This window comes from Mercenaria mercenaria, chromosome 9 (assembly GCF_021730395.1).
Source record: "Mercenaria mercenaria strain notata chromosome 9, MADL_Memer_1, whole genome shotgun sequence".
Classification (NCBI taxonomy): Eukaryota; Metazoa; Mollusca; class Bivalvia; order Venerida; family Veneridae; genus Mercenaria; species Mercenaria mercenaria.
Window position 1 is genome coordinate 64,704,114 of NC_069369.1, and position 144,179 is coordinate 64,848,292.

At 34.8% G+C, this 144,179-nt stretch overlaps 3 protein-coding genes across 8 annotated transcripts; 1 reads left to right on the forward strand and 2 right to left on the reverse strand.

Moving 5' to 3' along the window:
• Positions 1 to 3,643: 3,643 nt before the first annotated feature.
• On the reverse strand, positions 3,644 to 8,290 carry LOC123547308 (uncharacterized). The gene is made up of 3 exons (XM_045334296.2): positions 7,578 to 8,290; positions 6,629 to 7,042; positions 3,644 to 5,439 (listed from the first exon to the last, which is right to left on the reverse strand). Exons 1-3 carry the CDS (start codon positions 8,202 to 8,204, stop codon positions 5,227 to 5,229), a joined length of 1,254 nt encoding a protein of 417 aa, XP_045190231.2. The 5' UTR covers positions 8,205 to 8,290; the 3' UTR covers positions 3,644 to 5,226.
• A 1,792-nt stretch (positions 8,291 to 10,082) lies between these two features.
• On the forward strand, positions 10,083 to 44,978 carry LOC123547309 (protrudin-like). 5 transcript variants are annotated; one of them, XM_053551586.1, is made up of 13 exons: positions 10,083 to 10,191; positions 22,533 to 22,687; positions 23,253 to 23,323; positions 24,842 to 25,019; positions 28,522 to 28,617; positions 29,289 to 29,401; positions 29,914 to 30,020; positions 30,640 to 30,717; positions 32,027 to 32,147; positions 32,907 to 32,956; positions 34,106 to 34,187; positions 35,425 to 39,784; positions 40,243 to 44,978. In XM_053551586.1, the coding sequence occupies exons 2-12, from the start codon at positions 22,533 to 22,535 to the stop codon at positions 35,514 to 35,516; spliced, it is 1,143 nt and encodes a 380-aa protein (XP_053407561.1). In that variant the 5' UTR covers positions 10,083 to 10,191; the 3' UTR covers positions 35,517 to 39,784; positions 40,243 to 44,978. The 5 variants fall into 5 exon arrangements, with proteins under 5 accessions (XP_053407561.1, XP_053407558.1, XP_053407563.1 ...); XM_053551583.1 differs by having other exon boundaries at positions 10,104 to 10,191; positions 22,530 to 22,687; XM_053551588.1 differs by lacking the exon at positions 10,083 to 10,191 and adding an exon at positions 20,449 to 20,630 and having other exon boundaries at positions 22,530 to 22,687.
• A 1,284-nt stretch (positions 44,979 to 46,262) lies between these two features.
• LOC123547311 (probable phosphoglycerate mutase) lies at positions 46,263 to 87,967 on the reverse strand. 2 transcript variants are annotated; one of them, XM_053551591.1, is made up of 7 exons: positions 87,840 to 87,967; positions 87,404 to 87,559; positions 52,328 to 52,537; positions 51,124 to 51,207; positions 49,163 to 49,261; positions 48,265 to 48,373; positions 46,263 to 47,318 (listed from the first exon to the last, which is right to left on the reverse strand). In XM_053551591.1, the coding sequence occupies exons 1-7, from the start codon at positions 87,918 to 87,920 to the stop codon at positions 47,197 to 47,199; spliced, it is 861 nt and encodes a 286-aa protein (XP_053407566.1). In that variant the 5' UTR covers positions 87,921 to 87,967; the 3' UTR covers positions 46,263 to 47,196. The 2 variants fall into 2 exon arrangements, with proteins under 2 accessions (XP_053407566.1, XP_053407565.1); XM_053551590.1 differs by lacking the exon at positions 87,840 to 87,967 and having other exon boundaries at positions 87,404 to 87,771.
• Between the last annotated feature and the right edge of the window lie 56,212 nt (positions 87,968 to 144,179).

The following is a 144,179-nucleotide window of genomic DNA, read 5'->3' on the forward strand; positions in this document are numbered from 1 at the left end:
TACGTATCTTTCCCTGCGATTAAGAAAACATCGTCTCTGATGGGATGTTCTTAAATTCTGTGACGACGTTAAAAAGCAGAAAGAAAAGTCTTGCCGTCCCGACGGCCCTGGCAAATGAGCCATCTTGGGGCCTGGCTCTCTTGAATGCTTGCTCTTTGGTAAGATTTTTTTTGTATCTCTGTACAGGTCATAAAATGATATAGTTGCATTTTTGATGTTATTTATATATAACAACATATTTCATAAATGCACTGCTATTTATATATCTTGAGGTCAATGTCTGAACCTGCTATTTCCGTATTTTGAAATTTTACAGGAGAAACATGTTTCATCCTTAGCAATTCAGAATGTGGCGAATTTAACGACTGACATAATGTTTTTACTATTTCCTTCGTTTAGGTATATGATATATACATTTTAACTTAATCGGTATGGTGGCATATTTCTGCATACGATAACCAGATAAGTTTCGCGAAAATGTATCGAGTTTTCTCGAAAAACGGAAAAGTTTTCGCGAAAACATTAAAAGCTTTTCACGAAAAGAACTGCAAATATTAAGTGAAAATATTTGCGTAAGTGCCCACTTCTGCATATGAAAACCAGATAAGTTTCGCGAAAATGGGCCAAACTTTCATGAAAAACGGTAAAGGTTTCGTAAAAATAAAATGTTTTCGCGAAAATAACAGTTTTCAGATGGCTATAAACAGCATACTGCATTCGGTATCAGTCTGGTATTTGGATAGGTTGTATGTGCAACGGACTAAGAGATGTGTACTATCGTTGTTCAAAGCGTTCCGAATGTTTCTATTTTTAGATAAGTAACAAATCTTAACAACTTTTCATGAAAAGATTAATTTTCAAGATCTTTATCTTAACTGCAGAAGTGGGCACTATCGCGAAATTTTCCACTTAATAGCTGTATTTATTTTCTCGAAAAGTTTTTTTTTTTCGCAAAATCTTTCCTGGTTTTCGCGAAAACTCGATAAATTTTCGCGAAACTTTTCTGGTTATCGTATGCAGAAATATGCCACCATAAATCTGTTCTAAATAAAGTCAGATTTGATAAAAAAAATTTCCTTGACATTGCTAAAACTCCTTAACTCCTTTTCTGTATTTACAAGGCTGTATCAAAACATACTATATAAAGATAACTAGATTTGGCAATCAGTTCTTGGTAAAATAAATGAATGACAGAACATGACATGAACTGATAGCTTGTAAACTATTTGTGTATAGCAATTATTTTTCAAGTCAAAAACATTCCATAGAATATAGTACCTTCTAGCATAACAAATTATTTATCTACAGATATTATTTATCAACTAAAAATGGCCTTGAATTAAATGTAGAACACAGTTGCACTAATATTATTCATCTATATCTCCTTAATGAATGTTACATTTTAAATGAGTGCACTTTATGAACATAAAATTGTTTAAAGAAAGGTAATTTCATTTTTAACCGAAAATTGGAATAAAATATCTGAAAAATAAGTAAATGTGCAGTCTTTGAAACTTTGTATGATACATGTTCATACTGTTTGGCTTTCAGTTCATAGATAATCAAGCAAGTCAATGGTCAGCATTTAAATGTTAACCTGTCAAACAAATCGCCCAGTATAACAGTGTTCAATTACAATCCAAATCATCACTGGAATTTTCTATCATCATGCCTGATTCTATTAGACACGCTTTCCTGAATACTGCTGGAATTCAAAATCTTTTTTCATAGTCACCATCAATTTCATATTTAAAATGGCAAACCCATTTCATTTTTGTCCAGACTACCTATGACCCTGTTTCTGTTTTCCTTTGTGGTTTCATCTGTTACTCTGGTATTGTTTACCTTTATGTGTAACCGCTTTTTCTCTGACATTATGAATATAACATTCCCCTTGATGTAGCTCCGTCTACTGGTGTTACTTTTTTCTTTCTATATCTTGTGTTTCCTCTTGTAAGTGGTTTTCAACATCAGATAATGGGGTTGCAAAGTTTATTTCTTGTGGATGCATGCATCAAAATGCTCGTGATTCCCAGGTGTTGGTATATAGATCTATTTAATACTGTTATTCTGATTTGCAACTGCGTCATTGTTTTATCGTTTAATTTTATGTCTGGTTAGTCGTCATTATATGTACATATTATACTGCTGGGTTTGGAGTAATTTACTAGCCCTAAAGGAAAAAAATATCCATCACCTTTCAGTAGGTCATTTTCTGACAAATTACCTGTAATATCATTCTCCTCGTCATCTGGGTCATTACTGTGACAATTCAAAACAAGGGAGCCCTGATTGCCCTAGATCTCTCCTCTGGGTGTCAGAGCTTAAACAGGCTAGACAGTGTGCATCTTTGGAAGAGGAACATGTCATGCTCCAGGTATCGAAAGTTTCAGAGGCAGTAAAAGTAAATTACATAAATCAGTTCCACAGATGATAAACAGCTCAAACAATTTACGCTTTAAAACTGGGTGGAAAATTACACACGAGATAATTGGAGCAGACTGGGGGTGTTTTGCAATGTCTCTCTATAACGAACAACTGCATTCAACGGTTGTATATTTTATATTAAGATTTAGTGTCCCCCGAATATGGGGCTAGGTGCCCCAATTTGAATAAATTCGTGAAAGGGCATTTTACTGATGCTACAGACCAAGGTAAAAGAAGATACATCAAACAGCTCAAGAGAAGAAGTTATTTAAAGGTACTACTTTTTTAGCTCTTATGGCCCCTTAACCCTTGCCCTGCTAAATTTCTAAAATGGACTGATCCATCATTCAGTCTTGGCAGTTCCACTTTATTTAAAGGGATGTTCGTTGAAAATTTACTGACTGTACAGCTGAAGCACTTGCCGTCAGCAGGCTAAAGATTAAAGACACGAAGAGTCCCCATTTGAATAAAATTGATAGAAGATCTAATACTGATGTTACAGACCAAGTTCCATGAAGATCAATCAAGTGGTTTCTGAGAAGAAGTCGTTTAAAGGTATTTCTATTTTAGCTCTAAGGGCCCCTAAAAGATGTCAAGCATCCCTTTTTAGACCAAATTTGGGAGGGAACTTTACAGTGATGTAACAGACCAAGTTTGATGAAGATCGTTGGAGCGGTTCAAAAGAAGAACTTGTTCAAAATTTTCTCTATTTTGGCAGCTCTAGAGGCCCCAAAAATGGTTAAGCCCCCTTTAAAAATGCGTGAGAGGAATTTATAATGATGTTGCAGGCCAAGTTTGATGAAGATCCAACAAGCAGTTCATAAGCAGAAGTCGTTTAAGGGTTTTGTTTCTATTTGTAGTTCTGGCTGTCCCTTAAAGGGACCAAGCACCTCAATTTGAACAAATTTGGGAGAGGACCTTATTGATGCTACACACCAAGTTTGATGAAAATCCATTAAGCGGTTCATGAGGAGAAGTCATTTAAAGTGTTTTCTCTACTTTTAACTCTGGCGACCCTTAAATTTAACGTTTAAATATTTAAAATATCTTGAACATCGCCCTTTCCAACCCATGTCAACTTCGACCCGATAGCATTGATATCAAAACACATTAGCCTGTTATTCTCTATTCAACTGTACTTCCTAAATCACAATCCAATTCGTTATTTATCTAATAACATGTCAGCAAAATATACCCAACATAATCAGACACAATAGAAACTTTATAGTCCTTTATCAGCACTTAATAATAAAAACAATGACATAATCTGACACTGCAAGATTAGACTGAATTGAAATTTAACTGCCAATGAAATAACATTGAAAATATTTCCATGAATATCTGTCTGGAAAACGATAAATTATAAAATGTTATTCAGTAAACGCTCTGCTAAAAAGAGCTATCTTCAAATGGAAGGTTTTGGCATTCCTTTTATCTGGTATGTGATTAATGCAGACCATGATCAGCCTGCACGGATGTTTCGTCAACTCTTCATTCAAGGCTTGTTCTTTTTGACGTTTACTTTCGTTGTTATGATGCCTGTCAAAAATGTCTTCTTTACGTATAGAATGTTTTGGTTCAATTAAAAACAAGTATACTGTCAATTGTTACAGGCTATGTGAAAAAAAGCTGTTTCTGGTAGAGGATGTCAATCATATTTCAATTATATCTGGTTTGATCTTTATTGATGGCATAATTAAACTGATTATAGCAAAATGTGCAGCTGAAAAGCATGGTTAGAAAATGAAAAATAAATGAAAAACATAAATTTTGGTACATAGCATGTGCTGGCGCAAACCCTCGACCGAAAGATACTGTCAAATATCGAGTGCGTCGTTAGAAGTTTTGGTAAGGGCACTTATAAAAAGATACCCTTACGAACCAAATGACTGCAGAAGGCAGAGCAACAAGAATAATATTTACTTTTACAATTCATGATTTGTGATTAACAGAGCTAAAAACTGTGCAACTGACATCATTCAAGTATATGAATTTTGAATCTACTTAGTGGTTACAGAGATATCGAGTCCAAACTTCGTCCATCTAAAAGAAAGATATTGAATCTGTGCATTTCATGTCAGCTCATCAAAGTGAAGCGTGTGAAACTTCTGTCAATTACCACATGAAGTTACTGAAATGCCACATACAAAACTTAACCAATATTGACAAGCCGAAAATGGGTTTAACTGTAGAAGTTATGAAACTTGATAGCATGTCTGATCACCACAGTGGACTATTGTAAGAAATTTATTAAATCCATCCAAATTAGCGGTCTAACATGCAAAAACTTAAGTAATGGGTATATGGACGCCGATGAAAGTGTAAATGCATGAGCTCCGCATATTCTTCGAATATTTGAGCTAAAAAGGAGTCGCTTATAAATATTACATATAAACGCATGAAATGGCTACATATACATAGCATTAGCGTAAACAGCTCGTATGCATGTAAAACCAGTTGGGGACATATATTTAAATGCATTTTGCGGGGAGATTCTTTTTACGGTATTCATCACATAAACATTCATGAATCATATCTCAATGTAATATGACGACAAATAAAGGGTGGTAACAATTATGGACGGAACTGCATTGGATACAATAACTAGCACCTATGATTATAATGTGGGTTAGTTTTATGATTTGTTGTTTAGATTTGATATTTCCAAAAGTGTTCAAAGAATGCAAAAATGTACAAGTGTGTATTACTCTTAAACAATGCTTTTCTACAAATATCTAAAGATCTGAAATATTTCTGTCACGTCTGCACATCTCTATGTCTGCTTATTTACATGCATTTCTATTTCATGTCCATTTCAATGTCTAGAACTTTAACTTCTTCTGGGTTGTTAATTCGAACTCCAACCGAACCATCCCCAAACAGATGCATGACGGGATCTACCAGACAGATGTAACCGCCTGGCTTGACTTGTGAGTAACTGAAGAATGGACGTGGGTTGTCCCCAAGATGATCAAAATAAAACTCCACCTTACTCTCCTTGTCTTGGGCATCCTGAAAAGAAAGATTATTGAACTCTATTCGTTATAAAAAAAAAGTTAAGAATCATATTTATAAATTTATTGTGTGAACAAGTCTATGTAAATATATTCGAATGATAACTGCAAGAAATCTTGTTTGGTCTTACATGCAAATAGTACTTGCAAACAGTTTTATTTATTATCAAGTATATCTAAATAAAACCGAAAATATACTGAGTAAATTTATGTTACTGGTCTGTTATTTTTTGCCTTACCCTCGTAACGTTCAAATACACAACAACTTTCTAACTCCACGCCTGTTTTTTGTTTTTGTTTTTTATATCTTTTTGACAGATCTGAACGAAACTTGTACACAATGTTTAATGATTATTTTATTATAATAACACACAACAACGATAATAGTCTGGAGTAAACTCATTTAACCATGAGGGTAACCATAAGGTAACCCTTAAATCAAAAGTCACATAATTAGTTAATTCCAACTCACAGCTGTACACTTTGAACCTATGAATTTGATGAAAGTCACATTATTATATACTGAATGTTCAACTCTGTTTAGTTGAAATGGAACATCCGTCAATATTTTCAATATCAACACGTTAATTTCATATCAGGTTTGTGACGTTACTATAGTGACACCAGATTTATGGATCACGGAGTACATTTACCTCAATAGTTTTCAAATTTTCTAAGCCAGACAAGCAAAATATGTATGATGTTATAAGTAAAAAAATGACTTTGCAACAAAATGATGTTAAGCTTTGCGTTGAGAACGATTAATATTGCACCGCTAATGTAGCGCAAAATCTCAACTGCAGAACACGTGCATATTTCTCAATACAGTTCTGATAATCTATTAATGCGCACTTGCAGAATAGTATCCTATGTCAGGATAAGTTCATATTCTATCCATTGAAGATTGCAATATTGGCCGCTAAAATTGTTTGCAATACTTGCCGCATAGAGACCAGCACCAAATTGCATTCATTTTGTGACTTTTTATTTTTGGGTTACCTTATTGCAACTGTCATTGCTCAACGAATATACGTTTCTACTGATATTACTGTTATGTTTTATTTAACTGAATTGATCATTAAACAATGTGTCAAATTTTCACTCAAGTCTGTCAAATTTGGTAGAGATAAAAGCAAAAAGACAAGGTGTAGAGTTAGAAAAGTTGTTGAGTGTATTTTTATACCTACCTTCAGATAAACGCCATGCCTCATTACATGTTCATGGTACCTGTACATAAAAGCCACCAGCACATAACGGCCCCTTGGAGGTACCATAAAGGGGAAGAAAGGAAACACTGACTCTGAGGGGACGTCATCAAAGTCTGTCACGATGTTATAAAGAGGAAAGAATATTTTCGCCATCCTAACAGCTTTGGCCAACGAGCCACTTGGACGTTTCGCTAGATACAATGCCTGATCCAAGGTCAACATTTCCCAAATACGTTCATCTGGTCCTTGATAATTTTTTATGAAAGAAGTAAAGACATCTTTATTTTCTCTTTTAAGCCCTCCAGCAGTTTCTTGAAAGCGTCTGTGATTTTCGTTATCTATCGTCATTTTCTCATGTAACTTCTTGATCCTGTTTTCTTCTGCGGTCAGTTTCTATAAAAAAAGACATTTTGCATAGACCCACACAGGACTATAGCTACTAGACTGATAAAAAAGATTCAATTTTGTTATTTTTTTTTATTTCATGTGATAGTGAGAAAGGTCAGCCCATTTTAGATATTTTCTCTGAAAATTAATTTCAAATTTTTAAACATAGAATAAGGACTTCCTACATTCACAGCTTTTTAAAATAAAAAAAAAAGAATGTCATAGCCTGTATGAGCTAGACTAGGCGTAGTCTTGACTGTAGAGCTTTTTTGCCCAAAATTTACACAACACAGCCCTGAAAATCATAATTAATGTGCTTACAAAATTGGAAATTCCGTCAGTACATTGTAACATGATTATAGCTTGTCATTATCTAGATAGTAAAATTCTGCTATTATTTCCATCATAAATTAATGTTGAATTCGAGCCAAATATTACATCTACCAATATGTTGAAATACAAAAGTATATATAGTGTGCAGGTACAATTAAATATTATTATATTTTTATTTCACTAGTAATTAAAAGATAAACAACATTACCTTTACACATGTGCCTTTGTGACTTGACCAGTCATTTCTCTGGCACTTTGTTGAACAGTAAAACTTGTCCTTACATCGTGAACATTTCTGAAAACACCCTTGCCTCGAACAATACGCACACAAATTTGTTACCGATTTTTTCCCGCTATCCGCTCCACTCGAGGATTTATCCGCTTCCCTGGCAGTCCCAATGCACAGTTCCGGATCGTTATAGAATCCGTCGGCGCTTTCAGCCACAACAGATGATCCCATGCCCGTATCGTCTTTAGTTGTTGGCAAGCGCCTGAATAATTCGATGTTTGGTGTATTTTTATTTTTCTCCGTATCAATGTCACTTTTCATTACTTTATCCTTTTCCTCAAAACTATCATCATCATCTGCTACCGTCATATCTTTTTTCCTGCTTGTTAATTTCCCATCTGCACGGATATTCTTTTCAGCGTCAGAGTATTCCGATTTCATTTTAGTATGGATGTCGAAAGCAGTTTTACTGCAGCTGGTTTTGTGTTCTATCCAGTCCATAGCCTGGCATCCCTTCGAACAATAATATACACTGTAGCATCGACTACAACGTTTCAGGTTCGAGTCCATCCGATGACAGTAGCAGCACATTCGCAAATCTGTCATCCTCAAGTCTGTTAATATTTAGATTTTTACCACGGGTTGAAATATTTCGGAACGAAACGAAAGTAGGATTTTCCGAAAATACACGTAATGTTTTGGAACCATGCCCATAATCTTTACCTACAGGTTTTTACTGCTTGCAATAAATTGAACAGGTATTCGGTAAAATATTCATCTTGTTGAATGGTCATTACAAACATGTTTATATCAATTAGATCACAGTTTACCAAATGTATTTGACTTCGGGACTGACTGATGCGTCCAGCGTCATCCGTCGTCTGTGCCGTGCTAGGCCCACGTCAATCACCCCCTCTTGCCTCGCGCACCGTCCGTCGCAGACAGGGAGATAGCAGTATGAATAGAATTGGGTCGTGACTTCGAGCCCCCGCGCCACTAACAAAAATACTAGCATTGGGATAAGGGTTCAGTGTACGGGTGCTTTAACCTGGCGCGCCAAAGAACCGTAGAAGCTTCTGGAATTGAAGCGCTTTTTGTATCTATCCTCCCAATACCATTGTTAAGTCTTTTGAATGAAGCTGACATGCAAACAAACAAATGTCATTTGAAAATTACAGAATGATGAACTGCACATGAAAACTAAATTATTTCGCGAGTGGTTTCGCGGTTGGCTGTTTTATACATAGTTCAACCCGACAAGAAAAAGACAAATATCTTATACTGTGCGTATTTCTAAGTCTGAAAAACACTTTAAACATAAAGTATTAGATCACAATGCTTTTTCTAAACAGGATGTAGACATAAGCCATAATGTCACACAGAACGGGTATCTAAGTTAGGAAATTCTCACTAAGAAAATGATTCAAAATGATCAACTTGTTCCAGACAGTAAAATGTTCAACTTTACTGCCTTTTTTCCTTTTGTTTTGCTTAGCTTTGTTTTTTAAGCGGAATCGTTCTTTTTGTTTGGCCACCGTGTCCTTTAAATCCATTAGAATGAAACAACACTTATCGTAGTACAAAAATAAAAGGCATGTTAAGGCGACAAAGAGCATTTAGTTTTATTAGAGGTAATAACGAGCACACAAGTTTAATAACATGTGCTACCTAAAGACCATATTCTACTCTAACCAATATTTTGCTTTTTTGGCTGCCTTGGTCATATTACAGATAGTTGATTTTACAATTGCTTTGTGACAATGTAACGAAATATTTACACAATGTGAGCAAATAATATCTTCTTCTTTTATAGTAATGGCAAATGTTCAATTAATTATACATTATGGCCATGCGTGGGTTTTAGAGAAGGTAAAAGACTGTCAGGTTTCCCAGGCTATTCAATCCACTTAATGCTTTCTAACAGTTGTGATAAAAAGGTGCAAAAACCTAACCTTAAACCTTAATTCCCTTTAATATTTAACTGCGAATTATAAGGCCTACGCGTACATAAATTGTAGGAAAGAATGAAGGAAGACGCAAAGAGCTATAAAAAATAAAGTATTTTATACTTCTTTGGAAGACGTTAGTACTTTTAACCGTTAAAACAGGATAAAAGTGAAAAGATATGTACTGGAATAATGGTGTAAACATGATCAATGCTGCCAGTGCTGATATGAATCCGCAGACCGTTTCAACACTGACTACATGTAATGATAATGTGTTCCACTGAACAACCGTCGTTCAAGGGAAAAAATGATTTTTTTAATAATAATCAGCTGTAGTAGATGGTATCTGAAATGCCAGATGATTTAACTATGTTCATATAAGAGTTAAAAAACCTGTGTACTAAAGAAATGGTTGAAAGGCATCTAGTCGAGTTTCAAGTTTATTGATAAATTCAGTTATTGATAAATTCAGTTATAAGCATGTATCATATCTTTGATTCGATTAAATATGGAACAAGATTTGTTTTTATCCTGTTCATTTTTATCAATCAAGCAAACCTTGAAATGATGCTGGGTGCAGCAAGAAAGCTAATTATTTATGCGTTTATGTGTTTTTAAAACTTTTGGAGTTATATCTGGGAATAAATGTAAGGTTTTGATGATATTTTATATTTTCCAAGATACTGTCTGTTTAAGATATCGCTGAAAACGCTCCTTGAACTAATATTTATCCCTAATCAGCTGGTCAAATTTGATAAGGAGAATACTGTATGTTTTTCTTCTAAATTATATTACACTCCTCCTTAGGCATGTTTTTATGAATGTTACTCATGAGTCTACGAATCTCTAATTCTTCAAGAATAGTCTTTAGACATACAAATGACCATCATATGCAGCTTTCATTTTCAGTAAGTTTATATATTTTTGGATGATAGTTTTTCGTCTAAAATGGAAGTGGCAAGGGCAGCGATTTTTTTTGCCATTTTGGGAAAGCTGCCGCGTCCGGACAATTTGGGAAAAATACCGTGTTTTCATCCTAATTGGGAATTTTGTGTAACATACAAAATTACAAGACCCCTTTCCTGGATCTAATTGAGTTACACTAGAGCTAGTGTTCTGATCATCACAACATGATACAGTGGCCTGACTCTGAGATAACGATGGTTGTTCTAAAGGCACACACTCTGGCACAAATTCAACCGGAGTTACACAAGAGTTCTCCTGACTCTGACATGAAAACGACACCGATGTCGACGATTCAACGGACGTTTACTCTGTCAGAACAGGCTGTGAAGATGCCCGTGAGAATCTGAACTCCACAAGGCTTTTGCAGCCAGCAAGCTTAGATTTTATTAGCCTTTGAACATTATATTTGCTGTTATGGCTCATTGTTCGCACAGTTTGTCACTGGTTCTACAGAAAAAGATCGTGGAAATCTGTTACCGAAAACAATGCATGGTGCGATTGATTAAATTCGCGCTTGTGATGACAGAGAACGTGTTCTGAATTTTAATCGAGTATTTGTCCTTTGGTCAAAATTTGCAAACACTCGATTAAAATTCGGAACATATTTTCTATAATCGGCGAATTTCACGATGTCGGGACAGCAGCCGTTTCAAAAATGTTTGTAGGCCATTTTTGGGAATAATTTGGTCTGAAATTGGGAAAAATGGTTATTATTTTCAGTTGGGAAAGGGTCCATTTTACGGACCCTATTAAAGAAGGAAAAAAATCGCTGAAGGGGTTCTGCAACTGGACTTCCTATTCATAATTGAACTGTCAGGTCTGCAGAGTATTTTAATGCTTAAACAGGGTTCCCACCAGACTTTTGGTGTGATCAAACTGGGGGTGGAACTTCAAAAGTTGGGGATTTTGATATTTCGAACTTTATTTCTACTATAGACTATATTATAAAATTTAAGGGCTTGGTGCAAAACTAGTTTATTTCATACTTTATACATAACAGTTTTGCACAAAGCTCTAGCATTAATGTTGACTTGTGTTATTTAAATACAATAAAATTAACAGAAATATTTTATTAGAGCAACTTTTATTTTGTTTACATGCTATGCAATTACCGTTATTTGTTGCTGACGTATCAGTCTTTGATTTTAAGGATTCAGAAGCAACACCTTTTGGCTCGGCTGTTGACATCGCCTGCCCTCGCTATTTCTTAAATAAATCAGTTTGTTTAGTTTGGTTAATTTTTCTCGCATGTGCAGACAGCAATTGATTACGTCACTCAAAAATTACCACATGCTAGACTGTCTCTATAATATTCTATTGATAACTTGCGCGTTAAATATTTTACACGGAACCAGTCGAGTAACACCCGACACGACTAAAAATAGACACTGGAATTCCACAAACTGTTCATTTTTCAGCTACTTTCGGATTGATTGCACTGTAAGTTCACTGTTATTTTGATTTAGAACAATTTAGCATCTTCCTGGTCGGCAATTTGGTTGCGTGATTTTCTGTATTTTTCAGATCGAAATTTATATGTGAAAAACGTACATATTTATGTGAATGGGAACCCTGTTAAACTTTCTTCCACTCTTATTTTACACTTAACTTGTACCTTTAACAGGTCGGAGACTTCCCCTGGATTGGATTGAGAGACATTCTCTCGATCTCAACCCTGTCTCTCGTTCAAAAGACAAAATGTCTTTTGATCGACAGGCTCAAATTAGCTTTTGAAGCAATGAAAATCAATGAAAGGGTAATTAAAATTCTCATTTTAGAATGCACAAAATTATTTCAAATATAGAATTAGAAAATTATCTTTCTTCTATCAAATTTTTAAAATCCAAATTATTTGGGAACTTTGTCAAAGCATTATAATGCTTAATTAAGCAAACTTCTATGACAATGTGTTTCTTGTAAAGTTTACTTGAAGTAAGAAGTTGTTTAAATGAATTATAATGCGACTGTAATGAAATGGTTGTTTTAATAATTTCATCTTTTTTCAACACTTAAGCTAAATACATGTGCAGTCTTTCGATCAAAAGACATTTTGTCTTTTGAATGAGAGACAGTGTTTAGATCGAGAGAATGTCTCTCAATCCAGGGAAACTCTCCGACCTGTTTAACAGAGAGAAATAATATTTATTGGGATCCGATATAATTATATGCTTCAAACAAGATATAAATTTACGAACAATGTCTTATTTAATTTGTGAGATTTGCTGGTTAAAGCATGTATAGTGACATTTAGAAGTGTTGCTACTTCCGAGTGGCATATATGTGAAATTTCTGCCATTTAGCCTTCTTCTTCTTCAGCTTTTTAAGTTTTGAAGATCTGTACATATTCAAAGAAAATTTCATAAATATTCAGTGATTCATTTACCAGTGCATCCTAGATGCATAATTATTTCCATTGATGCATTTTCTCAAGTAATGTGCTTCCACAGCAGTGTTCCTATTCACGTAAATATGTACATGTTTCATATTACAGATTTCACATTCCAATTTCCATGTAATGAAAATGTCTCCCAAGGGTGAAATCATGCACAGAAAAATCAAAAAGACATCACTGTCCTTAATCAATTTTCCTTAATATCGCGTCATATACCTTTGTTGCGGTCACTAATTAAAATATTTATTCAATAATTTTGGTGCAAGTTGACAGTTTACTTTCTTTTTCGATTTATTTTGGAAACCCAGATGTGTGACGTAGTGGACTGGTACTAAAACTCGATAATGCGGTATCGGTAATGTACGGAAATTCACTTGTGCTGTACAGTCGACCAGGTGATTTTGACATCAGAAAAATATTGACATACTTGGAACTGCGGGTGGGAATGTGCAACAGACCTGACTTTGATGAAAAAGAGATCATTGCAAGAGCATGCCTGCTAGCAAAGTCTTTTAAGTGTGAAACACTTGAAATGACCTCTCTTTCATCAAAGTCTGGTCAGTGATGTCAAACGCTTCTTATTACACATTATTGCAATAATAAACAACAAATAATATACTTAGAAAATTGTTTATTTCTTTTATTTGTGTACTTTAATTTTGTCATCCCCGCTTTTCATGTTTCACCCCCAGCTTTGTTTGGCTGGAGGTGAAAACACCCCTGGCCAAAAAATGTAGTGGGAACACTGCACTGGACGCATTAAATTTAAAACAAAAAAGTCTGATGATGTTTGTTTTCTCAATTTTCTACCAAGAATTAGCATATTTGCCAAACACTTTTTAGCTCACCTGAGCACGAAGTGCTCAAAGGTGAGCTTTTGTGATCGCCCTGTGTCCGTCGTCCGTCGTCGTCCGTCCGTCCGTCAGTCCGTCCGTCCGTCGTCAACAATTTGACTGTTAACACTCTAGAGGTTACATTTTTGGCCCAATCTTGATGAAACTTGGTCAGAATGTTACCCTCAATAAAATCTTGGACGAGTTCGATATTGGGTCATCTGGGGTCAAAAACTAGGTCACCAGGTCAAATCAAAGGAAAAGCTTGTTAACACTCTAGAGGTCACATTTTTGGCCCAATCTTAATGAAACTTTGTCAAAATGTTACCCTTAATAAAATCTTGGATGAGTTCGATATTGGGTCATCTGGGGTCAAAAACTAGGTCACCAGATCAAATCAAAGGAAAAGCTTGTTAACACTCAAGAGGTCACAATTTTGGCCCAATCTTAATGAAACTAGGTCAGAATGTTACCCTCAATAATATCTTGGACGAGTTCGATATTGGGTCATCTGGGATCAAAAACTAGGTCACCAGGTCAGATCAAAGGAAAAGCTTGTTAACACTCTAGAGGTCACATTTTTGGCCCAATCTTAATGAAACTAGGTCAGAATGTTACCCTCAATAAAATCTTGGACGACTTCGATATTGGGTCATCTGGGATCAGAAACTAGGTCACCAGGTCAAATCAAAGGAAAAGCTTGTTAACACTCTAGAGGTCACATTTTTGGCCCAATCTTAATGAAACTTGGTCAGAATGTTACCCTCAATAAAATCTTGGATGAGTTCGATATTGGGTCATCTGGGATCAAAAACTAGATCACCAGGTCAAATCAAAGGAAAAGCTTGTAAACACTCTAGAGGTCACATTTTTGGCCAACTTAATGAAACTTGGTCAGAGTGTATCCTCAATAAAGTCTTGGACGAGTTTTATTTTGGGTCATCTGGAGTCAAAAACTAGGTCACCAGGTCAAATCAAATGAAAAGCTTGTTTACACTGTAGAGGCGCATTTTGACTGTATCTTCATGAAACTTGGTCAGAATGTTATATTGATGATCTTAAGGTCAAGTTTGAATCTTGGTCATGTCGGGTCATAAATCTAGGTCACCGCTCAAATCAAAGGAAAAGCTATTTTACTGTAGGGCCACATTTATGACCATATCTTAATGAAGCTTGGTCAAATGTTAATCTTGATGATCTATAGGTCAAGTTCAATCTGGGTCAGGTTGGGTCAAAAACTAGGTCACTAGGTCAAAATCAAAGAAAGCTTGTTAACACCCTAGAGGCCACATTTATGACTGTATCTTCATGAAACTTAATCAGAATGTTAAACTTGATGATCTTTAAGTCAAGTTTGAATCTGGGTCATGTCGGGTCAAAAACTAGGTCACCGGGTCAAATCAAAGGAAAAGCTAGTTAACACTTTTGACCCACATTTATGACCGTATCTAATGAAACTTTGTCGAATATAATCTTGATGATCTTTAGGTCAAGTTCAAATCTGGGTCAGGTGGGGTCAAAAACTAGGTCACTAGTCAAATCAAAGGAAAGCTTGTTAACACTCTAGAAGCCACATATGACTATACTTCATGAAATTAGTCAGAATGTTAAACTTGATGATCTTTAGGTCAAGTTCGAATCTAGGTCATGTGGGGTCAAAACTAGGTCACGGGTCAAATCAAAGTTAACTCTTAGAGGCACATTTAGACCATATCTAATAAATTGGTCAAAATGTTAATCTTGATATCTTTAGGTTAGTAGGTCAGGTGAGCGATACAGGGCCTTCAGGGCCCTCTTGTTTTATCATTGCACCAGATAGTAATTTTATAACATTGCTTCTGATTGGTTCTCGATATCCTTTCTAGCCAATTTTTGCAGATCTACTTTATTACTGCGGTAAATCAATATATTATAGAGTGCAGATAAACAAACACCACAGTAACAAAATGCCTCCGGAGAAAAAGCCAAAAATCGAGGCAAATTAACAAACACTGTCAGGTTTTTTCAATACCAATAAGGATGCATAACCTAGCACATCAGACTTGGTGACCAAGGTTACTGAAGTAACTTGTGTTACTTAGTCCAGGGGTGTGGAAATCCCAACATTTTTCTCTTGTCCGCTTAAAAATCCACATTGCCACAGTCAAAATTCACTTGTCCGGATTTCCAACATTAAACCTTCATGAAACTGCCAATAGTTCTTTATAAATTTAGTATAATGATCAACAGGTAGTAACAAAAGCAAACATAAAACTGTGTATTACAGTAACTGTTTCAAAAAATAAGCTGTCAAAATGTTTGCCTTTATAAAAGGCTGAAGTCGCGTCCGCGGGGCTTGGGAACTTTTGATGCAATACCCCTAAACAATGCCTGTACGTAGGTGTGAAGCCAGCTGAATTTAGAAAGACTCATAAATTATTCCGACTTGTTTTCAATCGTATCACAAGCTCTGTGCTTTTGATTTTCATTTTTGTCTGACTACTGGCTTCCGTATTTCCTTTGACCGATTGTCAGTGGCCGAAATTCTAACATTTTCCCAAAAATTGTTAACGTTTCCGGTTTCTATTCGCCGAGTTACTGTGTGCAAAATCAAGCAAGACTGAGACCAAGAGCCAATCAGAACGCGGAAAATGGTGCTAAATTTAGACGCAGGTATATGTTTTTTCCAAAACTGCAGCAGTCGAGAGGCCCTCAATGGGTAAAACACGGGTTTCATACGTTAAATTATTTATTTCACCGCCATAAAATTGAAGCAACACACTGTCTAAATGATTTTTCCATTTTCTCATTTTATACCTGAAATTGTCTGCTTAGTTTATACTAATTTAGTTTAGGTTGATTGTGAAACAAGTTCTATAACGTATATTAATCACTCTCGACACCTCATTCCTGATGGAATCCATTGCCACGAGGGTATGAGAGAAGAGGCCTGTTTCCCTTTTAATGCTGAGCGCCAAGCAAGGGAGCTACTGGTACCATTTTTCATGCCTGGTATGATGTGGCCGGGGATCAAACCCACAACTTCCAGCACTCGAAGCAGTTGCTCTACCACTAGGCCACAAGGCTATTGAGGCGTCTGCTTGACCGCTGACAGATAGCATGAAATAACATACTTGTCCGACAGCAAAAAGTCTCGAGTCGGACAAGTCAGACATAGGAATTCCACTCCCCTGAATAGTTCTGTTTCTTAATCAAATAATGGATTTTGAACTCGGTTTCAGTCATTTTTGTTTTATTTTGATATGTTTATTTAGAAGGGTATTAAAAAGGATTATACAGTGCATTAATATTGAAATCTGTCTTGGGCTAGTTCAACTGAGTGAAGCTCAGGATGAGCTATTGGGATCACTTGCTGTCTGTCGTCATCGGTGAGTCTGGACTCATTGATTTGTAGCCCAGAGAGTTCTGGGACTCATAAAATGTCATGTTAATTTGTAAAAAAAAATCACTGATATTTAAAGATCATTAGATGTCAGTCGTTTCATTGAAATTCATACCCTTGTCCTTCCCCTTTTTTAACTAGGTTTTCAAAAAAAATGGTTATTAATCCCCAACCGTGGCGGAGGGATTATAGGAATGGTCTGCTTCCGTCCGTCCGTCCGTCCGTCCTTCCGTCCGTAACAAAATCGTGTCCGGTCCATATCTCCTAAACCCCTTGAAGGATTTTCATGAAACTTGGGTCAAATGATCACCTCATCAAGACAATGTGCAGAACCCATGAGTCAGCCTTGTCGGTTCAAGGTCAAGGTCACAACTCAAGGTCAAAGGTTTGAGCCTGCCATTTTGTGTCCGCTCTATATCTCCTAAACCCCTTGAAGGAATTTTATAAAACTTTGGTCAAATGATCACCTCATCAAGACGATGTGCAGAACCCATGAGTCAGCCATGCTGGCTCAAGGTCAAGGTCACAACTCAAGGTCAAAGGTTTGAGCCTTCCATTTTGTGTCCGCTCTATATCTCTTAAACCCCTTGAAGGAATTTTATAAAACTTGGGTCAAATGATCACCTCATCAAGACAATATGCAGAACCCATGAGTCAGTCATGCCAGCTCAAGGTCAAGGTCACAGCTTAGGATCAAAGGTTTGAGCCTTCCATTTTGTGTCTGCTCTATATCTCCTAAACCCCTTGAAGGATTTTCATCAAACTTGGGTCAAATGATCACCTCATCAAGGCGATGTGCAGAACTTATGAGTCAGCCATGTCAGCTCAAGGTTAAGGTCACAACTGAAGGTCAAAGGTTTGAGCCTTCCATTTCGTGTCCGCTCTATATCTCCTAAACCCCTTGAAGAAATTTTATAAAACTTTGGTCAAATGATTACCTCATCAGAACGATGTGCAGAAATTATGAGTCAACCATGCCAGCTCAAGGTCAAGGTCACAACTAAGGGTCGAAGGTTTGAGCCTTCCATTTGGTGTCCACTCTGTATCTCCTTAACCCCTTGAAGGATTTTCATCAAACTTGTGTCAAATGATCACCTCATCAAGAACTCATGAGTCAGCCATGTCAACTCAAGGTCAAGGTCACAACTAAAGGTCAAAGGTTTCAGCTCTGTTTCTCCTAAACCCCTTGAAGGATTTTCATGAAACTTTGGCCAGATGATCACCTCTTCAAGATGTGCAGAATTCATGAGTCAGCCATGTCAGTTCAAGGTCAAGGTCACAGCTAAAATCAAAGGTTTATCCTTTCACTATCTATAGCAGTGGCGGGGGATTTAGCTGTCTTTCAGACTGCCTTGTTAGATTGGTGAATGTCATTGGGCAGGCAGGCAGGCAGGTGGGTGGCGTTAACTTTTGGTTTCCACTCAATATCTTTAGTTAGGACTGACTGATTCAGATGAAACTTTGTATATAGGTAGCTTGCATAGAAACGTAGTTTAGGAATTTATATGAGATCACTAGGGTCAAGGTCACTGTTGCTATAAATAGGAAAATGGTTTCCGGTCAATAACTTTAGTTTGCATTAATGTATTAAAATTAAACTTTGCCTATAGGTAACTTAGAGAAAACCAAATTTGGGATTGTATATGGGGTGAAGTTGGGTTCAAGTTCAAGGTCAGCATGACTTAATTAATCTGATTCAGAATCATATAAATTCCACTGTGGCACGGTGGCCTAGAGCATTGGGCTAAAGCTACTTTTTGTGCTGTGGAACGGATGGGTCGCAGTTCAAACCCCATTGAGTTCAAACCCAATTGAGATCCAAATTTTTTTTGTGATGAACAGGTCCTTTTAATGCCATTGGGTCATGGTCAAGGTCAAAGTTACTAAAACTTACTAGGCTTTTTTCTCTATGTTATTATCAAAAAATTGGTTTCCGGTGTATATTGTTAGTTTGGACTTACTTACTGTCACCAAACTTGGTGTAAGTTATTGTCACCAAACTTGGTATCCAAGCTTATCTGAAGACTAAGCTTTGGATGATATTTTGGGTCACTGTTCCAAAAAAATAGAAAATTGGCTTCCGCTCAATATCTTTAGTTTTGGTACACCTATTGCCAGTAAACTTGGTATGTAGACAGCTTTTATCAAACACAAAGGTTGAGAATATACTTGGGTGTCACTTTGGTCAGGGTCAAGGTCATTGTAACTGAAAATAGAAAAACGGTTTCCACTCAATAACCTGTAGTTTGGAATGAGATACTTAAATAGTCTGCTGAGTCAAGTTATTGCACTAACTGCAAGTAGGGCAGTCCTCAATATATAAAATGGTTATCCAATGCCTACAACGAAGGCTATTTAAAAGGTATCAACTTAACATCTACATTTTGCTTACTCAGAGAAAAATATGCTCCTTGTTACTATGATACATGAGGCTCCCTGAAACGGCCTTTTCCATTCTTAATGCTGAAGATTCCACTTCTATTCATAGCTTACATGTATTATGTGCTACATAAAAAAAGAGAGTTCATCTTCAGTAAATTAAATGAATCATTCCCATAAATAGATACAGGATGTTTATATTTTCTCAAGAAAATGTGTTGCCCAAATGACATGTCCTTGCAGTAACATAGTAATTTTTGTTGACAGATTATACCGATAATAAGTGTGTATTTGACTTAAATTAATAACCCCCAGGGTATAGACTTTCTCCACCTATGCATTTAATGTACAACTGGAAAATTGATTTTCAGTTTGATAAAAGATACCTCTTTTTTCTTATATTTTTAAAGTTAAGAGCAAGTTTGACAGCGAATAGTTTGTAGAGTACAAGCACACTGTATACTTTTCATTTATTACATTTTTTATTTTGGAGATGGATTTTTAATTATATTAAATTCATATTAAAAATTGACCACTGTGAATTTGGGATTTAACTGAAAGATTTCTTCATGGTAGGATTTTATAGATTTTATGAAATCATTGAAGTACATGTAGTTAGTGTGTCCCAGTTATACAAAATATAAGTAAGTCTTTAATTAAAAACTATTAATTTATGACTTTTTTTATCACATAGAATTGTAAGAAAAAACATACTTTCCCTGTCAAACAATTCAAACATGTTACTAACTTTCATTTCTCAAAAACGTGACTTCTTTAATAACTACCTATATTTACTTGAACCAGGAGAAGTTATGTGAGAAAAAATGTTCATAGATTTTTGTTGACACAAGAAATGTGCAACTTTGTCAATCATTTCTTATCTCAAGTTTAAACTTATCTTTGTGCACTCATTTTTACAGGTGCAGAGCACCAAAACGCTTGTAAAAATATTTAAATCTCCTAGAATACATTGATTATGACTGTATAATCTGTTTGATTTGTAATGCTTTCAACATTAATAGTTTCCAATTTGTTTTCATAGTAAACAAAATATTTTGACAAAAAAAAGTCTGTCATTGTGGAAATTTTGCTTTAATGATTTGTAAAATAAATGGATTTGGGACAAGATAACCAGTAAGTTGAAGTGAAGTATACCAATACATAAAACAGTACTACATAAATGTACCAGTTCTTGCAACTGTGTTATTACCTTTATAAAATAAAGTGGTTTTTTATTATTATTATTATTTTTACTGGTATAAGGTTCAAGTCTTAAGAGTATGGTAAGGGTTTATACTTTTTTGCTTGAAAAGTCATTTTTTTATTGACTACGAAAGATATATGCTGTAGATATATTTACTTTCTTAATGTTATTTGAATCTGGATTCAAGCTGACCATATCAATATTTTTGTGAAAGTAAAGGTAAGCTTTATTTAACACTGACTTTTATCAACAGTGTTAGCTAGTAGGCTCTTGTGCAACAAACAAGGTATCCAGTAACAGATACTTACCTTAACCCTTAGCCTGCTGGCGGCAAGTGATTCAGCCTTTGCGACCAGTGCAGACCAAGATCAGCCTGCACATCCGTGCAGTCTGATCATGGTCTGCACTGTTCGCTATTCAGTCAGTAAATTTTCAGTAAACACCCCTAGTAATTATAAATGGTACTGCCCAAATTGAATGATGGACCAGTCCATTATAGAAATTTAGCAGGCTAAAGGTTAATATACCTGATGGCTCAACCTTTTAATACTGAGTGCCAGACTTAGAGAACTACCAAGCGGTCTATACTCTTAAGTTATAAATAAATGTAGAATTTATGCTTCATAATCAATAATAATTTCAGTTGTGTCTGAAAGTGTGAATAGACTGTAATTTAACTTAAACACTGACTGAATAGAGCTACATGTGCTATTTTTCATGTCTTTGGCATGACAGAACAAGAGATCGAACCCAGACCTACCTATTACCTATTGAGACAGTTTATACCTAATTAACTCATCCAAATATACTTGCAAATATCAGAAATGAATGGTTTTTCCCCCAATAATATTTTCTTTACTCTGATAAGATACCTGTTAAGCTATCGTAATATAAGGAAGTAATTCATTGTTTTACCAACTTTAAGCCACGTCAGTGAATGTATGTTTCAAAATGATATTTATCTACACATGTGTAACTTCAAATTTACTGGATTTAAAAGCTAAGCAAGGAAAATGTATTGAATCATTTGAATTTACCCAGTATTTATCTTATTTGTACAAGTGTCATTAGTCAATGTAAAATGATTCAATGTTATTGTGGCACTCGATAATTATGTAGACTAAGTCCTTTGTTACAAAGTGATTAATTATTTACATTGGTAACCTACACCTTACTGAACATATAGGTGTTATATTATACCTGTAAAAGGAGTAAATATACATGATTTATGTACATGTGTTTTATGTCTACATCAGTGAATGTAGCTGAAACTGAAATAATAATTTGACTATCTGTTCAGGTAGGTTTACAGTTTGTCACATAGTCATTATAAGTATTACTTTGATAAATGTTTTACATTCTGGGGAAGTTTGAGATTTCACACTTTTGTTGATAAGTGAAGGATTTTTTATTACTGGTATATGTTTTTAAAAAGGTCTGAAGAGTGAAAATTCAGGTCATGGAAGTTTCTACTAAAAGATGCACATATTTGTGAAACTTCTATGCAAGATATTTTTTTAAAAATGGAAAACATGTATAGTTCTGCAATAACATGTCACTACATAGTTCCATAAAAATATTGGACATGTTCTAGCAGCAGACACTCGTGTTGTGTAGAAATTAAATCCCAACACAAAGAAAAAATGAGGAGCTTATAGATGGACACTTGAGAGGAAAGTACAATTTAGTCAGAAAAAATAATAAAATGTCCTGTTCTGGTGATTTATAAATGTTAAGTATTTCAATTTATATATTTTAGGGTAAAAAATGTCAGTGCATAGTGTAAAATTGTTAAAATCCATCGTGTAAAATTGTTGTTTCCTTTTCAGCAGATGGAGGAAGAAATCTCACCTGGTTACCATGACAACAACAGAGCGCCCCCTGCTGGCAAGGTGGATATTGCGCAATTTGTCCTCCAGGTGGAGAGGTTTAACTGTATGACTGAACCATTTGCATTTGTCTTGTATCTCTGGGATGATTTGAGAAGGTAAGTGTTTGTCTGTGACAGATTTTAAGTTCGAAGAGCTATATTAAGAAAGTCAGCGCAGTGGCATTAGATAAAATGATGGCTGTGTGGCTCAGTGGTAAGACAGTTATACACAATATGTCCAAATAACTGCTTTTAAATACTGGCTTTATGTTGAGAGGCCCAATGTGTGAATGTTAAAAATTACCTTCTAGGTCATGTAGGTCCTGTGGAAGTTTCTGAAGTTGGAGTATCTTTTGTAGTTTGTCATATCCTTGACTTACATTTCTGTGCAGAACTAGCCCTGGAAGTTACTGCACACTTATACACTGGTCAAAATTGCCGTACGATATGTTTTACAAGTGCAATCATTTTGAATCAATGAAGTATATTTTTCCCATTTTCAAGGGAAACAACCAACTATATCAGTTCATAATTCACATACAGTATCTTGATTTATTTTCTGTTTGCATCAGAATTTCATCACACTTTCAAACAAGCAGTTTGAGTTCTTATCTACCATACACATACTATACTAGTAACTGAGTTGAAATATTTAAAGTTTATATCTGGTAATATATTTCAGATGGAGGTACCCTGTGTTAACTGTGATACTATGGATAGTATGTAACCTTGCCAGTCTTATACTTACACAAGGTAAATACTAGAACATCTACATGTAAAATAGTCTTTTGTGATGGTGTGAGTTAAATACCAGAAACTTAAGTTTCTAATTGCCGAGACCTGGAAAACCTTGAAGTAGGTTATGCTAGTGGGGTATTGAATTTTTGTACCCCAGAATTAGCTGGATAAATCCATGTAGTCATAGCTATTTTGGGGTAGATCTGTTGTAAACTTAATATTGACCTGTAATCATTGTGGGATTTCTTCGACATTGGTTGAAATAACATACATGTCAGTGAACAAGTTGTTATTTAGAATAGATAAAAAATAGAGATGCATATTGTTTTATTATGGCTTTGAGTGTAATACACAACAATTCCAGATCAGTATTCTTTATGATATTAATTGATATATAACTGGATATTACTGCAAAAGTAATACACAATATACACATAAGTGGCAGGATGTTTATGTTGCATTTCTACATGTATATCCTAAACCACACAATGAAGCATTTGTAACCAGTAAAGTTAAACTTTCACACCAGGGTTGTAGTAATGCTAATGCTAATGCTAATGCATTAGTAATGCATTATTTTTTTCAAATAATGCCAAGTAATGATTAATGCCACAATTTTAGCATTGAAAATAATGCTAATTTAACGCCAAAGTAAGTAATGCTAATGCTAATTCTTAGCATTACTTTGGCATTATTTTTTGTATCACTGGAAAAAAAATACACATGTATGCTGTTATTTATACAGGTTATAGCAGTTCTCTAATAGATTTTTGTTTGATTTTAATAAACTGTCTGATGATATAATTGCCTTTTGTTCAATGTACACCTGAAAGATTTTGAAAAATACATTTAAAACCTTGGACAACTCCAAGGTGCATATTTATAATAGCCATAGAAGTGTGACATAATTAGATTTGTCACCCAAAATATCAAACAGAATCTATTATCTTTTGACACCTTTTTATCAATTAACACTATGCCACTGATAGTGATGTTTAAGACCTTAAGGCAGCTAGCTTTTACATGTCATGTTAAATTAGGCTGTTAGGGAGTCATTAAACGGGTACTTGACTTTCTCTAACAATTTAAATGCTCATGCATGCTGTACTTCCAACATTAGGTATTTTTATTTTTTTTTATTATTTTTTTTATAAAGTAATGGTAAAAGAAAAAAATCAGATATAATACAAGGAAGTCATACACGTATTTAACTATTCATGTAGACGACCTAGACCTAGGTAAACTAAAATGATTTAATGAAAAACAGTGTATGTGATAATAACATGCAATGATTCTCAAAAAGTAATGGTAATGCTAATGCACCCTATGTAATGCTAATTTAATGCATTATTTTGATAAAAATGAGTAATGCTAATGCTAATTTAATGCCATCTTTTTCCAAGTAATGCTAATTTAATGCATTACTATTGCAAGTAATTATTAACAATCCTGTTTCACACTGAATAACATTTGCCAAACTATCTATAAAAATAGACTGCCATGCTCTTAGATAATAATTTATATATATTTCAGCCGCTGTGTTTACCCTGGTGTCGCTACTGGTGATTGCTATAGCATTGATATGTCTGATACAGTTACATACACGTTTGTTAGACAAGTTCCTCCCCAGTACAAGCGTAGATAATGACAGTATTGACGAACCTGTCGATGAAAATTCGGCTTTACAGACTGTCAGAGATTTTAAATTTAGGTATAAAACATGACAATTCTATTCATGCTCTCTCGTTTTCCCTTATCTCTGTTGTCAATACATATGCATTATTGTATATCTGAAATGTTTTGGCACATGTGTTATTGATAGATTGTTAAATAATCTCTCTTTTTTTAGCTCACCTGTCACAAAGTGACAAGGTGAGCGTTTGTGATTGCGCAGTGTCCGTCGTCCGTCCGTGCGTGCGTACATAAACTTTTGCTTGTGACCACTCTAGAAGTCACATTTTACATAGATCTTTATGAAAGCTGGTCAGAATGTTCATCTTGATGATATCTAGGTCAAGTTTGAAACGTGCCTTCAAAAACTAGGTCAGTAGGTCTAAAAATAGAAAAACCTTGTGACCTCTCTAGAGGCCATATATTTCATGAGATCTTCATGAAAATTGGTCAGAATGTTCACCTTGATGATATCTAGGTCAGGTTCGAAACTGGGTCACGTGCCCTCAAAAACTAGGTCAGTAGGTCTAAAAATAGAAAAACCTTGTGACCTCTTTAGAGGCCATATATTTCACAAGATCTTCATGAAAATTGGTCAGAACGTTCATGTTGATGATATCTAGGTCAAGTTTGAAACCGGGCCACGTGCCATCAAAACCTAGGTCATAGGTCAAATAATAGAAAAACCTTGTGACCTCTCTAAAGGCCACATTTTTCATGGGACCTGCATGAAAGTTCATCTTGATGATATCTAGGTCAAGTTCGAAACTGGGTCACGTGCGGTCAAAAACTAGGTCAGTAGGTCAAATAATAGAAAAACCTTGTGACCTCTCTAGAGGCCATATTTTTCAAGGGATCTGTATGAAAGTTGGTCTGAATGTTCATCTTGATGATATCTAGGTCAGGTTCGAAACAGGGTCATATGCGGTCAAAAACTAGGTCAGTAGGTCTAAAAATAGAAAAACCTTGTGACCTCTCGAGAGACCATACTTGTGAATGGATCTCCATAAAAATTGGTCAGAATGTTAACTAGAATGTCTCTAGAGGCCATATTTTTCATGGGATCTGTATGAAAGTTGGTCTGAATGTTCATCTTGATGATATCTAGGTCAAGTTCGAAACAGGGTCATATGTGGTCAAAAACTAGGTCAGTAGGTCTAAAAATAGAAAAACCTTGTGACCTCTCTAGAGGCCATATATTTCATGAGATCTTCATGAAAATTAGTCAGAATGTTCACCTTGATGATATCTAGGTCAAGTTCGAAACTGGGTCATGTGCCTTCAAAAACTAGGTCAGTAGGTCAAATAATAGAAAAACCTTGTGACCTCTCTAGAGGCCATATTTTTCATGGGATCTGTATGAAAGTTGGTCAGAATGTTCATCTTGATGATATCTAGGTCAGTTTCGAAAGTGGGTCACGTGCCTTCAAAAACTAGGTCAGTAGATCAAATAAAAGAAAAACCTTGTGACCTCTCTAAAGGCCATATTTTTCATGGGATCTGTATGAAAGTTGGTCTGAATGTTCATCTTGATGATATCTAGGTCAAGTTCGAAACAGGGTCATATGCGGTCAAAAACTAGGTCAGTAGGTCTAAAAATAGAAAAACCTTGTGACCTCTCTAGAGGCCATACTTGTGAATGGATCTCCATAAAAATTGGTCAGAATGTTAACCTTGATGATATCTAGGTCAAGTTTGAAACTGGGTCATGTGCCTTAAAAAACTAGGTCAGTAGGTCAAATAATAAAAAAACCTTGTGACCTCTCCAGAGGCCATACTTTTCATGGGATCTGTATGAAAGTTGGTCTGAATGTTCATCTTGATGATATCTAGGTCAAGTTTGAAACTGGGTCAACTGAGGTCAAAAACTAGGTCAGTAGGTCTAAAATTATTAAAAATTTTTGACCTCTCTAGAGGCCATATTTTTCAATGGATCTTCATGAAAATTGATCTGAATGTTCACCTTGATGATATCTAGGTCGGTTTCGAAACTGGGTCACGTGCGGTCAAAAACTAGGCCAGTAGGTATAAAAATAGAAAAACCTTGTGACCTCTCTAGAGGCCATATTTTTCATGAGATCTTCATGAAAATTAGTGAGAATGTTCACCTTGATGATATCTAGGTAAAATTCAAAACAGGGTCACGTACCTTCGAAAACTAGGTCAATAGGTCAAATAATAGAAAAACCTTGTGACCTTTCTAGAGACCATATTTTTCAATGGATCTTCTTGAAAATTGGTCAGAATTTTTATCTTGATAATATCTAGGTCAAGTTCAAAACTGGGTCACATGAGCTCAAAAACTAGGTCACTATGTCAAATAATAGAAAAAACAACGTCATACTCAAAACTGGGTCATGTGGGAAGAGGTGAGCGATTCAGGACCATCATGGTCCTCTTGTTTTCAATAATATGAACACAACACAAATGCTTAAAAACACAAATAAATCTGTTGCTATCCTACTGCAGAAGAGCAGTTACCTGAAAGATACCCACCAGGGTTCGCACAGACTTGAAAACTCCTTGAATTTCAAGCTGCTAGATGAAAAGTGCTTGAATTTGCAAAAACATCCTTAAAACTCCTTGAATTCGTTTCTTGCCTTGAAAACTGCTTGAAAAGTGCTTGATTTTATGATAAAAGTCCTTGAATTTCCTTCTTCAGAAATTTAGGTCAGCTTAATAAAAATAGATCGTAAAAGACACTTTGTTTTATGTCTACATAACCTATGTGTATCGTACGATATGGGTTTTAAACAGACTGGGACTAGAAAAATTACGACGTGTAAAAATTACGGACACCATTTCCGTTACCGATATTGAAGAAAATGTCGTGTATTTTCAACAAAAAGTGGCTTGTATCCTATCCATGGCTGGTCGAGCACGAAAACAAATGGAAAGCCATGTGCAAATATTGTAACAAAGTTATTGACATTAGTTCAATGGGTGAATCGGCGCTGAAATCGCACGTCAAGTCTGAGAAGCACAAGAAAAATGTACCTGATCGAGAGTCTTATTGTGTTTACTATTCCACCTTTGCCCCCAGCAGCTAGAGGCACCTAAAACTTGATCTTATATGACATGATAAGTCACTGTTGATGTAAGAAGTGTTGATCAATTGTTTGCCAGTCATTTTGTGTGTGATAAAATGTTGATCAATTGCAAATTGGAACTTTTTAGAAAAACTTAAATCATGTGATAGTCATTTTGGATATAAGAAGTGTTCACCAGTTGTATGCCAGTCATTTCGTGTGTAATAAGTGCTTGTTCAATTTTTTGCTTATCCTTGAAAACGTAATAAAAGTCCTTGAAAACTCCTTGAAAACCCCTTGAATTTTTTGTCAGTCTGGCTGTATGAACCCTGACCCACACATACAATATTTCTTATTTAAACATTGTCATTAGCTTATATGACAAGACTTCATAAAAAGTTATTTACGGATCCGTAATCGAGTTTATAGAATTTTTTTCTTAGACAAGCAACTTCTGGCAGGTTTAACCTTACAGTCCTAAAATGTTTTAATACCTTTATGGTTGTATTTCAGTTTGATGCAGATGCATGAGTTTGTGGGCAAGTGCAATGAGTATCTCCGTCATTTCTACTCCCTCCTCAAGTGGGATCATACGTTGATCTCTGTGAAGTATGTATCTTGAATTGCCTTTAGTTAACCTACCAAGTTCTGCCAAATTGATTACCAGTACTTCATTGCTCTCTGTAAGCAACACTTGGCTGCATGATTCAGACCCCGCCTGCTTAGCTCAATAGGGAGAGCGCAGATCTATTGATCGCGGGGTCACGAGTTCGATCCCCAGATGGGGTGTATGTTCTCCATGGTGATTTGATAAAGACATTGTGTCTGACATCATAAGTCCTCCACCTCTGATTCATGTGGAGAAGTTGGCAGATACTTGCGGAGAACCAGTTTGTACTGGTACAGAATCCAGGAACACCAGTTAGGTTAACTGCCTGAAGTTACATAGCTGAAATACTGTTGAAAAACAAACAAACTGCGTGAATCAGATATGTAAGCTGAATGACATTAGGCATTGTGTTGTCAAATTATGATCATGTAGAACATTCACCATTAGAACTGGTGACTTTGGAGTTTGACGTCTTCAAAACAAGCGATTATGTATAATCTTCTTATTTCTTACAACTGTTGTATTTTTAGAAAAGTCTTACATATAGTTTCCATTAGAAAATTGATGTAAACATTTGCAACCCTGTGTAGCCATGACATATTTTATGAAATTTCATACTGTATACATAGAGCTGCTGAACTCTCATGATACTTGTTGATTTGATTTTCAGATTTCATTTTGAGTTGTGTTTTTTGTTACTTTGTTTGGTTGTGTTTCCTACACGGTGGACAGCAGTCCTGTTAACCAACTGGTTCTTTCTAGGAACAGAGGATGTTTGTCTAGGTTTGTTCTCAAGTGGTTTTTATTTTTGGTAATTCTTTGCATTATTTTATTGAGCAAAATGACTTTTTAACAAGTTGGCCTCTTTGTAAGAACACACATTTACAGTATAATTGTTGGTAACAGCATCTCTTAGGAACAAGTACTTCCCAACATGTCTCTTAGCGAAATCCCCTTGCTAAAGTGACCACCTCAGTCCGGCAAACAAACAATGTTCACTTTGGTGTTAGCTCAGCAGAGATTGAAGTATTCCATAATCACAAACCAAAACAAAAATGTGTACACCCTTTCCCCATAGTATTGTTTTGTTTGGGAGTCTTGCTGCCTGATTATGTTTATTGCATTTACAACAGAAAAAGCTGTTATTCCTGAGTTGAGCAGTCAGATAAACATGTTCATGTAAATGAAAATGATCTTTCACGTGTTCATGTTAATCATTGACAAAATGGTCTTTACCAAATGTAAGGAAGTAATCATGGTCATATTCCTACAGTGACATGTTGCTTATTTTACAGGTTTTAGGGATCGTTTTTACCTGTTTATAGAGTATATCCAAGGAAAACGAAGTTTATCTTCTGTATTTGAGGAACCAGTGGGAAGGCTAAGTAACAGAATATACAAGGTACGTTCTAAAATGGACCTTTCTAAAATACATGTTTTTCAGTGAATTACTGAAATATTAGATTGAATTATATCTGATATTTTCACAGTGAAAAATATCGGATACATTTTACTGGTAAGGATATACATATTTTGAAAATCATAAAATGATTGAGGATTCTGATAAAAACAATATGGGTGCCTCTGTGACTGAGTGGTTTAAATCATTAAACTTAGAATTGCTTGCCCCACTCTGCTGTTGGTTCGAAACCTCATTTCGGCTTTAGATCCTTTTCTGTGAGAAAACCATCCAGGTCACTTGTGGAAGATCCAGGGTTCTGCCCTGATGCCTACAAGAAAAGCCGGAAAGTTATCATTTTGCCTATAATTATGTGGGTTTGACATTAAAAACCCAACAAATTTATCAAAAATATACAATAACGGCAAAGATATAAAAATTATTACTGCAGAGTCAAAAAGCATTCCCTACACCATAGTCATCACTATGAAAGCTAGCTCAATAGCAAGGAAGTATAAGTGCACCCTTATACTCTACCCTACTACAAAAACACAATGTTTATAAAGGAGTACTTACCCAATACCCTTTTGAATTGATTAACAAATTCATCACTATTTAACAGGAATCAGTAAATGGTACAGCAGCTGTAGAGACAGACAGTGAGGAAACCTCTCCTCTTACAGACTCAGATAAATTAGATGTAAGTACCAAAGTCAGTTGAAATAATACTTATTGTGTCCATGAAAAACTGTTACTTGACCAAACCAGGAATGATTAGGTGAGTCATACAGTGGTTAAGACTTTTTTTCTTGCTTACCTGGCAGAAAAAGTGTAGAATTGTCTGATCAAATGTCAGGGATAAATATATTTTTGTATTTACTTATGGAAAGAAACGTCTAAAATAGCGCAAGTTTGTAAGGATCTTACTTGTCTGCCTGTGAATGAGAGCTGTTTTCCAACTTTGGACAGCTTGTTAAGAAACAATGCTCACACTTTGTTCTGATTCCATGCTGTCCCTTGTGTATTGAAAACCCTGCCTTACACAGACATGTAAGATCCTTATAAAGTTGTCAAAGCAACAGTGGTTTGATTACTTATTATGAAGGCTGCTGTCACTGTTAACTGTTTATGATAGCTCTCTGTCCTTTAAAATGCTGTTGATGAATATAGTGTCAAGTAAAGATAGACTTTTCTTGTTTTATGCATGTATTGTTGAGATATTTTCACTATAAAGTAAAAACATCTAGAATGTTGACTTTTTGAGGTCTGCTTCTCTGAGTTAGATGTCACATGCATAACTGAACACTTGTTAAATAGCAATATTGTGTCTGTGGTTCTCAACATGATTAAGCCTGTATCTGAGTTGTTTATCATATGATATGCCTTAATGTAACTTCCTCCCACCTCAGTGGCTTTGAAACCTCACTATTCAGCTGGTTCTACCCAGGTGCCTGCTAGTGGCTGAAATAATGCCTGGACATCCACTTGGGTCTTCACTGTCAGAAGCTGGAAATCTGCCATATGACACGTACTTCTGACATTAAACCCAACAAAAGACATAAAAAAACTTTCTGTATGCAGTGTAATGTGCCAGTAACTTGTTATTGTGAATGCTTTCGGTTACTGGCAAAGGTTACATTGTTTTATTACTAATATGTTACTATGGATAGTGAAGTATATAATAATTTTCTTTAACTCAGAAGTAAATCATTCAATTTTTGTCATTGGGCATATATTGTATGAGCCGCCCCATGAGAAAACCAACATAGTGGTTTTGCGACCAGCATGGATCCAGACCAGCCTGCGCAACCGCACAGTCTGGTCAGGATCCATGCTGTTCGCTTTCAAAGTCTATTGCAATTAGAGAAACTGTTAGCGGACAGCATGGATCCTGACCAGACTGCGCCGATGCACAGGCTGGTCTGGATCCATGCTGGTCTCAAAGCCACTATGTTGGTTTTCTCATGGCGCGGCTCATATAGTATAACCAGTATTACTATATTTTTCAGACAGGTCAGGATGAGACCGGGGATGAAGAAGGTGGGGGAGATCAGGTTGTGTCAGGTGATAAACCGGGGATGGTGGCGAGACTCATGGAACTTAAACGGCGTAGGAAAATTATCTCAAATGGTATGTACGTCTTACATTTGTGAAATTTTGTAAATTACACTTAATAGCAGTTGTCCTAGTAGATTTTTAATACAGTTATGTCTAAGAGCATATGGATTTGGAAATGATATATATTTACTACATTACAACATGGGTTGTCTGAAGTTGCAATGAACTGAATGCTCTAGCTGGAATTATCGGAACAGAAAATATGAGGACAACAGCTAGGGGCCATATGTATTGCTAGAGCTGGTGCTTGAACCATTATCACTCAAGCTAGCTGTATTTTAAGGAATGATATGAATATAAACACTATTGTAATAAAGCTGTCAAACATTTGCATTGACAAGTACATATTTTGCCAAAATTCATTAGAATTGCAAGTTTATAAAATTATTATTACCTCCCTTTGTCTATCTTGGTTGCGCAACCAAGATAGACTTGAAAATAAATTAATTCGGAAGCTACACTTGCCTTTTGTTTCAGGTTGTTGAAATACATGTATTTCAATATTTATCAAATGCAAATGTAAAACTAGAAAATCAAAAGGAACAATCATTTCGAATAGGAATCTAACTCTATGTAATGGGTCATTTTCTTCCTTAAATAAATCTCTATCAGAATATATGAAAACTGAAATACGTCAGAAAATGTTGCTCGAATGTGATTGACCACCTTCAAATGGCAAATTGAGAAAGAAAAAAAACTCGAAATGTTTAAAATCACATGAGAGATGATTCCTACAATAACAATTCTCATTTAGTACATTTTTACTTTCAGAATGTTGTTTTGAATGCAAGACATCATTTTCTTCTATTTTGAAAAGAAGGGTAAGTCATTATATAACTTTGATGTTTCTTTGACTAGTTCAAGGAGATATCAGTGCTGGAATATGATACATTTAACATCTTGATTTGTATTCAACACATCTTTGCCATAGAAAATGTGCTTTTAACATTTTTATGTTGTATACAGGCCAGAGCAGAATTTTATATTTGCTCCATGCAAACATATATTATACATTTTCAACAAGTTATCACAAATTTATAGCATATGAAAAGTTCCTTTTAACCTTTAACATGCTGGCGGCAATTGTATCTGCCTTTGTGACCAGTGCAGACCAAGATCAGCCTGCACATCTGTGCAGGCTGATCATGGTCTGCACTGTTCGCTATTCAGTCAGTAATTTTTTAGTGAACACCCCTTCGAATAACAAATGGTATTGGCCAAATTGAATGAAAGACCAGTCCATTTTAGAAATTTAGCAGGCTAAGGGTTAAAAGCATGATTCCATGTGCCAAAATTTTAATATATTAAACTCTCTTATTTCAACACAAATTTCACTTGAAAATAGCCTTGTCTGACCAAATCTTACTTATTGGTTCCCTCAGAAATATGGCATATATGTTGGAAACACCTTGGCAAGCCATTATCTTTCTTTAAAGTCCGCAGAATGCATCATTTCAGATTTTTCGTTTTATTTTTAGATGGTAATTTTCGCAGCCAGTACTGAGATTTTTGAAATGGCAAATTTGTTGACATTCTTTATAAGAAAAAATTGATAACCACATCCAGTGATACTGTTATTCAGTTTTGCGAGAGACTCCTTTTCATGGGTTTTGTGACATTGAATACCAAGGAACAAATGAAATTGCCATTTATTTAATCTTCAGAAGTTGAAATCTTTAAATTCATATCCCAACTTAATACTAAAGTAGCCATTTTGATAAAAAAACACAAAGTCTCATGTCCAAGAAATGGAATAATTTCTCAGTTGAAAGAAATTGATTTCAGCTTCATTTTGTGACTATGTTGAACTTATTGTGGAAAAGAACAACAATAACAAGATTTTTATCAAAATATTACATATTAAAGTGTTGTTGATTTTCTATGTGCAATGATTTTGTAACTGATAATTTTTGCAGCTTAAAAGACAGAAGTTTGTAACATTCAGTTACACTATTTTTTGTATATTTCAGCACACGTGTTGTCACTGTGGTAACAATTTCTGTTCAAAATGTTGTAATCAAAAGGTTCCAAAGTCTCTGTTTGGTGCAACAGGTATGTCATTGTTTCTAGCTACAGATTCTGTATTCATGAATGATAACTCTTGTTTTACTAGCACTACAGTTATAAGAACTGGTGAATTACAATATGGTTCTTTCATTTTCCCTTCGAGAATTATTGGAACTTACATGAATAATTATATCAAATATTTACAGCTGTTTTGCCTACAAAGAACTGAATCATTTATTTGAATTAATAGCTTTTGTTTGACAAATCATTGCAAAGCTTTGCAATTTTAAGTGTTCTTGCTTCTGTATTATACTAGAAATATGCTCTCATTTAAAGTGGCATTATATGCATCTTACTGCGCAATCATAGTGTTTTTTTTGGTAAATGTTTTATAAAAGCAATTTTCGGGTTGCTTTGCATTTAAATGTGTTAAATTAACGATAATGCCACATAAGTATTTAAGTTGATGCTTTAGAAATAAAGAAATCGGACTAATAAAATAATAGTTTTCTTCAATCTTCTACGCAGTGATCTGCCTTACCTATAGGTAGAGATTTCTAAAGTTGAAGGGAAGCAACTCCCGTGTGCAGTTAAGACTGCCCCAGGCAAAATAAGAAAAGTCATAGTTGGAAAGTTATTTCGTACTGGTAACAGGAAGAGTTTGGTATATTAGGTTAAAAGCTATAATTTCCTCCACCCTTCTTACACACACATCTATTTCAGCTGGATCTTTACTTGAAAAATGCATATAATTCCACTTCTAAATTAATAATACTGCAGTGTAGTACAGCTTTCAAATGTCCACTTAGCTCAATAGCAAATTGATAGATCGCAGGGTCGTGTGTTCAATTCTTGGGCAAGGAATATATTCTATGGACAGTTTGATAAAAATCAATGAATCTGAAATCAGTTGTCCTACACCTCTTGTTCATGTAGAGAAGTAGACATTTACTTGCAAAGAATAGGTAAGTTCTTGTGCAGAATCTAGGAACACTCATTAGGTTAACTGCCTGCCATTACATAACTGAAATGGTGTTGAAATAGGCGCTAAACCCAAAAACAAAACACATTCATGTCAAATGAGAAATATGTTTTGAAATTTAGCATACACAGATATATGATGAATTATTCACTATTATAGATCCATTATCAGGAAAAGTTGCAGCAATAGGTGTATACATGTAAAAAAGTGAAAAATTACTTTGAAAAATTTACTAGCATGATGCAGCTTGAAATGTATCCTATGCTTATACTATATTAGGCACTACTTTATTGATTGCAGCACCATCAGCACAGACTGAGACAGTGTTGGTATGTGTAGTGTGCCATAAACTTCTTCAGGATGAACAAGCTGGTAAAGAGAAATCCTCCTAGATGTAGCCAGTTTGGCAGATGCCTTCTAGTGGCAAAAATATTCCTCCTAGATGTCATGGTAGCCAGTTTGACTGATGCCTTCTAGTGGCAAAAATATTCTCTGAGTTACCATGGTCAGCAGTGTGGCAGGTATTTTCTAGTGGTAAAAATATTCTCCTACTTGCCATGGTGACCAAGCTGATGGTAAAAAATCTTCTTATGATAGAGATGTTCTCCTAGTTACCATGGTAACCAGTGTGAAAGATATCTTCTGGTGGCAGAAATATTCCCATCCAGTGACACAAAGCATACTAAGTGTCTTGATGTTGCAGATGTATAGAAATTTATCAACGGTTTGAAGTCAGCAGGGTATGGGTTATAGAAAAATTGATTACAGATGTACATAGTAGAATGTACTGAATGTTTTGTAAACAAATTATGAATTTCGGTCTGTTATGTCAATAGAGACCATCAACATGGCAAATGTATTTGTTGTAAGATATAATTGTAAAAGATTATATACCAATTTGAGTTGTCTTTTAGGTAGATTTTGTAAGATTTTTGGCAAATATGGAACATAAAATTAAAAAACTGCTTTACAATCAAAAAGTCATTGAAAAGATGCTGCTGTATGTAAGATAAGACAGTTGTCACGGAATTTCAGATATCAGTGTTATGTTTTCTATTATTCTAAAATTTTCAGCAAAATATAGGATGTGTAATGGCTGCTAACTGGTTTATGTATAGAAATTTATCAACGGTTTGAAGTCAGCAGGGTATGGGTTATAGAAAAATTGATTACAGATGTATATAGTAGAATGTACTGAATGTTTTGTAAACAAATTATGAATTTCGGTCTGTTATGTCAATAGAGACTATCAACATGGCAAATGTATTTGTTGTAAGATATAATTGTAAAAGATTATATACCAATTTGAGTTGTCTTTTAGGTAGATTTTGTAAGATTTTTGGCAAATATGGAACATAAAATTAAAAAACTGCTTTACAATCAAAAAGTCATTGAAAAGATGCTGCTGTATGTAAGATAAGACGTTGTCACGGAATTTCAGATATCAGTGTTAAGTTTTCTATTATTCTAAAAAATTCAGCAAAATATAGGGTGTATAATGGCTGCTAACTGGTTTCAATGATGAAGACAGGATTATATATTAACATGAAACAGAAAAATTGAATATGATTTTGGTTTATCTTTTTTTCTTTTTTTTTTCATTATTTCTTATGAATATGAGCCGAAGGAAGATTTTTTACCTGTACATGATACTAAATCATGTCATTGAAGAAATAGTAATACAGTATAAATATAAAAGAAATTAATGTACCTATTAAATCAGATCTTAAGGGCAGATTAAAGTGATTTTGTGCCCAAATTTCATATTTATACAGAGCATCTGTGTTGACGAAAAACATGTTTGTGCATATAAAAAATATTGTATGTAAGATAAAAAAAAAGTACACACTTAATAAATCTATTACTAGCCTTAGTATGGTACTACCAGTAAAAAACTGGCAGATTTTTAACATTTATTTGTTATTGCATGACATTATAAATGTCTACATACACAGATAGTTTTTATTTTTAGCCAAGTTACCTACTTTTGTTGAGAATTTTCTACATTTTAAAGATAATATCTAATGATATTTTTTGTGTGTGTGTGTAGGTGTTCATGGTATATCTTTAAGTTACATAGAAACCTCTATATTCTTACCACCCGTTTAGCTCAGTAGGTAGAGCGTTGGTCTATGGATCACGGGTCGTGAGTTCGATCCTCGGGCTGGGCGTATGTTCTCCGTGACTATTTGATAAACAACATTGTGTCTGAAATCATTAGTCCTCCACCTCTGATTCATGTGGGGAAGTTGCCAGTTACTTGCGGAGAACAGGTTTGTACTGGTACAGAATCCAGGAACACTGATTAGGTTAACTGCCCGCCGTTACATGACTGAAATACTGTTGAAAAACGGCGTTAAACCCAAAACAAACAAATCTATATTCTTTGCCCAACAGCCAGGATCTCCTCTTTACTAAGTATTGAAGCTGCAAAATAATGAAACATTGTCAATGCATGAGAATGATGGAAGGGGCATTACTCCAGATATGAACATTGTTGTTTCAGTAGATATTTTAATGTGTATGATATATGTATAAAATACAGGTAAACTACTTCAATTTTACATCAAATTTCAAAAGCATGATTTAAATAATGCATTTTATTTACAAAAAGAGTTGTTTGTATACTTAAAAGCTTCCTAAAACTTGCAGAATCACTTTAGAAATTGTGTTTCAGTTATAGTTATTAACTAATGAAAGTATTTTGTAAATTTCGAAAACTTTGACATAAATCTAAGGGCGTTCAGCAAAGCAAATATCCTTCTTGTTCACTTAATTAACTTAAGTGATGTTTGTCTACAATGCAGAATGCAGTTGGGAAATGCATTTCTTGACTGTATTAATAATGAGTGTATCATTTTTTGTTGTTTTTCAAAGTAACATAGTCTCTGATTTTGTTACATAGCTACTTCTGCAATTTTAGATTTAGTTAGTTGTGTTATTTGTGGTCCATTGACTCTCAAAGAGCTGTATATGCATATATATATGTTGTTTTTTTTACCATTAAAACATAAAAAGTCCACAAAAGTAATCTTTCTGTACAGTGTACAGAGGGCAAGCGCCAATTGTCATAAATGTGTTTCTTTTTTATATGTTTAAGTTGGAACCTGTATGATTGCATTTTAAATTAAATTTACTCTGAAACTGAAACTGTGTTGTATGTTACATTTTAAGCTACTCTGAGTTTGTGATAAAGATACATGCCTGAAACTTAGTCCCCTACTGGTTGAAAACCAGTTTCGGGGACTATAGGAATGCACTTTTCTGTCCGAAATTTCGTGTCCAGTCCATAACTCTGTCATTCATGAAGGGATTTTAATATTACTTGGCGTAAATGTTCCCCATGATGAGACGATGTGTCATGCGCAAAACCCGGACCCCTGGCTCAAAGGTCAAGGTCACAATTGGAGGTCAAAGGTCAACAGGGTTTTTTTCCTGTCCGGTCCATAACTCTGCCATCCATGAAGGGATTTTAATATTACTTGGCACAAATATACCTCATAATATAACGATGTGTCATGCAAAACTTTTAGACCCCTAGCTCAAAGGTCAAGGTCACACTTAGCAGTCAGATGTTTACATGGCATGAACAGTGTCTGTTTTGTGTCCGGTCCATAACTCTGTCATTCATTAAGGGATTTTAATATTACCTGGCACAAATATTCCCCATGATGAGACGACATGTCATGCGCAAAACTCGGACCCCTAGCTCAAAGGTCAAGGTCACAATAGGAGGTCAAAGGTCAACAGTGTTTTTTTCCTGTCCGGTCCATAACTCTGTCATCCATCAAGGGATTACAATATTACATGGCATAAATGTTCTCCATGATGAGATGACATGCCATGCGCAACACCCAGAACCCTAGCTTAAAGGTCAATGTCACACTTGGAGATCAAAGATCAATAGGATTTTTTTCCTGTCCGGTCTGTTACTTTGTCATGCAAAACAGGATTTAAATATCAGTTGACACAAATATGTCTCTGGATAAGACAATGTGTCATGTGCAAAACCTGGGCCTTAGCTAAAAGGTCAAGGTCACATTTGGAAGTCAAAGGCCAAAAGGGTTTTTTTCCTGTACAGTCTGTAACTCAACAATCTTTAAAGGGATTTTAATATTACTTGGCACAAATATTCACCATCACGAGACGGATTGTCATGCGCAAGAACCAGGTCCCTAGGTCTAAGGTCAAGGTCACACTTAGAGGTCAAATGTCAAATTCAAGAATGACTGTCCGGAGCATTTCTTTATGCATGGAGGGATTTTGATGTAACTTGGCACAAATGTTCACCACTATGAGGCACCCTTGTTTTTAGAATTACTTCCCTTTGTAATTACTATAAATATAATTTATATTGTAACTTTTTTTATTACTGGCTATAGGGAACAATCGAGACCACTTTTCTGTGGTACAACATGCATGTTACATCCAATTTTTAGGTGTATTTTGACATCTCTACCTAGTAAAGAGTTTTTAGGATTAACTTCCCTTTGTTGTTACTATAAATAATAATAGAGAAAATCAGGTTCCTTCCAGTAGGGGACTTTGTATTGCATGGCAATACTTCATTCAGTTGTTCAGTTAAAACTTAAAAAGACTGTAAAATTTCGTAGTAAGCTTATTATAGTTTGGTAATTATTTTTTGATTCTGTTGCACAAGGTTGTAGGGCTGTCATCGATAGAAACGATATCGATGTATCAACGATATTTTTTTGTCGATCGATTATCGATTCCCATTTTCAAAAATCGATATTTTACAGAGAGAAAAAACTATCCAGATAAACACTCAGACCCTCAAAAACAATCAAGCTTACAAAGTTGTAAATTTAGATAAATGCAAAAGAGAAGTGAAATAAAAATAAAAATGAAAGATTTTATCAATTTTTATTTGTTTCTTTTATTTTCATAAATACAAATACAACACAACCAAACAGTAATATGAAAAGTAGGCAATAAAACTAAAAACAGCATTTACAGGAAGGTATATAGTATGCATATGAACAAATAGGTTGTTAACCTAACTTAATAATCGATATATCGATGTATCATCGATAATTGTCTTCTGATATATCGGTATCGTCGATATGCCTAAGACCCAATCAATGACAGCCCTACAAGGTTGATTAAGGAGTTTGAGTTAATTGCTAGATTTCCTCTCAATGTCTTATTTATGTTGCTTGTCAATACATGTACTGCAAAATGTCGGTCATGTACACAATAAAGATACATAGGAAATGAATGTATTTTTGTGTACTATCATGCATATAATATACCACCGAAGAGTAACACTTCAACCTATGTCTGCATTTAAAAACTACAGTCTACACGTTAGGTATAGATTTATCAGTGTATAGTAATATAATGCATGTAGACATATATGTATATGTTTTTCAAGTTCATTTTTGCGTATTATTTTCTACCATATGGCTGACGTGTATTTTAATCCAAACTATTACTAGTCATGACCTTTTTCTATAATATAATAAATGTACAATACATTAATTTTCATAGTCCATGTTTTTATATGAAGTTAAGATTTTATTATTTGCATATTTTATCTTCTGCATGCCAGAATTTTAGAAATTTTATATCTAGTTTATTTGCAGACTTTATATTGCCTTTAATAAATTTATAGTTTTGTTTTTTAAACTTTTAAATCCTGTTTTCTTCTAATTTTAACTTGCTGTTTTATGAATTATTTCATAGTTTAGTTCAAGCTAACATTGAAAAAGATATTCTTTAAAAGTGAACAGTTTACATTGGTTTAACCCTTACCATGCTGGACTGGATTGATTCTGCCTTTGCGACCAGTGTAGATCATGATTAGCCTGCACATCTGTGCAGTCTGTTCAAGATCTGCACTGTTTGCCATTAAGTCAGTATCTTTTTGGTTAAGCACCCCTTTTAACAGTTAATGGTACTGTCCTAACTGAAAGATGGACAAGTTCATTATAGAAATTTAGCAGGGCAAGGGTTAAAAAAAAAAGAGAATTATTTATTTAATAAAATATGAGGAAGAAAACAGTTTTAGTTACCTTAATGACCAAGTAAAAGAAGTTTATTTGACTGTGTGGATATAGGGAAAGATTAAGCTTAACCATTAGCCAGCTGGCAGCAAGTGATTCTGCATTTGCAACCAGTGCAGACCAAGATTAGCCTGCACAGATGCACATCTGTGCAGTCTGATCATGGTCTGCACTGTTAGCCATTCAGTCAGTATCTTTTTGGTAAGCACCCCTTTTAACAGTTAATGGTACTGTCCAAATTGAAAGATGGACAAGTTCATTATAGAAATTTAGCAAGGTATGGGTTAAAATAGCATACCAAAATTTACAGCAACATTGTTAATTACATATTTGTAATTATTATTTGAAATGTATCATAGAACAGTTGCTGGCTGCAGCTACAAGGGAGAAAATTATAACTTTCAAAGCTTCCACCAGTTTTGTCAAACATGTTTCTCTGAGCCTGATAAGTAGCTATTTATTTTGATAGCACTGCAGTAAAATGTTCTAGAGGTCAACTGTTCTACATACAGTTTTGTTATAGTCATAAGAAATCCTGGAGTACCTCAGGACCTGTATTCATCAAATTTACTCTTCAGTGCCGAGAATTTGAATTTCACAGTAGCTATTATTATAATCAGTGTAAGTAAGACTGTAAGGTAACTTTTTCAAAACTGCATCAGTCTTGCTAAGTATACGAAATTTCTGTTATAATTATTTCATTAATATCAGCAGTCCTGCTGGCAGCAAATGATTCTGCCTTTGTAAGCAGTACAGACCAAGATCAGCCTGCACGTCAGTTACAGGCATCACATGGTCTGCACTGTTTGCTGCTGTCAGTAAATTTTCAGTGAACACCCCTTTGAATAGATAGTGATACTGCCCAAATTGAATGATGGACCAGTCCATTTTAAAAATTCAGCAGGGTAAATGTTAAATTTGTGAAAATTAAGCAGCATGAAACAGTCTCAAGCTGTTGATTATGGCAAACAGTTTGGATTTCAGCTCAAGGATATCAGTTCAAAATTTTACATCTAGCATTTTGATGAATACAGGTTCAATTCTTACAGTATTCATTCTTTATCAATGTTTTTGTGTTTTGCTTTGCTTGTTTTTCACTTACTTCTGTACTGTTGCTTATTTTTGTAGCCCCGACAACAAAGTTGTAAGGGGAGGTATACTGGTTTCAGGTTGTCTGTCTGTCCGTCTGTCTGTCTGTCCGTCGACGCAATCTTGTGCGCTCCATCTCTCCTTATCCCCTTGACAGAATTTAATGAAACTTCACACAAGTGATCAGTACCAACAGTAGTTGTGCATGGGGCATGTTAGGTTCTTTTAGAAAAAAAATTTGCAGAGTTATGGGACTTTGTTTTTTTGTTACTATACTATATACATAGACACAATCTTGTGCGCACCATCTCTCCTCATCCCCTTGACACAATTTAATGAAACTTCACACAAGTGATCAGTACCAACAGTAGTTGTGCATGGGGCATGTTAGGTTCTTTTAGAAAAAAAATTTGCAGAGTTATGGGACTTTGTTTTTTTGTTACTATACTATATACATAGACACAATCTTGTGCGCACCATCTCTCCTGATCCCCTTGACACAATTTAATGAAACTTCACACAAGTGATCAGTAACAACAGTAGTTGTGCATGGGGCATGTTAGGTTCTTTCAGAAAAAAATTTGCAGAGTTATGGGACTTTGTTTTTTTGTTACTATACTATATACATAGACACAATTTTGTACGCACCATCTCTCCTCATCCCCTTGACACAATTTAATGAAACTTCACACAAGTGATCAGTATCAACAGTAGTTGTGCATGGGTCATGTTAGGTTCTTTCAGCGACAAAAAATGCAGAGTTATGGGACTTTGTTTCTTGTTAACATACTATGTACATACAGTCTGCATATGCAATCTTGTGCATGCCTAATCTACCAAACCCTTACACACAATTTAATGAAACTTCACACAAGTGATCAGTACCAACCCTAGTTGTGCATGGTGCATGTTACATTCTTTTAGATAAATATTTTGCATAGTTATGGGACTTTGTTTTTTGTTACTTTACTGTATACATACAGTCTATATACATACAGTCCACATAATTATGCAATCTTGTGTGCGTCAAATTGCAATGTACTGTGTCAGTGCATGCGGGGGGTACATTCATCACCTTTAGTGATAGCTCTTGTTATCACAGTTTTAATGTTGCTTCATAACTGTATGACTTTAAAGAAAAAAGGGTTGTTTTTTTTGTTACTAACTGTCAAATATATTGATTGTCAGTGTTGAGTATTCACAGACCTTTTCAGTGATTTTTATAAAAAAAATGTGAAAAGTTGCCTTTCTTAAAAGATTTTTATACTTTTATATTCAATTTGTTTAAAAAGTAAAAAGTAAACCATTAGGTTAAACCATAAAACCATTTTCATAAATTTACAGCAGTTGGCAGTCAATAGTTTTTTTCACTGATAAAAGCTTTAATACCTCAATTTTGACAGGTTTGTTTCATGCTATAATGAAATAATCTTAAAATTTTCAGTGGATAATGTTTTCATCATGCATTTGGGTCATTTTAGCCAATAGTAGCATTGTCCCAAAACCAATAAAACCATGATAATGTAATGTGATAACTGAAGTGTAACTTATACACAGTTAGTGATTGTGGTTGTATTTATACAGTCATATTTCTGTTCTTGCCATCTTATCGTTTATATATTCTTACATTGAACGAGCTGAACGACTTCTACTTATTTTCAAAGTTTTTTTTTGTTATAGCAGTCTACCAGCCTGCAGTGTCTGAGGTTATAAAACTGGGTTTTTGGACCAATCTCAAGTTTCAAGTACCTGCTTGATTTATGTATCAATATTGACCAATGGCAAAACTGCAATCTAGACTGGTCTCCAAGCTAAATTCTGTAATATTGGACCCTGGGCTTGTTTGACAATCAGGTGACATAAATTCTCTCCATTATGTGACAAGTGGACAGACTACATGAATCATTTGTCCTCTATATGTCCGAGTCAATTACTGAACTTTTCATTATATATTGAGAACGAGTTACAGTGAAGTGATTGTTATTTTAAGTGGACTAATTTTCACAGATCTCAAGGTTGAGAAAATCCAGGCAATTTCATGCTTATGGACACATAAATTTCACACTAAGTCTTAAAACTTTTTCAGTTTCAAAATCCACAAAATTTAATGCATGTTCCCATGAAAAAGCAATTGTACCAACAAAATCGAGTGATTTCACTGTAGTCTTGGAACAGAATACTGGAAACTTTGTTACGTTAACTAGTTGAGCTAACATCATTGAATGATAACAAATTGACCTGTAATTTCAACAAGCAATGTCTACGCAGTACTCTATTCTTGTATGCTGTTTATGCCGACAGTGAAATACTGCTTACTTGCATATTGATGGCTCAAGTACCCAGGCTCGCTTAAAGAATTACTGTGCTCCCCAGATATTTTCCTTATCTTTCCTAGTTTTAGATTGCTTGAAACTTTAGCAAACTTGAGCATTATGCTTATTCCCTTGTGACCTGTGAACAGTTCTACTGTATGTGATATACTAGTAGCTAATAACAGCTATAATAGCAGGGAAAACTGAATTTATAGAGAAAAATGTGAAAGGACATTACTGTTGAAAAGTAATATAGACAGTACTTCTACTTCACTAGGGCTGTTTAATGTTCTAGTCACTACCTTGGGAGACGAACTCCCATTTCTCATACTAGAAGAGATGTTTATGTCTTAACAAATGTTTAAGGGTGTAGTTATTTACTTTTTTGTAGAAGATAATGTGCAATAAAATATGTATAAATTGTAAATGTCTTTGTCTTCATTTAGATCTTCCTATGATTGGTATCAATTTATATGTTAAATGTTTTGTTTGGATTTCCAAGAATAATACTCTTTGTATGAATACCGATGGTTTTCAGGCTTCCAGCATTCTGTCAGGAGCGCATGTCCTCATCAGATTAACTGTTTCCACTCAATTGTGGTGAACTGTCTGCATGTTCTGTGTCATACTATAAGAATCTTTTACTCATTGAAGGTGCCGATAGAAACATCTGGCTCGAGGGTAACTGTTTAGGTGGTAACGAGGCTCTGCCGAGTTATTGCAAAGCCAGATATCATCTGCATATTCAATTACGGTAAAATCATTTTGGGCATGAAATTTCGTGGTTTTGGTCAAAACGGCAATTTCGTGGGGATATGAATTCGTGGATTTCAACTTTCAAACATCAAATGAATGGGAATTTTACTTGTTCATTGGTATTAAATTTCATGGATCGACTCAACCACGAAAATTAATCCTCTACGAATATTAATGATTTCACAGTAGTGACAGATTCTTGTTTTTGCTATATTCTTCAGTTAATAGAAGAAATAAAGTAAAAAGAATGTTTTTCTTTTTTGGCACTATTTTATCATAGTAGCATATGAATTTACGCATTCATTCTTAAATTACAGCATGTGAGTCGTCTTGCATCCAAGGGTGTAAGACGCATTTTTCTAGCACCAGCAAAAACATGGGAAAACCCTGTCCAGCATGCAAGAACTAGTATGTATTTGTTTCATGGTCATCTTATCATGCTGTAACTAGGGGACAAACACGAGTGTGGCCAGTTTTAAGGCAATTAATTGATTAGTGGTTAAAATGTTTCCAAGTTTGTTATAACCTAGACATTCGTACAGATGGCTGTGGACTGTGAGCATAGTTTCAGCAGATCACTGTTGACCAGAATCGAGCCATCCAGTATATTGTGATTTTACAGATTACGATGATGGAGGAAGACCCAAGGAACACCTCTCGACATTATTGCAAGCACAGACAGGGAACCCGAGTAAAGCCAAATATCTTATGTAAGCTTCCTCATGTGAAAGAATTCTACACCTCGAGTGAGCTTTTGAACCTAAAGCAGTCACAGGCAAGCCTTTCATAGATAGTGACCTTAACCACTAGGCCACTGAGGTCACCTAACCTACAAGTATATTTTTATTTCACCAAGAAAGAAAATAGACTGCTCAAAAATAAATAGTGTTTTCTAAGATTGGAAAATTACAGTAGCACATGGACAGCAATATAAAGATAAAACACAATAAAAATCTATAATGATATTATTTTAATACCTTTCTAACATTAAGAATAACAACAAACAAAAATGTTTGTGAATATAGCACTTACAAGCAAGAGAAAAAATACCTAAAATAAATAACAGTTACGCCTTGAAATGATCTTTGAAATAAAGTGAAACCTGTGCAAACAGCACCACAGTCTCTGTATGCAGGCCATTTACAACATTAAGTTGAAACTGAAACACTGCCTTCTTTATGTCAAACATTTATTTGATAAAACACATTTCGCAGTTTTCTGCTAGAAGGAAACATTACATGTGCAATCTTATCTAGAACCTGTTTGCATTCTTGAGATTTCTCAATACTATTATGCTGTATGTTAAAATTTTTAAAAATCATCACAATTCACAACTTGACCATTTCAATAATGTTATGGAAAATATTCTTATTATCATTCTAACCTATGCTATACTGAGAATGTGCAGAGACTTTTCATGTGGTCAAGTATGTACACATAAAACTGTGTAAACACTTTGTCAATAGAATTTAGAAAATATATGTGAACTACCATATTTTGGAACTGTTATGCACAATTAGGCTACAGATGCCATTTTATTCCTCTAGGCAGACAGACGACACAGGCATATGGCACAAGAAATCCAGATCAACCTTTTTAAGCAGAAATTCTAAAAAAAGTTTTGAATTTTTTAAAACTAAAATTACTTGAGAATAAAAGAAAATATTGCAATATTAAAGCCAAAATCAATTTGTGTAAGAGAAATAAAATCTAGAAAGAAAAGCTTGTCCAAATCTTCATCTATTTTTCTAAATGTGTAAATTACAACACAGGTAAAGTAAATTCTTTGCTGGCATTCACTGTGTACATATAACATCTGAACAGTTACTTTAAATGAATGCTCAAACGTCGAGGTTCATACTCCATAGATTGTTGAAATGGATTTTTGTTTACTTGGCTTTTCCCTGGTTGGCAACTTTGTCCATTGCTGCCTTCACTGCGGCCTCATCAGCTAAATAGTAGTGTTTTACTGGCTTAAGATTTTCATCTAATTCATATACAAGGGGTATACCTGTAAAATACAAATGCAAAGTATTGATTTCTCACGTAACGAGAACTTTCCGAGGGAAAGCCTGTTCTAATATATGAAAGTTATTTCACCTGAATCAATTCTATTGCATCAGCATATGATATGATCTGGATAATGTTTGTTTTTTTCAAAATACCGATACTACATTAACACCTGTACATTTCCGACAAAAAATAAATAAATCATGACATTAATCTAGAACATATTTTATGACAAGTTACTCAGAGAGGTCAAAATAACATACAAACGAAAAAGTGTTTTTGTCCTGTTAGACTTAACTTGTAAAAAACTTCAAAGGAATGAAATTTCAAAAAACAACTTGTGCTGGAGCTGACGGAAAAGTTTATGAAAAGCATTTATTCTGAAGAAATGCCTAAAAATATAGAAGTGATTGGTCAACTGAATATAAACACTAAAATCATAAACACAACATTCTACTGTGAAATTATTAATTTTGCAGAGGACTAATTTTCTTGGAATATACGGGTGTGTCAAACTTGAATTTTTTTTTAGCTCTTGCGAATGTTTATAAACTACATGTACTTAGTACTGGAAAATTTTGAGGATAATTTCGTGAATAGAAATCTTCCACAGTTGTAAATCAAGACGCTGTCTATAATATATGTATGGTCAAATAAAATGTATAGGTCTGTTTTGAGATGTGCCAATTATTTCAGAGTTCCGCCATCTTCTAGTGAATCTGGGCACAAACTTCTGAATAATTTATGGTGTCAACATTTTTGTCATCATTATTATCTTTAGAATGTTGCCATCTTCATATAAGTACACAAGGAATGACATTAGTATGCAGGATGATTTTCCTTTCAGGTTTCATTCTATGTTATCAGGATTATATCAAATCAAGCCAAGACTTACGGTTTATCAAGCTTGCAGAACTACTTTAAAACTGGGTTGTCAATGACTTTACCTGAAGGTACATTAAGTTCAGTGATTTCAGCATCAGATAAATTGTCTAGATATTTTATCAGGCCTCTCAAAGTGTTGCAATGGGCAGAAATCAGCACCTTCTGTCCGGACTGAAATATAATAGAATTAAAATTTTTTACATGAAGATCGATGCTAGACTACAAAACAAGAGGTTGAAGCCTCAGTGACTCCATGACTTTAAACCAAGGTCATGTAAGGTAATTTTACAGCTTAAACCTTGCATGTAAAAGAACCAGGGTCTAAGACTACTGAACTCCCATTATTTGATTTTTTTTTCTTAGCACATTTCGGAAATTGACCAATGCAATGGCAAATCAGCATTCTGCAACAGGTCCCTATTTATTTATTTATTTTGTTGGGTTTAACGTCGCACCGACACAATTATAGGTCATATGGCGACTTTCCAGCTTTGATGGTGGAGGAAGACCCCAGATGCCCCTCCGTGCATTATTTCATCATGAGCGGGCACCTGGGTAGAGCCACCGACCTTCTGTAAGCCAGCTAGATAGCTTCCTCACATGAAGAATTCAACGCCCCGAACGAGGCTTGAACCAACATCGATGAGGGGCAAGTGATTTGAAGTCAGCGACCTTAACCACTCGGCCACGGATGCCCCCGCAAAAGGTCCCTAAACTCACTTTATAAAACTTAAGGCCCAGAGGGAACCTCTTCAATGACGTAATCACAGTAGCTCACAATATCCACCAAAACACATACTTATGTTCACCTGAAGTTCTCACCAACAATGGATAAGTTGATTATACTATACAAAGCCACTATGTTGGTTTTCTCATGATGCGGCTCATATATCAAAACAATATTTCTCAATTAGTGACATCCCTACTTTGATACTCAGGGAGACTTTTGGCATAACTAACCTTGATAGTTGGAACAATGACATCATGCCAGTATGGAAGCACTCTAGCTACAGTATCTTTTAAACATTCACAAAGTGGTACTACAGCTGTATCATACATCTGAAATAATACAACAAATAAATCAGCCAGTTTTAACACTCCTCGCACCCACCCACCCATCTCCACACACTCGCCCCACTCTGTTTGACCAATTAATGAAATACTGGTAATAAACACACCTTTTATTGCACCATTTTAAAGGCAATCTACTTTAACGTAGCTAAATACTTAAGTGAAATCCTTAAAATCTGTGGTGGACTAATTTTTGTGGATTTTAAGGTTGTGTCCAACAACAAAATAAATTAAATCCCAATAATAAATAAAATTTCCGTTCATTTTAGATTTAAAAGTTAAAATCTGTGGATTAGTAACACTAAAACAAGAGTGCCAGAATGTCACAATATACGCCTGTCACAGCAAATTTCTTTACTCTAGCTGCTGTATTGCAAATGAATTTTAATTTTGTGGTTGTTTAGTAATCATTGTAAGTCATTTGTTTTCCTAAGTCCACAAAAAAATTCCTTACCAGGTAGAGAGACCTTAAAATACACCTAAAATTTGAAAGTAACATCTATGTTGTACCACAGAAAAGTGGTCTTGGTTTTTCCCTATGGTCAATTATAAAAAAGTTACAATATAAGTTATTTATAGTAACAACTAAGGGAAGTTAATCTTAAAAAAAAAAAAAAAAAAAAAAAATATCAAAAAAAATTGTAAGTCCACACAAAAATCTTTACCAGGTAGAGATTGGTCAAAATACACCTCAAAATTGTATGTAGCATGCATGTTGTATTACAGAAAAGTGGTCTCGATTTTTCCCTATGACTAGTTATGAAGAAGTTACAATATAAGCTATTTATAGTAACAACAAAGGGAAGTAATTCTAAAGAAAGGAACTGTGCATGACACTTCCTCTCATGATGGTGTATAATTGTGCAAAGTTACATCGAAATCCCTCCATGCATGAAGAAGAAATGCTTCGGACAAAGTCATTCTTGTATCTGACCTTTGGCCTCTAAGTGTGACCTTGACCTTAGACCTAGGGACTTGGTTCTTGCGCATGACACGTCGTCTCGTGGTGGTGAACATTTGTCCCAAGTTATATCGAAATCCCTCTATGCATGAAGAAGAAATGCTCCGGACAAGGTTTTCATTCTTGTATCCTTTGACCTCTAAGTGTGACCTTGACCTTAGACCTAGGGACCTGGTTCTTTCGCATGACACTCCGCCTCATGATGGTGAACATTTGTGACAAGTTATACCAAAATCCCTCTATGCATGAAGAAAGAATGCTCCGGACAAGGTTTTCATTCTTGTATCCTTTGACCTCCAAGTGTGACCTTGACCTTAGACCTAGGGACCTGGTTCTTGCGCATGACACTCCGCCTCATGGTGGTGAACATTTGTGACAAGTTATATCAAAATCCCTCTATGCATGAAGAAGAAATGCTCCGGACAAAGTTTTCATTCTTGTATCCTTTGACCTCTAAGTGTGACCTTGACCTTAGACCTAGGGACCTGGTTCTTGCGCATGACACTCCGTCTCATTCTGGTGAACAACTGTGCCAAGTTTCATCAAAATCCCTCCAGGCATGTAGAAGATATGCTCCGGACAAGGTCTGTGGACGCCACCCGCCCGCCCGCCTGCCCATCCGCCCGCCAGGGGCGTTCCCATAATACGTCCCGTTTTTCAAACGGGCGTATAAAAATAGGCATTTTTGCCCAAACCAGGAAATTAAATGATTTCTTAGCTTTTGGTAGATTACTAACTGGTACTTTCCATTAAGATAATGCAAACACATAACTCTCATATACATATAAAAGCATGAATTATAATTTGTTAACATTTATCAGCAGTGAATAAACTTTATTTCAGTTGTGAGCAAAGTACTGTGTGTAAACGGTGGTAATAAAAAACTTACGCCATATTTTGCCTCATTTGTAGCAGATCGTTTATCGCTAGCCTCCAGTGCTGGTGGACGGGTGTCATAAGACCGTCTCCAAACCTGTTGAGAAAATAGACAAAACAGATACCATAATACCAACAAGCCGATTACATTAAATGAAGCACAACTCAAACTTAACATGATGGTTTAAACAAAGTAATTGTACACATTGTTCAGAATAAATAGGAGGCTATTGCGCACTGTCCTCCTGAAAAATGTTTTGAAAGTTCCACTGGACTAGGGTAGATATTTAGTTTAGGCACATAAATTTTCCAAAGCTAATTGAATGTACAAATGTCTTTGTGTTTGGTATAATACTATTTGTTACATTATGAATACACAAACTATCCCAGACATACCTCTTGAATAACAAACTTCTTTTTCAAAAACTTAAAATATTTTTTACTATTAAGGTCTATGTTTAGGGAAAGTCTCTCAACCTGCTCAAATGTGTTCCCAATCTATACTCATGATCCAGTTAACATTCAAAGAGAATGTGTAGCTTCTCTGGTTCCAATGAGTTAGAAATACTAAATTAAATGTCACTGCTGATTTGTGAGACATGAGTACAGAGATTTGTTACAATACCAGTTGTAGTACAGGCAGTCATAAAGAGTTTGTGGACTTGTTGTGAAATATACACACAAGTTTGTACTGCTAAGCACTTTGTCATAATTAGTCTGGTGTATTGTTGTAGTGATTTGTTCTGATAAATTATCTCTAGGCATTTTGCCATAGTGGTGGTGATTTATTCGTATACATTCTCTCTAAGAACACAGAAGTTCTAACATTCATGGACAAGGTTTAAAACCTATACATAACAAAATTTCAACTTGAACAGATGTAACAAACCTGTTTACATAAACTTTAATCATGTTAATGCACATATTCAGGCTGCATCATGCTATTACTTAAACATTTATAACATTAAATAGACACATAACCTACTCGTTACCAATTGTAAATGTATACGTGTAATAAATAGGTGTTTCTGTCAAAATTTTAAATAATGCGGAAATATAAGATCTGCCTTGGAATGAGTGTCTTTTAATGTTTACATTATGCTGTAAACTATACAAACAACCTCAGAATAGATTATATCAAATAATGAAACATATACAAAGCCCCTCACTAAACACATTTAACAGGAGTAGCAATGTATATTCATACTGACTGATACCTCGACTTGGGCTTCACCGTGTTTTGCAGCGGTCTCGGATTTATTCAGACCCTGGAGTCCACCATAGTGATGTTCATTCAACCTCCAATGTCTTATAACTGGAATCCAGTGCATATCTAGTTCATCTTGCATAAAATATAAGGTTTTGACTGCACGTTTCAATACACTTGTGTATGCTATATCAAAGGTGTAATTCTTCTCCTTCAGCATCTGAAAAGTAAAAAAATAAATAAATTTTAATAGACCTCGAGTTCTGCTGAAAATGTGATGCCTGTAAACCTACTTTCTAAAGCCTGAAATTTCCTTTTTCAACAGACATAATTATATAGAAATCCTGGCAGTCAAATGACTGAAACAGGACCAGTCCTAAGTTAACACCTTTCATATATCATTTATCATATTTCAAAATGTCAAATAGTTGACCTAAAAGGGGGCATAAATCCTAACATATTGTTAACAGTTGACAGTTATGGCCCTGGTGTCATCTGTTGTGGGTGATGATGATGATCATGAACATCTATTTCAAAATTGAAGCAAATCCATCAAGAAGTAAGTTTAAACAGAGACAAAGACTTTGAATCAAATTTTAACACAAGAGCTGTCACAGGAGACAGCGTGCTCGACTATTTCAATGCTGGATAGTGAAACTGGGCACATCTGAGGAAACTAGAGCTGTCACTGGAGTGTTTAATGACTCCAATTGTGGATGAATATATTGCACAATAGCCTGAGTCAATGTCAAAAATATCAACTTAAGTAATAAGAGAGGTAAAGATAAAATGTATCAAAACACTATATAAGTATATCCTAAGCAAAAAGGGGCATAATTCATTAAATATTGGTGCCAGAGTTGTGCAGCTTGTGTCATATAGTGTGGGTGATGATGTTGAACAACTATTTTAAGTTTGAATCAAATCCATTCAGTAATAACAGAGACAGAGTGAAAGTGCATCAAAACTTTAACCTAAAATTCAAAGTAAAAAAGGGAAATAATTAATAAAAAATTGGTGCCAGAGTTATGCACCTTGCGTCATATGGTGTGGGTGATGATGTTGAACAACTATTTTAAGTTTGAATCAAATCCATTCAGTATAAACAGAGACAGAGTGAAAGTGCATCAAAACTTTAACCTAAAATACTAAGTAAAAAGGGGAAATAATTCATGAAAAATTGGTCCCAGAGTTATGCACCTTGCATCATATGATAAGGGTAATGATGTTGAACAATTGTTTAAGTTTGAATCAGATCCATTCAGTAATAAAAGAGACAGAGTGAAAGTGCATAAAACTTTAACCTGAAATTCTAAGTAAAAAGGGGAATAATTCATGAAAAATTGTGCCAGAGTTACGCATCTTGTGTCATATGATGTGGGTGATGATGCTGAACAACTATTTAAAGTTTGAATCAAATCCATGCAGTAATAATAGAGGTAGAGTGAAAGTGCACCAAAACTTTAACCTGAAATTCTAAGTAAAAAGGGGGAATAATTCATGAAAAAATGGTGCCAGAGTTATGCATCTTGTGTCATATGATGTGGGTGATGATGCTGAACAACTATTTTAAGTCTGAATCAAATCCATTCAGTAATAACAGAGGTAGAGTGAAAGTGCACCAAAACTTTAACCTGAAATTCTAAGTAAAAAGGGGGAATAATTCATGAAAAAATGGTGCCAGAGTTATGCACCTTATGTCATATGATGTGGGTGATGATGTTGAACAACTATTTTAAGTTTGAATCAAATCCATGCAGTAATAATAGAGGTAGAGTGAAAGTGCACCAAAACTTTAACCTGAAATTCTAAGTAAAAAGGGAATAATTCATGAAAAATTGGGGCCAGAGTTACGCATCTTGTGTCATATGATGTGGGTGATGATGCTGAACAACTATTTTAAGTTTGAATCAAATCCATGCAGTAATAATAGAGGTAGAGTGAAAGTGCACCAAAACTTTAACCTGAAATTCTAAGTAAAAAGGGGGAATAATTCAAGAAAAAATGGTGCCAGAGTTATGCATCTTGTGTCATATGATGTGGGTGATGATGCTGAACAACTATTTTAAGTCTGAATCAAATCCATTCAGTAATAACAGAGGTAGAGTGAAAGTGCACCAAAACTTTAACCTAAAATTCTAAGTAAAAAGGAGGAATAATTCATGAAAAAATGGTGCCAGAGTTATGCACCTTATGTCATATGATGTGGGTGATGATGTTGAACAACTATTTTAAGTTTGAATCAAATCCATTCAGTAATAACAGAGATAGAGTGAAAGTGCATCAAAACTTTAACCCGAAAATCTAAGTGAAAAGGGGGGATAATTCATGAAATATTGGTGCCAGAGTTATGGCCCTTGTGTCAGATGATGTGGATGATGATGAGGAATAAGTATTTCAAGTTTGAATCAAATCCATCAGGTAATTACAGAGATATGTTGAAAAAAGAGAAAGTCCACCAAAACTTTAACCAAGGTGGGGACGCGGAAAGACGCTGACGCCGACGCCGGGGCGAGTAGGATAGCTCTCCTTATACTTCGTATAGTCGAGCTAAAAAATGTGGATGCTTGCCTGGGCAAGTAGAATAACTCTCCAAACAGTTGAGCTTAAAGCCGTCATTACATATTACTTTTAAACATATTTTCAATACTAGTAGACATCTGTGGGTACTTAAATAATCTGAATAATATGATCAACAAAGCTGCAACTACATTGTCACAAGGCTGTGCACCAAAGCTCTCCATACACATAGCAAGCTTTCTCACAAATTTGATGAAACAACTGTAAAACAAATTTCCCGTTGAATACATTATAAGACAATTAAGACGCCCCCAAATGAATTAATATAAATGCTGGCATAGTACGTAATGTTGAGTTGATGTCTTGCGAAAATTAACTAAGACCACAACCAACTAATTTTGCTCTCTCCAGTAAAATCTACCCTACAATAGTGAACCAGTGGAGGAAGCACATACCGTACATATCTATAGCCACCTGACTGGCAAGCCTTTCAACCAAGTTAACATTTCTAGAGCATTACTATTATTTATTTTGAAAACTTTATTATAGCTAGCTTGTTCTATATAGGATTGTCTAGCTGTACATGACTCGTGTATGACTTGAGTATTAGGATAATCATAAGGTACAGTAATTCTAAAGGCAACAAAGGGAGGTAATTAAATTAAAGTATAAATTTCAAGGGAGATAATTTTATCTGGAAAAAAGAAGTTCGGCACTGTGAGTGATATAGAGAAATATCTCACCAGTTATCATAAAATGAAAATTCAAAATACGTATTAACAATGCATCTTAAGGTCAAAAACTGTAAAAGTCATGATTTTTCCATCAAATTGGGAATGCTAGTAGCTACCAAAACAGATGGAATTGGGAAAATACTCTCAGTAATTGTCTTAACTGTGAAAAATCGAAAATTACCATAATCTATATAATTCACACGGTGAGGATGCATACACCTGATATTGCCATTTTGTGATAAGGTATTTTCCGAAAAAGTGATTGACTTTTGTCAACAAGGTAAAATATCAATTTACTACTCTATTTTACAATATTTCTATAGAAAAAAGGGATTTTATTTTTAGAAACCAGCTACTGTGTTTATGCTCCCACAAGCGTAAAATGAGTCAATCTTATGAAGAAACGCTAAAATGTGTGATAAAATGGCTGCTTTATCATTTGATAAATGCAGGCCGGGGACACATTTCTCCTGATAACGTCACTTATTGTCTTGTTATATAAATAAAAATTCTGAATCATACGATTTATTAAATTACATACAAAGAAAACATGTGCAAAATTTCAGCTAATTTAAAGAAATTGGTCATAAATGAGCGGCGATGGAGTACTGTGTATTGCAAATATATGTACTGTGTATTGACCTGTATCACATTTTACTGTACTGTGTAATGTTGACATTATCACTGAGTTTTATAGAATAAATCTTAAAAAATGTACATTATCATTTCCTTTTCAAAGTACAAAACAGTAATTTCTTTAGCCCTGAAGATACTTGAAGTTTTTACATTGATTATATAACGTTTACTCTGTTGTAATTTATGCAATAAGCTCTAAATCGTAACCTCACAGACGTGGGCAATAATTTTTGTTATGCTTACCAGTTGTAAATGAAATTCTATTCTTATGCTATGTGATGTTGAGCATTGTTTAAGTTGATATTACATGAATTATTTCAAAAACAGTTAAAGGTATCTTTTTAAATTTGGTATGTCACTAAAGTCTTACTCTCAATATATTGCAGAAAGTCCGGCCCTACTAATAAATACTATATTGTGATTTTTTTTTCCAGATTCAACTTGTTTATGTGTGTTTGAATAAATAATGTGACTAATGAAATGATTGTTTTAATAATGATTTCATGTTTTTTTAACACTTAAGTAATAGAGTCTTTTAATCGAAGACATTTAGTCTTCAACGAGAGACACTGTTTATATCGAGAGACTGTCTCTCAATCCAGGGAAGTCTCCGACTGATACATGCAATAGTCTAGAATGACGAAAAGGATTGTGTTGATCTTTTCTTTTTAAAATGTGATATAAATTGGAATTTTTTAATATTAGGATAATTGAGTAAATAAAACTGCTTAATTACCAACAAGTGTGCCTTTTAGATAATATTAATGCATCTGCTTAATAATTATTGCCTATGTATTTATGTTGTAGGATTAGAGTTCGTGAACTGATATAGATACGAATGGATCAGTTTTTATTTAAGGTCATTATGCCATTAAATTTATATTTCAAAGAATGTTTTTCTTTTAATAATACTTTGGTATGAAGATAGTTAAACATGAAATAGTAAACTAAAGTCATTAGAATTATCAATATTTGCGTTTTTCGGACTGTCCTAATGAGACCACTTTGATGTCCAAAGATTAAATCTTTAACGACCACACAATAGACAATATTAACAACGGTTAACACGTGCCATTGATTAATTAATGAGTTTAGTTAAGGATTAACTATGCTATGCTTCAAACACCTAATCAGCCAGGTGTAAACATTTCTGTGATTGTTAAATTGAATAAACAATATTTTAGATTAAATCCATAGTTACGGGTATTTAATTGTGCACAATACTAACAAACTACAAACACAAAAAATAAGTATTTTTTCATCATTTTATATACATACAGGTATTAATACTAAATGGTCTAACTCAGTATTTCCTAAAAAATCTCATAATCATTATACCTGACCAAAGAGCTATAAAAATATACTTCTTTGACCTGACCAAAAAGATTTCCTAAATTAAGTTGTGTTTTTAAAGTCAATTTGTCCTCAGTAACTAAGTCAAAGTAACATTTCCACTGCCGTCCGTGAAGAGGCTCCTCACAATTTGCCCAAGTCAAATTTGTCTTTACAACCTTTTTGAAGGGTTTCTTTCCGGTGGAAATTGGGTCCTTTTTGTAAGCGGGTTCCGTTTTGAAACATGTATTTTAATCTTTTCTGAATCAACAGTATTTTTTTTCTTGCTTTTTTTCTCTGCATATTTCTGGTGTTATCTTTTAATTTACTTTTTTTGCCATTTTGGTCATTAGAGTACTATATTATTTTCGTCATTTGGGGGGTGTTCAACAAAATGACATATAATTGCCTTAAACTCATTCGTCGAGCTATAAACTTGTTATTTCAAGTAAACTTTACAAGAAACACACTGTCATAGAAGTTTGCTTAAGCAATATAATGCTTACAAAATTCCCAAATAATTTTGATTTTGAAAATTTGATAAAAGAATTTCTGAAAGATAATTTTCTATATTTGAAATAAATTTGCTCATTCTAAAAAGTGAGTTTTAATTACTCTTTAAATGTTTTTCATTGCTTAAGCTAATTTGAGTCTTTTGATCGAGACATTTTGTCTTTCTAATAAGAGACAATGTTTAGATCGAGAGAATGTCTCTCAATCCAGGGGAAGTCTCCGACCTGTACATGGTATCTTTAATAGTTATCTCTAAAAATGATAAATATATACACCACTTTTCAAATAAATTAACATCTTTTAGCCTACTATGCATATCATAGAATGGGGACGAAATGTCCAAGGATTTGGGGTTGAAATGTCTTGGGGACTCAAATGGTCTCTTGGGTTGAAATGTCTTTGGGTTGAAATGTCTTGCTAGCGTACGGGTTGTCTAGAGGTCCGTTAACCGGACCCATAGCCACTTCCAAAGTTCCTATCCAAATTCATTTTATAAGCAGTTCTGTTCATGATGACGTTCCTATTTAAATGTCTGCAAATGGGAAAGAAAGGGTCGAAACATGGAATCTTGGACGTTTCGACGCCAAGACATTTCGACCCCAAGACATTTCAACCCTAAAATTTAATTTTCTTGGACAATTTGACCCCAAAGACATTTCGACCCCTCAGAAATTGTTGTATGTTTTCATTTTATATTCCTTCCATTTTGCATATTTTAGAAAGTATGAATATATAGATCTATGTAAATGTTCTATTTTTAAGTGAATCATACACAAAATACATGTCAGTGAATAAACCGCGCTGACCGGAAAAGACCGGCCGTATGTTTATTATTGGAACTAATTGAATTATTTCTTCATGTTTAATTTGATAATTTAAGAAGAAAATATATTATGAAAAATTAGTTTTTAAAAGAATTATATCATATTTATATAATTATGAATATAAAAACGTTTATTGCCACAGCACAATTAATGTCCTTTGAATATATGCGGCGTAACAAGCACGTGCCTCTGATTAGTCCTGATATAGTTGCTGTCACGGAATCAACATTATTGACATGTGACAAATAGTGTAGACAAGGTAGGTGCAGTTAAATATGGTAAGCTTTTATTTAATTCAAAAGCTAACAGAATTATGGCGATTGTGATTCATCCTCGAGTACGCAAATTTTCTGCAATAAACCCTACAAAATACCATTTTATTTTCCTTTCGTATATTATTCATTTATGACATATGTATGATTGAATTATTTCTAAAAAAAACTTCAAAAATCCTTTAACTTACAAAATACAGGTGTATTCCGGTTATGGAAAATATATTCCGGTGTATCCCGGTTTAATGTGCGACCGAAATCGCTTGAAGTTGTTAAAATCATACTTTTAAAATCATACTTTAAATCACGTGTATTTGCTAAAATATTTAATATAGAGAAAAGTAATACGGCTGCCACATTTTCCTTACAGATATGAAATATGATAATAATTTTTCCCCCGTTTTTAACAGAACAGTACTCACATATTCTTATATTTTGCAGTAACGGATGATAAATAACAAAAATCATATGCTGTATTCTGTAAGGCAAATACTTAAGATGTGTGCGTCAAAATCGCGTAGGCCTAAAAAAAAAAAGCTGTGTTTCTGGTGGCCGACCGACCATAAATTTTAACTGCCGACCGTAATTTTTTTTTTAGCTTAGATTGATTAATGCATGACCACGATAGCGCGTTGTTTTGATTTTAAGATCAAACGAAACCGCTGTGATACTATACCTTCCGTGTCACTACAATTTACTCGATAATTAAGTCACGCTTAAGTGCGTTTGCTCGTGACATGTGTCACTCCCTCAAGGATGACAAATACACAGCGGACTGACCGTATATGATTGCATTAATTTTATTTCAAGCTTACAAAATGCTTGCAAACATGAAAGCTGATGCACGCAACTTTTTAGGCAAGAAATTAACTCTACGGATGCAATTTACTTAAAACTTTGAATTAAATTTGTAAGCTTATATGCCACTTCCTATCGAGTATTCCGTTTGACAAGTGTCATTTTACTCCGTTTGACACATGTCAGTTCTGCGATTTTGGACTTTCAATACGCGATGTAATACTTTATCGGGCCCCTGTTATAGTTCTATACAGTTTTAATAAATGTTTTGAGTGTTTCCCAATGTTTTATAAAATAATTAATATTCAAATATATTAATTTACATAGGTAAATATTTCAATATTAAAATGACAAAAATTTTCCGAAAATTGGAGTTGCGAAAATATGTGACATACGAACAAAATTCTAAGCTAGCCTTTTGATTTTAATAAGGTAACAATTTCTGACCTATATTTATGATAAAAGTTATTTTCACCAATGATATATGCTTGTTCGTTGCAGTTTTTCATTGGCATTTCTTAAAATAAATCTACGACCATGTCAGATTTCAAAATTCTTGGTAATAACCGCAAATGTCCAGACCCATCGCGAAATTCGTCGGTCCGACGGACAAGACCAGAAGATTTTGACGCGGACCGCCGTTTTCCGAGTCAAGGCCAGACCAACTGTCCGGTATTTGTGTAAAATTCCACTTGCCCGCCATACTGGCGAGTTAAAGAGTGGACCTCTCCGTCCACTCGGCCGATCAGGCGTATGGTTTTTACATCGTAACTTTACCAAACTAAGAAATTACATCCCTAAAAATTACCTGGATTGACTGGAATTTACCCACGAACGTCATGCCAGTAATTTTCCATTCCACGAGCACATGCGACCTATCGTAATATCATCGCCGCTACTTTTTTATCGACACCTACTCAAAAAATGCATGTAGTGCATTCATCTTTAAATATAATCGCTTCAAATTTTCAACACCGCTTATGAAGTAATACAGTTCCAGTTCTATAACGATTTTAATAAGGTATCGACAGAAATGTAGGCAAAATTCTATAAAAACGATCGAATTTTCATACAATTAATTGTAAACTTTCAAACAGCGCGATCTTGATTATATATTTATTTTTAAAAGAAAATAAAAAAATACATACTATGGTCATAAAATTCAGACTTTTGACAAGAAAGTACAAAAAGACAGCATTAAAAAACCTTAAACAATAAAAAAACGACAGCAATTTAAATACATCGAGTAAAACGATTTATAGCAAACAGATTACTGTAAGTGCGGCAGAATAGGTTACGTGACCTCGTGAACGTAAATAGATTTGTGGTTTTAAAATAAAGCAGTATGATGTCGCTGTGGTTTTTTTATAAGTTTAACATTAAGTAAATGAATATTTGTACATGTATTTTTGATCCGACACTACGTAATATATTCATCTCAAACAATAATGTTGATTCCGTGACAGCAAATAGGTCAACAAGGTTAAAGAACCGAGGCGGTACAATCAGACAGTGATTTGTCACATGGCGCGAAAACATGACGTAATGCCATGACAATCTCGGGCAACTATACCGCTTTGATCTCTACTTCAGATATCAAGATACCGACACACTTCTTTCAGCTCTTAGACAGAGTGTTGAATACACGATCGAACTAACTGGCTTATATTTATCAGGTTTTATGACATGTCGTTTCGACAATTATAGGTAGGGATGGCGAATAAACAGCTCAAAGCCTGACTGTTGGCTACATTTACTTGGTAATAATGCTTCACAAAAAAAACCCCAAAAAAAAAACCAAACAAGAACGACCTACCGACCCTACTTTTTTTGGCCATGCCACCAGAAACTCAGCTATTTTTTTTTTAGGCCTTACTAAAATAACATTAAATGCGAAAATAAGCAATATGTTGTTTAATTTCCTATTGTTTTCTTTACATTTTCGCCCAAATTAAAGATAATGTTGACACATGTTTATAAATATCCGATGTCACCGCAATCACTTAATTGATTGTTAATTCCAATGTGCACTGCAGATACCGTGCTGTATATCAACAAACAATTAATGAAGGTGAGATAATCCAATCAAAAGATCACGTTTTTTTCTGATTATGGTTTTAAATACCAATATAATGAAGATGGTGACATCTTAAACTTCTTTGAGGTACATTATAATTATTTATAGTTGGTGGAATCCCATAGAAACGAGATGCATATAATTATCTTTCACAAAATAAATCAAATAAAAATGAAGAAAGCAGTATTAAAGATGTGACTTTATCAAAGTTATTTTCATAATTAAGATCAGCGAAATAGGCCCATGATTTAAAAATATATATATTTTTTAATATAGACGTGAACTAAAATAGTCTTTAAATTGATCTGAAAAATAAATAAACACCAAGTATGAAAATATGTTACATGAAGGTTATTTTAAGATAGATAATCAGAACGATTTGTTCATAAATTATTTCATAACAGAAACGACAATGACTGATAATTTAAATGATCTAATAGAGCACAGACACGTCTTAAACAATGGTCAAGGATAACGTAATATAAATTACTGACATAACACTCCACGATTACTATATGTAACTGACAGACTATATTCAAAAACTACTACACTGTGACTGTCAATACAACACAATTCAATTAGTAACCATAAGAATGTTATTCTAAAATCACAAATAGCTGTTATCCTATGACCTTATGTATGACAATGAGGAAAGCAATCATACTATTTATATTGCCAAATTAACGCTTTAAACTATTACATTGGAAAAAAAAAATTGAAAATTAATAAAACTATCATGTCAAATATAAAATTGTAACAATAATGTATGAAACAAAATAAGCACAAAATAATAAGCACAGGAAACAAGGGTAAGCAAAATTAAAGCAACAAATAAAAAGGATAAGCAAAATAAGACACACAAAAATTGGATGAAACAGAATAAGCGCAAACATTAATAAGGGTAAGCAAAGTAAGGCATACCATTATATAATATAAACAAACAAAATGGAACTTAATTTATAAGGGTGGGTGTTGACTGAGACGTGTCATTCAAAACTGTGAAGAGGTTCAAAACTTGACCAAAAGAAGTTCAATAGTGTATGAATACAATGTTCACTAAACCATGACAGGATAAAAATAGAAAGTGAAAGTAAATATATAGGTGTCGCTGTAAATTCAATAATTAATAGATTTTATAGAACAAAATCTCCTAAATTATTTCATAACAGAAACGACAATGACTGATAATTTAAATGATTTAATAGAGCACAGACACGTCTTAAACAATGGTCAAGGATAACGTAATATAAATCACTGACATAACACTCCACGATTACTATATGTAACTGGCAGACTATATTCAACAAGAGCTGTCACAGGAGACAGCGCGCTCGACTATTTCGATGCTGGATAGTGAAACTAGGCACATCTGAGGAAACTAGAGCTGTCACTGGAGTTTTTAATGACTCCAATTGTGGATGAAGATATTGTACAATAGCCTGTGTCTATGTCAAAAATATCAACTTAAAGTAATAAGAGAGGTAAAGATAAAATGTATCAAAACACTATATAAGTATATCCTAAGCAAAAAGGGGCATAATTCATTTAATATTGGTGCCAGAGTTATGCAGCTTGTGTCATATAGTGTGGGTGATGATGTTGAACAACTAGTTTAAGTTTGAATCAAATCCATTCAGTAATAACAGACAGAGTGAAAGTGCATCAAAACTTTAACCTAAAATTCTAAGTAAAAAGGGGGAATAATTAATGAAAAATTGGTGCCAGAGTTATGCACCTTGCGTCATATGGTGTGGGTGATGATGTTGAACAACTATTTTAAGTTTGAATCAAATCCATTCAGTAATAACAGAGACAGAGTGAAAGTGCATCAAAACTTTAACCTAAAATTCTAAGTAAAAAGGGTAAATAATTCATGAAAAATTGGTCCCAGAGTTATGCACCTTGTGTCATATGATAAGGGTAATGATGTTGAACAATTGTTTAAGTTTGAATCAGATCCATTCAGTAATAACAGAGATAGAGTGAAAGTGCATCAAAACTTTAACCTGAAATTCTAAGTAAAAAGGGGAATAATTCATGAAAAATTGTGCCAAAGTTAAGCATCTTGTGTCATATGATGTGGGTGATGATGCTGAACAACTATTTTAAGTTTGAATCAAATCCATTCAGTAATAACAGAGATAGACTGAAAGTGCACCAAAACTTTAACCTGAAATTCTAAGTAAAAAGGGGGAATAATTCATGAAAAAATGGTGCCAGAGTTATGCACCTTGTGTCATATGATGTGGGTGATGATGTTAAACAACTATTTTAAGTTTGAATCAAATCCATTCAGTAATAACAGAGATGGAGTGGAAGTGCATCAAAACTTTAACCTGAAAATCTAAGTGAAAAGGGGGATAATTCATGAAATATTGGTGCCAGAGTTATGGCCCTTATGTCAGATGATGTGGATGATGATGAGGAATAAGTATTTCAAGTTTGAATCAAATCCATCAAGTAATTACAGAGATAAGTTGAACAAGCAAATTCGATGAATTGGTATCCCCCGCTGAAAGGGTTTGTGGTGAGGAATGGCAAAAAAATATATCCGGCAAACAGTTAAGGATGTTAATAAGAAGCAAATAATTTCATTAGTCAAAATCAAGTTAACAGAAAACAAAATTAATGTTTTATTAAAGAGTACATAATAAATGTATGATACTTTGATCCTGACGAAAGAATTTATTTTGAATGGGATATGCTTACTGTAATAAGCTTAGCTTTTAAAATTAAATGCAGTTAATTGAAATATGAGCTTGAATTTAACGGAACGAAATATTGTTTTGAGGGGTTTTGGCACCAGGGGGTTGTTGTTTAACATGTACATTTGAACTTAAAAAAAAGATGTCCTTATGAGAACACTGGTAAGTATCTTGAACATGACTGAGGGCAAGGCTTGTACGTCAAAAACTTAACATGTTGAGGTTTGAACATTTAAAAAAAAAGGGCCATGAAGGCCCTGTATCGCTCACCTGACCTATTGACCTAAAGATCATCAAGATTAACATTCGACCAATTTTCATAAAGATATGTTCATAAAGTGGCCTTACAGTGTAACTAGCTTTTTTTTTGATTTGACCCCGTGACCTAGTTTTTGACCCAACATGACCCAGATTTGAACTTGACCTAAAGATCATAAAGTTTAACTTTCTAAGTTCATGAAGTTACAGTCATAAATGTGGCCTCTAGAGTGTTAAAAAGCTTTTCCTTTGTTTGCCCCATGACCTAATTCTTGACCAACATGACCGATTAAAAACCTGACCAAAAGATCATCAATTTTTAATATTCTGCCCTAAGTTTCATGAAGATTGTCAAAAATGTGGCCTTACAGTGTTAACAAGCTTTTCCTTTGATTTAACCTAGTGACCTAGTTTTTGACCGAAGCTGACCCAGGTTTAAATTTGACCAAAGAGCATCAAGAAAAAACTTTCTGACCAAGTTTTTTTAAGATATGGTCATAAATGGGGCCCTTACAGTTTTAAAACTAGCTTTCCTTTGTTTTGACCAGGTGACCTATTTTTTAATTTCCTACATGACCCAGATTCAAACTGGACCTTAAGATCATCAATATTAACATTCTGACCAGTTTCATGAAGATATAGTCATAAATGCGGCTCTACAGTTGTTAACAAGCTTTTCCTTTGATTTAAACCTGGTGACCTAGTTTTTGACCCCAGATGACCCAAAATCGAACTCATCCAAGATTTTATGGAGGGTAACATTCTGACCAAGTTTCATTAAGAATGGGCAAAATCTGTGACCTCTAGAGTGTTAACAAGCTTTTCCTTTTGATTTGACCTGGTGACCTAGTTTTTGACCCCAGATGAACCGAATATCGAACTCGTCCAAGACTTTTTGGAGTAAACTTTCTGGCCAAGTTTCTTAGATTGGGTCTCAAAATTGTGACCTCTAGAGTGTTAACAAGTTTTTCCCTTTTGATTTGACCTGGTGACCTAGTTTTAAAACCCAGATGACCCAATATCGAACTCGTCCAAGATTTTATGGAGGGGTAACATTCGACCAAGTTTCATTAAGATTGGGCCAAAAATGTGACCTCTAGAGTGTTACAGTAAAATTTGGTTGACGACGGACGGACGGACGGACGGACGGACGACGACGGACGCCGGACACAGGGTGATCACTAAAGCTCACCTTTGAGCACTTTGTGCTCAGTGAGCTAAAAAAAAAGGAATGGAAATATATATATGTATTATATTATTTTTTAGGGGTGGGGGTGGGGGGGAACAGGAGAGGAAACAAAATTTTCACATGCTGATTATAAATATTGATGGAAAATTAAAAATGAAAAACTAGAGGGTCCTGATGACCCTGGATCGCTCACCGGGAGTAATATGAGCTCCCATGTTTCTAATGTCAAACTGATGATTTTAAGAAATTTTTTGGAAGATTTTCCGATGTACAATCAAGTAACCCTGGGGCAGGCCAATTTACCCCGGGGGTCATGATTTGAACAAAGTTTGTAGAAGTCTACAGGAAATGTTACATATCAAATATCTAAGATCTAGGCCTTCTGGTTTATTTTTAGCAAATTTATGAAGATTTCCCTATGTACAATCAAGTAACCCCTGGGGCTGGGTCAATTTGACCATGGGGGAGTCAAGATTTGAACCAATTTTGTAGAGGTCCACTGGGCAATGCTACATGTCAAATATCTAAGCTCTAGGCCTTCTGGTTTATTTTTAGAAAATTTTGAAGTTTTTCTATGTACAATCAAGTAACCCAAATGGGGGGGGGGCAATTTGACCCCGGGGGTCATGATTAAACAATTTTTGTAGAAGTCTACTAGGCAATGCTACATGTCAAATATCTAAGATCTAGGCCTTTAGTTTTTTTTTTAGAAATTTTTTGAAGATTTCCTATGTAAAATCAAGTGACCCCTGGAGCGGGGTCAATTTTGAACCAGGGTCATGATCTGAACAAATTTTGTAGAGGCCCACTAGGCAATGCTACAAGTGAAATATCTAAGCTCTAGGCCTTCGGTTTATTTTAAGAAAATTTTAATGATTTTCCTAAGTAAAATCAATTTGACCCTGGGGCTGGGTTATTTTTGACCCCAGGGGGTCATGATTTGAACAAATTTTGTAGAGATCCACTAGGAAATTGTACATGTGAAATATCTAAGCTCTAGGCCGTCTGGTTTATTTTTAGAAAATTTTGAAGATTTTCCTATGTACAATCAAGTAACCCCATGGGGCGGGGTCATTTTGCCCCTGGGGTCATGATTTGAACAAATTTTGTAGAAGTCTATTAGGCAATGCTACATTTTCAAATATCTAAGATCTAGGCTTCTGGTTTATTTTTAGAAAAATTTTGAAGATTTTCCTATGTAAAATCAAGTGACCCCTGAAGCGGGGTCAATTTGACCCAGGGGTCATGATTTGAACAAATTTTGTAGAGGTCCACCAGGCAATGCTACATGTGAAATATCTAAGCTCTAGGCCTTTGGTTTATTTTTAGAAAATTTTTAAAGATTTTCCTATTTTAAAGTCAAGTGCCCCCTGGGGCAGGGTCAATTTTGACCTGGGGTCATGATTGAACAATTTTGTAGAGGTCTACTAGGCATGCTACTTTGTGAAATATCTAAGCTCTAGGCCTTCGGGGTTTATTTCTAGAAATTTTTGAAGTTTTCCTATGTAAAATCAAGTGACCATGGGGCAGGGTCAATTTTGACCCGGGGTCATGATTGAACAATTTTAGTAGAGGTCCACTAGGCAATGCTACAAGTCAAATATCTAAGCTCTAGGACTTCGGGTTTTTGAGAAGAAGATTTTTAAAGATTTTCTATGTAAAATCAAGGGACCCCTGGGGCGGGGTCAATTTTGACCCGGGGTCCCCCCGGGTGCCCAAAGGGCAAGTGGGGGCCCAGGTGTGGGTGCGCAACTTAAACATGTTTATAATAAATGTTCAAGAAAAGAACGAAAGAAATTTAATGAAATTCTCCCAAAATGGCAAGTTTGTTATGTACAAATATGTGGACTTTTAGACAATTAAAGGGCAATAACTCTGCAGTTACAAAAGAAATCCATACGAAACTGTGTGTGCACAACCACATTATTGTGCTTTAAATTCTGTTAAAGTTATGATGCAGAAATTGCCATATTTATAGTACCCTATATAGTTAACACTAGAAACTTCTAAGGGCCATAACTCTGGTGTTACTTGGGCAATCTGACTGAAACTTGACGGGCCGCAAGAACTCATAGTGGTGAACAAGTATATGAAGTTTTAAATAAATATTCCCAACCATTTCCAAGATATGGCTCCGGACGGACAACGCCAAAACTATATCCCTCCGACTTTCGTCGGGGGATAAAAAAAGAGAAAGTGCACCAAAACTTTAACCAAGGTGGGGACGCGGAAAGATGCCGACGCCGGGGCAAGTAGGATAGCTCTCCTTATACTTTGTATAGTCGAGCTAAAAACTACTACACTGTCAATACAACACAATTCAATTAGTAACCATAAGAATGTTATTCTAAAATCACAAATAGCTGTTACCCTATGACCTTATGTATGACAAGAGAAAAGCAATCAATATTTATATTGCCAATTACACCAACTCCAGCCCAAAACATGATAAAATAGGCAAAAGAAACAAAATAAATAAAGTAATAAATGCATTACCAAACAAATTACTTACATTACATGTACCAGCTTCAAATTTTTCTAAATAATCTGTAGAAAATACAATAGTAAATATGAGACTTTGGGACTATTAAAATATAGAAACAAAGTGCTTGTAACCCTTGAAGACCTATTTAGCCCTTTCATCAGCCATAATACCAAACCAAGGATAACGTCAGCACGTAGCTCATTACCTCAGGTTTAAAAGTTTCCAAGAGTTAAATACAGTCTTATGAAACATACAAAAAGGATAATCTAGAAGTACGATTATCCCCTCAGGCTACCTCTTCAAAGGAATAAGTCATACAGACCTTCCTTCTGAAGAATCCCCGGCTGAAATGAAAGGAACTAAAGAAGTCAAACAAAGTTTGTTAAATATGAATTAAAGAACATACATGATCAAATACAAATGTTGCGCAATATATCAGATCAAAATTTAAGCCTGACTAAATCTGTAATACATATGTGTGTGCACCTGCTGACTAGAAATTTATGTTTTAACTAATGGTAAATGAGCCCTGTGTTGACAAACACAGAACGTAGTTTGCGGGTTCCTTCGTAGTTAAATGAAGGCCGCCATCCCTTACTGCATACAAATCATGATGGGTTTCGCAAACTTAAAAAGGGGACGGAATGAAGCTACAAATTGAAATCGTCTTTCAGTACATTTGCCCTTTTGTTTATTGACTTTCTTAACTTTTCGTCTGTCGATACGACACTCTGGTCTTGGAAGAATGCTTGAAATGTGATACGTGTACTTGAATATTTGCGAATCAATGAAAAAAAGCATTAAAGTTACTCAAGATCATGTCAACTGTCATATGATTTTGAGAAATATCATTAGTACCCACATGATTTAATGTATAGGGTTTTAAGATATAGAGATTTATCCTTCTCAATTTTGGCCATCAATCTGGAAATTTTGGGCCCCCGGATAAGCTTTAACTCAGTGTAATTGGGATGCCATCAACGTACTTGGCTATTGAGTCAGACAGAATATACACCTGGATATCTGTAAATATATTCATAATATTTTTAAATTAATATTCGGAAACATTTGGTGTAAGAGTTTAATTTGTCTGTCCATCCTAATTCCAGATAAGTTTTATATGCATCATTTTCCAGTCCCCCTATAACTGAATATATTCAGGAGGAATATTAGATTGGAAGGCAAGTGTCGTGAAACCTCGTCAGAACGTATGTGAAGAAAACAATTTAGCATTCAACCTATTTTGTGTAAACACCCCCTTAACTTCTTTTAAAAACAAATGATAGTAATGGGATTACCAGAAGGCAGTGTAAAAAATTTGCTCCATTACAAAATTTAATTTTTAATGATAATTGTTTTTCAAATGCTGTAACTGGGCAAAAACCTATTTCTTCACCCTCATAAGCGGACAAATAATCTTACGCTCCCCAAACTGAAAAAAATGGTTTTCAAATGAAATGTAATTATCAAAATAACTCTATATTTTTTAAGGCAGGAAATGACCACCCTAATATCATGTTTACAGTTGGGACCAAATTGGTTTTCCTTGCTAATAGAAAGAAGCAAAAAAAAAATAAAACCCCAATAAACTATGTTTGATTTGATAGAAAAATCCATATTTTCATAAATTGCTAATAAAATTTCAATTGTAATGGGCTCGGCTCTTTTGACTTGCCGGGGATTTAACCTTGCCATTCCTTTCAAGGACAAATTTAACAGATAATATTAATATGCTCTGTGCCATAACCCAAAACATGGCATCCCATTGTTTTTACCCGCTTATTTTAATTTCTGATACTGTTGACTGACTTGAAGGATCTGCAAAAAAAACTAAAGCATATAACTGAAGAGTGGAAGTGAAGCTGGCAAAAAACAAAGTTTAAAATACAAGCAAAATAAAAGAAAAGATTCCCAATGGACTACCCAAATTCTTATTTGTTCCAGAAGCAAATGCAGAGGCTGTGGATTCCTTTAGGTCTTCTCGAAGAATGTGTGTTAAACGTCTGAACAAAACAAAAACTACCAGTCATGTAAAAATGTGAAGTAATCCTCATTAACTAAACCTCTTCTGATTTTAGAATAAACAGATGCAAATCTCTGAAATTCATCTTGAAACCGAAACATCTAAATGCAACGTGACAAACAATCAGAAATTCTGTTAGATTCACTTTCCGATGAACAGCTTTAACCTGAAACTCATGGACTGATGCTAAAAAACAGATCTCCTTAAACATTTCTTTTAAGAAATAACACTCCCTTGCCAGAATTAATAACTATGCAAGTGGCAAGATTGTCACAATATATGATAATTTTCTTTCTTGATAATTTGGTGCACCATATCGTCAGACCACTACACTGTTAGCATTTCTAAACAACTGATACTTAATTTGAGACCAAGATACTTTCAGGAAATTTGCTGTGAAAGAATTTAGTACCACAAACCCCCCCACATCCTGACAAACAACTGTCAAAAACTAAAAACTGTGTCAACTGACAACCACTCGCCATAATCTATCAGGGACACTCCACTGTTAAGGGAAAAAAAGTGTGTCCCACCACTCAGATCCTTCCTTACCTCAGTAGATTAATAAAAATAGTTTTGTCCATTTGATAAAGTCTCTCAACAGTTGAGGATTCTGTTTAAAAAAATTTCCTACTTGATCTCACACAGGAGGCAACAAATTGAGTTTTCCGAGAAGCTGCTGAATTTCTTTCAGTGAGGCTTCTTCCTTCAATAACCATTTCTTAATTAATGATTTATTTCAATGAGTCTTTCCGGAGTTACCTCCATAGTCATTTTGCGACTATTAAATAAAACACCTAGAAAAACCATGATCTCTGAGGGAGGACACGCCTTATCAACAGCTTCTTCGATTCCACTGTGAATAAAAAGTTCTCTTAACAAATTGAATGCAAAGGGAGCTAACTGTTTGCTCTCTGCTCCTGCAAAATCATCTAAGTAATTAAGACAGGCCAAACCAAACTTAAACATAACAAGAGATCACAGAGTGATCTTGGCGCCCACCAATGTGCCATTTTTGAGTGTTCCAAATTTCAAGACTTATTGACTAGCTCAAGGTCAAATTTCATTTCCGTACACAACACTGTGCATGTGGTCTAAATTCGAAAGCTGTAGCTTGAGAAATGTGAAAGTAGGTCACTAGATCAATTTCAAGGACAAACTTCTTTGTACACAAAACTATGCATGTGCACCAAGTTTGAAGGCTGTAATTTGAGAAATTTGAAAGTAGGTCACTAGGTCAATCTTAAGGTCAAAGTTTTTTGGTACACAAAACTAGGGCAAGGGGTCCAAATTTGAAGGCTGTAGTTTGGAGAAATGTGAAAGTAGGTCACTAGGTCAAAATCAAGGCCAAATTCACTTCGAACACAAATCTATGCATGTGGCCAAATTTAAAGCTGTACCTTCAAAAATGTGGAAGTAGGTCACTAGGTCAATGTCAAGGTCAAAGTTTGTTTCGGTACACAATCCTATGCATGTGGTCTAAATTTGAAGCCTGTAGCTACAGAAATGTGAAAGTGGGTCACTAGGTCAATCTTAAGGTCAAAGTTCATTTCGGTACACAAAACTATGCAAGTGGTCTAAATTTGAAGGCTGGTTATCTCGAGAAATGTGAAAGTAGGTCACTAGGTCAAAATCAAGGTCAAATTTTATTTCGAAACACAGAACTATGCATGTGGTTCAAATTTGAAGCCTGTACCTTCAAAAATGTGAAAGTAGGTCACTAGGTCAATGTAAAGGTAAAAATTGTTTTTGGTACACAAAAACTATGCATGTGATCCAAATTTGAAGGCTGTAGCTTGAGAAATGTGAAAGTAGGTCATTTAGGTCAAAATCAAGGTCAAATTTCATTTCGGAACACGAAAGATGCATGGGTTTCCAAATTTGAAGCCTGTACCTTCAAAAATGTGGAAATTAGGTCATAGGTCAATGTCAAAAGTTTTTTTCGTGCACAAAACTATGCATGTGGTCCAAATTTGAAGGCTGTAGCTACAGAAATGTGAAAGTAGGTAACTAGGTCAAATCAAGGTCAAGTATGTCAATTTCATCTTGCCACTCAAAACCATACATGTGGTCCAAATTTGAATGTTGTAGGTTATTGACAAGAAGATTTTAAAGCTTTTCCCTATATAAGTCTATATGAACCATGTGACCCCAAGGGCGGTGCCATATTTGACCCTAGGGGGAAAATTTGAAAAAATTTGGGTAGAGAACCAATAGATGATGCTACATTACAATGCCAAAGCCTAGGCTTTGTGGTTTGGACAAGAAGATTTTCAAAGTTTTTCCCATATATAAGTCTATGTAAACCATGTGCCCCCCGGGGCGGGGCCATATTTAAACCCTAGGAGGATAATTTGGGAAAAATCTTAGTAGAAGACCACTAGATGATGTCACATACAAAATATAAAAGCCCTAGGCCCTGTGGTTTTGAACAAGAGGTTTCTCAAAGTTTTTCCCTATATAAGTCTATATAAACCATGTGACCCCCGGGGCGGGGACATATTTGACCCCAGGGAAATAATTTGAATCATCTTGGTAGAGGACCACTAGATGATGCTTCATACCAAATATCAAAGCCCTAGGCTCTGAGGTTTTGGACAAGAAGATCTTCAAAGTTTTCCCCTATATAAATCTATGTAAATTATAGGAATAAACAAAGGGCCATACTCATTTCAGAAATTTTTGAACCAGTCTGATTTCAGGGGGCACAACTAGGGTACCAATACATCATTCTGACAAAGTTTGGCCCAAAATCCCCCTGGTAGTTTCTGAGGAGATGCGATAACGAGAAATTGTTACCGGAAGGACGGACGGACGGACAACGGACCACGGACGCAGAGTGTTTTGAATAGCCCACCATCTGATGATGGTGGGCTAATGAATGCGAAGGCATTGGTGACTCTTTGGCATATTAGGGCTGCTGACAAGACCCAATTAAGTTGGTGTCAAAAAATATTGTTTTGCCAAACAAAACCCTTTACAAGGTTATAAACTTGAGGACAAATGCTGATTTGTCTGTAAGCCGCTTTGATCCCAACTTACATTAAAGAAAGCTTACCTTTAACCTTTATAAGATTGAAAAATAATCTATTTGGAAAAACACTAATTCAACTTTGTCCCTAAATACCAATCCTGTCTATATAATCGTTAAACCCTGTACATTTTTGGGAAAAATGAGGTCCAGATGACTCTGCGTTCGTTTGGTGTGGGACATAGGAACAGTATTGAGCGGAGAGACAGACATACCATTGTAAAAGGACAAGCCGAAAAGGTCCTATTATAGCATTGTAAAAGCTTCCTTCTGTAGATACAAAACAATATGATCTGGGAATGACTGAGCACCGAATGATTTTTAAAACTTGAAAGAACACCGGACTTTAAACTTGAAATGAAATGAAGAATCCAATTCAATTGGAAATCCATACTTGAGCAGGTCACAAACAGCCAAATCACTGTTCTCTTCCAACATCCTACTTATAAATTCAGTGTTAATTTTATGGTTAATAGGAATACGGCAACCCTGATTCTGAAAATTATATTTCCCAGATTCTACCACCTTTTTGTGAATTTTTACCATTTTTTCTGATGTCAGGTTAATACCCTTTCTAACCTTTTTGACAATATTACTTTAAGAGGAGTGTTTTTACAAAAGGAATGTTTAATTTCTGAATCTAGAGTCTGTCATCCTGAAATTTAGTTTAAGCAGAACTTGGGGTAGAAAAATATCAGCGAGATCAATTTTTGATTTACTATCAATGACCTGTTCAGATTTAATTTGTCAATCAGTTTGATGTGGACAAGCCGAGGAACTTTCCGGATGCAAGAGTTCCTTTTTATCGGGTAACCAACAGGTAGCACACACATGTTTGGCAAACGGGATTTGCCTTTAACAACCATAAAATGAGAAGATTTGTGTGTGCACTTATTCCTTTGGAATTTTGGGCAAAACCACACTTTTTCATCAGATACAGGAGAGTTGGAACTATCATTTGGGAGATTATATCCTGGTTTTGGCCGTAAGTCAAAAATGTTTTTTGTTTTAGATTTACTTTTAGTCGAAATGGCAGATTCTACATATTGAAAATCTTCTCCCCATTTTAAATGTCCCAATTCTATTTCCCTTAAAACAGCTGCGTACAAGGACTTAAAGACTGTAACATCATACGAGCTGCTTAGGTACAACAATTTAGAGATAGTACCTAAGTTTTTCAAATCACAGGTTTGAAGTTAAAAAGCTTTGAAATGAAGACAAAGGTCCATATATTTCTCAAAAACAGAAATATAGACAATATTTTAACAAGAAGTGTGGAGTTATGAGCATTTAATATTTTCATGTTAAGAAATTTTTGTGATAAAGGAAATGAAACTCTTCTTGAACTGGAGAGCATAAACATCAAAGGGACATAATATAGTCAATATTTTCTAATTGGGTGCATTTGATTTAACATTCAAATTTGATCTGGATTGCTAAATAATGATCCATGATACTGTGTGCTAAAAATTTAGAACATCTGGAACAGTCTATTAACAGCAAAACAATCTTTTAAATAGCGAATCTAAATAGTTAAGCTCAAAATGGGACCCGAACCCAGGGACCTCCACACCTAAGGCAGACACTCTAACCCTTCCCTGTAACAGCAGTAGCTAATAGCTATGCAGTTTAATGTGGTTTACATTGCGGAACTGGAACAATAATCGGTGAACTCCGATAATCGGCATATTCGCTTTTTTTACCTAACGGCAATTTTTGTGTAAAGAAAAAATATAACCTAATGCTGCCAACGTCATAATCGGTCAAATCTGCCCAAATTTCTTGATGTGTTGTTCAGAGTAGGGAACTTACTGGTATCCCAGTGAATATTACTTACACTGAATCTTTTATATTTGCCCTTTTTGCAGCGGTCGAACGGCAAAAGACGGTGAGTTTTGGCCAAATATAAGTAATTATTTACCGTTTTGAGAGGATTTCAATTGATGGGAAATTACAGTTACAAACTAAATACCTTTCTGCCAACCATGGAGTCATTTGCATTCACTGTCATCAGTATTATGACTAAGAGCGACTGTCATTCATTCATTTCAAAGTTTCATAGAAAGAGTCTGTTGTTTACTTTTTTTTATCGTAACCGGTGCACTTGTAAAAATCACTTTAGTTTGAAAAATCAAAGTATGCAAAGAGCTATGGTACGGTCTCTAAACAATTTCTTTAATAATTCTACTCTTCCTTTTGCCTCTGATGGTTTTGTTTTTGAAGCTGAAATAATTTCCAACTCCCCTGCGACGAACAAATTAAGATCTAACTTATTGAAAGATAAATTTTTTGAAGCAAAATCAAAACGCAGATGAGCATGAGGAAAACGTTGCCTATTTTTTCAGGGCTCTCCCTAAAGTTATAAGTAGTCAGTGATGACAGAAAAGTAGCCAGCGGGGGGTGCAATGGTGCAATCTGGTGTATTTTGGGGTGTTTTTTCTTTGCTTTGTCTACCTATATTTTTTATACAAAAAAAACATAAAAACATAATTCGTCTTAAAAATGTATTTGTGACCTCACATAAAAAATCAGAGTCATACCCTCACTCTAAACCAGTGTTATTATATATCTTCAAAAAATCTGTCAAAAACGGTTCAGCATCACAGTCTTTATTCACAGCCTTGGCACATAGGTGGATTATATATATCTAGGCCATGAGCCATATACACTTAAATTTATTACAGTGATAATGTATTCTGAGAAAAAAAATGCCCAAAAAGTAATTCTGATTTTTTCCCTGTGACAATGAGCCATTAAAAGGCGATCATGAGCATTTTGACATGTAGATCTATTGCTTCCGGGTTTCCGTATTTTTTGTTTCAAAAATATTTTCTTTATTAATGATTGACCGTCTTTTGGGCAAGTGAGTAATCTTCAGATAATCTTTCAGAAAAATCTTACATGGCATGCACAGCATGCGAGCAAACAGCGTACGAAACATTTTTCTCAGTGCATTGTGCCTGTTAAATAACGCTACAAGCAGTCAGAATATCTATCTATCTATCTATTTATACTGCAGCGCTCCTCTCTGCGAGTATTATGTACAGCTGCGCGCCTGTACAAGAAGTTAAAAGTAGATTGGAAGAAGGATAAAAGTAATACACGGTGTGTATTGCAGTATAAATCAGTTGATAGTGTTAAAAACAAGAAGGATTTACAGAATAAAACCCAGTTTAAAAACGGGTTTCTATCATTTTAAGCATTGTGTACAAGTTTGGTCACACCCTGTTTAAACTGATTCAGGGTGGGGGCTGCACAAGTTGTACTGGCTGAAGAACAGGCTGAATGGAAACAACAAGTCAAAAAAATTAATTAATCAAAATTTTATTAGTTACTTACAGTACAGGTTTGCTATTTAATTTTTTCAAATATTGCGTAGGATGCATTGGGTCGGATAAATAAAGAAAACGGGAAAAACCCACAGGGGCCCGCTCATATTGCTAAACTATTTGTCAGTGCTCGTCACGTGGTGAGGGCTGATTAAAAAAAGATGCGCTAAGATCCTGCGCAATTCACTGACTTGGGAAACCAACAACCATATGACGTCAGCATACATAACTGTTGGAATACACAGTCATGTATAAAGTAATGGTAGGCCCGTAATGGTGCGGTTTGTTTATGTTTCATTCAACAATTTTAAATTTTGGGTTATTATTTATATTTGAAAATCATTTTTTTGTTCAGTTGAGAAAAGTAGCCGGCGGTACATCCGTCAGTAGTCGGCGAAATCGCCGGCCACCGGGGCTTGTGGAGAGCTCTGTTTTTTATCGATTCAGATGCCTTAGATGTTAATCCAGATTTATGATTACTTTTAGATTTTTTGTTTTTTGTTTTTCTTTTTACTTTTGGTTTGGAAACAGAGTTGAGCTACCCGTGTCAACACAGCAGAATCTGACTCAGAGGAAGATGAAGACGCCGAGGGCGAGGAATCACAATCATATTGATGATTCGTAAGAATTATTAAGCCGTACTTTTTAGTTTCCTTTTTGGCTTTTTTTACGCAATGTAGCATGCTTCTTAAATCATTTATGTCAAACATACCTTTTTTTGTACCCTTTTTTTTCCAGAACTGGAAGTCTTCAGAGCTGATGAGGAGACAAAGCTAGCTGCTGAAACACGTGGTTTCTTCCTATCTGATTTTTCTTCTTCCTGCGACTGCGAGTGAGAAATAGACTTTTCAAGTTCCTGTACTACTTTTTCCCGTTCTTTAACTTGTTGTCGTAACAATTCCAATTCTTTCGCCTCTCTCAGTCAAGCTGTTCTCTCATCTAACTGCTCCAATTTTCTAATTCGGCAGCTGATTTTGTTTTCATTGCTTTATCCGGGGACTTTGCCGGTGTAGACGTGAGAACTGCACTAGTCTGATTTTCAACTTTGGCGGGAGGTGTAGAAACGGAGGCCCCCGAAGTGATAGGTTTTCCAGTTTTGGCAGGAGAACCCTTTCCTGTTTCGTTCAATTTCTTATAATCAACAGATGATTTATTTCTCTGATGCTTTTCAATTCAGCGTCCTTGGCAACAACGTAAAATTCTGAAATAATAACTCAATAAATCTTCTATGAATGAAAGAATATGGCCACAGTTGAGACCAAATTCCTAACAAAATTTTTAATGTTGACTGAGACGTGTCATTCGAAACTGTGAAGAGGTTCAAAACTTGACCAAAAAAAGTTCGATAGTGTATGAATACAATGTTCACTAAACCATGACAGGATAAAAATAGAAAGTGAAAGTAAATATATAGGTGTCGCTGTAAATTCAATAATTCATAGATTTTATAGAACAAAATCTCCTACTTAAACAAAATTCCCAAATAATTTTGATTTTGAAAATTTGATAAAAGAAAGATAATTTTCTACATTTGAAATAAATTTGCGCATTCTAAAAAGCGAGTTTTAATTACTCTTTCAATGATTTTCATTGCTTAAACTAATTTGAGTCTTTCGATCGAGACATTCTGCTAGCGTACGGGTTGTCTAGAGGTCCGGTAACCGGACCCCTAGCCACTTCCTATCCAAATTCATTTGACAAGCAGTTCATGATGACGTTCCTACTTAAATGTCTGCAAATTGGAAAGAAAGGGTCGAAACACTAGTAGAGCACACACAGTAATTAACAGATCATATATAAATCAATATATCATCTCTAAATTTACATATCAACATATCTTTTAATCAATATATTAGTAAGTAAAATTGTTTTAAAAAAAAATCACTGTCAAATCCGCACCGTAAAACGCACATCCGGGGTTTATTTTTGTTTACACCAGCACATTCGTGAAGATAATTTCAACTTTGAATGCTGGCAATTTTGATTTGGGACATATTTTTAAAGAACTATACAAGTGAGGATTCAGGATTATAATATAACCCCAGAAAATGCAAAAATAAGTCGACAATTCGTTTCTCTGTCTCTTTCAATTTCACCGGAAGCATTTTGATGTTGGGCTGGTACTTTTCCATCAATTATTTTAACAAACGCCATGATTGATGCTGACAAAGAGATGCTATTCATTACTAAGAAGCTGCTGATGAAACTGAATGACGATGTTGTAAACCAGTCAATCGTGACCTTCACCTCGGAAAAGAAAGAATAGTTTCGACATTATTAATTGAATAAGTTATGGCAGTGGCTAGTGAACCGTCACCGGTGCAGCAGACCCGAGGTCTAGTGCACCGTCACCGGTGCAGCAGACCTGAGGTCTAGTGCACTGTCATTTTGTTATATATAAAATATAGCCTTTATGTAAAGTTTAATCAAAAGATATTTTCACCAGTAAAATGCAAGAACATAACTAAAAGAATGAAGTAAGATAAACCTCGACTTACCTGTTAATTTACCGTTTTACCTTAAAGCGCTGATCTCCGTTCTTCGGCAACAGTGGTATCCATCATTTACTAAGCTATTTCCGAATGACATAATAAATATCATTGATTCTTTTTTTTTTTTAGTTATTGTCTGCATTTGGACATACACCCAACAAAATTCCTAATCGGTCAGTTTATATTTGTATTACTATTTTGTGTATAATGCAGGTAATTAGTAAATTACACGAAATTTCACATGCCGACATTTAAATAGGTACTGTTGCTAATCATTAATTTATTTTTGGTGACTCCTGGCCAAAGTAACCGTATTAGGCGTTTTGCCTAATATTGGATATTTTGCACGTGCAGTGCATGTGCACCAAAATGCACATGTTCGTTTACAATTTTGGCACTACTGACGAAAGTCCAACTAGAAAAACACATATTATGGTGAAATTGTCGGAATGTTGCTAGCTGGGACACATTTACGGCGAGTGTGTTATTGTTTTTACAATTTCAATAGAATTTGATGCTATTCTGTTTTTAACTGTTACTTTGATGGTTATTTTCATGTGTAACCTTAATTCCTTTTACAAGAACCTGCACTCGTTGCTTATCTACCATCCGCGCTCTTTTTTCAAAATTTAACCAAGTACGATTCATTGAAATGACCGATTTTGAATTCTGTTGTATAATTCCGACAGCCCGGGCGCGTTGCTCTTGCATCAATTTAGCGATGATATGCGGCTTTTAGTAGGACTTTCGTCAGTGATGCCAAAAGTGTTCATTAACACGTGCACATTGGTGCGCATGCTATGCACGTGCAAAATATGCTAAATTGGCCAACACGCCTGAAGCGGTTACTTTGGCGGTAAGTCGGTTAAAATAAATCAATAATTAGCTGCAGTACCTATTGAGATGTCGGTATTTAAATTTCGTGTAAATACTTGCATATTAACAAAATATTAAACAAAAAACTGACCGATTAGGGGAATTTTGTTGAGTGTATACATGTATATGTATGTATATTAAAACTGAAATTCGATCTTTAAATTTTAGATGTATTATGTCAGTGACAATTTACAATTAATCTTTGAAAGATGAAATTCGGAAATGTTGACATCTGGGGAAGCAAATATTTATAATGTACATTTACGGTTTAAAAAATGTTTATGGTTTCAATATTTGTTATATTTTTTAAAATTTAAAAAAACTACAATTACGAAATCTATGATAAAAACTGTGAAAAACAATAAAGATTGAATTAAAACAATAAATGGATGTCTACAAATGTAGGCTTTGTTGGTAGCTTGTTAAAGTTATTAAATTTTAATAATTAGCTTGGGCATGATTGTCTTTTGTATCGGCAGCTCTGATCATGAGGCCATCCTTAAAAAATTGTTTGTTTGCAGTAACGCGACCCAGAATTTTTAGTGTGAGTAGGTAGGTAGGGATTTTTTTTTTTTTGGTTTTTTTTTTTATGCTAAATGTACAACCCTGCATTTCTTTTGTAACCTTTGGTTTATACACCCTTTTGGGTACTAACACTTCTCTGTAGAATGCTAACTTGATTGTAACATATCTGCAAGGGTGAAGTTTTTACAAAGCATGAAAACTAATATTACTAGTAATATTACCTTTTTAATAACAGTAAAAACAACCGATAGCCTGACACCAGTTTGAAACAGGCTTATTATCTCCCTATGAACTTAAAAATTAAGTTATTAATATATTAAACAACAAGAGCACCGCCTTGCGGGGCTGCGCTCATCTGATTTTTTTTTTGTAATAGAAATATTGTCCTACCCATGATTTTCTAAGTCTAAAAAGGGCCATATTCTTGCAAAAGCAGGATAGAGTTATGTTTCTTGATGTACAGTGTCCACTTATGATGGTGAAAACGTTGCAAGTTTTAAAGCAATAGCTTTAATAGTTTATGAGAAAAGTTGACTTAAACATAATATTCAACCAAGAAAATGATTTTTCTAAGTCCAAAAGGGGCAATAATTATTGCAAAAAGCAGGATGGAGTTATGTTGCTTCGGGAAAAGGGTCCAGCTTATGATGGTGAACAAGTGTTGCAAGTTTCAAAGCAATAGCTTTTATAGTTTAAGAGAAAAAGTTGACCTAAAAAATAAACTTAACCAAGAATCTGATATTTTCTAAGTCAAAAAGGGGCCATAAATCTTGCAAAAAGCAGGACGGAGTTATGTTTCTTTCTATACAGGGTCAACTTTGATGGTAAAAAAAGTGTTGCAAGTTTTAAAGCAATAGCTTTGATAGTTTAGGATAAAAGCTGGGCCTAAACATAAAAACCCAACCAAGAAAACTGATTTTTCTAAGGGCCAAAAAAGGGGGAATAAATCTTGCAAAAAGCAAGATGGAGTTATGATTCTTGCGTACGGGTCTGCTTATGATGGTGGGAAAAAGTATTTCCCAAATTTCAAAGCAATGCTTTGATAGATTAGGAGAAAAGTTGACCTAAACATAAAACTTAACCAAGAAATCTGATATTTTCTAAGTACAAAAGGGGCCCTAAATCTTGCAAAAAAAACAAGATGGATGTTATGTTTCCCTTTCCTATACAGGGTCAGTTATGATGGTGAACAGTATTCCAAGTTTCAAAGCAATAGCTTGATAGTTTTAGGAGAAAAGCTGACCTAAACATAAAAATTAACCAGGCAAACGCTGACGCAGACGCCGACGCCGACGCCGACAACCGCTCAAGTGATGACAATAACTCATCATTTTTTTTCCAAAAATCAGATGAGCTAAAAATAATTGGCCAGACCTTTTGAATGTCTTTGCACTGGCTAGGGTAATAAAAAAAACATTACATTCCTTAGGATTCAGCATTGAAGTACATAGCAAAATCTTCGATATATTATTTTAATACCTGTAGACCGGGTCTGATTACTAGCACCGCACTCCTTCAAAGCCTATGTATCATGTAATTTTAAGACAATACTTAATTGCTTACATTGTTTACTCAGGGCTTAAGCTATGTTAAATTTTTAGGGAGAAGTCATTTCTTCCCCACTAAGATTTTGGAGAAGTGGAAAAGTTTTAGGGAGAGGTGGGGTGATTTTTGGGAAACGCTGAAAGATTTTTAATAGCGCCATGACTTTCAAGTTGAAAATGGAAAATAAATATAAATTATCAATGTAAAACCTAATTTCTTATCCTTGTGAATCTAATGGATTAAACTGCCAATTAAAGTTTTTTTCACTTTGCAATGATTGCCTTAACCAAGGGTAAGCCCAAATTTGAATATGAATACATTAAAAAAAGCTAGGTTAATTCCATATCAGCAAAAATAATCAAGCTTCCAGTGCTAATGCACTCAAAGTCAAAACACCAAAACCCATAAACGATTTCACAGTCACTTCTTGAATTAAATACATGTCAATAGCAGTGACATCACTATGACACACACATAATACACGTCCGCTAGTGTCTTCTTTTATCTGCTACTGTTGGCACACATTAAAAGAAAAGCTGTCAAACAGATTAAACCCCGTTTCTGATGGCAGGTGTCAAAAATTTGCACGAATTTCAGTTACATTATTTAAGCCACAGAAAGTTTCAGTAATAATAAACTATGTTTCTAAAGTCTGGGTTTTTAAAAATAGGAAAAAGTGGACCCATGGATATTTAATTTCACGCAAATGGAAAATCTAGAAACGTAACATTATGGATTTCTTCGTGGTTTTTAGTCATTGCATTTAAAGGATGTTTAACTTTATAAATAAATTTTCAGGTAAGAAAATTTTTTTTGTCTAAATTTTTTGACGTTTATTGTGCTTTTTTCCAAGTGAGTTGTGCGTGTCACTGCAGTTTTATCCTCTGGGCCCGATTAAAAAAGATTATGCAACGACAAAAGATCGAAGCTAAAATTATTATTTCTTTGCGAAATTGTTTGAGAAATATGACGAACGATTCCAAGAATTTATCTATCCCAGATGTTTTACGTACGAGAAAAATCATTATTTTACAAATCTAAAACTCGGTTAAATACGTCTGCAGTATTGCACAGATAAACTATGTACCCCCGATTTTGTCCATGTGGAATTTTCTAAAAAACTTTTTGCATGGGAAATTTTTTTGTATATCAGAAATCGGCAGGGCGTTCGGTAGACCCGAGGTTCTGGGTTTTTTTTCTCGCACTTATTGACAAAAACTCGTATTTGACCACACAAAAAAATTTCCCCTGCGTCGGCTTGAAACCCCAGGAAATTTTCTTTTATTGCGTCACGAGTTCGAAAGAAATGCCCCTTGTCAATCAAAATCCGGGAATTCGAATATTGTTCGCCGCCAAAGCGGAAGTATGGCAGTAGGCGGGCTTGGTATATTAATCAGCTTTGGCAGATGTCAATCATGCCATGCGCCGACTGACAAAGTGGGCTTTTTGCGGTTTGTATTGGTACAATAATGTCCGTCATTGCCAAAAGGGGATTTATTGATCAATGTGTAAAAGTTAATTGAAAAACAATGCATAGAAGAGCAGCTATTATCGTATTTGTGTCACTTGTTAATTAGCCGGTATACAGAAAGCTTAACATTCAACATTTTGTTTCTTATCGGTCATATCGTCATTCATGTAGTTGAACCTCAACGAACATTGTCTAGGAAAACTTATACAAATAAAAATAGTTTCCAAAAGAATTTAAAGAAACAGGGAAAAAATAAAAACATGGCACCGATAAAAAAAATTTTCCCAGTTTTGGTTAAAAAATTGTTTGAGTCGCGGCGATTTTCGTGAGTCGGTCGCGTTACCGCAAACAAACAATTTTTTAAGGATGGCCTGAGATAGTGAATCTAAAATTAAGTTCGGATTTCAATTTTGATGTATCCAGATACAGACAATAATTAATCTTAAATGGACATAAATATACTAGTATGCTATTTATGAAAATTAAAAACATTTCTTTCAATGAAACTCATTCTGTCAGAACTGAATGTTCTACTTAAGAAACATTCTGCCATAATAAACTTTCTATCAATAGACCATATCTGATAGCGGCACAATGTTTTAATCTGTATATCGGTAAATTAAAAGGTAATAAAATCTGTAAAAATATCCTATGGAAGCAAAGAATGCAACCAAGAAATATAATAACAGACTCGGTTTGATTGAGTCTTTTCATGAGAGGTAATGAAATGTGCAACACCTCTCACGCCCCCTAAGTCAAGGTTTATTTAAATTAGAATCATCTTACTTCCTTCTTCTTATAATGATCACACATATAACTGGTGACAATAAGTTATAATTATTTAAATTCAAAGAAAAGCTATATTTCATATATAACAAAAATGACGGTGCACTAGACCTCAGGTCTGCTGCACCGGTGACGGTGCACTAGACCTCGGGTCTGCTGCACCGGTGACGGTTCACTAGCCACTGTCATAAGTTATATTTTGACAAATTTATCCCTGACTCACCAGTTTCGACGCACATAACAAGCAACATGGTCGCACTTTTCCATTCAGTAACATGTGACTCTATTAGATGTTGCATGTGCACTAACCTTTTAAGCATTGAATCATACCAATAACATCTTATTCTAAACAACTGACTGCCAGAAATCAATAGGTAAACAACAACTAGTGTGGTCGGCCATACTTTTTTCTAACACACCTATTTCAACGCATCTAACATGATACTTGCAGGGGTTCCATTTGACCCGGGACCCCGGGTCCGGACCCGGGAGATTTTCAAAAGACGCTCAAAGGACCCGGCATGATACTTGCCTGTGCGTCCTTCGGGACCCGGAGGCATTTTCCTTTGATAATCCTTACTCTTATCATTCATTTCCTTCAGTAAAACTATTTCCACGATAGACACGTGTATTCCAAAATAAACACTCACGGTCATGCCCTCCTGCCTTTGATCTTCTGCTAAATCCGCCCTTTTTCCCCGTAGACATGCCCGCTGATTTTTTTATCAGCAAGTTACGTCACGGCGAGTACACAAGGTAACAAGAATCAATGAAGTGTTGAAATTAATTGATAAAGCGTATTTATCATGTGGACAGTCAAAAAAGGGGCCAATTTATTTAAAATTTTTAGTAAGCAGCTGATTACCGACATGTGAAAAGTGCCCTGCAAGATTTTTTCATGCAAACCTTAAATTAGACCATTGCTTTGTGATCATACCGTAATTTTAACTAGAAACTTCACAAATTTTGATGAATTTTGAAAGCAAAATAAGATAAGAATGTCGTGCACTAGTCTAATTTACACCCCATGTCATTTGCATATTTCCAAAATTCCTTGAAAAAAATGACTTTCAATGCAGTTTTTAATGATAAGTAGCATAATTATTTGAGGAACTATATCGATTCAGCTTAGTTTGCCAGTAAACTGAGCAAAAACTACTTTTCCCGTGACACTCCAAAAGTGTACCAGTATCCGGATAGTACATTTTGGATACATTTTTATATTGTTATAGCATTTTTCTGTTATCAAAAATTTAATGAACATAGAAGAAAAACCTAATCAAAATAACATGAATTTTGATAAATATTTGTTTACAATATATGACCTGAAACTGACATTTTTATTATGCTGTAACATGATCTTGGGTTTATTGTTTTCTTAGGTAAAGACTACGTTTACCTGGAACACTGATATGTATTAGACCTTCCTGGTATTATAAAAAAAAATATAGTCAAAATTTTATGGACGTGTTGGGGACAGGACTCCTGTATTTTTTGGGAAAAAGGGCCCTTCAAAATTTGGGCCCAAGGGTCCTGGGACTCTTGGGTTTTCAGGTCTAGTGGAACCCCTGACTTGTTACGAAGCTTTTGATTGGCTTAAATATTTGTGCAATCACTGTAAGTTATGTGCTACACCATAACTGTCTTGGATGCTGCAATAAAACTTGACACAAAAGCAGATGCAAGTAGATAATCAATATTAAAGCCAAATGATATAAATAACTAAATCTGAAAACATTTTAACAATTATAAACATAAGGGGCTAAGAACATAAATAATCACTCTGCTTTTTTAATACACACTGTCTGATGTTTTATCTTTCATTTTTCTGGACTAAAGTGTTTACAGAGGATTTTGGCACATTTTGTTTTACACAAAATTTTAGATGAAACCAGTGTTCGCAGCCTACTTGACAAGAGAAAAAAATGAAGTGTGTAGTAATGATCGCATTGATATATAATGCGTACACCTTCCAAAACAGTGCATAAAATAGTGCGACTACATATGTCACATGGCGTGATGTGACCTTGATTTGCACCCAAAGTCGGCTGCAGACGTAAAACAAAATTTCCATTTAAATTTTTTAATCTAAGCTTCCACAGGGACGTTTTTAAAATGGATGAAAATTTGCATTAGTAAAAACATTAAAAATCATGTATAGGGTAAATGTAAGTTGATAAATATCTTCAAATCCTAAACTTTCCAACTTTTTTATCGGTAAAAGTAACCATGATATTTTCTGTCATTACACTGAGTAACTACGTCATCGGAAACCCCAAGTTAATCGAGAACGAGGTTTAAACAAAAATGGCGTCGAAATAGGTGTGCATAAAATTACGTGGTGCGACGATATAGCATTTGAAACTGTTAAACATGCGTATGTGGTTTAATACAGATATGCTAATGCAGTTTATTTTATAAACGCATCATGACAAACATATTTTTTTTATCATAAAATGAAAATTTACAGTTTTTTTTCCATCTCTATCGTTGAAATCTTTGCGGAAATGATTTGCATTAGAAAATAATGGTTAAGAAGTGACCGATATATTGATTAAAAGATGTGTTGATATATGGATTTACAGGTGATATATTGATTTATATATGATCTGTTAATTACTGTGTGTGCTCTACCTGAAACATGCCAAGAACGAACTGACGTTACCTTTCCAGCGTTCTTTGCTTCCTCTATGCCAAGTTCCGAAAGATCTGCATCGAACCATCCACAAAACCTGTTCTCCTTGTTGTAGTTACTTTCACCATGTCTAACAAGGACCATTGTATACTTTGTAGCCATTTTTGCTAGATATTTCTCCGTCACCTTGGCCGACAGAAAAAAAAAATAATGACCTTCACCTTTAGTTTCGTGAGGAAACAAGGGAAGTAACACAGTAAATAAAAACCGAAAGGACTTCATTGGTATCATTTCCGAAAATGTGGACTTTTATTTCAGTGTCCTTCGGATCAATGTCCTCATTTGATTTATTACTTTAAGTAAATACATCATCGTAAGTATGAAATCTTATACATTACACTACATTTATCAGAACGACTTGCGAATGCTATTTCCGATTGGTTTGTTTGACAGGAAGTGTACATACTTGCCATGGTTGGGAAACACTCTTTTGGCTGAACACCACTAAATCCAGCTGTTCTTTATGGTATGAAGGTATTAAATGCATCCGCTGCTATTTTCTATATAAAATTAACAACTTATAACATATTTTTATCAAGATTTCTAGCCTTTCACTTCCTGCGAGACTACCCTTGTCTTGAAGGTCTGTCTTTAGGCAATCAAAATATACCCAAAAAATATGGGGTTGACCATAATGCAGTTTAATACCATGGTCACGTGACTGAGACACGTGATGAAAACGTTAATATTTCGTAGGTAGACACAGGAAATACCCACTTTCACTTTCATTTTACAAGGAGCTTCCAATCATCTTCTGAAGCATATAACGTAGCTTAAAATCATCTGCGGACATTCCTTTTTACAAACAAGCACAAATAAAGCTTATATCTGGCATGAAAATGGCCTTTACTAGGCGGGAAAATTGCACTATATATTAATATGGACTACATTCGAGTGGACCATGGAGGCATATCCGGCTAATTGCCCCCTTCATGCCTTATTCATATAAAATCCACTCACTTCATAACGGTTTTTCGACATTTTCTAGCATATCAGATTTTCAGAGACTTGTATTCCCATATAGAACTAGATCGCTTACTTTAGAAAAACAAAAAGGGAAAAGGAGGTGTAACTTTTATATAAGAAAACTACAGTTCGTTAAAAACAAACCGCTGAATTTACTACTTTTCGCTTCTTTCAATTTTCTTTTCGCGACATTAAAATTCTTACGCCGCCATTTTTATCTAGCATGCGATAGGAACATGCCGATTTCAATAGAATGCAAAGTGGGTACATCTGAAACGCGGGTAGGGTAAAAAGTAAGCACGTTGCTGCCGAGAAAATGCACCAGGAAGGAAAAAAAGATTAGTACTATTTTATTTGGTAGTGATCAGCCTTTTTCCTGCTCAAGATTCCATTACGGAAGTTATACACCACTAAAAGACCGGTATACGTCCGTCCGTCCCGTATTCTTCCTTGTCCGGAGTATTTCTACGTAACCCGTGATGATTGTAATCTATAGCGAACTTCACAGACTTGTGTTCCGGTCAGATGATTTTTCACGGAGTTATTGCCCTTTGACTAAATTTAACAGTGCATACAGTAAATACTGTTATCGTTCAGAGTTTTCTCAGCAAGCACAATTTGGAAATTTTGGAAGCTTTTTTTCAAAGGACATCTGCATAAACTTATTTTATTTGTGTTCCGGTCTGATAATGTTTCGAGTTATTGCCCTTTAATTATCAACAATAGTATACTGGGAGTTAAAAGGGTGTCCCAGAATATATGTCCACTTAACAAATGTTAATAACTTTGTCCAAAAAATGTTCAGTAAATAACAAATTGGGTTCAAATGAAAAGTAATGGATGTAAGTTTTTTCTCATTACAAGAACGGCATCGTGCAACGTCACCCCTAACGTCTTATGACGTCATCAAGGACGTCATTCATATTCAGGCTTCCAAGATGGCTGACAGTACTGAAATTGTTAGGCTGTACTATGAAATGACAATTTCTATCTATTGTGCGAAGAAAGTGATTAAAATGTATCCTTCAATAAAGCACCTTCCAATAAACAAATCATCCGAGTAGTTAAAAAAAATGAGAAGCATGGAACAGTTTTAGATCGCAGGAAAGATAATGCCGGGAGACCGAGAAGTGCCCGTTCCGAAGAACTGATTAAAGCAGTGTCTGAAGTTGTAGGAGAAACTCCCAGAACATCTGTAAGAAAGGTACTGAGTGACATTACAAATAAATCTACGAGTAAATCTACAGTGCATATAATTTTGAAATATGACTTAAAGCTAACTGCTTATAAAATTTCAATGATGAAGCACTTAAAAGACGATGACATTTCAGCAAGGATTGCATTTGCAGAGTGGATGCGGTCACATGAAGAATTAACCGACAGTATTTGGTTTAGTGACGAATCACATTTTCATCTTGATGTCTATGTCAATAAGCAAATCATCAGGTTCTGGGGATCTACCAAACCTGACTTTCATGACGAGAAGCCGCTGCATAGTCAGAAAGTTACCGTCTGGGCTGCCACGAGTACATCGATCCGGGATAATCGGGCCATTCTTTTACGAGGAGAATGGCGAGTGTTGTACCGTGACTGCTAAAGGATACTTGAAAATTCTGCAGAATAAGTTCATTCCAGAACTGATAAGAAAGGGAACAGTGATTGAAAGATGTTGGTTTCAACAAGACGGGGCGACCCCCCACACTGCAAATGATGTTTTAAAGTGGCTAGAGCAAACATTTGGCACCTGCTTGATTTCTTTGAAAACCGAGAATGTTTGGCATCCATATTCACCAGATCTCAGCCCCCTGGACTTTCATCTATGGGGATACTTGAAGGAAATGTTTATTACCCCAAACCAACATCCATTAGAGAGTTAAAAGCTGTTATTCGTAGAGAGATAAGAAAAGAGACACATGTGCCAACGTCATACGTAACTTTGGAGAGCGGATGAGCTAGTCAGGCAAAATAATGGCGGTCACTTAGAACATATACTATAGAAACTGTAAGTAAATAATCAAGGTAATAATTATTGTTTGATGTGCAAAAACCTACGTATGTGCTCTTTCAAATGAGATATAATTTGCTTATGTGTGACTCTTCTGTGAAAAGTTATTAGCATTTGTTAAGTGGACATATATTCTGGGACACCCTGTACAATTCTTGTTTTGAGTATTTCTCAGCAACCACTGGGTGAAATTTAGTGAAAATTGATAGGAAGCTTCACTATAAAGAGGAGATGCCCACTATTATTATCTTCATGTTCCGGTTTGATGATTTTTTCGAATTAACGCCCTTCAATTATTCCACAATAGTTTACTATAGTACAGTTCTTGTTAGGAGTTATATCTCTGCAACCGCTGGTTGGAATTTAACAGATATTTATAGAACGTTTCAGTATCAAGAGGTTGTTATGTTTAGGTTCAGGTTGGATGAATTTTAGAGTTATTGCCCTTTCATTATTTAACAGTAATATACTATAGTAGGCTTATTTCTCAGCAAACACCTGTTGGAATTTGGTGAATATTTAATGGAAGTTTCAACTTAAGAGGAGATGTGGATATGATCTCAAAATAGATGTCATATAGCACCAATACCTGTCTCACTTGTTCTATATGGCCACAGTAAATGAAGGTCAATATAACACAAAGTTCCCATATGACTAGCTTTATATGACCACAGTAAATGAAGGTCAATATAACACCAAGTTCCGATATGATTAGTACAGTATGGCCACAGTAAATAGAGGTCAATATAGCCCCACGTTCCGATATGACTAGTTGAATATAGCCACAGTAAATGAAGGTGAATATAACACCAAGTTCCGATATGACTAGTTGAATATGGCCACAGTAAATGAAGGTCAATATAACACCAAGTTCCGATATCACTAGTTGAATATGACACCAGTAAATGAAGGTGAATATAGCACCAAGTTCCGATATGACTAGTTGAATATGGCCACAGTAAATGAAAGTGAATATAACACCAAGTTCCGATATGATTAGTGCAGTATGGCCACAGTAAATGAAGGTGAATATAACACCAAGTTCCGATATGACTAGTTGAATATGGCTACAGTAAATGAAGGTAAAAATAGCAGCAAGTTCCGATATGACTAGTTCAATATGGCCACAGTAAATGAAGGTGAATATAACACCAAGTTCCGATATGACTAGTTCAATATGGCCACAGTAAATGAAGGTCAATATAACACCAAATTCCGATATGATTAGTACAGTATGGCCACAGTAAATAGAGGTCAATATAGCAAAAAAGTTCCGTTATGAATAGTTCAATATGGCCACAGTAAATAAAGGTGAATATAACACCAAGTTCCGATATGATTAGTACAGTATGGCCACAGTAAATAGAGGTCAATATAGCACCAAGTTCCGATATGACTAGTTGAATATGGCCACAGTAAATGAAGGTGAATATAACACCAACTTCTCATATGACTAGTTGAATATGGCCACAGTAAATGAAGGTCAATATAACACCAAGTTCCGATATGACTAGTTCAATATGGCCACAGTAAATGAAGGTCAATATAACACCAAGTTCCGATATGATTAGTACAGTATGGCCACAGTAAATGAAGGTCAATATAACACCAAGTTCCGATATGATTAGTACAGTATGGCCACAGTAAATAGAGGTCAATATAGCACCAAGTTCCGATATGACTAGTTGAATCAGGCCACAGTAAATGAAGGTGAATATAACACCAAGTTCCGATATGACTAGTTCAATATGGCCACAGTAAATGAAGGTGAATATAACACCAAGTTCCAATATGACTAGTGGAATATAGCCACAGTAAATGAAGGTGAATATAACACCAAGTTCCGATATGATTAGTACAGTATGGCCACAGTAAATAGAGGTCAATATAGCACCAAGTTCCAATATGACTAGTTGAATATGGCCACAGTAAATGAAGGTGAATATAACACCAAATTCCGATATCACTAGTTGAATATGGCCACAGTAAATGAAGATGAATATAACACCAAGTTCCGATATGATTAGTACAGTATGGCCACAGTAAATAGAGGTCAATATAGCACCAAGTTCAGATATGTCTACTTGAATATGGCCACAGTAAATAGAGGTCAATATAGCACCAAGTTCCGATATCACTAGTTGAATATGGCCAAAGTAAATGAAGGTCAAAATTACACCAAGTTCTGATATGATTAGTACAGTATGGCCACAGGAAATAGAGGTCAATATAGCACCAAGTTCCGATATGACTAGTTGAATATGGCCACAGTAAATAGTGGTCAATATAGCACCAAGTTCCGATATCACTAGTTGAATATGGCCACAGTAAATGAAGGTGAATACAACACCAAGTTCCAATATGACTAGTGGAATATAGCCACAGTAAATGAAGGTCAATATAACACCAAGTTCCGATATGACTAGTTGAATATGGCCACAGTAAATGAAGGTCAATATAACACCAAATTCCGATATGACTAGTTGAATATGGCCACAGTAAATGAAGGTCAATATAACACCAAGTTCCGATATGACTAGTTGAATATGGCCACAGTAAATGAAGGTCAATATAACACCAAGTTCCGATATGACTAGTTGAATATGGCCACAGTAAATGAAGGTGAATATAACACCAAGTTCCGATATGATTAGTACAGTATGGCCACAGTAAATGAAGGTGAATATAACACCAAGTTCCGATATGATTAGTACAGTATGGCCACAGTAAATAGAGGTCAATATAGCACCAAGTTCCGATATGACTAGTTGAATATGGCCACAGTAAATGAAGGTGAATATAACACCAAGTTCCGATATGACTAGTTGAATATGGCCACAGTAAATGAAGATGAATATAACACCAAGTTCCGATATGATTAGTACAGTATGGCCACAGTAAATAGAGGTCAATATAGCACCAAGTTCCGATATGTCTACTTGAATATGGCCACAGTAAATAGAGGTCAATATAGCACCAAGTTCCGATATCACTAGTTGCATATGGCCACAGTAAATGAAGGTCAAAATTACACCAAGTTCTGATATGATTAGTACAGTATGGCCACAGTAAATAGTGGTCAATATAGCACCACTTTCCGATATGACTAGTTCAATATGGCCAGTATAGCCACAGTAAATAGAGGTCAATATAGCACCACGTTCCGATATGACTAGTTGAATATGGCCACAGTAAATGAAGGTCAATATAACACCAAGTTCCGATATGACTAGTTGAATATGGCCACAGGAAATGAAGGTCAATATAACAGCAAGTTCCGATATGACTAGTTCAATATGGCCACTGTAAATGAAGGTCAATATAACACCAAGTTCCGATATGACTAGTTGAATATGGCCACAGTAAATGAAGGTCAATATAACACCAAGTTCCGATATGACTAGTTCAATATGGCCACAGGAAATGAAGGTGAATATAACACCAAGTTCGATATGACTAGTTGATTATGGCCACATTAAAGAAGGTCAATATAACACCAAGTTCCAATATGACTAATTGAATATGGCCACAGTAAATAAAGATGAATATAACACCAAGTTCCGATATGAATAGTTCAATATGGCCACAGTACATGAAGGTGAATATAACACCAATTTCCGATATGACTAGTTCAATATGGCCAGAGTAAATGAAGGTCAATATAACACCAAGTTCCGATATGACTAGTTGATTATGGCCACAGTAAATGAAGGTCAATATAACACCAAGTTCCGATACGACTAGTTGAATATAGCGATAGACTACCAGAATCATTTGTCCTCTTTATGTCTGAGTCAATTACTGAACTTGTCATTATATAATGTAAATGTAAATGAGATGTGGAACCAAAATTTGTAGTCCTGTTTGGCGCCATATAACCTATACTGTGTTGGTGCGCCGTAAAACCCAAATAAATAAATAAAATAAATTCAGGGTTGAGAAGATCCAGGCAATTTCATGCTTATGGACACATAAATTTCACACTTAAAAACTTTTTCAATTTTCAAAATCCACAAATGCATGTTCCCATGAAAAAGCAATTATACCAACAAAATCGAGTGATTTCTCTGTAGTCTTGGAACTGAATACTCGAAACTTTGTTATGTTAACTAGTTGAGCTAACATCATTGAATGATAACAAATTGACCTGTAATGGCAACAAGCAATGTCTATGCAGTACTCTATTCTTGTATGCTGTTTATGCCGACAGTGAAATACTGCTTACTTGCGTATTGATGGCTCAAGTATCCAGACTCGCTGAAAGATTGTGCTCCCCAGATATTTTCCTTATCTTTCCTATTTTTAGATTGCTTGAAACTTTAGCAAACTTGAACAAACTTGAGCATTATGCTTATTCCCTTGTGACCTTGAATGAACAGTTTTACTGTATATGATGTACTAGTAGCTAATAACAGATGTCTAGTTATAATAGCAGGGAAAACTGAATTTACAGAGAAAAATGTGAATGGACATTACTGTTGAAAAGTAATATAGACAGTACTTCTACTTCACTAGGGCTGTTTAATGTTCTAGTCACTACCTTGGGAGACTTGAACTCCCATTTCTTCATACTAGAAGAGATGTTTATGTCTTAACAAATGTTTAAGGGTGTAGTTATGTACTTTTTTGTAGAAGATAATGTGCAATAACTTATGTATAAATTGTAAATGGCTTTGTCTTCATTTAAGATCTTCCCATGATTGGTGTCAATTTATATGTTAAATGTTTTGTTTGGATTTCCAGGAACAGTATTCTTTGTACGAATACCGATGGTTTTCAGGCTTCCAGCATTCTGTCCCGAGCGCATGTCCTCATCAAATTAACTGTTTCCACTCAATTGTGGGGAACTGTCTGCATGTTCTGTGTCATACTATAAGAATCTTTCACTCGTTGAAGGTGCAGATGGAAACATCTGGCTGGAGGGTAACTGTTTAGGTGGTAACGAGGCTCTGCCAAGTTATTGCAAAGCCAGATATTATCATCTGCATATACAATTACGGTAAAATCATTTAATTTCGTTGGCATGAAATTTCATGGAGATACGAATTCGTGGATTTCAACTTCTGAACATCAAATGAATGGAAATTTTACTTGTTCGTTGGTATTAAATTTCGTGGATCGACTCAACCACGAAATCTACGAAAATTAATCCCCATGAATATTAATGATTCACAGTAGTGACAGATTCTTGTTCTTGCTATATTCTTCAGTTAAGGTAGTTCTGCACTTTTGGATCGAAATTGTTTCTACAATGTAGGATTTGATTAAACTCTGATTTCTCAAAACTTCGGAATATATTAAGAAAATTCAGCAAATAAAAAAGATAGGGTCGTGTACTTGATTTTTTGCTAGACCGATTTGAAATATTTGGACCTCATGCAATTTTTCACAATAGGAGTCTATGGGAAAATCGCAACTTTTGTAACATTTTCGCAAATAGAAATTTTTCTAAAATGTAGATTTTAATGCAACTTCTCAGAGTGATAAATAAACATATGGGCTATGATATGGTGAAATAAAATGTATAGGTCTGTGTGCTTACTTTTGAGATATTTGGCCATGATTAAAGTGAACTGCCCATTTCAAGCTATATTTAAGACATAATTTTGAATTATTTAACGTGCCACATGTTTTCATATGATATTTTAACTTTTGAAAGATAGTAACAGTGCCATTATAATAAATTAACTCACATATTACAATTAATTCATAAACTGATTTTAATTTCCGTACGCCGAATCCAGGTTTTATTCTATGTTTTCCGGATAAATGACGTTACGCCATCACTTCCAGTTTACCAAACGTGCAGAACTACCTTAATAGAAGAAATAAAGTAAAAAGAATGTGTTTCTTTTTTGGCACTATTTTATCATTATAGCATATGAATTTACGCATTCATTCTTAAATTACAGCATGCTAGTCGTCTTGCATCCTGGGATGTAAGACGCATTTTTCTAGCACCAGCAAAAACGTGGGAAAATCCTGTCCAGCATGCAAGAACTAGTATGTATTTGTTTCATAGTCATCTTATCATGCTGTAACTAGGAGACAAACAGAAGTGTGGCCAGTTTTAAGGCAATTAATTGATTAGTGATTAAAAGGTTTCCAAGTTTGTAATAACCTAGACATTCGTACAGATGGCTGTGGACTGTGAGCATAGTATTCAGCAGATCACTGTTGTCCAGAATAGAGCCATCAAGTATATCGTTACAGATTACATTGATGAAGGAAGACCCAAGGAACACCTCTCGACATTATTGCAAGCACAGACAGGGAACCCAGTAAAGCCAAATATCTTACGTAGGCTTCCTCGTGTGAAAGAATTCTACACCTCAAGTGAGCTTTTGAACCCAAAAGCAGTCACAGGCAAGCCATTCAAAGATGGTGACCTTAACCGCTAGGTTACTGAGGTCATCTAGCCTACAAGTATATTTTTATTTAGCCAAGAAAGAAAAAAGACTGCTCAAAAATAAATATTGTTTTCTAAGACTGGAAAAATACATTAGCATATGGACAGCAATATAAAGATAAAACACAATAAAAATCTGTAATGATATTATTTTAATACCTTTCTAACATTAAGGATAACAACAAACAAGAATGTTTGTGAATATAGCACTTACAAGCAAGAGAAAAAACACCCAAAATAAATAACAGTTACATCTTGAAATGATCTCTGAAATAAAGTAAAACCTTAGTGCACATAGCACCCTAGTCTCTAGGTCACTTTCAACATGAAGTTGAATCTGAAACACTGCCTTACATATCTCAAATAATTAACTGATAAAACACATTTCGCTATTTTCTGCTACATGGAAACATTACTTGGCAATCTTATCTAGAACCTGTTTGCATTCTTGAGATTTCTCAATACTATTATGCTTTAAAATATGTTAACATTTTTAAAAATCATCACAATTCACAACTTGACCATTTCAATAATGTAAAACATTCTTATTATTATTCTAACCTATGTTATACAGAGAACGTAAGAAGACTTTTCATGCAGTCAAGTATGTACACATAAAACTGTAAACATTTTTGTCAATAGAAACTTAGAAAATATATGTGGACTACCATATTTTCGACTTGTTCTTCACAATTAGGCTACAGATGCCATGTTATTCCTCTAGGCAGACAGACTACACAGGCATATGGCACAAGAAATCCAGATCAATCTTTTTCAGTAGAAATTCTAAAAAAAAGTTGAATTTTTTAAAACTAAACTTACTCGAGAATAAAAGAAAATATTGCAATATCAAAGCCAAAATCAATTAAATTTCCCAATTTGTGTAAGAGAAATAAAATCTAGAAAGAAACCCTTGTTCAAATATTCATCTATTTTCCTAAGTGTGTAAATTACAACACAGGTAAAGTACATTCTGTTGCTGGTACACACATTCACTGTGTACATATAACATCTGAACTGTCACATTTAATGAATGCTCAAATGTCGAGGTTCATACTCCATACACTGTTGACATGGAATTTTGTTTACTTGGCTTTTCCCCTGGTTGGCAACTTTGTCCATTGCTGCTTTCACTGCGGCCTCGTCGGCTAATAGTAGTGTTTTTACTGGCTTAAGATTTTCATCTAATTCATATACAAGTGGTATACCTGTAAAATACAAATGCAAAGTAATGATTTCTTCACGTAACAAGATCTTTCAGAGGGAAAGCCTGTTCTAAAATATATGAATTCAAAGTATATCACCTGAATCAATTCTATTGCATCAGCGTCTGTGACATGATCTGGATAATGTTTTTTTCTTCGAAATACTACATTAATCCCTGTACATTTCCAACAAAAAAAAAATAATGAATCATGACATTAATCTAGAACATATTTTGTGACAAGTTTACTCAAGAGGTCAAAATAACATACAAGAGGCCATGATGATCCATATCGCTCACCTGTTATCATTGCACTTGAGGACAAGAAGGTCCTCAGTAAAAATATTAAGTCCAAAGGACAGAACAACAAAGGAAGAAATTTAACCTAAAAGAAAAAAAACAATTCTTACAAGGAACAGATATGTCAAAATGCACCTAAAAATTGGAGTACCATCCATGTTGTACCACAGAAAATGGTCTCGTTTTTCCCTACGGCCAATAATAAGAAGTTACTAAAAATAGCTATTTATAGTAACGTAAAAGGGAAGTAATTAAAAAAAAATATTGCAAGTGAACAAAAGAAGGCTCTGCCAAATAAATCTGTTGACATAAATGAAATTTCAGATCAGTATCTTCATAAGTTACAGAGATATACGCATTTTAATTTGAAATAAAGGGAGGTAATTTGACATAAAATCAGTCCATAGTTATCTACTCTGATTGGCTCAGTCCAACTAATGACAATAATGAAATTTCAAATAAGTCCTGTAAGTACTTACTGATATAAATCCATTTTGACTACAATCAGGGGAGGTAATCAGGTATAAAATAACCTGCGATTGGATCTGATTTGTCATGGAATTCAAGATTTATTGTTGTTGAAGATATTTTGGAAGTTTGTATCAAATAAAACCATAAATGAAGTCTCTATATGGCTGCAAAAGCCAAAATAGCCAATTTTGGACCTTTAAGGGGCCATAACTCTGGAACCCATGATGGAACTTGGCCAGTTCAAGAAAGGAACCAAGACCTTATGGTGATACAAGTTGGTTAAAATCAAATCTTAAATGAAGCTGCTATTGTGCAGACAAGGTCAAAATAGCTAATTTTGGCCCTTTCAGGGGCCATAACTCTGGAACCCATTATGGGATCTAGCCGGTTCAAGAAAGGAACTGAGATCTTATGGTGCCACAAGTTTTGTGCAAGTTTGATTATATTTAAATCATAATGAAGCTGCTATTGTGCAGACAAGGTCAAAATAGCTAATTTTGGCCCTTTCAGGCCATAACTCTAGAACCCATAAAGGAATCTGGCCAGTTCAAGAAAGGAACCAAGATCTTATGGTGATACAAGTTGTGTGTAAGTTTGGTTAAAATAAAATCATAAATGAAGCTGCTATTGCGCAGACAAGGTCAAAATAGCTAGTTCTGGCCATTTCAGGGGCCATAACTCTGGTCCCCCATAATGGAATCTGGCCAGTTCAAGAAAGGAACCAAGATCTTATGGTGATACAAGTTGTGTGCAAGTTTGGTTAAAATAAAATCATAAATGAAACCATTATCGTGCAGACAAGAAATTGTTGACGCACGCACGCACAGACGACGGACGAAGGGTGATCACAAAAGCTCACCTTGTCACTATGTGACAGGTGAGCTAATAAAACAAGAATGCCAGAATGTCACAATATACGCCTGTCACAGCAAATTTCTTTATTCTAGCACCTGTATTTGCAGATGGAATTTTAATTTTGTGGTTGTTTAGTAATCACTAAGTCTTTTGTTTTTCTAAGTCCACAAAAAAACTCCTTACCAGGTAGAGATACCTTAAAATACACCAAAAATTGGAAAGTAACATCTATGTTGTACCACAGAAAAGTGGTCTTGTTTTTTCCCTACGATCAATTATAAAAATGTCACAATATAAGTTAATATAAGTTATTTATAGTAACAATTAAGGGAAGTTAATCTTTTAAAAAAAAAAAAAAAAAAAAAATTGCAAGTCCACACAAAAATCTTTACCAGGTAGAGATTGGTCAAAATACACCTCAAAATTGGATGTAGCATGCATGTTGTACTACAGAAGAGTGGTCTCGATTTTTCCCTATGAATAGTAATGAAAAATTTACAATATAAGCTATTTATAGTAACAACAAAGGGAAGTAATTCTAAAGAAGGGAACTGCGCATGACGCTTCGTCTCATGATGGTGTATAATTGTGCCAAGTTACATCAAAATCCCTCCATGAAGAAGAAATGCTTCGGACAAAGTCATTCTTGTATCTGACCTTTGGCCTCTTAAGTATGACCTTGACCTTAGACCTAGGGACCTGGTTTTTGCGCATGACACTCCGTCTCGTAGTGGTGAACATTTGTGCCAAGTTAGATCAAAATCCCTCTATGCATGAAGAAGAAATGCTCCGGACAAGGTTTTCATTCTTGTAGCCTTTGACCTCTAAGTGTGACCTTGACCTTAAACCTAGGGACCTGGTTCTCGCGCACGACACTCCGCCTCGTGGTGTGAACATTTGTGCAAGTATTACAAAATCCCTTCATGCATGAAGAAGAAATGCTCCGGACAAGGTTTTCATTCTTGTATCCTTTGACCTCTAAGTGTGACCTTGACCTTAGACCTAGGGACCTGGTTCTGCGCATGACATTCCGTCTCATGATGGTGAACAATTGTGCTGACTTTCATTAAAATCCTCCATGCATGAAGAAGAAATGCTCCGGACAAAGTCATTCTTGAATTTGACCTTTGACCTCTAAGTGTAATCTTGACCTTAGACCTAGGGACCTGGTTCTTGCGCATGACACTCCATCTCATGATGGTGAACAACTGTGCCAAGTTTCATCAAAATCCCTCCATGCATGTAGAAGGTATGCTCCGGACAAAGTCTGTGGACGCCTCCCGCCCGCCTGCCCACCAGGGGCGTTTCCCATAATACGTCCCATTTTTCAAACGGGCGTATAAAAAGGTGTTTTTGTCCTGTTAGACTGAACTTGTAAAAACTTCAAAGGAATTAAATTTCAAAAACAACTCATGTTGGAGCTGACGGAAAAGTTGTTGAAAAGCATTTACTCTGAAGAAATGCCTAAAAATATAGAAGTGATAGGTCAACTGAATATAAACACTAAAATCATTAACACAACATTCTACTGTGAAATTATTAATTTTGCAGAGGACAAATTTTCTTGGATTTTTAGGGTGTGTCAAACTTACAATCGCTGAAATTCAGGATAGTAAAGAAGAATTTTTTTTTCACACTGCAGAATCCAGTTTAAACCCTGATTTTTTCAAAACTTTAGAATATACTAGAAAATTTAAGTAAAAAGATAGAGATGTGCTTAATTTTTAAACCCAGACAGATTTGAATTTTTTTTATCTCCTGCAAATTTTTATAAACTACTTAGTACTGGAAAATTTTGAGGACAATTTCGTGAATAGAAACTATCACAGTTGTAAATCAAGACACAGCAAACACATTAGGTCAAAATAAAAACCTTGGGGAGCGATCCGGGTCATCAGGACCCTTTTTTTCATTTTTAATTTTCCATCAATATTTATATCAACATGTGAAATTTTGTTTCCTCTCCTGTTCCCCCGACCCCACACCTTAAAAAATAATTATATATACATATATATATTTCCATTCCTTTTTTTTTTTTAGCTCACCTGTCACAAAGTGACAAGGTGAGCTTTTGTGATCGCGCGGTGTCCGTCGTCCGTGCGTCCGTCCGTGCGTCCGTCCGTAAACTTTTGCTTGTGACCACTCTAGAGGTCACATTTTTCATGGGATCTTTATGAAAATTGGTCAGAATGTTCATCTTGATGATATCTAGGTCAAGTTCGAAACTGGGTCACGTGCCATCAAAAACTAGGTCAGTAGGTCTAAAAATAGAAAAACCTTGTGACCTCTCTAGAGGCCATATATTTCACAAGATCTTCCTGAAAATTGGTCAGAATGTTCACCTTGATGATATCTAGGTCAAGTTCGAAACTGGGTCACGTGCCATCAAAAACTAGGTCAGTAGGTCTAAGAATAGAAAAACCTTGTGACCTCTCTAGAGGCCATATATTTTACAAGATCTTCATGAAAATTGGTCAGAATGTTTACCTTGATGATATCTAGGTCAAGTTCGAAACTGGGTCACGTGCCTTCAAAAACTAGGTCAGTAGGTCAAATAATAGAAAAACCTTGTGACCTCTCTAAAGGCCATATTTTTCATGGGATCTGTATGAAAGTTGGTCTGAATGTTCATCTTGATGATATCTAGGTCAAGTTTGAAACTGGGTCACGTGCGGTCAAAAACACTGTCAGTAGGTCTAAAAATAGGAAAACCTTGTGACCTCTCTAGAGGCCATATTTTTCATGGGATCTGTATGAAAGTTGGTCTGAATGTTCATCTTGATGATATCTAGGTTAAGTTCGAAAATGGGTCACGTGCCGTCAAAAACTAGGTCAGTAGGTCAAATAATAGAAAAACCTTGTGACCTCTCTAAATGCCATATTTTTCATGGGATCTGTATGAAAGTTGGTCTGAATGTTCATCTTGATAATATCTAGGTCAAGTTCGAAACAGGGTCATGTGCGGTCAAAAACTAGGTCAGTAGGTCTAAAAATAGAAAAACCTTGTGACCTCTCTAGAGGCCATACTTGTGAATGGATCTCCATGAAAATTGGTCAGAATGTTCACCTTGATAATATCTAGGTCAAGTTTGAAACTGGGTCACGTGCCATAAAAAACTAGGTCAGTAGGTCAAATAATAAAAAAAACCTTGTGACCTCTCTAGAGGCCATACTTTTCATGGGATCTGTATGAAAGTTGGTCTGAATGTTCATCTTGATGATATCTAGGTCAGGTTTGAAACTGGGTCAACTGCGGTCAAAAACTAGGTCAGTAGGTCTAAAATTATTAAAATCTTTTGACCTCTCTCGAGGCCATATTTTTCAATGGATCGTCATGAAAATTGATCTGAATGTTCACCTTGATGATATCTAGTTCAATTTCGAAACTGGGTCACGTGCAGTCAAAAACTAGGCCAGTAGGTATAAAAATAGAAAAACCTTGTGACCTCTCTAGGGAAAATTTTTATGAGACTTATGAAAGTTAGTGAGAATGTTCCCCTTGATGATATCTAGGTAAAGTTCAAAAACGGGTCATTCCCGAAACTAGGTCAATAGGTCAAAAAATAGAAAAAAACCTTGTGACCTCTTGAGACCATATTTTAAAGGGTTCTTCAAAAATTGGTCAAAAATTTTTATTTGAAAATTTCTAGGTCAAGTTCAAAATGGGTCCTAGTCAAAACTAGGTCACTATGTCAAATATAGAAAAAAACGCGTCAACTAAAAACTGGGTCATGGGGGGAAAGGGTGGGCGATTCGGGCCCATCTGGTCCTCTTTTTTTTTTAAATGTTAAAACCTTAAAACATGTTAAGTTGTGACTGCCACCCTTCCCCTCAGTCGGTTAAGATTCTTACCAGTGTTCTCATAAGGAACCTTTTTTTTTAAAGTCAATGTACTGTTAAAAAACACCTGGTGAAAAACCACTAAAAAGGACAATTTTCGTTCCAGTTAACTTCAAGCTCTTTTAAATTAACGCATTTTTTTTTTAAAAGCTAGCTTATTACAAAAGCTACCCCTTTAAAAAAAAATTCTTTCGTCAGGATCAAAGTTCAAAATTTTTTATTTACTCTTAAAAAAACTTTGTTTTCTTTAACTTGATTTTTTTGATAAAAAATTATTTGCTTCTTATTAACATCCTTAACTTTTTGCCGGATTTTTTTTTGCCTTCCTCACCACAAACCCTTTCGGGGGGGGGTCCCAAATTTTCGAATTTTGCTTGTTAAAACTTATCTCTGTAATTCTTGTGGATTTTTTTCAATTTGAAATATTTTTTCTTATCACTCCACATTTGACAAAAGGGCCCAAAACTCTGGGCCCCAAAAATTTTCATAAATTACCCCCCTTTTCACTTAGATTTTTCAGGTTAAAGTTTTGTGCATTTTTCCTCTATCTTGTTATTATGAAGGGTTTTGATTCAAAAAAAAAAAAGGTTTTTTAAAAATCATCACCCACTCATATGACACAAGGTGCTAACCTGGCACCATTTTTTCTGAAATTATTCCCCCTTTTTTATTAGAATTTTTCAGGTTAAAATTTTGGGTGCATTTCAGTCTATCTTGTTATTCTGAATGGTTTTGATTCAAACTTAAAAGTTTTTCAGCATCATCACCCACATCATATACACAGAGTTTAACTTTGGCACAATTTTTCTAATTATTTCCCTTTTTCTTAAAATTTTTGGTTAAAGTTTTATGACTTTCATCTATTCGTTTTACGGGGAAGGATTGTTTAAATTTTTTAAACAATTGTTCAAAATCATTCCCCTTTTTATGAGCAAGGTGCATAACTCTGGGCCCAAATTTTTCAGAATTTTTCCCCTTTTATTAGAATTTTGGGTTTTAAAGTTTTGATGCCTTTCATCTTCTCTGTAATTACTGAATGGTTTGATTAAATTAAAATAGTTGTTAAACATATCACCCCCCCAATATGACGCAAGGGCTTAACTCTGGCCCCAAATTTTTTCATTAAACTTTTTCCCTTTTTTACTTGTTTTTAGGTTAATTTTTTGATGCTTTTTCCTCTGTCTCTGAAATTTTATAAAATGGATTTGATTAAAAATTTAAAAATAGTTTTAGCTCATCCCCCACACATTTGCAAAGCGCGAAAACTTTTGGCACCTATTAAATAATTTCCCCCTTTTGTTGGATATACTTTTGTGTTTTGATCATTTTTTCTTTACCTCTCTTTTCTTTAATTTGTTTTTTTGACATAGAACGGCTATTGTAAAATTTTTCATCACAATTGGAGTCATTAAAAACCCCCGTGACAGTTTAGTTTCCTCAGTGGCCCAGTTTCACTTCCCAGCTAAAAAATAGTCGAGCGCGCTGTCTCCTGTGAAGCTTTGTTGAATATAGTCGCCATTTACTTAGTAATCGGGGGAGTGTTATGTCAGGATTTTTATTCTTTCGGGACCATTTTTTAAAAGAGTGTTGTGCTCTTTAAATCATTTAAATTATCAGTCATTGTGTTTCTGTTACGAAATATTTAGGGATTTTGTTCAAAAAATCTATTAATTTTTGAATTTACAGCGACACTTTATTTTTACTTTCATTTCTATTTTTTCCTGTCCTGGTTTTTGTGAACTTGTTTCATCACTATGGAACTTTTTTTGGTCAAGTTTTGAACCTCTTCCATTTTTTGAATGCAGTCTCAGTCAACCCACCCTTAAAATTAAGTTCATTTTGTTTGTTTATATTATATAATGGTATGCTTACTTGCTTCCCCTTATTAATGTTTGCGCTTTTCTGTTTCATCCAATTTTTGTGTGTTTATTTTGCTTTCCTTTTTATTTGTTGCTTTAATTTTGTTACCCTTGTTTCTGTGCTTATTTTTTGTGCTTATTTGTTTCATACATTATTGTTACAATTTTTATTTGGCTGATAGTTTTATTAATTTCAATTTTTTTTTTTTCCCATGTAATGTTTAAAGGTTAATTTGGAAATATAAATAGTATGATTGCTTTCCTCTTTTTATAATAAGGTCATAGGGAAAAACAGTTTTGTGATTTTAATAACATTTTTATGGTTCTAATTGAATTGTGTTGTATTGCAGCACAGTGTAGTATTTTTTTAAAATTAGTCTGTCAGTTATTAATGGATCGCGATAATTTTTTTTAACGGTATGGAAAATTTAAAAACATTTTAAAGCAGGTTTTTATCCGAACCCCGTAAAAATTGATCAGAAAAATTTCCTGATTTTTCAATAAAAATTTCAATAAAATATCGTCAAATAACAGTGAAAGTTTTGGCAAATTTCAGTAAATTTTGTTAAAATTTTCTTTAAAATTTCGCCAAAAAAAACAGAAAATTTTTGTAAAATTTCCCAAATTTAAAAAAAATTTTTTTTGTAAAATTCTTTGGTGAATTTTGAGGGAAATTTCAGATATTTTGTGAATTTTCGCCAAATTTCAAAAATATTTTGCCAATTCTTTCGGGGAAAATTTCTTGATATTTTGTGAAATTTCATAAATATTTTGCCAAATTCTTTCGGTAAAATTTTGGGTAAAATTTTATTGATTTCTTAAAATTTCACCAAATTTCTAAATTTTTTTCCCAAATTCTTTCGGGAAAAATTTCAAAGAAATTTTGTCAAAATTTTCCCAAAAAATTTCAAAAATTTTCAATGAAATTTATGTAAAGAATTTGGCAAATTTTAAAAGAAAAAAAATTTTTGAAAGGTCAAGGTCAAAGTCAGGAAACCCCAAAATTATTGGGGTCTAGTTAATTGTATTGAAAATCTGGAAAAAAGATGAAAATTTTTGAAGTATTTTTTTCTAGTGTTATATTCAAGTGACCTCGGTGGGCCCCTTTTTTTCCCGAGGCTAATTTACCAAAATTTGTTAGGGAACCCCTAAACAATGCTCATACCAAGAATCAAAGGGTAGCCTTGAATTACAGCATGAACTTTTTTAAAAAAAAAGCTAGTTTTAAGTCTGTGTAAAACTTTGGGGCCCCCCTGGTGGGTCCCCTTTTTACCCCCGGGGAAATTTTTTTGAACAACCAAGGAGAGGCCTTACGGCAATATTACATACCAATATCAAGGGGCCCAAGTCTTGTGGTTTTAGGAAGAAGACCTTTTAAAATGACCCGGGGGGTTTTTTTCTGTTTTTTGGGGGCTAGCCTTACCCCCCAAAATTTGGGGAAATTTTGACGAAAATGTTCCCGATTGGGAAAAATTTGTCCCCTGGGGTTAGTAAGGATGGTTTAAGCACTTTTTCATACATTTTTTACATTGTAAACCCCTTGACTTCTGCCCTTACAAATTTTTCCATAATTAGTCAATGTTTGTTTCAATTTTGATGGTTTTTTTTTTTTAAAATTGAAGATTGGGGGAAATTTTTCATCATTTTGGGAAAAAAAACATACTTTTTGCTTGGGGAATTAGCCCCAAAATCACTATAAAAACGGCCGAAAAAAAAATTAAGTCTTTTTCTTTATAAGTTATGTAAAAATTTGGGCCCGGGGGGTGGGCTCTTCTCACTCCCGCGCCATAATTTGAAAAATTTTGTGTAGACCTAAAATAATGTTGCATATGGTACCAAAAATCAAAGTCTTAGGCCCTGTGGTTTTTGACAAGAAGATTTTTTAAAATTTTTCCTTAAAAGCTTATAAACAAGTGCCCCCGGGGGGGGCCTATTGGACCCCGGGGGGAAAAATTTGAACTTTGTGGTGGGACCCCTTGATGATTGCTACATGCCAAATTTTAAAAGCCCTATGAACTGGGTTTTTACAAAAAGATTTTTTAAAAATTTTTTCCTTTTGGTTGCCCTGACAACCGAGTTCTCCTTGGATTTCAAATTGTTTGAAAAAAATTTTGAAGGGGGTGCCTAAGGATCATTCCCGTGATGTTTATGTTTGTCAACATTATTTCTTTTTTTTAAAATTTCCCCCACCCCCTTGTTTTTCATCAATGTTTCTAAAATTTTCGCATTGTTTTAAAGTTTTTTTAAAACCCTTATTTACTGTAGAATATCAATTTTCAATTATTCTGCAATTTTCTTCCCCTTAACCCCTGTTTGTATGAAAATATGGTTTTTTTTTTTTACAGATGGAATCAAATCTTTTTCAAAGTGACTTTGCAGACGAAATATGTAAATCACCGTTATTTCCTTGGTGCTATATAGGAACCCTGAAAAATTTCCTACCTTAATTTATTTTCATTTGGAAAAAAAATATGCTTTGAATTTTCTGTCCCCCAATTTAAATTTTAACTTGGGGGCCTTTTTTTGGACATTAATTTGGGACTGAGTGTACATTTGTAAGGCTTTACTTCTAAAAAATGATGTAACTTCATCAGATTTTCTCACCAAAATTTTGCTCACAAAAATTTGACAATCAAAATTTCACTGAAAATAAATTTGGTTTTAGAAAAGAATTGCCCAAATTTCATTGAAATTTTAGTGAAAATTTTAGTGAAATTCCCCTAAATTTTTATTTTTGTTAAATTTCACCCGTTTCAATGAAAATTTTTTTGGAAAATTTGGTTTAAATTTCACTGGATTTGGTGTTTTCACTGGGGAAAATGGTTTTTTGTATATTGTAGTATTGTTAAAATCTAAATTTTGTCCGTAATTCCTAACGATTTTTTAGTTTGGGTTAGGTGTCGGACATCTATCCTTTTTATGTTTTATGGTATGGTTTGGCCTTCTTTTTTTTTAAATGATTTTTCTTTTTCAGTTTTGCGGTTTTTTGGTTATATCGTTTTTTGTATTGTTTTCTTTTTTTTTTTTTTGTACTGTTTTTATCATTTAATGTTAATGTTCAATGTCTATTTTTTAAAATGTCAGTAAAATAACCAAAAAAAGTGCACTGAAAAAATGTATAAAAGTTTTCTGAATTCTTTCTCTGGGTAAAAAATGCTGGAAAAAAAAAAAAAAAAGTGCTAAGTATGTATTCGAACCAGATCGTCGCTTTTAAGTCATGTATTAAACCCCTAGACAGTCGTCTTGCATTGGTTTTTTCGTTTTAAGTATTTGTCCCATAAAGGTCCCCTTTATTCCCTATTTCATTGTTATGGGTTAACCGGTATTGAAATAAAGGCCACAGTTATCGCTTTTTTTTAATACTATAGTAAACGTGGAGTGTTTTTGTCCGTAATTTATATTTCATTATCCTTGACCATTGTTTTAAGCGTTCTGTGCTTATTAAATTTTAAAATTATCAGTCATTGTCGTTTCTGTTTGAAATAAATTTATGAAAAAAATCGTTCATTTTTCTTTAAAAAAAAACCCTTTATGTAACATTTTTTCTACTTGGGGTTTATTTATTTTTTTAGTCAATTTAAAAACTATTTTAGTTTCCCTCTATATTAAAAAATATATATATTTTTTTAAATCTGGGCCCATTTTGCTGATCTTAATTATGAAAAAACTTTGATAAAGTCACATCTTTAAAACTGCTTTCTTATTTTTATTTGATTTATTTTTGGAAAAATAATTGCATCTCGTTTTTAGGGGTTTCCACCAATATAAAACTTTTAAAGTACCTCAAAAAAAGTTTAAGATGTCACCCCCTTTATTATTTTTATTTAAACCTTTTAAACAGAAAAAAACGTGATCTTTTGATTGGTTATCTACCTTGATTAATTTTTTTGTTTTATATACAGACGGTTCCGCTGGGCCCTTGGAATTAAAAATCAATTAAAGTTGCGGCGACATGGATATTTAAACATTTTTGTAACATTATCTTTAATTTTTGGGGGAAAAAATAAAAAAAAACAAAAGGAAATTAAAAACATATTGCTTTTTTTCGATTTTAAGTTATTTTAGTAAGGGCCCAAAAAAAAAAATGCTGGTTTTGGTGGCTGGGAAAAAAAAGTAGGGTCGGAGGTGTTTTTGTTTGTTTTTTAGCTACCCCGGCACAAAATGTCAGGGTGAGGTATTGTGATCGCTCACCGTCCGGCGTCCCTCCGCCCCTCCGTCCGTTGTACGTCCGTCCCCACTTTCCTTTAAACAACATCTCCTCCTAAACCAACAGGCCAATTTTGATGAAACTTCACAGGGATGTTCCTTGGATGGCCCCTTTCAAAATTGTTCAAAGAATTGAATTCCATGCAGAACACTGGTTGCCATGGCAACCGAAAGGAAAAACTTTAAAAATCTTCTTCTCAAAAACCAGAAGCCCTAGAGCTTAGATATTTGGTGTGAAGCATTGCCTAGTGGACCTCTACCAAGTTTGTTCAAATCATGACCCCGGGGTCAAAATTGACCCCGCCCCAGGGGTCACTTGATTTTACATAAGAAAATCTTAAAAAATCTTCTTCTCAAAAACCAGAAACCTTAGAGCTTAGATATTTGACATGTAGCATTGCCTAGTGGACCTCTACTAAAATTGTTCAAATCATGACCCTGGGATCAAAATTGACCCCGCCCCAGGGGTCACTTGATTTTACATAGGAAAATCTTCAAAAAATTTCTAAAAATAAACCAGAAGGCCTAGAGCTTAGATATTTCACATGTAGCATTGCCTAGTGGACCTCTACAAAATTTGTTCAAATCATGGCCCCCGGGTCAAAATTGACCCCGCCCCAGGGGTCACTTGATTTTACATAGGAAAATATTTAAAAAATCTTCTTCTCAAAACCAGAAGCCCTAGAGCTTAGATATTTGACATGTAGCATTGCCTATTGGACCTCTACTAAAGTTGTTCAAATTATGACCCGGGGGTCAAAATTGACCCCGCCCTAGGGGTCACTTGACTTTACATAAGAAAATCTTCAAAAGTTTTCAAAAAATAAACCAGAAGGCCTAGAGCTTAGATATTTCACATGTAGCATTACCTAGTGGACCTCTACAAAATTTGTTCATATCATGACCCCCTGGTCAAAATTGACCCAGCCCCAGGGTCACTTGATTTTACATAGGAAAATCTTCAAAAATTTTCTAAAAATAAACTAGAAGGCCTAGAGACTAGATATTTGACATGTAGCATTGCCTAGTGGACCTCTACAAAATTTGTTCAAACCTTGTCCCCCGGGGTCAAAATTGACTCCGCCCTAGGGGTCACTTGATTTTACATAGGAAAATTTTAAAAAAAAAATTCTAAAAATAAACCAGAAGGCCTAGATCTTAGATATTTGACATGTAGCATTGCCTATTAGACTTTTACAAAGTTTATTCAAATCATGACCCCTGGGGTCAAATTGACCCTGCCCCATGGGGTTACTTGATTGTACATAGAAAAATCTTCAAAATTTTCTAAAAATAAACCAGAAGAGCTTAGATATTTGACATGTAGCATTGCCTAGTGGACCTCTACAAAAAGTTTTCAAATCTTGTTTTTAAAGTTACTTAAAGAAAATTTCAACTATATTTTCTCATAATTCTTTTGATTGATTTCTATTATGATCTTTTGACCTTGAAGACTTGTCCTTAAGTGCAATGATAACAGGTGAGCGATATAGGGCCATCATGGCCCTCTTGTTTTTTTTTTTGGGGGGGGGGGGGGGGGGTTGTGAAGCATTATTACCAAGTAAATGTAGCCAACAGTCAGTCTTTGAGCTGTGTATTCGCCATCCCTACCTATAATTGTCGAAACGACATGTCATAAAACCTGATAAATATAAGCCAATTAGTTCGATCGTGTATTCAACACTCTGTCTAAGAGCTGAAAGAAGTGTGTCGGTATCTTGATATCTGAAGTAGAGATCAAAGCGGTATAGTTGCCCGAGATTATCATGGCATTACGTCATGTTTTCGTGCCATGTGACACATCACTGTCTGATTGTACCGCCTCCGTTCTTTAACCTTGGTGACCTATTTGCTCTCATGGAATCAACATTATTGTTTGAGAAGAATATATTACGTAGTGTCGGGTCAAAAATGCATGTACAAATATTCATTTACTTAATGTTAAACTTATAAAAAACCACAGCGACATCATACTGCTTTATTTTAAAACCACAACTCTATTTACGTTCACGAGGTCACGTAACCTATTCTGCCGCACTTACAGTAATCTGTTTGCTATAAATCGTTTTACTCGATGTATTTAAATTGCTGTCGTTTTTTCATTGTTTAAGGTTTTTTAATGCTGTTTTTTTTGTACTTTCTTGTCAAAAGTCTGAATTTTATGACCATAGTATGTATTTTTTTATTTTCTTTTAAAAATAAATATTTAATTAAGATCGCGCTGTTTGAAAGTTTACAAATAATTGCATGAAAATTTGATCGTTTTTATAGAATTTTGCCTACATTTCTGTCGATACCTTATTAAAATTGTTACAGAATTTGAACTGTATTACTTCATAAGCGGTGTTGAAAATTTGAAGCGATTATATTTAAAGATGAATGCACTACATGCGTTTTTTGAGTAGGTGTCGATAAAAAAGTAACGGCGATGATATTACGATAGGTCGCACGTGCTCGTGGAATGGAAAATTACTGGCATGACGTTCGTGGGTAAATTCCAGTCAATCCAGGTAATTTTTAGGGATGTTATTTCTTAGTTTGGTAAAGTTACGACGTAAAAACCATACGCCCGATCGGCCGAGTGGACAGAGAGGTCCACTCTTTAACTCGCCAATATGGCGGGCAAGTGGAATTTTACACAAATACCGGACAGTTGGTCCGGCCTTGACTCGGAAAACGGCGGTCCGCGTCAAAATCTTCTGGTCTTGTCCGTCGGACCGACGAATTTCGCGATGGGTCTGGACATTTGCGGTTATTACCAAGAATTTTGAAATCTGACATGGTCGTAAATTTATTTTAAGAAATGCCAATGAAAAACTGCAACGAACAAGCATATATCATTGGTGAAAATAACTTTTATCATAAATATAGGTCTGAAATTGTTACCTTATTAAAAACAAAAGGCTAGCTTAGAATTTTGTTCGTATGTCACATATTTTCGCAACTCCAATTTTCGGAAATTTTTTTGTCATTTTAATATTGAAATATTTACCTATGTAAATTAATATATTTGAATATTAATTATTTTATAAAACATTGGGAAACACTCGAAACATTTATTTAAACTGTATAGAACTATAACAGGGGCCCGATAAGGTATTACAAGGCGTATTTAAAGTCCAAAATCGCAGAACTGACACGTGTCAAACGGAGTAAAATGACACTTGTCAAACGGAATACACGATAGGAAGTGGCATATAAGCTTACAAATTTAATTCAAAGTTTTAAAGACACTGATTCTGGTATGCCTGGTATGTGGCCTATGGAGATGATAAGGTCTGCGTATTGGCGATAAGGGCCAATACACAAGTCAGGACCATTGGTAGACTTGCTTCTGTTTATCATAATAAGCTACTGTATAGCTACTGTGCAGTAAATAAATTGCAGGTGATATTTCTCACCTTTATAGCAAATCAGTTCTCACCTTTATAACGAGTTTAGAAAGCTTGATTGAATTAGGGCTAAATAAACAAAGTGATAAGATACAACAGTGTTTTATCGTATTTTTAATAAAGTATTTTTTTAACAATTACATCTCATTATTGCTGTTTTTTATTATCAAAAATACAAAAAATGCATTCAGGCACATAGCCATTAGAAGTAATAAATTATTGTGTATTTTGAACAATGATATATCTTTATTGCTGGATTTTATTATACATAAAAGAAAGTTAACAATATTTAGACAACACAAGAGGAATTAAGCATTTTTAATATATAACATCCTTCTGTCTATATACCTTCTTTATCTATTAAAAATGCAACTGAACGCTTCTTTAATTTCTAATAAAATCCAGCAATTATCTTTTTTTTTTCGTTTTTATTTTGTTACTTTTGATAAAAAGATCATAATCATTGAATGAACAAACTTGTAATTTCTCTTATTAAGTTTTGAATAATTATTTTATAGTGAGAAATGCTTTGCTATAAGAGTTATAATTTAATTGGCCAGGACATTACTCAACATGACTGAGCAATCAAAATTAGTATCTTATCAATTAAAATAATTTTGTGTACATGCTGAAAAAAGACTAAAAAAACAACAGCATTTCAATTAATAAAATGCAAAAACACAGGAAGTAACCAATTTATCTGTAGGCAATAAAATTTATGATTCTCTGACAATAATTAGGCTACATGTCAAGTCTACAGGGGTTTTATGGACCCCTATCAGACTGGACCAGACAGGATCTTGTATATTGGGGATTAAAAAGTCTGGTATTTGGGGGGGGTCACTTATATAGGAGATTTTCTTTGCCTTTAAGTAAATTGCATCCGTAGAGTTAATAAGTCGCGTGCATCAGCTTTCGTGTTTGCAAGCATTTTGTAAGCTTGAAATAAAATTAATGCAATTATATACGGTCAGTCCGCTGTGTATTTGTCATTCTTGAGGGCGTGACACGTGTCACGAGCAAACGCACTTAAGCGTGACTTAATTATCGAGTAAATTGTAGTGACACGGAAGATATAATAGCACAGCGGTTTCGTTTGATCTTAAAGTCAAAACAACGCGCTATCGTGGTCATGCATTAATCAATCTAAGCTAAAAAAAAAATTACGGTCGGCAGTTAAAATTTACGGTCGGTCGGGCCACCAGAAACACAGCTTTTTTTTTTAGGCCTAAGCGATTTTGACGCACACATCTTAAGTATTTGCTTTACAGAATACAGCATATGATTTTTGTTATTTATCGTCCGTTACTGCAAAATATAAGAACATGTGAGTACTGTTCTATTAAAAACGGGGGTAAAATTATTATCATATTTCATATCTGTAAGGAAAATGTGGCAGCCGTATTACTTTTCTCTATATTAAATATTTTAGCAAATACACGTGATTTAAAATATAGAAAATTATCTTTCAGAAATTCTTTTATCAAATTTTCAAAATCAAAATTATTTGGGAATTTTGTAAGCATTATATTGCTTAAGCAAACTTCTATGACAATGTGTTTCTTGTAAAGTTTACTTGAAATAACAAGTTTATAGCTCCACGAACGAGTTTAAGGCAATTGTATGTCATTTTGTTGAACACCACCCAAATGACGAAAATAATATAGTACGCTAATGACCAAAACGGCAAAAAAAGTAAATTAAAAGATAACACCAGAAATATGCAGAGAAAAACAAAAAAAAAAATACTGTTGATTCAGAAAAGATTAAAATACATGTTTCAAAATGGAACCCGCTTACAAAAAGGACCCAATTCTCACCGGAAAGAATCCCTTCAAAAAGGTTGTAAAGACAAATTTGACTTGGGCAAATTGTGAGGAGCCTCTTCACGGACGGCAGTGGAAATGTTACTTTGACTTAGTTACTGAGGACAAATTGACTTTAAAAACACAACTTAATTTAGGAAATCTTTTTGGTCAGGTCAAAGAAGTATATTTTTATAGCTCTTTGGTCAGGTATAATGATTATGAGATTTTTTTTAGGAAATACTGAGTTAGACCATTTAGTATTAATACCTGTATGTATATAAAATGATGTAAAAATATTTATTTTTTGTGTTTATAGTTTGTTAGTATTGTACACAATTAAATACCCGTAACTATGGATTTAATCTAAAATATTGTTTATTCAATTTAACAATCACAGAAATGTTTACACCTGGCTGATAAGGTGTTTGAAGCATAGCATAGTTAATCCTTAAACTCATTAATTAATCAATGGCACGTGTTAACCGTTGTTAATATTGTCGATTGTGTGGTCGTTAAAGATTTGATCTTTGGACATCAAAGTGGTCTCATTAGGACAGTCCGAAAAACGCAAATATTGATAATTCTAATGACTTTAGTTTACTATTTCATGTTTAACTATCTTCATACCAAAGTATTATTAAAAGAAAAACATTCTTCGAAATATAAATTTAATGGCATAATGACCTTAAATAAAAACTGATCCATTGATATCTATATCAGTTCACGAACTCTAATCCTACAACATAAATACATAGGCAATAATTATTAAGCAGAGGCATTAATATTATCTAAAAGGCACACTTGTTGGTAATTAAGCAGTTTTAATTTACTCAATTATCCTAATATTAAAAAAATTCCAAATTTATATCACATTTTAAAAAAAGAAAAGATCAACACAACCCCGTTTTCGTCATTCTATAATATTGCATGTTATCAAGTCGGAGACTTCCCCTGGATTGAGAGACAGTCTCTCGATATAAACACAGTGTCTCTCGTTTGAAAAACTAAATGTCTTTCGATTAAAAGACTCTATTTAGCTTAAGTGTTAAAAAAACATGAAATCATTATTAAAACAATCATTTCATTAGTCACATTATTTATTCAAACACACATAAACAAGTTGAATCTGGAAAAAAAAATCACAATATAGTATTTATTAGTAGGGCCGGACTTTCTGCAATATATTGAGAGTAAGACTTTAGTGACATACCAAATTTAAAAAGATACCTTTAACTGTTTTTGAAATAATTCATGTAATATCAACTTAAACAATGCTCAACATCACATAGCGTAAGAATAGAATTTCATTTACAACTGGTAAGCATAACAAAAATTATTGCCCACGTCTGTGAGGTTACGATTTAGAGCTTATTGCATAAATTACAACAGAGTAAACGTTATATAATCAATGTAAAAACTTCAAGTATCTTCAGGACTAAAGAAATTACTGTTTTGTACTTTGAAAAGGAATGATAATGTACATTTTTTAAGATTTATTCTATAAAACTCAGTGATAATGTCAACATTACTCAGTACAGTAAAATGTGATACAGGTCAATACACAGTACATATATTTGCAATACACAGTACTCCATCGCCGCTCATTTATGACCGATTTCTTTAAATTAGCTGAAATTTTGCACATGTTTTCTTTGTATGTAATTTAATAAATCGTATGATTCAGAATTTTTATTTATATAACAAGACAATAAGTGACGTTATCAGGAGAAATGTGTCCCCGGCCTGCATTTATCAAATGATAAAGCAGCCATTTTATCACACATTTTAGCGTTTCTTCATAAGATTGACTCATTTTACGCTTGTGGGAGCATAAACACAGTAGCTGGTTTCTAAAAATAAAATCCCTTTTTTCTATAGAAATATTGTAAAATAGAGTAGTAAATTGATGTTTTACCTTGTTGACAAAGGTCAATCACTTTTTCGGAAAATACCTTATCACAAAATGGCAATATCCGGTGTATGCATCCTCACCGTGTGAATTATATAGATTATGGTAAGGCCATCCTTAAAAAATTGTTTGTTTGCGGTAACGCGACCGACTCACGAAAATCACCGCGACTCAAACAATTTTTTAACCCAAAACTCGGAATTTTTTTTTTATCGGTGCCATGTTTTTATTCTTTCCTGTTTCGTTATTTCTTTTGGGTAACTATTTTTATTTGTATAAGTTTTCCTAGACAATGTTCGTTGAGGTTCAACTACATGAATGATCGATATGACTGATAAGAAACAAAATGTGTGAATGTTACGCTTTCTGTATACCGCTAATTAACAAGTGACACAAATACGATAATAGGCTGCTCTTCTATGCATTGTTTATCAATTAACTTTTACACATTGATCAATAAATACCTTTGGCAATGACGGACATTATTGTACCAAATACAAACCGCGAAAAGCCCACGTGTCAGTCGGCGCATGGCATGATTGACATCTGCCAGAAGCTGATTAATATACCAAGCTCCGCCTACTGCCATACTTCCGCTTATGGCGGCGAACAATATTCGAATTCACCGGGATTTTGATTGACAAGGGGCAGTTCTTTCGAACTCGTGACGCATAAAAGAAAATTTCCTCGGGTCAAGCCGACGCACGGGAAATTTTTTTGTGCGGGTCAAATACGAGTTTTTGTCGATAAGTGCGAGTGAAAACCCAGAACCTCAAGTCTACCGAACGCCCTGCCGATTTCCTGATATACTACAAAAATTCATGCAAAAAGTTGTTTAGAGAATTCCACATGGACAAATCGTGGTACATAGTGTTATCTGTGCAATACTGCAGACGTATTTAACCGAGTTTTAGATTTGTAAAATAATGATTTTTCTCGTACGTAAAACATCTGGGATAGATAAATTCTTGGATATCGTTCTGTCATAATTTCTCAAACAATTTCGCAAAGAAATAATAATTTTAGCTTCGATCTTTTGTCGTTGCATAATCTTTTTAATCTGCCCAGAGGATAAAACTGCAGTGACACTGCACAACTCACTTGGAAAGAGCACAATAAACGTCAAAAATATTAGACAAACAAAATTTTCTTACCTGAAAATTTATTTATAAAGTTAAACATCCTTTCAATGCAATGACTAAAACCAGCGAAAGAAATCCATAATGTTTACGTTTCTAGATTTTCCTATTTGCGTGAAATTAAATATCCATGGGTCCACTTTTTCCTATTTTTCAAAACCCAGACTTTAGAAACATAGTTATTATTACTGAAACTTTCTGTGGCTTAAATAATGTAACTGAAATTCGTGCAAATTTTTGACACCTGCCATCAGAAACTGGGTTTAATCTGTTTGACAGCTGTTTCTTTTAATGTGTGCCGACAGTAGCAGATCAAAGAAGACACTAGCCGATCAAAGAAGACGTGTATTATGTGTGATGTCATAGTGATGTCACTGCTATTGACATGTATTTAATTCAAGAAGTGACTGTGAAATGCTTTTATGGGTTTTTGTGTTTTGACTTTGAGTGCATTAGCACTGGAAGCTTGATTTATTTTTGCTGATATGGAATTAACCTAGCTTTTTTTTAAATGTATTCATATTCAGATTAGGCTTTTCTTGGTTAAGGCAATCATTGCAAGAGTGAAAAAAACTTTAATTGGCAGTTTAATCACATTAGATTCACAAGGATAAGAAATTAGGTTTACATTGATAAGTATATTTAGTTCCATTTTCAACTTGCATGTCATGGCGCTATTAAAAATCTTTCAGCGTTTCCCTAAAATCACTCCACCTCTCCCTAAAATCTCTCCACTTCTCCATAATCTTAGCTGAGGAAGAAATGACTTCTCCCTAAAATATTAACATAGCTTAAGCCCTGAGTAAACAATTAAGTATTGTCTTAAAATTACATGATACATAGGCTTTGAAGGAGTGCGGTGCTAGTAATCAGACTCAGGTCTACAGGGTATTAAAATATCGAAGATTTTGCTATGTACTTCAATGCTGAATCCTAAGGAATGTAATGTTTTTTTTATTACCCTAGCCAGTGCAAAGACATTCAAAAGGTCTGGCCAATTATTTTTGTTTAATATATTAATAATCTTAAATTTTTAAGTTCATGGAGATAATAAGCTCTGTTTCTAACTGGTGTCAGGCTATCTGTTGTTTTTACTGTTATTAAAAAGGTAATATTACTAGTAATATTAGTATTCATGCTTTGTGAAAACTTCCACCCTTGCAGATATGTTACAATCAAGTTAGCATTCTACAGAGAAGTGTTAGTACCCAGAAGGTGTATAAACCAAAAGGTTACAAAAGAAAATGCAGGTGTTGTACAATTAGCATACAAAAAAAAAAACAAAAAAAAAAAATCCCTACCTACCTACTCACACTAAAAATTCTGGGTCGCGTTACTGCAAACAAACAATTTTTTAAGGATGGCCTAATTTTCGATTTTTCACAGTTAAGACAATTACTGAGAGTATTTTCCCAATTCCATCTGTTTTGGTAGCTACTAGCATTCCCAGTTTGATGGAAAAAAACAAAAAAGGCATGACTTTTACAGTTTTTGACCTTAAGATGCATTGTTAATACGTATTTTGAATTTTCATTTTATGCTAACTGGTGAAATACTGAAAAATATCAGTGAGATATTTCTCTATATCACTCACAGTGCCAAACTTCTTTTTTCCAGATAAAATTATCTCCCTTGAAATTTATACTTTAATTTAATTACCTCCCTTTGTTGCCTTTAGAATTACTGTACCCTATGGTTATCCTAATACTCAAGTCATACACGAGTCATGTACAGCTAGACAATCCTATATAGAACAAGCTAGCTATAATAAAGTTTTCAAAATAAATAATAGTAATGCTCTAGAAATGTTAACTTGGTTGAATGGCTTGCCAGTCAGGTGGCTATAGATATGTACGGTATGTGCTTCCTCCACTGGTTCACTATTGTAGGGTAGATTTTACTGGAGACAGCACATTTAGTTGGTTGTGGTCTTAGTTAATTTTCGCAAGACATCAACTCAACATTACGTACTATGCCAGCATTTATATTAATTCATTTGGGGGCGTCTTAATTGTCTTATAATGTATTCAACAGGAATTGTTTTACAGTTGTTTCATCAAATTGTGAGAAAAGCTTGCTATGTGTATGGAGAGCTTTGGTGCACAGCCTTGTGACAGTGTAGTGGCAGCTTTGTTGATCATATTATTCAGATTATTTAAGTACCCACAGATGTCTACTAGTATTGAAAATATGTTTAAAAGTACTATGTAATGACGGCTTTAAGCTCAACTGTTTGGAGAGTTATTCTACTTGCCCAGGCAAGCATCCACATTTTTTAGCTCGACTATACGAAGTATAAGGAGAGCTATCCTACTCGCCCCGGCGTCGGCGTCGGAGTCTTTCCGCGTCCCCACCTTGGTTAAAGTTTTGGTGGACTTTCTCTTTTTTCAACATATCTCTGTAATTACCTGATGGATTTGATTCAAACTTGAAATACTTATTCCTCATCATTATCCACATCATCTGACACAAGGGCCATAACTCTGGCACCAATATTTCATGAATTATCCCCCCTTTTCACTTAGATTTTCGGGTTAAAGTTTTGATGCACTTTCACTCTATCTCTGTTATTACTGAATGGATTTGATTCAAACTTAAAATAGTTGTTCAACATCATCACCCACATCATATGACATAAGGTGCATAACTCTGGCACCATTTTTTCATGAATTATTCCCCCTTTTTACTTAGAATTTCAGGTTAAAGTTTTGGTGCACTTTCACTCTACCTCTGTTATTACTGAATGGATTTGATTCAGACTTAAAATAGTTGTTCAGCATCATCACCCACATCATATGACACAAGATGCATAACTCTGGCACCATTTTTTCATGAATTATTCCCCCTTTTTACTTAGAATTTCAGTTAAGTTTTGGTGCACTTTCACTCCTACCTCTATATTACTGAAAAGGTCTTTAAACGAACTTGGTGCTATATTGACCTCTATTTACTGTGGCCATACTGTACTAATCATATCCGAACTGCTGTTATATTGCCCTTTCATTTACTGCGGCCATATTGAACTAGTCATATCGGAACTTGGTGTTATATTCACCTGCATTTACTGCGGCCATATTGAACTAGTCATTTCGGAACTTGGTGTTATATTAACCTTCATTTACTGTGGCCATATTGAACTTGTCATATCGGAACTTGGTGTTATATTGACCTTCATTTACTGTGGCCATATTGAACTAATCGGATGGGAACTTGGTGTTATATTGACCTTCATTTACGGTGGCCATATAGAACTAGTCAGATAGGTACCTGGTGCTGTATTGACCTGTATTTACTGTGGCCATATTTAACTAGTCATATCGGAACTTTGTGTTATATTCACCTTCATTTACTGTGACCATATTGAAATAGTCATATTGGAACTTGATGTTATATTGACCTTCATTAACTGTGGCCATATAGAACTAGTCATATCGGAACATGGTGTTATATTTACCTCCATTTACTGTGGACATATTGAACTAGTCATATCGGAATTTGGTGTTATATTGACCTTCATTCACTGTGGCCATATTCAACTAGTCATATCGGAAATTGGTGTTATATTCACCTTCATTTCCTGTGGCCATATTTAACTTGTTTTCTAAGGTAACTGGCAATTTTGCTAGTACCATAGTTGAAAATCACGCTTTTTGGTGATATGATTTTTCATTTAGTATTAGTGTCTGTTGACGTTTTTGTCACTAGTTGTTTTTGAATGAGATTGTATTTGAAGGCTTTACTGTAACAGCATAAAAAAATAAACAAGGGATTATAACTTGTGATGTTCATCAACAATCAACACCTGAATGGAATATCAAGTAGAAGGAAGAAATGGGCAATTACAGTCGCTAATGATTTCATTTATTATATAATAATTGATGTCCAAAAGCTCAACAAAGTCTAGCCCGCCATTTGTGGACACATCATGTTATTAATGCTAAAATCCTTTTAATTGAAATAAAGATTGTTGGTCAATGCATGTAAAAATTACAGCCCTAACTAGATCTGACTTGACATTTAACCCTCAAATGTGATCTGAACCATTGCGTAGGCCAAGTAATTGCACATGGCACACTTCTCACTGAGGCTAATATTTCTGCCAAATAGAAAAGATTGCAAAGTGAATGCCAAAGTTAAAAGTCCAAACAAGTTAGCATACACGAACGTACAACACTGCTATTTTGACAGACAAAAATGTTCCTGGCAATGAGCCGTTCTTTTGATACATTATTTCTTTTGGTATTCCTGATCGATGCAAAATATTTAATCAAAATGTCGGAGGGATTTATATATTCTATATACAGTCAAACCTGTCAATGATGTTTGTTTGTTTTTTTTAGCTCACCTTAGCACTAAGTGCTCAAAGGTGAGCTTTTGTGATCGCCCTGTGTCCGTCGTCCATCGTCGTCAGTCGTCCATCCGTCATCAACAATTTGACTGTTAACACTCTAGAGGTCAAAATTTTTGGCCTAATCTTAATGAAACTTGGTCAGAATGTTACCCTCAATAAAATCTTGGACGAGTTCGATATTGGGTCATCTGGGGTCAAAAACTAGGTCACCGGGTCAAATCAAAGGAAAAGCTAGTTAACACTTTAGAGGCCACATTTATGACCATGTCTTAATGAAACTTGGTCAGAATGTTAATCTTGATGATCTTACGGTCAAAAGGTCAGGTGAGCAATACAGGGCCTTCATGGCCCTCTTGTTTGGGTTTAACGCCGTTTTTCAGCAGTATTTCAGTCATATAACGGCGGGCAGTTAACATAACCAGTGTTCCTGGATTCTGTACCAGTACAAACCTGTTCTCTGCATGTAACTAGCAATTTCCCACATGAATCGGAGGTGGAGGACGAATGATTTCAGACACAAGTCTTTTATCAAATCGTCACGGAGAACATACGCCCCGCCCCGGGATCGAACTCGCGACCCCGCGATACGTAGACCGACGCTCTCCCTATTGAGCTAAGCGGGCGGGCTTGACCTGTCAATGAAGACCATTCATAGGAAGCGTAGAAAAATGGTTCATTTAAATTTAAACAGTAAAGGTAAATTTTTACCGTCACGTTGTCCAACAATTTACGTAACCTCTGCAGAGCTTTTGAGTGAGCCTAATTAAAAACAGTTACACCTTACCACCAGAAATTTGCTGGTACTCAGTTTTACAGCTGGGAGTAGTATAGGGGACGGTTTGTGTGTAAACAAACGGGCGCCATCTTGGTTGACCTAGTTGCTATTTAATGTAACTTATTTGCATATAAGAAATGAACTCGGTACACATGCGCAGCGGCCATTTTGAATCTATGTTTAGAATGACATCATCTTTCTATTTTAAGAATGACCTCACAATGTTATAAATAGAAATCAATTTTAAGACTGAAAAGGACTTTATGTTCTATGAATAGAAATGACTCCCAGAAGTATATAGAGCTGACTTATATACCTATCTAGGGCGTGATCGCGCACATTGAGGGTCAGGTGCTCAGCCATAGACGGAGAGATAACAAAACAATATAATTACTTAATAATCATTAAGATTCATTCATGACCTAAATTAATAAATACATTTCAACTGAAAATAAAGTATTACATTTTTGTCGACGATCTTTCTTCCTTGGCGTCTACTGACCAAATGACTCCAATCATAAACGTATTATTCCTAAATGCGCATGCTCGGACCTATTTTTTACAATGACTTCATAAGCTATATTTAGATAAAGTTATGGGTGCATCAAACGTGATCATGGTCACAATGTCTAGCGTGTGTTGATTTAAGGCCGGATGGACGGACAATAAAAAGTAAACATGTCAAAGTTAATCCCTTTAAAGTCGCCACAATGTCTGGCGTCTATTTATTTAAGAGCGGATACGTTAACAATAGCCTATTCAACTATCAAAGTTAATCCCTTTGAAGTCGCCACAAGGTCTAGCGTCTAATTATTTAAGAGCGGATACGTTAACAAAGGCCTATTGATCTGTTCGAGTTAATCCGTGTATTGAGTACGGGAAGGGAGGCGACACCAGGTCCGGGTCACATATGGACCGAAATGCCTCTTTCATACCATCAATAATATGATGTTAAAGAACATTTTGATAGTTTTCTAAAAAAAATTGCCAACATTTTGAATGACCATCTAGAGTTTTAGAACCAGTAAGGTACTTTTTGAGAAGGTTGCTAAAAATCATCAAAAATAAGACGTTTAAGGGTCACTTTTTACATTTTGGGTATCTGACATTTTTGAAAAGCCTATAGGGTACACTTTACCATAACCTAGGTACCAACCGGAAATGAAATCATTTAATTTCAAAGTCCTACAGGCTCGGGACCGGTATCGTTAGAAAGATCTTTTCGACTAGGTTCGGAAAAAATGTACTATTATGGGTCTATCTCTATCCGTTTTCCAGATATTAAGGTTAAAACCGGAATCATTTATCCGGAAACACCCGGTCTCACGCCTTTAGTATTAAAGATAACCCAGGCATGTTGGGTATCTAACCGAAGCGATTTTTAGCCCACCATCATCAGATGGTGGGCTATTCAAATCACTCTGCGTCCGTGGTCGCGTCCTTCCGTCCGTCCGTCCGTCCGTCCTTCCGTTAACAATTTCTCGTTATCGCATCTCTCGAAACTACCAGGGGCATTTTGACCAAACTTTCTCAGAATGATGTATTGGTACTCTAGTTGTGTCCCCCTGAAAATCAGACTGGTTCAACAATTTTTTAGTGAGTTATGGCCCTTTGTTTATTTCTATAATTTACATAGATTTATATAGGGAAAAACTTTGAAAATCTTCTTGTCCAAAACCACAGAGCCTAGGGCTTTGATATTTGGTATGAAGCATCATCTAGTGGTCCTCTACCAAGATGATTCAAATTATTTCCCTGGGGTCTAATATGGCCCCGCCCCGGGGGTCACATGGTTTATATAGACTTATAGAGGGAAAAACTTTGAAAAACCTCTTGTTCAAAACCATAGGGCCTAGGGCTTTGATATTTTGTATGTGACATCATCTAGTGGTCTTCTACTAAGATTTTTCAAATTATCCCCCTAGGGTCAAATATGGCCCGGCCCCCGGGGGTCACATGGTTTACATAGACTTATATAGGGAAAAACTTTGAATATTTTCTTGCCCAAACCACAAAACCTACGGATTTGATATTTGTTATTTAGCATCATCTAGTGGTACTCTACCAAGGGTCAAATATGGCCCCGCCCTGGGGGTCACATGGTTCATATAGACTTATATAGGGAAAAGCTTTTAAAATCTTCTTGTCAGTAACCTACAATATTCAAATTTGGACCACATGTATGGTTTTGAGTGGCAAGATGAACCTTGACATGAGTTGACCTTGGTATTGACCTAGTGACCTACTTTCACATTTCTGTAGCTACACCCTTTTAAATTTTGGGGACCACGTGCATAGTTTTGAGCACTGAAAAAACTTTGAGCTTGACATTGACCTAGTGACCTACTTTCACATTTTTAAAGGGTACAGGCTTAAAATTTTGGGACCACATGCATAGTTTTGTGTTCCGAAATGAAATTTGACCTTGATTTTGCCCAAAGTGACCTACTTTCACATTCTCAAGCTACAGCCTTCAAATTTGGACACATGCTTAGTTTTGTGTACCGAAACAAACTTTGACCTTTACTTTGACCTAGTGACAACTTTCAATGTTTGAAGGTACAGGTTTTCAAATTTGAACCACATGCATAGTTCTGTGTTCCGAAAAAAATTTGACATTGATTTTGACCTAGTGACCTACTTTCACATTTCTCGAGCTACAGCCTTCAAATTTGGACCACTTGCATAGTTTTGTGTTGCGAACAAACTTTGACCTTTACATTGACCTAGTGACCTACTTTCACATTTTTGAAGGTACACGCTTCAAATTTGGACCAAAATGCATAGTTCTGTGTTCCGAAAAAAAATTTGACCTTGATTTTGACCTAGTGACCTACTTTCACATTTCTCGAGCTACAGCCTTCAAATTTGGACCACTTGCTTAGTTTTGTGTCCCGAAATGAACTTTGATCTTAAGATGACTAGTGACTAACTTTCACATTTCTGTAGCTACAGGCTTCAAATTTAGACCACATGCATAGGATTGGTCCCAAAACAAACTTTGACATTGACCTAGTGACCTTCTTTCACATTTCTCAAGCTACAGCCTTCAAATTTTGGACCACTTGCATAGTTTTTTTGTCCCAAAAATAAACTGTGACCTTAAGATTGACCTGTGACCTACTTTCATATTTCTAAAAACTACAGCCTTCAAACTTGATGCACATGCATAGTTTTGTGTACAAAGAACTTTGTCCTTAAAAATTGATTAGTGCCCCTACTTTCACATTTTTCAAGCTACAGCTTTTGAATTTGGACCACATGCACAGTGTTGTGTACGGAAATGAAATTTGACCTTGAGCTAGTCAGTAAGTCTTGAAATTTGGAACACTCAAAAATGGCACATTGGTGGGCGCCAAGATCACTCTGTGATCTCTTGTTAAACCCTCTTTCTCAAACTTCCCAATAAACTCTGAAACAGGTAGCATTGGAAAGATCTCGTCGCATAGGTTCAGAAAATGTATAGATATTTACCTCTATCTAGATCCGTTCTCAAGATATTGGCGTTTAAAGATTGACGTCATTGCAAACGTTTTTGAGCGGTAAAGCGCAACAAAAATTTTCGAAATGTAATTTCTCCTCTATTTATGGACCGATTTTAATGATCTTGGTGTCAGACCAAAACGTTTGACGAGTACTAAGTGTTGGTAGCATCCAACCGGATATGAAATAAACTCATGCGTAAAAATATCGTTTTTCTCCTTTATTACTCAACCGACTATACCCGTTTTTGGTATCCTACGAAAGGTTTTGACTAGTACTATTTCCTTTTTTGCACTCAAAGTTTCTCAGTGCATTGTGCCTGTTAAATAACGCTACAAGCAGTCAGAATATCTATTCTATCTATTTATACTGCAGCGCTCCTCTCTGCGAGTATTATGTGCAGCTGCGCGCCTGTACAAGAAGTTAAAAGTAGATTGGATAGAAGGATAAAAGTAATACACGGTGTGTATTGCAGTATAAATACAGTTGATAGTGTTAAAAACAAGAAGGATTTACAGATAAAAGCAGTTTAAAAACAGGTCTATCATGTTAAGCATTGTGTACAAGTTTGGTCACACCCTGTTTAAACTGATTCAGGGTGGGGGCTGGCACAAGTTGTACTGGCTGAAGAACAGGCTGAATGGAAACTAACAAGTCTAAAAATTAATTAATCAATTCTACTTAGTTACTTACAGTACAGGTTTGCTATTTAATTTTGCAAATATTGCGTACGGATGCATTGGATCGGATAAATAAAGAAAGCGGGAAAACCCACAGGTGCCCGCTCATATTGCTAAACTATTCGTCAGTGCTCGTCACGTGGTGAGACTGATTAACAAGAGGACCATGATGGTCCTGAATCGCTCACCTATCCCAACATGACCCAGTGTTGAACTGAGTATGACGTCATTATTTCTATTATTTGACATAGTGACCTAGTTTTTGAGCACATGTGACCTACATATCATCAAGATAAAAAATTCTGACCAATTTTCATGAAGATCCATTGAAAAATATGGCCTCTAGAGAGGTCACAAGGTTTTTCTATTATTTGACCTAATGGCCTAGTTTTTGAAGGCACGTGACCCCCACTTTTAAACTTGACCTAGATATCATCAAGGTGAACATTCTCACCAATTTTCATGAAGATCTCGTGAAAAATATGGCCTCTAGAGAGGTCACAAAGGTTTTTTCTATTTTTCGACCTACTGACCTAGTTTTTGAACCGCACATGACCCAGTTACAAACCTGACCTAGATATCATCAAGCTGAACATTCTCACCAATTTTCATGAAGATCCGTTGAGAAATATGGCCTCTAGAGAGGTCACAAGGTTTTTTCTATTTTTAGACCTACTGACCTAGTTTTTTAACCCCACGTGACCCAGTTTGAACTTGACTTAGATATCATCAAAGTGAACATTCTGACCAATAATCATGAAGATCTCATGAAAAATATGGCCTCTAGAGAGGACACAAGGTTTTTCTATTTTTAGATCTACTGACCTAGTTTTTTTAAACCCCACGTGACCCAGTTTCGAACTCGGACCTAGATATCTTCAAGGTAAACACTCTGACCAATTTTTCATGAAGATCCATTGAAAAATATCACCTCTAGAGAGGTTCACAGGTTTTCCTATTTTTAGACCTACTGACCTAGTTTTTGACCGCACGTGACCCAGTTTCGAACTTGACCTAGATATCATCAAGGTGAACATTCTGACCAATTTTCATGAAGATCCGTTGAGAAATATGGCCTCTAGAGAGGTCACAAGGTTTTTCTATTTTTAGATCTACTGACCTAGTTTTTGACCCCACATGACCCTGTTTCGAACTTGACCTAGATATCATCAAGGTTAACATTCTGACCAATATTCATGAAGATCTCGTGAAAATATGGCCTCATGAGAGGTCACAAGGTTTTTCTATTTTTAGATCTACTGACCTAGTTTTTAACCCCATGTGACCCAGTTTCAAAACTTGACCTAGATATCATCAAGGTGAACATTCTGACCAATTTTCATGAAGATCCGTTGAGAAATATGGCCTCTAGAGAGGTCACAAGGTTTTTTCTATTTTTAGACCTAATGACCTAGTTTTTGACCCTACGTGACCCAGTTTCGAACTTGACCTAGATATCATCAAGGTAAACATTCTGACCAATATTCATGAAGATCTCATGAAAAATATGGCCTCTAGAGAGGTCACAAGGTTTTTCTATTTTTAGACCTACTGACCTAGTTTTTGAACCAACGTGACCCAGTTTCGAACTTGACCTAGATATCATCAAGGTGAACATTCTGACCAATTTTCATGAAGATCTTATGAAATATATGGCCTCTAGAGAGGTCACAAGGTTTTTCTATTTTTAGACCTACTGACCTAGTTTTTGATGGCACGTGACCCAGTTTCGAACTTGACCTAGATATCACAAGATAAACCATTCTGACCAATTTCAAAAAGACCCATAAAAAAATGTGACCCCCCTGGTGGCCCACAAGCAAAAGTTTAGGCCCAAAGGGGGAGGGAGGGACGGAACCGCGGGGATCAAAAAAGGCTAAACCTTTGTCACTTTGGACAGGGGAGCAAAAAATAGATGCGTTTAAGACCTGCCCCAATTCACTGACTTGGGAAACCAAAAAACCATATACGTCCATACAAAACTTTTGGGAAATTACACGTCTTGTATAAAGTAAGGGTGGGCCCCGTAATGGTAGCGGTTTTTTTTTGTTTTTCATTCAAAAATTTAATTTTGGGTTATTATTTCATTTTTTAAAAGATTTTTTTTTGTTCAGTTTGGGGAAAAGTACCGGCGGTAAACCGTCAGTAGTCGGGGGAAACCCCCCCCCGGGCCCCCGGGGTTTGTGGAGACTCTGTTTTTTATCGATTCAAAATCCCTTAATTAAGGGGATTTTTAAGCCGGGGGGGGGTTTTTTGTTTTTTTAAATTAACCCTTTTTTTAAAGATTTTTTTTTGTTTTTTGTTTTTCTTTTTATTTTGGTTTTGGAAACGAGTTTGAGCTACCATGTAAACCCACAGCCAGAATCTAAACTCAGAGGAAGATGAAGACGCCGAGGTCGGGGAAAATCCCCAATAAAATATTGATGTTTCCCGTTAAGAATCAAATTAAGCCGTACTTTTTATTTCCCTTTTTTGGGTTTTTTTAAACCCCAATGTAGGCATGCTTCTTAAACATTTATGTCAAACTTCCCTTTTTTTTGGGGTCCCTTTTTTCCCGAACGGGAAAGGGTTTTTTTCAGAGCTGATGGGGAGACAAAGCTAGCTGCTGAAACACGGGGGGTTTCTTCCTATCTGTTTTTTCCCTTTTTCCTGCAAACTGCGAGTGGAATAGCCCTTTTCAATTTTCCTGAAACCTATTTTTTCCCCGTTTTTAAACTTTTTGTCGTAACTTTTCCCAAATTTCTTTCCCCTCTCTCAGTAAAAGCTTTTCTCTCATCTAACTGCCCCCAATTTTTTTTTAAATTCGGAAAGCTGATTTTTTTTTCTTTTCTTTACCCCGGGGGACTTTCCCCGGTGTAGACTTGAAAAAACTGCCCCAGCCCCTTTTTTCAATTTTGGGGGGGAAGGTTAGAAACGGAGGCCCCCGAAGTGATAGGTTTTCCGTTTTGGCGGGAAAACCCCTTTTCCGGTTTGTTCAATTTTTTTTTCAACGGGAAAATTTTTTTTCTAAAGCTTTTCAATTCAGCGTTTTGGGCAACAATTAAAATTCTGAAATAAAAATTTAAAAAATTTTCTATGAATAAAAGAATAGGGGCCACATTGAGAAAAAAATTCCTAAAAAAATTTTTTAATTTTTTACGGAGACGTGTCATTCAAAAGGGAAGAGGTTAAAAACTTGCCCAAAAAAAGTTCGATAGTGTTTTGAATACAAGTTCACAAAACCCTGACAGGAAAAAAAAAGAAAGGGGAAATTTAAATTTATAGGGGGCCTTTTTTAAATTTTCCAAAAATTCATAGTTTTTATAGAAAAAAATTTCTCCAAATTAAAAAAAATTCCCAAATAATTTTGATTTTGAAAATTGTTAAAAGAAAGATAATTTTCTCCCTTTGAAATAAATTTGCGCTTTCCCTTAAAAAGCGATTTTTAAATTTAAATCTTTAAATGTTTTCATTGGTAAACTAATTTGGTCTTTCGATCGAACATTCTGTTTGGTACGGGTTGTCAAAGGGTCCGGAAAACCGGCCCCCCAGCCACTTCCTACCCAAAATTTCCCTTTTTTGACAAGCTTTCATGAGGACGTTCCTATTTTTAAATGCCCGAAAATTGGAAAAAAAAGGGTCGAAAAACAAAGTAGAGCACACCCCAAATTTAAAACAGATCATAAAAATCAATTTCATCTCAAAATTTTTTAATATCAACATATCTTTTAATCAAAAATTTTAGTAAGAAAAATTTTTTTTTTAAAAAAAAAATCACTGTCAAATCCGCCCCGGGTAAAACGCACATCCGGGGTTTTTTTTTGTTTACACCAGACTTTTCGTGAAGTTTAATTTTTCAACTTTGTTGCTCAAATTTTTTGTTTTTGGGGAGCATATTTTCAAAGAAACTAAAACAAGTGAAGGACTTCGGGATTTTAAAATCCCCCGAAAATGAAAAAAAATAAGTCGCAATTGTTTCTCGGGCCCTCTTTAATTCACCGGAAAATTTTGAGGTTGATTTGGAAACTTTTCCCATCAATTTTTTAACAAGCCCCAAAGATTGATGCTGAAAAAAGGAAGGCTTTTTCATTTACTAAGAAGCTGCTGAGAAACAAAAATGACGATTTTGAAAACCCAGTCAATGTGCCTTCACCTGGGGAAAAAGAAAAATTTTTTCTTTTTTTTTTAAATTTAAAAATAAGTTATGGCAGGGCTATTGAACCGTCACCGGTGCAGCAAAACCGAGGTTTTGTGCCCCCGTCACCGGTGCAGCGACCTGAGGTTTTGGGCACTGTCTTTTGTTATTATAAAATATAGCCTTTTTTTGAAAAATTTAATCAAAAGATATTTTCACCAGAAAAATGCAAAAACAAAACTAAAAAGAATGAAGTAAAATAAACCTAAAACTTCCCTGTTAATTTACCTTTTTCCCTTTAAAGGGGCTGATCTCCGTTTTTTGGGAAAACAGTGGTACCTCTTTTAAAATAACTATTTCCGAATGAATAAAAATATCATTGATTCTTTTTTTTTTTTTTTTGTCTGAATTTGGAATACCCCCAAACAAAATTCCAAAATCGGTCAGTTTATTTTGTTTTTACTTTTTTGTGTAAATGCAGGTAATTAAAAAATTTTCCGAAATTTCACATCCCGACTTTTAAAAATAGGTACTGTTGCTAATAAATTAATTTATTTTTGGTGACCCGGCCCAAAAGGGAACCCGTATTAGGCTTTTTGCCTAATTTTGGGGTTATTTGCACGTGCAGTGCATGTGCCCAAAATGACATGTTCGTTTCCAATTTTGGCACTACTGAGAAAGTCCAACTAAAAAAACACTTTTTTTGGGTTTTAAAATTGGGTCGGAATTTTGCTAGCGGGGGAACCCCTTTTACGGCGAGTGTGTTATTTTTTTTAAAATTTTTCAATAAAAATTTTGATGCTTTTCTTTTTTTAACTTTTTATTTTGAGGGGTTAAATTTTTTGTGAAACCCTTTAAATTTCCCTTTTTACAAAAACCCTTGCACTCGTTGCTTTTTTTACCATCCGCCCCCTCTTTTTTTAAAAATTTTAACCAAGTACGTTTCCTTTAAAATTGACCGATTTTAAATTTGTTGTTTTAATTCCGACACCCGGGGGGGCCCCCGCGTTCCCTTTTGCATCAATTTAGCGTGATATGCGGTTTTAGTAGGACTTTGGCCGTGATCCCAAAAAAGTTTTCCCTTAACCGGGCACATTGGTCCCGGCATGCTTTTGCACGGGCAAAATAGGCAAAAATTGGCCAACACCCCCTGAAGCGGTTATTTTGGGGGTTTTAATTGGGGTTTAAATAAATCAAAAATTTATTTGGCAGAAACCTATTGAGATGCGGAAAGAAAAATTTTCGTGTAAAAAAAACTTGATTTTAACAAAATAGAAAATTACAAAAAAAAACTGACCGTTTTGGAAATTTTGTTGAGGGGAAAAAATTGAAATTGTATGTTTTTTTAAAAACAAATTCGATTTTAAATTTCAGATGTATTTTGTCGTAAAATTTTGACAATTAAACCTTTAGGGAAATTTTTAAAAATTGGGAAATGTTGACATTCTGGCAACAAATTTTTTTTAAAATTTACATTTCCCGGTAAAAACTGTTAGGGTTTTCAATATTTGTTATTTTTTAAATTTAAAAAAAGTTTCTTTTTACAAAAATCTATGAAAAAAAACTGGGGAAAACAATAAAGATTGAATTAAAACAAAAAAAAGGAGGGCTACAAATTTTGGGGGGGGGTTTGGGTTGGTGGGCTTTTTAAAGTTATTAAAATTTTAATAATTAGCGGGGGCTTGTTTGTCTTTTGTTTTCGGCAGCTCTGATCATAAAGGCCACCCTTTAAAAACAAGAGCACCGCCTTGGGGTGCTGACCCCTCATTTTTTTTTTGTGTAATGAAATATTGCCCCTACCCTGTTTCCCCCTAAGTCTAAATAGGGCTATCATTTTTTGCAAAAAGCAGGATAGAGTTTTTTTTTTGGGAGTACAGTGTCCATTTTTGGGGTAAAAAAAACGGTTTTGCTTTTTTTAAAAAGCAATGGGCTTGATAGTTTATGAGAAAAGTTGACTTAAAAAACTCACCCAAAAAAAAGATTTTCTAAGAAAAAAAAGGGCAAAAAATTATTGCAAAAAGCGGGGATGGAGTTATGTTGCTTGCTGTACAGGGTCAGCTTAGAGGGGAAAAGGGGTTGCAATTTTTCAAAGCAATAGTTTGATATTTAAAAAAAAAAAGTTGCCCCAAAACCATAAAACAAACCCAAAAAATCTGATTTTTTTCTAAGCCCAAAAGGGGGGCCCATAATTCTTGCAAAAAGAAAGGATGGGGGTTATTTTGCTTGCTTTTACGGGTAACTTATGAGGGTGAACAAGTGTTGAAAGGGTTTTAAAGCATAGTTTTGATATTTTGGTTTAAAAGCTGACCTAAACAAAAAACTTAACCAAAAAAAATGATTTTCTAAGTCCAAAAGGGGGCAATAAATCTTGCAAAAAGGAGAGGGGTTTTATGTTTCTTGTTGTACGGGGTCTGTTATGAGGTGAAAAAGTACCCAAATTTTCCAAAGCAATATTTTGATGGGTTAGGGGGAAAATTTGACCTAAACAAAAAACTTAAACCAAAAAATTTCTGATTTTTTTCTAAGTAAAATGGGGCCCTTTTTAAATTTTGGAAAAAAGGGCAAGATGGATTATGTTTCTTGCAAATACAGGGTCAGCTTATGATGGGAAAAATTTTTTTCCAATTTCAAAGCAAAAGCTTTGATAGTTTAGGGGGAAAAGCTGACCTAAACAAAAAATTTTAAAACCAGGCAACGCCAAAGCAGACGCCGACCCGGACCCCGGGACGCCGACGCCGACCCGACAACCGCTCAAGTGATGAAAAAAATTTTTTCATTTTTTTTTCAAAAAATCAGTTGAGCTAAAAATTGTTTTTTTGGGCAGAAAGGGGGGAAAAAACCCAAAATTTTTTAAAGTGTGAGTAGGTAGGTAGGTTTTTTTTTTTTTTTGGTTTTTTTTTGTATGCTAATTGTACAACACCTGCATTTTCTTTTGAAACCCCTTTGGTTTATACCCTTTTTTGGGTACTAACACTTCCTGTAGAATGCTAATTTGGGATTGGAACAATCTGCAAGGGGGGGAAGTTTTCCAAAGCATGAATATTTTTTTGTACTAGAATTTTACCTTTTTAAAACAGTAAAAAACAACAAAATAGCCGGACACCATTTAAAACGAGCTTTTTATCCCCTTTGAATTTAAAAAATTTTAAGATTACAAAAATTTTTAAAAAAACAAAAACAGCCGGGCGGGTGCGGAGGGTTTCATCTGTTTTTTTTTGTGTAATAAAAATTATTTTTCCTACCCATGTTTTTTTAAAGTTTTTAAAAAGGGGCCCATCATTTTTTTGGGGGGGGGGGGAAAAAGGGGGGGGGGAAAGGGGGGGGGGGGGGGGAGTTAGTTTCTTGATTCATTTCCCCCTTTTATGGGGGAAAAAAATGTTTGCAATTTTTTTAAAGAAATGGCTTTAAAGTTTATGAAAAAAGTTGACTTAAACATAAAAATAACCAAAAAAATATTTTCTAAGTCCAAAAGGGGAAATTTAATTTAAAGGGCCAAAAAGCGGGAGGAGTTATGTTTTTGCTTTTTTCGGGGCCCAGTTATGATGGTGAACAAGTGTTCAATTTCAAAGCAATGTTTTGGATATTTTAAGAGAAAAATTTGACCTAAACAAAAAAATTTAAACCCAAGAAATCTGATTTTTTTTCTAAGCCCAAAAAGGGGCCTTAATTCTTGCAAAAAGCAGGATGGGTTTTGCTGCTTGTGACGGGGTCAATTTAAAGATGGTGAACAAGTTTGCAAGTTTTAAAGAAAAGGCTTGAAAATTTTTGGGTTTTAAAGCTAAACCTAAACATAAAACAAACCCCAAAAAAAACTGATTTTCTAATCCAAAAGGGGCAAAAAATCTTGAAAAAAGGAAGATGGGTTATGTTTTTTTGATTTTCGGGGTCGGTTTAATGATGGGAACAAGTTTTCCAAGTTTAAAAAGCAATAGTTTGGGTAGTTTAGGAGAAAATTTGACCAAAACCTAAAAATTTTCCCAAAGAAAGGATATTTTTAATTAAAAAAGGGGCCCATAAATTTTCCCAAAAAGAAGTTGGTTTAGTTTTTTTGTTTATACAGGGAAGTTATGAGGGTAAACAAGTTTTCCCCAAGTTTCAAAGAAATAGCTTTGATGTTTTAGGAAAAAACTGACCTAAACATAAAATTTAAACCAGGCAACGCCGAGCAGACGCCGACCCCGGGACCCCGACCCCGGGACGCCGACGCCACAACCGTTTAAAAGTGATGAAAATAACTCATCTTTTTTTTTCCAAAAAAATCAGATGGCTAAAAATTGTTTGTTTGAAAGTAACCGCCCCAAAATTTTTTAGTGTGAGTAGTAGGTGGGGATTTTTTTTTTTTTGGTTTTTTTTTTTGTATGCTAATTGAAAACAACCCCTGCATTTTTTTTTGAAACCCCCTTTGGTTTATACACCTTTGGGTACAAACACTTCTCTTATTTTTCCCTTAATTTTGTTTTGTAACATACTGAAAAAGGGGGAAAGTTTTCACAAAGCATAAATCTAAAAATTACAGTAATTTTAAACCTTTTTTAATAAAAATTAAAAAAAAACCCGATACCCTGAACCATTTAGAAACAAGCTTTTTTCTCCATTTTGGAATTTAAAAAATTTAAGATTATCAATATTTTAACAAAAAGAGCCCCCGGCCTTTGGGGGTCCCTGCGCTCATCTGATTTTTTTTGTGAATTTAAAAAATATTGTCCTCCCCTTTGTTTTTTCAAAGGGCAAAAAAGGGGGCCATCTTTCTTGAAAAAGCAGGATAGGGGAAAATTTTCCCTTGATGTAAATGCCCCCTTTTGGGATGGGGAAAAATGTTGCAATTTTTAAAGAAATTAGCTTTAATATTTTTATGAGAAAATTTGACAAAAAATTTTAATCCCAAACCAAAAAATTTGTTTTCTAAGCCCAAAAAGGGGGCTAAAATTATTGAAAAAAAGCAGGAGGGAGTTATTTGCTTGCTGTACAGGGTAAAGCTTATAAAGGTGAACAAGTGTTGCATTTTCCCAAACCCAATAGCTTTGATGGTTTAAGGAAAAATTTTGACCTAAACAAAAATTTAAACCCCAAGAAATCTGATATTTTCTAAGTAAAAAAGGGGCCTTTTAAATCGGGAAAAAAGCAGGAGGGAAAGTTATGTTTCTTGAATACGGGGTCAATTTAAATGAGGGTAAACAAGTTTTTGCAATTTTTAAAGAAATAGCTTTAAAGGGTTTGGGAAATAAAAGCTGACCTAAACAAAAAAATTTTAACCAAAAAAAACTTTTTTTTCCTAAGTCCAAAAGGGGCAAAAATCTTGAAAAAAGCAAGAGGGGTTTTATGATTCTTAAAGTACGGGTCTGCTTTTGAGGGGTGAAAAAGTTTCCAATTTAAAAGCAAAGCTTTGATAGATTAGGAGAAAATCGCCCTAAACATAAAATTTAAACCCAAGGGAAATCTGATATTTTTTAAGTAAAAAAGGGGGCCCCATAAATTTTGCAAAAAGCAAGAGGGAAGTTATGTTTTTGCTATACAGGGTAGCTTATGAGGGTGAAAAAGTTTTCCCCAAGTTTTAAAACCCAATAGTTTTGGGTTTGTTTGGGAGAAAACTGACCAAAACTAAAATTTAACCCGGGCAACCCCGACCAGACGCCGACCCCCCCCCGCAACCGCTCAATGAGGGAAAATAATCATAAATTTTTTTTAAAAATGATGAGCAAAAAAATAATTGGCCAGCCCTTTTTGAATGCCCCTTTGGGCCCCGGGCTAGGGAAAAAAAAAAAAACATTACTTTCCTTAGGATTCAGCATTAAAAGTACTAGAAAAAATTTTCGATTTTTATACCCTGTAGCCCGGGAGTCTGATTCTAGCCCCGAAACCCCTTTCCCAAAGCCGGGGTATCATGTTTTTTTAAAAGAAAATACTTAATCCCTTTTACTTTGGTTTATGGGGCTTAAGCTATTTTAATATTTTGGGAGAAAGTCATTTTTTCCCTCAGCTAAGTTAGGAAAAAGGGGAAGTTTTTTAGGGGGGAGGGGGAGTAAATTTTAGGGAAACGCTGGGAAAAATTTTTAAAAAGCGCCATGACTGCAAGTTGAAAAGGAACTAAATATACTTATCAATGTAAACCTAATTTCTTATCCTTGTGAAACTAATGTGAAAAAACTGCCAAAAAAAGTTTTTTTTAAATCTTGCAAAGATTGCCTTTAAACCCAAAAAAAGCCAAATTTAATATGAATACATTTAAAAAAAGTTTTTGGTTTAATTTTTCCCTTTCAGCAAAAAAAAATAAGCTTTTCCCGTGCTAATTTCACTCAAAATCAAAACACAAAAAACCCCTAAAAGCATTTCACAGTACTTTTTGAATTAAAAAAAATGTCAATAGCAGTGACTTTACTAAAGACCCTCACACAAAATACCCGGTCGGCTAGTTTTCCCTTTTTTGATTGCTACTGGGGCAACATTAAAAAAACAGCTTTTCAAAAAGATTAAAACCCGTTTCTGATGCAGGTGTCAAAAATTTTTCACGAATTTCATTAATTTAAAATTTTAAGCCACAGAAGTTTTTTTTAATAAAAAAAATAACTAAGTTTCTAAAGTTGGGTTTTTAAAAATAGGAAAAAGTGGGGCCCCTGGGTAAAATTTTAATTTTTACGCAAAAAGGAAAATATGAAAAGTTAAAAATTATGGAAATTTTTTTCGTGGGTTTTTTTGCATTGCCCTTTAAAAGGGTGTTTAAATTTTTAAATTTAAAATTTTTTGGGGAAAAAATTTTTTTGTCCCAAAAATTTTTGACGTTTTTTTGTGCTTTTTTCCAAGGGGAGTTGTGCAGGGGGTCAAATGCAGTTTTATCCTGGGCTTTAAAAATTATGCAACGACAAAAGATCGAAGCTAAAATTATTAAATTTTTTTGGGGAAAATTTTTTGAGAAATTATGACAGAAAAGATATCCAAGAATTTATCTATCCCCCATTTTTAAAGTTTTCGAGAAAATATTATTTTACAAATCTAAAAAACCCGGGTTTTAAAAACGTCTGCAGATTGCCCCAGATAACACTTTTGTACCAAAATTTGTCCCTGTGGGGAATTTTTCTAAACAAACCTTTTTTTTAAAGGGGAAATTTTTTTAGTTTTATCGGGAAAACGGGAGGGCCGGGCCCGGTTTGACCCCAGGTTTTTGGGGTTTTTACTCGCACTTATTGAAAAAAACTCGTATTTGACCCCCACAAAAAAAATTTTCCGGGGTCGGCTTGACCCGAGGAAATTTTCTTTTATGCGCACGGTTCGAAAGAACTGCCCCCTTGTCAATCAAAATCCCGGGGAATTCGATATTTTCGCCCCCATAAGCGGAAGTTTTGGAGTAGGCGGAGCTTTGGGATATTAAACAGCTTTTGGCAGGTGTCAATCATGCCCTCGCCGGGCTGGAAACCCTGGGCTTTTTTGCGGGTTTTTATTTTGGGACAATAATTGGCCCTCATTGGGCCAAAAGGGTTTTTTTTATCCAAAGGTAAAAGTTAAATTTATAAACAAAGCATAGAAAAGCACCTATTATCGTATTTGTTTTCACTTGGGTTTAATTTCGGGATACCGAAAACTTAACAAATTTAAAACATTTTTTTTCTTATCGGTCATATCGTTTTCATTCATGTAGTTGAACCTCAAAAAAAAATTGTCTAGGAAAACTTATACCCAAAAAAAAAGTTTCCCCAAAAAAAATAAAAGAAAAAGGGAAAAAATAAAAACCTTTGGGACCCAAAAAAAAAATTCCGAGTTTTGGGTTAAAAAATTTGTTTGAGTCGCGGGGATTTTGTGGGGTCGGTGCGTTACCGCAAACAAAACTTTTTTTTAAAGGGTTTGGGCCCGAGATAGTGAATTAAATTTTTAAATTTTGGATTTCAATTTTTTATGTATCCCGATTTAAAACCCAAAAATTAAAACTTAAAGGGGCATAAAATACAGTATGTTTTTTTATGAAAATTAAAAAAAATTTTTTCAAAGAAACTCATTTTTGTAAAAAAGAACTAAATTTTTTTTAAGAAACTTTTTGCCATAATAAACTTTCTTCAATAGACCATATTATAAGGGGACAATGTTTTAATCGTATATCGGTTAAAATTTAAAAGGGGAATAAAAAATCTGTTTAAAAATCCTATGGAAGGGAAAAAATGCAACCCAAAAAATTTTTAATTTTTAACTCGGTTTGATTGATCTTTTTAAAGAGAGGGAAAGAAATGGCAACACCTCTACGCCCCCCAAGTCAAGGTTTTTTTAAATTTGAATCTTCTTTTTTTCCTTCTTCCCTTTTAATGATCACACTTTTAAAATGGTGGGCAAAAAAGTTAAATTTTTAATTTAAAGAAAAAAATATATTTCTTTTAAAAACAAAAATGACGGGCACTAGACCCTCAGGTCTGCTGCACCGGGGACGGTGCCCAGACCCCGGGTCTGCGGACCGGGGACGGTTCCTAGCCCCTGTCTAAGTTAATTTTGACAAATTTATTTCCCCGACTCACCAGTTTCGACGCACATAAAAAACAACATGGGCCCCACTTTTTCCATTCAGTTTAAAATTTTGACTCTATTGGAGTTGCAGTCACTAACCCTTTTTAAGGGATTGAATCATAACCCAATTAAAATCTTATTTTAAAAAACTGACTGCCAGAAATTTTAATGGTAAACAACAACTATGTGGTTTGGCCATACTTTTTTTAACAACCATTTTAAACCATCTAAAATGATACTTCAGGGGGTTTCCCTTTTTACCGGGACCCCCCCTCCGGGCCCGGGGGGATTTTCAAAAGACGCTTTAAAGGACCCGGCATGATACTTGCCTGTGCGTCCCTTGGGGCCCGGGAGGCTTTTCCTTTGTTTAAACCCTTTCTCTTATCATTTATTTCCCTTTTGTTAAAAATATTTCCACCCATAGACCGTGTATTCCCAAAAAAAACACCACGGTTTTGCCCTCCTCCTTTTGGGGCTTTTTGCTAAAACCCCCCCTTTTTTCCTTAGCATGCCTCGCTGATTTTTTTTTCAGCAAGGGTTAATCAGGCAAGTAAAACATGGGGAACAAGGGAACAATGAAGTGTTGAAATTATTTTATAAAGCGTATTGATCATGTGGACAGTCAAAAAAGGCCCCCAAATTTTTCATTAACGTAAGCCGGTGATTACCGTCATGTTTAAAAGGGGCCCGCAAGATTTTTTTCAGAAAAACCCTTAAATTTTTGGACCTTGCTTTTTTTAATTTTCCCTAAATTTTAAATAGAAACTTCACAAATTTTTATGAAATTTTTAAAGCAAAAAAAAAGATAAGAAAAGGGGCCGTGCACTAGTCAATTTCACCGCTGTCCTTTTTGCATATTTCCAAAAATTTTTGAAAAAAAAATGACTTTTAATGCTTTTTTTAAAGATAAGTAGCATAATTTTTTAGGAACTATAACTGGGTTAGCTTAGTTTTCCCCAAATAAACTGAGCCCAAAACTACTTTCCCCTGACACTCCCCAAAAATTACCCGTACCATAGTAAAATTTTTGGGTACATTTTTATATTGTTTTAGCTTGGGTTTTGTTTCAAAAAAATTAAAAAGAAAATAGAAGAAAAACCTAAACAAAAAAAACATGAATTTTGATAAAAAATTTTGTTTTCAATATTTTGCCTGAAAACTGAAAATTTTTATTATCTGTTTAAAATGATCTTGGGTTTATTGTTTTCTTTGGGAAAGAAACTACTATTACCCGGAAAAAACTGATATGAATTTGGGCCTTCCCCGGAAAATTTCTAAAAAAAAATTTTGTCCAAAATAAAGGACGTGTTGGGGGCAGGATCCCCGTATTTTGGGAAAAGGCCCCTTTAAAATTTTTGGGCCCCGGGGCCCCCGGGTTTTTGGGGTTTTTAGGTCCCAGTGGAAAACCCCCCGACTTTTTACGAAGCTTTTTATTTGGGTTAAATATTTTTGCAATCACTGTAAGTTATGTGCTACACCATAACTGTCTTGGTTTCTGCAATAAAAAATTGACACAAAAGAGATGCAAGTAATAATCAATATTAAAGCCAAATGATTTAAATAACTAAAATTTTAAAAAAAATTTTTAAAAAATTTTTAAACATAAGGGGGTAAGAAAAATTTTAAAAATAATCTGCTTTTTTTTAAAACACACTGTCTGAAGTTTTAAACCCCTTAAATTTTTTTGGACTAAAGTGTTTACAGGGGGATTTTGGGGACATTTTTGTTTTACACAAAATTTTTTGATTTAAAACCCTGTTTTGCAGCCTACTTGACAAAAGAAAAAAAAGAAGTGGGGTTGTATTTATCGCATTGATTTAAAAAATGCGTACAACCCCTTTCCAAAAAAAGTGCATAAAATAGGGCGACTACATATGTCCCCTTTGGGAGTGATGTGGAACCCTTTATAGCACCAAAGTCGGCTGCAGAGTAAAAAAAAATTTCCCGTAACCCTTTTTTAAATTTGCTTCCACGGGCGTTTTTAAAAAAGGATGAAAAATTTTTAAATTTGTAAAAAAAAATTTAAAAATTTAGTATAGGGGAAAAGGAAATTTATAAAAATTTTTTCAAACCCAAACCCTTTTCCAAATTTTTTTTCGGTAAAAGGGAACCATGTTTTTTTCGTCATTACACTGAGTAAACCCACTCCCTCGGGAAACCCCCAAATTAAACGAGAACGAGGTTTAAAAAAAAATGGGCCCTCGAAATAGGTGTGCATAAAATTACGTGGTGCCCACGATTTTAGCATTTTAAACGTTTTAAAAATGGTATGTGGGTTTTAAAACAGAATTTCAAAGCAGTTTTTTTTTAAAAAACGCATCATGAAAAAAACATATTTTTTTTATCAAAAATTTAAAATTTACGTTTTTTTTTTCCGGGCTCTACGGTTTAAATTTTGCGGAAATGATTTGGGGATTAGAAAAAAATGGTTAAGAAAATGACCGATATATTGATTAAAAGATTTTTTGAAATATGGATTTACGGTGATATTTTTGATTTTTTTATATAATTTTAATTTTGTGTGGCTCTTCCCGAAAAATGCCAAGAACAAAATGACGTTACCTTTCCAGCGTTTTGGCTTCCTCTACCCAAATTCCGAAGATCTCCATCGAACCATCCCAAAACCTGTTCTCCCTTTTTGTATTTCTTTCCCCCATGTCTAACAAGGGGCAAATTTTATACTTTTTAAACCCTTTTTGCTAGATATATTCCGGCACCTTGGCCGACAGAAAAAAAAAAAAAATGACCCTTTACCTTTAGTTTTTGTGAGGGAAAAAAGGGAAAATAACCAGGGAAATAAAAACCGAAAAAAGGGCTTTTATTTGGGATCATTTCCGAAAAAAGTGGACTTTTATTTCAGTGTCCCTTTGGTTTAAGTCCCAAATTTTATTTTTTACTTTTAAATAAATCCCTCATGTAAGTATGAAAACTTTTACATTACACTAATTTACAGAAAAGGGCTTTGGGAAACTATTTTTGGGTTGGTTTTTTTGGGCAGGAATTTTACATACTTTTTCCCTGGGTTTGGGGAAAAACCTTTTGTTTAACACCACTAAAACCAGCGTTCTTTAGGGTAAAAGAAGGTATTAAAGGGGATTTCCCCTGCTATTTTTTATATAAAATTTTTAAAAACTTAAAAACATATTTTTATCCAAAATTTTAGCCTTTTACTTCCTGCGAGACTACCCCTTTTCTTAAGGTTGTCTTTTGGCAATCCAAAAAAATTTTCCCAAAAAATATGGGGTTTTACCATAATGGCCCGTGAAACCATGGTCACGTGACTGAGGGCAGGTGAAAGAAAAAGTTAATATTGGGTAGGGAGACATCAAGGGAAAAACCCCTTTCAATTTCTTTTTAAAAAGGCAGCTTCCAATCATCTTTTGAAGCATATTTAAAGTTGTTAAAATATCTGCGGGAAAATTCCTTTTTTAAAATCAAGCCCCCAAATAAAGCTTATATGTGGCATGAAAAATGGCCTTTACTAGGGGGGGAAAATTTCACTTTTATAATAAAAACTACATTTTGAGTGGACCATGGAGGCATATCCGGCTAATTGCCCCCTTCATGCCTTATTCATATAAAATCCACTCACTTCATAACGGTTTTTCGACATTTTCTAGCATATCAGATTTTCAGAGACTTGTATTCCCATATAGAACTAGATCGCTACTTTAGAAAAACAAAAAGAAAAGGAGGTGTTAACTTTTATATAAGAAAACTACAGTTCGTTAAATACAATCCGCTGAATTTACTACTTTTCGCTTCTTTCAATTTCTCTTTTCGCGACATTAAATTCTTACGCCGCCATTTTTATCTAGCATGCGATAGGAACATGCCGATTTCAATAGAATGCAAAGTGATACATACTGAAACGCGGTAGGGTAAAAGTAAGCACGTTGCTGCCGAGAAAATGCACCAGGAAAGGAAAAAAGACTAGTACTATTTATATTTGGTAGTGATCAGCCTTTTTCCCTGCGAATTTTCCTTTTAGCTATCCTTGCATTCTATCGGTGACGAGGCATTAAACCACTAAATCTTGAGGGTCACACTAAACTGCTTGCGACTTACCTGATTATATGCAAATGTTTTGGAGAATGATGACCATAAGTATAAAACGTATTATCGGAAAATGTTAACGACTTATATGAATTCTAACACGACCAGCAAATAACCTACATACATTGTACATGTAGAGCAAAATCTATCTATAAATCACTAGCGTGCGATAACGTCAGCTGATCCAAGTGCGTAGCACGGTCGTAAAAAAGTAGTTACCATTTTTTCTAACACTGTTGATACTAGTATTTCGTGTTAGAATCGAAATAACAAGTTCCAAGTGTGATTTATCGTAGAATAACCCGAGATTTTTGTTCTTATGCGAAACAATATATCACTCAGGCCTACGGTCTTCGTGATATATTTTTTACGCATTAAGAACTCAAAACACGGGTTATTCTATGATAAACCACGTGTGGGAACTTGCTATTTCTTAATTAAGA

Bases quoted from the DNA above. Each gene is read 5' to 3' on its own strand.
- LOC123547308 (XM_045334296.2), bottom strand. From the start codon at position 8,204: ATGACAGATTTGCGAATGTGCTGCTACTGTCATCGGATGGACTCGAAC. The intron at 7,043-7,577 runs GTAATGTTGTTT...CTTTTTTTATAG, and splicing joins ACAAAGGCACATGTGTAAAG to AAACTGACCGCAGAAGAAAA. The intron at 5,440-6,628 runs GTAGGTATAAAA...CTTTCTTTTCAG, and splicing joins GGCATGGCGTTTATCTGAAG to GATGCCCAAGACAAGGAGAG.
- LOC123547311 (XM_053551590.1), bottom strand. From the start codon at position 87,664: ATGATACCAATGAAGTCCTTTCGGTTTTTATTTACTGTGTTACTTCCC. The intron at 49,262-51,123 runs GTAAGTTTTTTA...GTATTATTTCAG, and splicing joins CAAATGAGGCAAAATATGGC to ATGTATGATACAGCTGTAGT. The intron at 48,374-49,162 runs GTTAGTTATGCC...ATTATATTTCAG, and splicing joins TCATTGTTCCAACTATCAAG to TCCGGACAGAAGGTGCTGAT.
- LOC123547309 (XM_053551586.1), top strand. From the start codon at position 22,533: ATGGAGGAAGAAATCTCACCTGGTTACCATGACAACAACAGAGCGCCC. The intron at 30,021-30,639 runs GTACGTTCTAAA...ACTATTTAACAG, and splicing joins TAAGTAACAGAATATACAAG to GAATCAGTAAATGGTACAGC. The intron at 34,188-35,424 runs GTATGTCATTGT...TATTGATTGCAG, and splicing joins GTCTCTGTTTGGTGCAACAG to CACCATCAGCACAGACTGAG.